Source organism: Phacochoerus africanus, chromosome 9 (genome assembly GCF_016906955.1).
Source record: "Phacochoerus africanus isolate WHEZ1 chromosome 9, ROS_Pafr_v1, whole genome shotgun sequence".
NCBI lineage: Eukaryota > Metazoa > Chordata > Mammalia > Artiodactyla > Suidae > Phacochoerus > Phacochoerus africanus.
The window spans coordinates 32,321,700-32,441,208 of record NC_062552.1 but is presented as its reverse complement, the minus strand read 5'-3'; the positions used below and the strand labels follow the sequence as shown (position 1 = coordinate 32,441,208).

Sequence of the window (119,509 nt, the reverse complement as noted above, 5' to 3'; positions counted from 1 at the left end):
GTCATATGATGCACTGCAAAGTTTATTTTTATTTGTTTGTTTTTTGTTTTTTAGGGCCACACCTGCGGCATATGGAAGTTCTTAGGTGAGGGGTCAAATCAGAGCTACAGCTGCCGGCCTGTGCCACAGCAATGCCAGATCCTTAACCCACTGAACGAGGCCAGGGATTGAACCTGCATCCTCATGGATCCTAGTCGGGCTTGTTAACCGCTGAGCCATGAAGGGAACTCCTGCAAACAGTTTAAACTCACACTCCTGACATTCTTTTAAAGTTCTTTCTGCACCCTCCTTTGAGGTTTTATGACTGGCTCTTTACCCCTTAGGGCCTGGCCTTTTCCCAAATTATTACCTCTTCTCCCTGCCCCATCCTTCTCTCCTCTATCCCATCCTCTCTGGAGAAAAAAAACCCAAATTCTTCCAGCTTCCCATGCAGGAAGAGGCATTCTAACCATTTATCTTTTTTTTTTTTTTTTTTCCTCTTTGGCTGCCCTGAGGCATATGGAGTTCCCAGGTCAGGGATTAGATCCAAGCCACAGCTGCAACCTACATGCAGCTATGACAACACTGGATTTTTTTTTTTTTTTTTTTGCTTTTTAGGGCTGTACCCATGGCTTATGGAAATTCCCAGGCAAGGAGTCGAATCGGAGCTGGCAACACCAGATCCTTAACCCACTGAGCAAGGCCAGGGATCAAACCTGTGTCCTTGTGGATAGTAGTCAGGTTACTGCTGAGCCATGATGGGAACTCCAACACTGGATCCTTTTAACCCACTGTGCTGGGCTGGATATTGAACCTGCATCCTGGCACTGCAGAGATGCCACCAATCCTGTTGTACCACAGAGAGAACTCCCTAACCATATATGTTCATCTATCTTCATCGCTAGGGTTCCTGTCAACACTCATGCCCTGAAGATCTCACTTTCTTCCTCTAAAGTCTTATTTCCCCTAATAAAGACAGTTACTTCCCTTCAAGAAATTCTAGGAGCACCATTAAAATATTGCATTTTTTAACCTCATTTCATTTTCATGTTAAAAAGAGCTATCTATCTGGAGTTCCCGTCGTGATGCAGTGGTTAATGAATCCGACTAGGAACCATGAGGTTGCAAGTTCGATCCCTGGCCTTGCTCAGTGGGTTAAAGATCCGGCATTGCCGTGAGCTGTGGTGTAGGTCGAAGACATGGCTCGGATCCTGCATTGCTGTGTCTCTGGCGTAGGCCGGTGGCTACAGCTCTGATTAGACCCCTAGCTTGGGAACCTCCACATGCCGCAGGAGCGGCCCTCAAAAGACCAAAAAAAAAAAAAAAAAGAGCTAGCTATCTATCCTTCTTTTTTACTTAAATCGGTTTAGTATTTGAGTCAAAAACAGGCTACTACAGCTTTCCCAAAACTTCATTTTGACTAGCTTTGCCCACAGGCACAGCTCATATTGGCAAAATTTTGTCCCTGCCAAGCCCCTGCACCCCTTCCAGACCAGCCAGAGAACTCAGCTTCCAAAACCTGCTCAATGCCCAATTACAATGTAACTGAAAGATAACTTACAGCATGGAACAGATCTGCTCTGCATTAAGTTCCATCTCATCCACAGCCATTGCGAGAGACAGCCAGCAGGTGGAGGCCTCTGTAACCTCTTGAAATTGGCTTCCGACTTCCCTTCCTCCCTCATCTCACCCATGGCAAAGGCCAGAGAGGCAAATTTCAGCTGGCACCTCTTTGGCCTTGGCAGGCATTGGGCTTTAGGAAGAGGCGCCTGGTATATCCTGGCAACTGTTTGCAACAGGCCTCTTACATTCTGGCCAGTTGCCCCACCTCCCAAACCCATAGGGGGGTCACCTGGGGCCTGTGGCTGCACTTTCTGCTGGCCCCCAGAGTTTTTGGGTGTCTCTGAGGGCAGGAGAGATTGGCCATCCTTTCCTTAGTCCAGGATGCTGGTAAGGACAAAGGAGTCCTTTTCTAACCCTGGATTTAAATGACTACAAAATATCTTCTCCTGCCCTCTATTAATGTCCCTTAGGACTGATAGCTTCTCATGCCAGTCCCAATGTGGGTTTGGATTCACTATCTATCTCACACCTCCTGTGTCCCACTGTAGACTGTTCAAAATCCTGGGATGGACCCCATTTACAGATGGGGAAACTGAGGCTTAGGGATTGGCCTAAACACCACCTGCCTTCTAACAATGTCTCTAATCAGGCTTCATTCTGCCTTTCTAGCCAGGGGTCCTTCACAGTTAGTACAATCTTCAAAAATTTTGTCCCTCTAGCCCTAAAAGAATATGTACATTTTTAAGGTGATATCTAATATTCCTCTTCATTAGTTTAAAACGTAATAGTTGAAGAGGATGGATATAATTTCTATTTTATAAACATTTACATCTTAATATTAAACTACTATATTACCCTTTTAAATATATTGAATAAGACTCATATCCCATAGTGATTTGATGCTTACCATCAGCCGTCTTAAAAAATACATAAACAGGAGTTCCCGTCGTGATGCAGTGGTTAAAGAATCCGACTAGGAACCATGAGGTCGTGGGTTCAGTTCCTGGCCTCGCTCAGTGGGTTAAGGATCTGGCGTTGCCGTGAGCTGTGGTGTAGGTCACAGATGTGGCTCGGATCCCGCGTTGCTGTGGCTCTGGTGTAGGCCGGTGGTTACAGCTCTGATTAGACCCCTAGCCTGGGAACCTCCATATGCTGCGGAAGCAGCCCTAGAAAAGGCAAAAAGTCAAAAATAAATAAATAAATAAACAAATAGATAAACAGAAAGACCTGCTGTGTAGCACAGGAAACTATATTTAATATGTTGTAATAACCTATAGTGGAAAAGAATCTGGAAAGGGGTATATATATATAACTAAATCACTTTGCTGATTTAGTTAGTACACCTGAAACTAACACAACATTGTATATTAACTATTAACTATTCTTCAATTTAAAAAATGATGTTTGGGAGTTCCCACTGTGGTGCAGAGGAAATGAATCCGACTAGGAACCATGAGGTTGTAGGTTCGAACCCTGGCCTCGCTCAGTGGGTTAAGGATCCGGCATTGCCATGAGCTGTGGTATAGGTCGCAGACGTGGCTCCAATTAGACCCCTAGCCTGGGAACGTCTATATGTTTCAGGCGTGGCCCTAAAAAGGAAAAAAAAAAATGTTAATCTCATCTAAGAACACCCTACAACAAAAGCCAGAAAATACGTGAGAAAAAAAGATTTAAAAAATTTTTTTTTCTTTCGGTTTTTTGTCTTTTGTTTTTTAGGGCTGCACCTGTGGCATATGGAGGTTTCCAGGCTAGGGGTCTAATTGGAGCTGTTGCTGCCAGCCTACACCAGAACCACAGCAACGCCAGATCCAAGCCACGTTTGCAACCTACACCATTGCCATGGCGAAGGCCTTTGTATCCTCCACCTGTATGCTCACTTTTGACTCCTTTTCTATCTTGCCCCACATCTAATCAATCTCCACATTGGATTTCCTTGATCACTCTCAAATCCACCCCTTGGGGCCTTATCACATGAGCACTGCCTTACGCTGGCTCTAGTCATCTCCTAGCTGGACTAGAGAAGTAACCATGTCTCTTTGGTGAGTGTACTTTCCTAGCCACTGCTTTACACCTTATTCTCTCTGGGACCTACAACTGGACTTGAGGGAGGAAGAGAGAAAAAGGTAGGAGAGACGGAGAGTAGACCTGATCCATCATTTATTCCAAGACTAATTTTTATTTGGAAATGCGCCTCCACAACTTGGTGGCAGTATGGGGACAGATGGCCCCTGGCTTGCTTGTTTACTCTCTTTCCCAGCCCAGGGTATAGAATCCTTGGGGTTAAGGCACAGGTTCAAGTTCTTGAGGATCAACACCTCCGACAGACTCAGTGGTCTGGGGCCTGGGGCTGGTGCAAAAAAATGAACCAAGTTCTACTCTGGACTGTTTCTCGGTCAGAGGCCCTGGGCCCTTGGTACCAGGACTGCGGCTCCTTCTGCAGCAGCTGGTATCACCCACAGGCCAGCTGTGGCCAGGTCCTGGCAGGCACAAAGATGGGGGCCAAAGAGGCTAGCAGAGGTTAGTTTTCTGGTGCTGGGTCCCGTTTATCTTCCTGAGGGGTGGAAGCTGCGATGGGAGCCTCTTCTCCGCCATTGAGGGACTTCTGCTGCTCACTGCTGCTGGGTGAGGGGGTCCTGTTGTCACGGGACCCCCAGCGAGTCAGGCGCTTTAGGGAGGAGTCGCGGCGGCCAAGTAGAGGGGGCTGGAAGCCTGTGAAGGAGCTGCTGGTGGTGGGACGCTTGTCTGGCAGAGAAAAGGCAGGTCTCAGTAAGGAGCAAGGTGCATGCAAAGGGGAGAAGTTGAGGGACCCTGCCTCAGCCATTGTAGGGGAGGAGAACCCCCTGGCTTCGGTCTGTGCTGACTCTGTGGGCCTGGAGTATTCCTTCCTCCCTCCCCTCCCCCTCCCTGCTCCAAGGAAACTGCCGGGGCCTAACCCTTCTCACCTCCAGGTTCAATTGGATGCATGAGCCGATTCATCTGGACATTCCAGTGTTTCACATTGGTACTGGCCTGGCGCAACTTGCGCTGGGCAGCCTATGAGGGCAGAACCAGTGGGGAGTGGGTCAGAGCCACTATCCAAGACAAGGCATCTTAACCTTCTCAGGTTCACTAGTCCCTTAGAGTCTGACAAAGACTATTGATCATTTCCCCAGAAAAACTCATGTATGTTCATAAAGAGTTATGTATATGAACAGAGTTGGTATCCAATTTCAGGGGACTAGGGGTTCCCGTCGTGGCTCAGTGGTTAATGAACCCGACTAGTATCTATGAGGATGAGGGTTCGATCCCTGGACCCAATCAGTGGGTTAAGAATCTGGCGTTGCCATGAGCTGTGGTGTAGGTCACAGACATGGCTCAGATCTGGCATTGCTGTGGCAGTGGTATAGGCCAGGAGCCTCAGTTCCGATTCAACCCCTAGCCTGGGATCCTACATATGCCATGGGTGCGGCCCTAAAAAGACAGAAATGACAAAAAAAAATTTCAGGGGACTCATAGACCTTCAAAGGGTCAAAAATAATCATAATTTCCACTTACGTTTTTCTTTCTTCCTTTTTTTTGGCTGTGACTGCAACATGCAGAAGCTCCCCAGCCAGGAATCAAGCCCGGGCCACTGCAGCAACCTGAGCCATAGCAGTGACAATGCCAGGTCCTTAACCCACTGCACCACCAGGGAACTCCATAGTTTCCACTTATTAAGCAGCTAGGATGTGCTAATATCTATTTACCTATTTATTTATTTTTGCTTTTTAGGGCTGCTTCTGCAGCATGTGGAAGTTCCCAGGCTAAGGGTCCAATCAGAGCTGCAGCTGCTGGCCACAGCCACAGCCATAGCCATATCTGAGTCAAGTCTAACAGACAGATTCAAAAGAAGTTAAGTGACTTGCTCAGGGACACACATGGAGCTCTAAAACACTGCATCACACCACCTCTCCAGGACCTAATGCAAAAACCTCTGCTCCGGTGTTCAGCCATTAGGTCGGGGGTTGGGGGGAGTCACAGAGGAACTTTCCCTTTTATGATACTTATTTCTGTGTTTGAATTTTCTACAATGACCATGTATGCCAACGAAGCAAAATAAAATAATCAATATTAGTAAAAACACAACATGAAAAGTTAAAAAAAAGTCTGCTATGGAGATATGAACTCCGAAGAGTAGAGCCAAAGTACAGGGATAGTAAAGCAGGGGCTGGGAGAGCAGGAGATTTTGCCCAGATTAAGAACAATGATTAAAAATAGCAGCTAATGTTTCTTCAGTGCTTACTACCTACAAATACCACATCTTGTCTCATTTATTCTTCATAATAAGGCTATTACCAACCCCCTTTCCTGGATGATGGCCTTGGAACTAGAGAGGTTAGGTAATTTGTCAGAGGTCACACAGCCAGGCAATGACAGAGCCGTGGTTTGAGGGAAGGTTCCAGAGCCTGTGTGCTAAGGTGCTCACCTGTGTCCCTGCCTCTCACTCCACCCCGGGGCCTCACCTCCACGTCCTCGTCGGCCCTCTGCCGGTTCTGCCGCACCTCCTCCAGCTGTTGCTGCGCCTGCTGCAGGGAGCGGCTCTGCAGCTCCATCTCCTGCTGCAGCTCCTGCTTCTCCTGCTGCGCCTGCTCGATGTAGCGCTCCTGTTCCTCCTTCAGCTGCAGCAGCTGCTTCAGCTTCTCTTCCTCCTCCTCCAGCAGTCTGCCGGGCATGCACTGCGTCACCTCCACAGCCAAGGCGCCTCTCAGGTGCTCAGCAGGAGGGTGGGTGAGGGAGTCGGGAGGGGAGCCAGAAGGGGTCCCTCAGGCCTACCTGGTCTGGGCTAGGCGCACGGCCTCCTCGTCCCGCCGGGCCTTCACCTCCAGGTGCAGGGCCTCCTGCAGCCTCTGCTGCATCTCCTCCAGCTCCTGGATGCGCTGCTGCTGCCGGGCAGCCTCCTCCTTCTTCAGCTCCATCTCAGCCTGCATGGAGGCCCGGGCCTGTTGGAGGATGTGGAGCCAGGTCAATGGGGGTGTTGGGGAGGAAGGTGGCAGGTATGCTGCCCTTTCCCCAGGGCTTTGCTGGGCCAGCCCAACTAGATATCTCCGGGTGAGGCCCGGGGTTGTGTGGGGGGGGGGGGGGTTCCTTCACATCAGGGTTTCCTGATCTGATCCCCTTCAGCAAGCCTGACTAGGTCAGATAATGATCAGTGAACAGATGGAACAGATGCTACATGGGGGAAAGGGGCTCTAGTCATCTCCTTTTAGCGCCAGCGTGAATAGTTATTATCATACATTACAATATGTTTTATAATTATAATTAGGCTAGTGCTAGGAAGGAAGTAACTGTAATTATAATTGTTATGACAATTATAACTCATAGTGTTTCCTTAGTTGATCCTCCCCATACCTCTGTAAGCCAGGTTCTATTGTCATCCACACGTCCCAGGTAACTGAAGCACAGAAACGCTAACTTGCCTGAGATCACAGGGTTCCTAAGAGGCAGGGCTCGACTGAATGCGTGTCTCTGACTCCAGATTTAGATCTCTTAAATCCTAAATCTGCCTCTATACTCCTGGTTCGTCTTGGCATTCATCACCCCTTCCTCTCATCCTGCGTTCCCCAAACTGGTTTCATTAAAAACTCAGATCAGGAGTTCCCATTGAGGCTCAGTGGTTAACGAATCAGACTAAGAACCATGAGGTTGCTGGTTTGATCCTTGCTCAGTGGGTTAAGGCTCCGGCGTTGCCCTGAGCTGTGATGTAGATCGCAGATGCGGCTCGGATCCCGCGTTGCTGTGGCTCTGGTGAAGGCCGGCAGCCACAACTCTGATTAGACCCCTAACCTGAGAATCTCCATATGCCGCGGGTGCAGCCCTAAAAAGAAAAAAAAGAAAGCAAAGAGAGAGGAAAAAAAAGTTCAAATCAAGTCTAGTCCAGTTTAGGTCCAAACTCATACCCAGTCTCCTGATCCTGTCCAGGCAGCGCCTCTGTTGATGCCCCGCCCCCAGCCACGATCTTCGAACCCCGCCCGGCTCTGCACCCAGCACTCACCTCCAGCCCTCGGGAGTCATAGGCCCCAGCCCCGCCCCAAACCATCTCTCCTCGCAAGCCCTCCCTCGGCTAGGTTCCTTATCCTGTCCCACCCCTGGCACAGTCCCTGTCCCATACCCATCTTTCAAGCCCACTGACTCTGTCCCCCATCTTTCAATCCCCGCTGATTCTGTCCCTCATTCTACATCCTGCCTCCACAAGCATCCCTCGTCGTGGCTCCGCCCCCAGGCGGGGTCTCACCAAGTCCATCAGCCCACCGCCTCCGCCCCGGGTGCGGCCCCACCTGCTCCGCCTCGCGCAATTGGCCCTCGAGCGCCTGCTGCAGCTCGCGGTGCTGGCTGCGGCGCCGCTCCTCCTCCTCCTGCAGCAGGCGCTCCGCCTGCCGCTGCGCCTCCTGCAGCAGCTCCAGCTCCTGCAGCTTCCGCTCCTTCTCCTCCTGTAGCTGCTGCAGCCGCAGCATCTCCTCCTCCTTGGCTGCCCGGCGCCGCTCCCGCTGCTCCCGCTGCTCGCGCCGCTTCTGCTTCAGGTCCTTGTGCAGCGACGTCTTCCCCTCTGCCTGCAGCCGGATCGCCATCTGGATGGCTGCAGAGGAAGCGGGAGGGGACTAGCTAGGGGCAGAGAGGCCTCGAGGTGGCCCCCTGCCAGGAGAGGGCTTTGGAGTCCCGCCTCGCGCTGGGCAAAGTGCTATCATCCCCCCACACCCCTTTTCACAGATGAGACGACCGAGGCCCGGTCAGATCCAGGCCAAACGGCGAGCACCCACCAGCCGTCCACTCCTGGCGTTGGCGAGTGTCTGAGGCACTCATCTCGTACGTGCGGGAGGCCGTCTTCACGCAGAACATGCAGCGCTTCCCCTCTCGGTCGGGCAGCACCTGGGAGAGGGCAGGAGGCTCCAGACAGGCTGGCGTCACTGGGTTCAGGCCACAGCCGCCCCAGGGGGGCTCCAGCTCCAGCCCCTGCCCCTCCTGGCTGAGCCCCAGGGGAACCCCTCCCCCTCCGCCAGGAGCCTGCGTGGCCTGGTTGGGAGGTCGGTTATAGGGATGCTTGTGTCCCCACAACTTGGCTCTTTGAAGGTAGGACCGGTTTCCTCCTGCATGGAGCCTAGCACCTAGTGGCCGCCCAGTGTTCATGCAGATCACTGTCAAACATCTCCAGTGACAGTCACTACTGAGACCATCCATTTTCGCATGGCCCTGCCTGGCAAGAAAGTTCTCCATTCATTCATTCCACAGATAATTTTATCAAATCTCCTGAATGCCACTCATTGCTCTGGGCATTTGGGATACTGAGATGTGCCCAACAAACCAAATCCCTGCCTTCCCTAAGCTCACATTCTAGTGGAAAACAACAGCTACCCCATATTGAGCTTCATGGGTTCTAGAGTCTGTACCAGGCAGTTTATGAAAGTGCCAATTTCTCACCAACACTTATTATTTTACATTTAAAACATTTGTTAGGTCCACTTTACAGAGAAAGAAACTGAGGCTCTAAGAGTCCAAGAACTTGCCCAATGCACACCGCCTGTTAGAAGTGGAACTGGATTTCTGCCTAAATCTGAGCTCTTTCCACAGTGACAGCTGTTTCCTTATGTGATAAAAATGGACAGGGCCTAGAAAGGCTATAATAATGTTTCAAATGTAAAATAATAAGTGTTGGTGAGAAATTGGAACTTTCATACACTGTTGGTGAGAATGTAAGATGGTACAGGCACTATGGAAAACTGTTTGGCTGTTCCTCCAAAAGGTAAACACAGAATTACCATGTGAGAGAGTTCCCCTTGTGGCTCAGTGGGTTATGAACCCAACTAGTATCCATGAGGATGCGGGTTTAATCCCCAGCCTCGATCAGTGGGTTAAGGATCTGGTATTGCTGTGGCGTAGGCCAGCAGCTGCAGCTCCTGTTCAACCCTTAGCCTGGGAACTTCCATATAACACAGGTGTGGCCCTAAAAGAAAAAGAAAAGAAAAAAAAATTACTATGTGATCCAGCAAGTCTACCCCTAGGTATGTACCTAGAGAAAAGAAAATACATATCCACCCAGAAACTCACACCTGGATGTCCATAATGGCATTATTCGCAATAGCAAAAAGATCGAAACTACCAAATATCCATCAATGGATGAGTAGAAAAACAAGATGTAGTATATCCTTACAGTGGAATATTATTCAGCCATAAAAAGGAATGAAGTTCTGGAGTTCCTGTTGTGGCACAGCAGAAATGAATATGAGTGGTAACCATGAGGTTGCAAGTTCAAACCCCGACCTTGCTCAGTGGGTTAAGGATCTGGCATTGCCATGAGCTGTGGTGTAGGGCTCAGATCCCATGTTGCTGTGGCTGTGGCCGTGGCTGTGGCCAGCAGCTGTGGTTCCGATTCGACCCCTAGCCTGGAAACTTCCATATGCCACAGGTGTGGCTCTAAAAAACAACAACAACAACAAAAAGGAATGAAGTCCTGATTCATGCCACAACATGCTTGAAAATGTTATGCCAAGTCAAAGAAGCCAGGCACAAAAGGACAAATATTATATTATTCCACTTATATGAGGCACCTGGAATAGGCAAGTTCATGGAGGCAGACAAGCAGAATAGAGGTTATAGAGGCGCTGAAAGGGAGGAAGGATGAGTTATCACTTAATAGGTGCAGAGTTTCTGTTTGACATGATAAAAAAAAAAAAGCTTTGGAAATAGATAACTGTGATGGTTACATGTGAATGTACTTAATGCTACTGAATTGTAAAATGGTTAAAAAGGCAAATTACATTGTGAAGCATATGTTTATGTATTTTACTACTTTTTTTTTTTTTTTTGCTTTTTAGGCTGCACCTGCGGCATATGGGGGTTCCCAGGCTAGGGGGCGAATAGGAACTATAGCCGCCAGCCTATGCCACAGCCATGGCAAGGCAGGATCTGAGCTGCGTCTTCCACCTACACCACAGCTGACAGCAACGCCAGATCCTTAACTCACTGAGCGAGGCCAGGAATTGAACCTGCATCCTCATGGATGCTAGTCAGATTTGTTAACTGCTGAGCCACGACGGGAACTCCTAATTGTTGTTTCACACCTCTAAGATAATGGGCAGGGCCCAGGGAGGAAAAGATGTGGGAAGGAAGGAAGAATAGGGAGGTATAGAGTTGCCAAAGGGAATGGAATTTGGGTGAAGGAGAAAGACGTTTCGAGAGGATTTTTAGAAAGTTTTGCTGGGTAATATGAGCCCTAAGCCATCTATCTCCTCTGAAATCTGGAGCAAAATCCACATTATTCACCTATGATTTTAGTATTTGATTTGTAGTTTTGGGTTTTTTTTTTTAAGTACTGACATATGGAATCTAAAAACGAAAAACAAAACAAATGAACAGGAGTTCCTGTTGTGGCTCAGCGGTAAGGAACCCGATTAGTATCCATGAGGATGTGGGTTGATCCCTGGTCTTGCTCAGTGGGTTAAGGATCCAGCATTGCCGTGAGCTGTGGTGTAGGTTGCAGATGTGGCTCGGATCTGGTGTTCCTGTGGCTGTGGTGTAGGCCAGCAGCTGTAGATCTGATTTGACCCCTAGCCTGGGAAACTCCATATGCCGTGGGTGTAAGCCCTAAACAGAAAAATAAATAAATAAAATTTTTAAAAATGAACAAAGCTAACAAAACATAAACAGAATTATAGATTCAGAGAATAAATAGGTGTTTGCCAGAGAGTAGGGTGGCAGGAGAGGAAAGGAAAATTGAAAGAGATTCAGAGGTATGAACTTTCAGTTGCAAAAGGAGTGAGTCATGGGTATAAAATGTATAGTGTGAGGAATATAGTTAGTAATTATGATGAGACAGTTATCTTTGCATGGTGACATCTCATAACTAGACCTATCATGGTGATCAGGTTGAAATATATAGAAGTATTGAATCTCTATGTTGTGTAACAGGAACTAATGTAGTTATAGGTCAATTATACTTCAAAAACAAAACAAATCCGTAGACAAACAGATCAGATTTGCGGTTGCCAAGGTGAGGGGGTGGGAGAAGGGGAACTGGATGAAGGCAGTCAAAAGGCACAGGCTTCCAGACATAAGCTAAGCAGGTACTAGGGTGCGATGTACATGATAAACATAGCACTGCTCTATGTTATATGAGAAAGTTCCTGAGAGAGTAAATCTTAAGATTACTCATCACAGGGAAAAAAATGTTCTATTTAATTTTGTACCTATATGAGAAAATGGATGTTCACTAAACTTGTGCTAATCACTTTATGATGTAAGTCAAATCACTGTGCTGTACACCTTCAGCTTATAAGGGCTCTATATCAACTATATCTCAATAACACTGGAGGAAAAAAAATAAAGTGTGTTACTTTTCCAAAAGAAAAAAAAAAAAGAGAGTGCTGACATGGCTAAGAATGGCTCTGAGGACTCAGATAGGCAATTGACCTTTGAACAATGCAGGGGCTAGGGGTGCCTCTGGCCAGGCAAAAATCCACATATCACTTTTGTTTTTTTTGCTTTTTAGGGCAGCAGCCGGGGCATATGGAAGTTCCCAGGCTAGGGGTCTAATCAAAGCCACAGCAACTCGGGATCCGAGCCTCATCTGTGACTTACACCACAGCTCATGACAATGCTGGATCCCTGACCCACTGAGAGAGGCCAGGGATCCAACCCACGTCCTCGTGGATGCTAGCCGAATTCGTTTCCACTGCACCACAACGGGAACGCCCATGTATCACTTTAGCTAGCCCTCAATATCCCAGTTCTAGATGCAGATTCAACCAACTGCACATGGTGCAGTGCTCTTGTATGTGTTTATTGCAAAAAAATCCATGTGTAAGTGGACTCATGAAGTTCCAGCCCCTGTTGTTTAAGGGTCAACTGGATTGAAGTTATACTCATCTAAGCAGAAATTTGTCACTGTGGGAATTTCCGTTGTAGCTCAGTGGAAACAAATCTGACTAGTATCCATGAGGACGCAGGTTTGATCCCTGGCCTCACTCAATGGGTTAAGGATCTGGCGTTGCTGTGGCTGTGGCTGTAGCCAGCAGCTGTAGCTCCAATTCAACTCCTATCCCGGGAAACTCCATATGCCACAGGCACTGCCCTAAAAGACAAAAAAAAAAAAAAAAAAAAAAAGGAAAGAAAAGAAAAGAAATTTGTCACTGTGGCTCCTCCCACCCGCCCTCCCCCTCACCCCCGTGCCTTCACACTACACAGGAAACCCTCTGGGCCTTGAGATGTGCTCCACCAGTTCACCTGTCCCCCTCACCTCCACGCAGCATTGCGCATCCAATGGGATGGTACCCCTTTTCTCCTTGCAATCTTCACTCCCAAAATAGCAAAGGCAGCTGGGCTGCAGCTGGAACCAGCGTTCTGCCCAGTTCCTCCGCAGGTGTCCTCGCTTCCACAGGTAGCCCTGCCAGCCAGAGCAAAGTCAGAAGCATGCCTGGCCCCCCTTTGCCCTTCCCTGGGGTCCTCCCCTTGTTCCCAGCTTGGCCTGACCTGCTTCAGGATGTCTTGGATGAGCTCCTGGTAGACCTCGTGGATGGCCATGCTGAGGGTGTCCCGCCCCACGCCTCGCAGACAGCGGCCCGAGTTGAAAAGCTCCAGGAACTGCCAGACGCTGAGCCCGCCGGAGCTCTGGGCTGCCTGGGCCTCCTGGGCCAGCAGCTCCTCCAGCTCCCCCAAGCCCACCTCCAAGCTCATGCTGCTGAGCACCTTCTTCAGTAGGTATTCCACCTGGAGGGTGAGGGAAGGCCTGGTGGCTGCCGCAGGCAGTGTTGCCGGTGCCAACACCAGGGGGCGCTCCGACACCAACATCAGGCTCCCAGGGCCTGGGCAGAGGTGACCAGGGACCGGGTTGAGGGAGGGGGTCAGAGGACAAAACACTGGTGAACACCTGGGTAGAGATTTGGGAGGGGGTCCTGGAACCCCACATTCAATTCAGGCATCCCCTCTCCTCCCTCAGCCCCACTCCTTCCTGCCTTGAATGAAGGGCAGGGTGAGGTGGGAGCTGAGGGCTGGGGGGCCAGGCAGAGGCAGCAAAGCATAGAAAATGTCACAGGGGTTACAAGGGCCCCCTCATCCAACACCCTCACTTTGCAGATGACAAAACTGAGGCTCAAAGGAGGAAGTGACTCGTTCTGAATCACACAGCAAGTTGGTAGCAGCCAGAACTCAATTCAGATCCGCATCCCATTTGAGTCCTGATTCCAAGTCCCAAGCCCCAACCCTGGGGATCCTTTCCCTCCAGGAGGGCAAGGGGATTGGGGCTGGGAGTAAGCAGGGCAGGGACAGGAAACCTGTTACAGAGGAACAGGAAGTGGTGGTTGGGGTACATCCTGCTGCAGTATGTTCACACTGCATGTTGATCACAGCAGCAAGCAGCTCTCCGGCCTCCGAGAGGCCACCTCACCCTGCCTGCCGTGGGTCTGACAAAGGTGTCCACCAGGTGTCTCAACAGATAGATACATGTCCCTCTACTGCCCCAGCAGCTTCAGGGAAACTCTCTCCAGGACTTTCATTCTAGGGGCTGCCACGTCTTGGCTGGGAGTGGGGGGGGGGGCACCCTTTGTTCTTCCCACAGACAGAAGCGAGGACATGAATCTGAGTGCAGTTAGGCCAGGACTTCGTGTGAACACAGCAGCCCCCTGGCCAGTGTACCCTGCTCTAAAGACCTAAATTTGCCCTGGTATCTTCACAGCTCCCAAGAGGGCTTAAGGGTCAGGAGAAGGCTTTTCAGGATGGGGGCAGGGGGGCTGGGGGTGAACAGAGGGAGGATGCAGGTCGACTGGAAAAGCAGCACCTGCCCTGGCTTCACCCATGAGGTGAGGAGGTAGAGGCTGGATTTGAGGCCTCTACTCCCAGGGTGCCCTCTCTGGGGCCCTGCGGCAAGTCTGTTGCCCGCCCCCCCCCCCCAGATTGGGGAAGATAGGAAGAGACGAGCTGAACCAGGGCCAGACCTGGTTGCTCCCTTGGAAAAACTGGAGCGATGTCCCCGGAAGGTCTCCATTCCCCTAACAGAGCGCCCTCTCAGGCTGCCACAGTGCCTGAGGTCCTAAGTGTTTTCGTTTTGAAACGGCCAGTAATGCAGCAGGCACTGACACCTCGGTGTAGGCAGAATTTGCAGCCCGCTTTCCTACTGTGAGGGAAGCTGGTTTCGGACCTCCTGGGAGAAGGCGGAATTGCTCGGCTGTGGGGCAGTGCTGAGCGTCTGGGGACAGCTGGGTGTGGACAGGTGCGGGCGCGGGGAAATGACAAAGAAAGGGGATGTGGGAAAGTGCCGAGGCAATTTGGCCTCCTTCATGGTTTTGCTGAGGCCTGGCCCCCAGTGATAAAGTGCCTGAGGTTGCCATCGCCCTCACCTCATCAGGAACCATGATCAGAGGGTACTTGTCCTCAGACAGGAAGTTGAAGAGACACCAGAGGCGGAAGGCATCCTGGTTGGAGAGCATGCTGTTCCCGTTGCTGTCCACCTGGTAGTTCTTCTTGGCCGTCAGGGTCCAGCACAGCTCATCAAAGTGCTCCTTAACGAAAGCCCCCTCCTCCACCTGCCCCCAGACCCACATGTCAGCTGAGAAGGCTGCCCGGTCCCTGCTCTGCCACTAACCTGGCTCCAGCTGGCTTCTTAGGGTCGTCTAATTCCTGCTCCCAACCCTGCCGAGTCGGGGCTCGAAATTGAGGAATCCCTGAGCTGATTATCAGGTAACTAGCCGGTTCCAATCACGCTACTGCCTCCCCCCATCCACATCCATCCAAGTCCCCGGCCAACAGAGAAACTGGCCCCTCAGCCCAGGGGAGAGAGAAGAGGAAGCCCAGAGGGGGGTGAATAGTCAAGAAGAGCCTGAGATGACAGTGACAGCTGAGAGGAGTCGAGGGATGGACAGCTGGGAGAACTGTGTCAGGTACAGGCAGAAGCTCAGCAGGGAGGGGGTGAAGGTCATGGGAAACGTGGCGGCTAAGACAGAGATGAGATTGAGAGCCAGTTAGGAGGGGCAAGTGGCGGGCACGTGAAGGAAGGAGGTGGGACCGCAGGGATGGGCAGAGGGGACAAAAATGGGGGTTTGCAGGGGGAGGAGTTGGGGTGGTGGTGTATTGGTGTGCTGGCCAGGTTGGGAAGCAGGGAGAGCAGAGAGCTTCGAGGGCCCCACCTTGTCCAGGATGTACTTGTTGAGGTAGGGCATGTATCCTTGGCTGGACACAGGGCCATCGTCATCATCTCGGAAGTGCTCCTCCAGGGCCACGGGGTCGTGAGGGATGTGCAGGACCGTGTACAGGTTGTGGGACAGCACCTGAGACAGAGTGGCAGTTTGTCTTCCTGGACCCCAACCAAAACTGGGCCCAAGGGTTGTTCCCACCTTCCCGCTTGTCCCCTTCCATCCTGGCTAAGGCTTCTGCACATGGTATTCAGTTCAATCATAACTAAAATTCATCTGTAAAAATTATATGTGTGTGTTTATATACACCCAGGAGAATGTTATTCAGCCATAAAAAAAAATGAATGAAATCTTGTCATTTGCAACAACATGGGCATACCTTGAGGGCGTTACGCTAAGTGAAGTAAGTCCAACAGAGAAAGAAATACTGTACAATCTTGCTTATATGTGGATTTTTTTTTTCCTGCTTTTTTAGGGCTGCACCTGAGGCATATAGAGGTTCCCAGACTAGGGGTTGAATTGGAGCTCTAGCCACCAGCCTAAGCCACAGCCACAGCAATGTGGGATCTGAGCTGCGTCTGTGGCCTATACCACAGCTTATGGCAACGCTGGATCCTTAACCACTGACCAAGGCCAGGGATTGAACCCGCATTCTCACAGATACTAATTAGATTCTTAACCAGCTGAGCCACAACTGGAACTCCTACGTGGATTTTTTAAAAAAGGGGGGAAAAGAGGAGTTCACAGATACAGAGAACAGATGAGTGGCTTGAGGTGTATGGGGTGGGGAGTGAACGGGTGAAGGTGGTCAAAAAGCACAAACTCTGGGAGTTCTCTGATGGCCTAGTGGGTTGAGGCTCCTGCGTTCTCACCGCTGTGGCTCTGGTTGCTGCTATGCGGCGTAGGTTCAATCCCTGGCCCCGGAATTCCCACATAGTGCCTGTGTGGCTAAAAAAGAAAACAAACAAACAAACAAACAAACAAAAAACAACAACAGAAAAAAAAACCCCAAAAAACAAGAGAGAACCTGAAATAAATAAGTCATGGGGGAGTTCTTGTGTGGTGCAGTGGGTTAAGGATCCAGCATTGTCACCGGAGCAGCTCAGGTCACTGCTGTGGCTCGGGTTCAATCCCTGGCCCGGAAACTTCTGCATGTTGTGGGTGAGCCCCCCCCCCCCCCCACCAAAAAAAAAGAAGAAGAAAAATTAAGAAAAGGAATTATGGTCCCGTCTGCTCTGCCCACAATTCCCACGGGCAGCCAGGAGCCCAAAGGCACATTTGTTCCAGCACAGCCTCCCATTTGCTCCCGCAGTGTGGGGACCCCAGGCATCCACATGCGCCCTCACGGACATCACTTCCAATCTTTGCAGGGACAAGGTGAAGGCCAGTGAAACGGGACAATATCTGCCCTGCAGAGGGGCTGCGAGAGAAGGGTGAGATGTGTGCCAGAGTTAGGTCTGCACAGAGCAAATGTAAATTCTCTTCTTGTGTACAAAGTGCAATGTTTACCCAATAAACAAGATGCAAAAAACGGACACTACCAAGGACTGAGGAGGCTGTGGAGAAACGGAGGCTCAACATGCTACTGCTGAAGTGTGAAATGGGTCTTTCTGGAGGGCAAATCTCTATCAAACATAAAATTGAGTTTGACTCCCACATTTTTTTTGTTTGTTTGTTTATTTCTTTTTAGGGCTGCACCCTCGGCATATGGAGATTCCCAGGCTAGGGGTCTAATTGGAGCTGCAGCTGCCGGCCTACACCACAGCCACAGCAACTCCAGATCCCTAACCCACTGAGCAAGGCCAGGGATCGAACCTGCACCCTCAAGGTTCCTAGTCGGGTTCACTAACCACTGAGCCACAAAGGGAACTCTCAACTCCACCATTTTTAATCATTCAACCTGCAGTCACTCAAGGAAACAGGATTACCTGGACAAGAAAGCTCACTGAGACGTTGTTTAGAACAAAAGGAGCTGGATGGAGGTAGCCTGAGGCTCCTTCAACTGGGGACAGGTACACTGTGTCATCGACCTGTGGGTGGTTGAAAAATTTTACTTCTGCCTCATGTGTGCTCATGGGTAAGTGGTTTAACTTTCCTGAGACCTTAGTCTCCTCCTCTGTGAGGAAAATAAGGGGCCTGCTCCACAGGGAGTTGTGGAATGAAGAGCTTACGCACGTGGCCCATAGTGCAATCATATAAACTGCTTAATAACACTTGTAAGCTATTTATTTTTTTTTGGCCACACCTGTGGCATGAGGAAGTTCCTGGGCCAGGGATGGAACCTGCACCATAGCAGTGATCTGAGCCACAGCAGTGACAACACTGGGTCCTTAACTGCTAGGCCACCAGGGAACTCCAGTTGTGAGCTATTTTTATTACTATATTTGTATGAACAGACATGGAAAGATATACATACTATACTGGCAGATTTTAAAAAAGCATGCTGTAGAATGAAATATTTGTAAGATATTATGTGTGCAGAGATTAGATTGAACAGTATTAAACTGCTATTTTAGTAGGTCAAAACAATCAAATGTCAGCAATTTCATATAGTTCAAGCTAATATGCTTATTTGTACATAGACAAAATCTAGAAGACTCAGCAAACTGTTAAGCTATTATCCTACCACCCACCCACCCCTGGGGGGGGGGGGAGGAACTTTCACCTTTTTTTTTTTTTGCCTTTTTAGGGCTATACCCGCATATGGAAGTTCACATGCTAGGGGTCAAATTGGAGCAGTAGCTGCGGCAAAGTGGGATCCGAGCTGTGTCTGTGACCTACACCAAAGCCACTACACCACAGCCACAGCAACACAGGATCCTTAACCCACTGAGCTAGACCAGGGATCAGACCCACATCCTCATGGATACTAGTTCCACAGCAGGAACTCGAACTTTCACCTTCTTTAACACTATTTTTGTCTTTGAACTTTTTATATCAGTGAAACATGTTTTATAATAAATTTCAACTTCTTTAAAATTATATTCTTCTGCACCAGAAGCATACAATATTTTTATGGCAAGAATTTTCAACTACAGAGATGAAAAACAAAGGGTGCCATTAAGCACTGTTATTAGTGTACCATGCTATTACGCTGTTCTGTAATAACATTCTTTTGCTGTTCCCTGTTTGTGTGAGCATTTCTGGGTGTTCCCTAATCCTTGAGGGCAACGAGGACTCTAACCTCCACCCTACCCACAGAGCTGGGTCCAATGTGCCCCACATGCTAAGCGTTTTTGACTAACTCAAGTCTAACTTAAATGCTTCCAGGGTTTCCCGACATTCTCAGTGTAAAATCTTAAGTCCTTCCAGAGACTTTGCTCGGCACCTTCTCGACCTCATCCCTCTTGCTCACTTCTCTCCAGCCACTCTGGCCCCCTTCACATTCCTCAAAAGGGCAGGGCACACTTGCTAAGGCCTCAGGGCCTTTGCATTTGCTATTTGCTATTCCTTCAGTCTCCTCTTTATTTAGGTGTTAGATGTCACCTTCTCAGGAAGGGCTTCTCTGACGACCTTATTTAAATCTTTAAATCCCATCCCCTCTACCCTCCCCACTCTCTACCCTCACTTCTGCTTTATTTTCCTCCCTGTCCTGTATCTTCTTCCATCACATCATGCATGTTTACTTTTTTTTCCTGCTTTTTAGGGCTGCACCCACGGCATATGGAGGTTCCCATGCTAGAGCTCCAATTGGAGCTGTATCTGCTGGCCTACACCTCAGCCACAGCAAAGATCAGAGCCGAGTCTGCAACCTACACCACAGCTTATAGCAACGCTGGATCCTTAACCCACTGATCGAGGCCAGGGGTCGAACCTGCAGCCTCATGGTTCCTAGTCGGATTCGTTTCTGCTGCGCCATGATGGTAACTCCTATTTTGCTTATTATCACCTGTGTTCCCTGACTAGAATGTCAGCATCATAAAGGTGAGGATTTTTATGCTTTATTTACTGCTGTATCACTGTGTCGGGCATTTAATGGATACTCAATAAATATCTGTAGAATGAACTTAACTCTTCAAGTGAGAAGTAGGAGAAAATACAAAAGTCAGAAGGACATGGGCTGAACTTTTTTGAGCACATTAAGCTCATTGGGCCCCAGTTTTCATCTCTCTAAAAATGGAGTTCGAGGACCAAATGTACAAGTCCCCTCCGGCCCAGCAGCACCAGTTACTCGAACCGTTCCTCTCCGGGGTTTGTTGGCCATGCTCTCTTTGAAGACCTTCCTCACCTGTGCCTTTTGTCTGTGGAACCTGAGGAGCCCAGGGCAGAGGCTCTGACCCCTGTGGGCCATTGGGCGGCAGGACAAAGGGGAATTAAAGGCGCCGGACACTTGGGGCGTAGAACCTCTCGAGAGCTCGGCCGACCTGACTGCCGGGCTTCCTGTGCCCCGGGGGGCGAGGGCGTGGCCAGAGGAGGGTCTGCGGGGGTGGAGGCCAGCCTGCGCAGGAGCTCACCTGCTGATTTCTATCAACCCTTAGCCCTGGAGGCCGGGACTCTCATCACCATCCTTTTACAGATGAGGAAACCAAGGCTCGGAGAGGGCAGGGGTCTCCTTCCTTATGGTCTGCCTCCACCACCTGCTCCAGAAGCTGTGCTGCGCTGGCTCAGGTTAAGCATCAGAATCACCTGGGAAGCGGGTTGAAACTGAAATGTGCTGAGGCCCACCCAGAACTACTGACTCAGAGTTTCCAGGGGTGGGGCCCAGGTGTCTGCGTTTTCACAAGCTTCCACTGGGTTCCCCCAGAGAGGACTCTCAGTCTCCCCCACCCACCCAGGCAGCCTCTGACCTCTGGCTGGGCAGCCACTGAGAGGCTTCATTTGTTCACCCTTTTCTCTGGAGGCAGGTGGTAAGGTGGTTCTCCTTGGGGGCTTGGGAGTTCCCTAAAAACTCAGTAGTGGAGACAGGTGCCTGTGATAGGGACGGAGCAGGAGAGCTACACAGGTAGTTGTAGAAGTCCCAGTAGGGGACCACAGACAGAGGGGGAAACATAGGGAACTTTGGGAGCCCATTGTAAGTTAATCCTCACCCAGGAAAGCCATCAGAACATTAGGGAATTGAGCAGGCTTGTTTAACTATAAAACCATAAATAAAAGCATGAAATAGGCCTCAGGGCATTAAGTGAAAGATAAAATGAGGCCTGCATTCAAGTTCAGCAAGATAATGATCCTTGAGGCCAAGGATAAGAATTTAAGGGAAAAATAACATTACAAAGTAGGAGACCCTCATTATTTGGAAACCTGAGACGTATTTTAGCAGATGGTACCACCCTTCTTGCTAATTTGAATAAGCGCCATGACAGTCCTAGTTTGACCTCATGGGGTCAAATACTCTCTTACTCAATACAAAGGAGGAGCTAGTGATAGAAGCCTGACTGAAGAACAAGGATGAAGGCAGTTTCCCCCCCTCCCCACCTTCCTTGGATGATAAAACTGTAGCCCACCTAATCCTCGGGGCAGAGCCTCCTTGCCTGCCCGCTTGCATCTCTCACAAGCATCCTATCTTAATAAATCTACTTCTTACGCATCACTTTGTCTTTCGCTGAATTCCTTCTGGGCTGAGACACAAAGAACCTGAGCCTCAGTGAGTTCAGACACTAGGTGAGTGATTCCAATTAAAACAATGTGGGTTCAAGTCCTAATCTGGGTTTTGGCTGGGTTCGAGTGCCAGCACGTGGGTTCAACTTCCAATCTGGACTCTGGCTGGGTTCTAGTCAGAGGTGTTTTTGGTTTCACCAGGACCGTGGTTCTGCAGTTCTCAGACTTCAGGAGTAGATGCAGATACAGAGTTTGGGAATCCATAAAAGTGGGAAGCACTGGCTGCAGAGAGGGTGGCTAAGCTCTCCCTCCTAGATGGCCCGGCATCTCTAAATGCAGCTAGGTGCTAAGTGACTCTTTTATTTTTATTATTATTATTATTGTCTTTTTTGTCTTTTTAGGGCCGCACCTGTGGCATATGGAGGTTCCCAGGCTAGGGGTCGAATCGGAGCTGTAGCCACCAGCCTACACCTCAGCCACAGCAACGACAGATCTGAGCTGTGTCTGCGACCTACACCACAGCTCATGGCAATGCTGGATCCTTAACCCACTGAGCAAAGTCAGGGATTGAACCTGCAACCTCATGGTTCCTAGTCGGATTCATTTCCACTGCGCCATGACGGGAACTCCTTTTTTTTTTTTTTTTTTTTAAGTGACGACTCTTTTAAATTATATAGATCCTTTTTAAGAGTCACTGAGTGTATCTTCCTCAACCAGTCGGTGTCAAAGCAAAATGACTATCGCCAGGAATTTTAAAAGGTGGGAATCTTTGGATTGGCTGTGTGCCTGCTGAGAGCATGAAGGTGCTGGGGGGGTTGGGTGTCAGCATCAAAGGAAAGAGAGACACTCAGAAAAGGGAGAGGAGAAGATGTACCAAGGATCAATTTCACCTCTGATGTACTTTGATAAAACTTATTTTCATAGGCTAACTGGATAGCTTGGTAATCCCCAGTTCAGCCCTCGGGCTTTACAGATGAGAAACCAGAGGTTCAGAGTTGGGCAGTGACTTGCATAAGGTCACCCTGTGGAGAAGAAACAGTGGTCTAAGCCTATCCAGCTCTGAGTCAAATGCTCTGCACAGCACTGGATCATCCTTCTCCACATTCTACTTTTTGTTTGTTGTTTTTTCGGCCGTACCCTTAGCATGTGAAAATTTCTAGGCCAGGGACTAAAGTGAACCACAGCAGTGACAATGCCAGGTCTCTAAGCTGCCAAGCCACCAGGGAACTCCATCCTCAACATTCGAGACTAAGGAGGCCAGCAGTAGGTAGGAGTCAGAGTAAAGCTGAGGAGCCCAGTTATCAGAGTCCTGGGCTGGAGCTGCTATTAACCTCTCCTCCACCAAGGAAAAGGTTGCTGTTCTTCTCTAGAAGGGGCAGTGCCCAAAGCTCAGAGACCCTCAGTGGGTGGGCAAGAGAAACTGGGAGCCCCAGTTAGAGGTTTGGGAACTTGGGAGACCTTACAGGCCAGGAGGGAAGGCCCGGGTTGCTCTCTCTGCCTTCTTGGTTCCCGCCAGTCAGGGGCAATGTAGGCCTCCTAAGGCCCTCATTAATACATGCAGCTCCAACCACATGCCCAGTCTCAGCCCCCCAGGCCTGGTGGTCGGGGAGTGAGGAAGCCCCGCTCTCAGCTGATCACCCAGGAGGCCTAAAACCAAAGCTGCTCCCAGAGGGAAAAAGGTGTGGCCCTTAGGAAACCCATCATCCCCCAGGCTCCCCTCCTGGCAGCCCTCTGTGGGGATAGGTATGTACTCCTAGAGGCAGTTCTAGGGACCCTGCAAAAATGCACAGTCCTGGAGATCCCCTGTGGTGCAGTGGGTTAAGGACCTGACGTTGTCACTGCAGTGGCTCTGGTTTGATTCCCTGGCCAGGAAATCCTGGGAAGATGTTCTGCTGGAGATGTGGCCAAAAGACAACAAGAAAACCAACTCACAGTCCTCGACTTCTGAGAAATTCTGTGTTCAACCTACACCCATTGTGGGCAGAAGCGCCATCCTCCACTCCTACTCATCTACTTGTGTTTTTCTCAACCCACCTGGACAAAGGCTAGTGGACTTTCTACAAGAATTCAGAGGAGTTCCCGTTGCGGCTCAGTGGTTAATGAACCCGACTAGCAACCATGAGGTTGCGGGTTTGATCCCCGGCCTCACTCAGTGGGTTAAGGATCCTGCCGTGAGCTGTAGTGTAGGTCGCAGACTTGGCTCAGATCCCGCATTGCTGTGGCTCTGGCGTAGGTCAGCGGCAACAGCTCTGATTAGATCCCTAGCCTGGGAACCTCCATGTTCCATGGGAGCGGCCCAAGAAATGGCAAAAAGACGGAAAAAAAAAAAAAAAGGATTCAGAGAAGAAAAACTCATCTGATCTCTCCCCCAAGCCTTCTCTTGTTCAGAGAAAACAATCCTGACCCCTTGGGTGCTTCTCAGAGGACTTGCTGTTCTTCCTCCTCCTCCAGCCTCATTACATTACAGTTCTGCCAGGACAGCAGCCCTTCTACCAGCCCCACAGGGGAGAAGAGGGACCAGCTTGCACTACGCTGGTGCAGGTCTCCTGTCTCTTCCCAGCTGAGGATGCCGCGGCCAGGGACAGTTTTAGTGAGGACAGGCTGGCCCCTACCCCCAAGATCTTCTCCCTTTCCACCAAGTCTTTTAGGGGAGGGAGGGTGCTGCTGGCTCTCATCTGCTTCTCCCTCTGCCTTCTGACCACTTCTCTATTGCTCTTGCTTTTCCGGCAACCCCACCCCCAACACTATCACTACTTCCTCCCATTCCAGTCTCTACCACTAGAGGTTTGAGGGAAAATTGCCTTCCTTATTCTTCTCTCCTATGACATGGGCCCTGCCATTTCTGCCCCCGCCTCGTCCAAGACTCCCACTGCTACTCAGATTCCCAGAACAAACAAGTATTCTGATGAGTGGGTTGAAATCTACACTGATCCTGTGTGACCACAGAGCCTACTGGCAGTGGGCTCAGTTTGAGCTGTGATGTGGTACAAAGACAGCGGATGGTTCAAGTGTGCAAGCTTCTCGTGTAACCGTCCTTGCAAATACTCAACCTGTGGGGGTGGGGAACAGGCATCTGCCCAGTTAGAGGCCAAGACAGGCACTCAAACTAGGAAGACTTTCTGCCTGATGGGACCAGGAAAGGGGAACCACCTGAGTGCTGTATGTTCCGTATATGAGGGGCCGCAGGTAAAGGAGCTGCGGAAAATGAACCTTGGAGGCAACAATCCGTGGAGGTTGGGATTGTTCCTAAAGGATATTCAAGGGGCAGAGTGGAAGGTGGATGTAGGGCATGGCGTTTCTGCAAGGATGGATTTAGGATGATCTGTTTTTCTTCCATTTGTACTGAAGACCTCACTAGATTACATCTCCTGCAATAAAAGGATTTAAGTAGAATGTAGGGAAGAACCTGCTTGTTGGGAGATCCTCCTAGACGATCTAAGATGGTAGTGGACTCTCCCACTTGGGGGAGCCAAGGTCATTTATTGGATGCTCACACGTCTGGCTAAGGGGACTGTGGGATAGGATCAGTCCGGGACAGCCAAGTTCATCATGTCTGAGTTCCGAAAAGCAGGGGGTTGGAATGGGGCTGGGGCACAACATCTGTCCTGTTCCATTCATCTCTCAGGTTTCCAGGGGCCTCCCAGTGGTGAGTTAGAATGGAGGTTTCCTTGAAACTGCACTCCTCCTGGGGGAGGGGGGAGGGTGGTACAGGGAAGACACCAGGCATCTGTGGCCCAGCCACACTCAATAAATACTTGTAGTGAATGAATGAACCCCTGAGGCAGGTCCCAGAGAGCTGAGGCCTGCCCTGCTTCTGTCTCCACGTCCTGGGCTCCCAGGGCCGAGGACCTTGTTTCTTCCCCACTAACTAGGGTGAAGATAGAACTAACCCAGGACTGGAGCAAGGATGGAGAGAAACTTTTCAGCCTCCCAGGAATTATCTAAGACCAGGTAATGAACTTCAAGGGCAACCATGGATGAGGTTCTTCCTGGGCTCAAAGTGTACCCCTTCCTTCCCTACGTGAGGTCTCAAGGCCTAAGGGAAGAGGGTGTGCGGGGGTGAGGGTGATGGGGAGCTGAGCGGCAGTACCACGGATCTTCAGTCCTGTCCCTGCCCAGCGCTGTCCCGCCTGGGAGGCAGGGTCCAGAGGAGCTGCTCTCCAGCCATGGGTGGTGAGACTCAACCTTCTCTCTCAGCTGGAGAGGAAGTGACTGACAAGTACTAGCTACTGTCTCTCTTCAATGCCAGGAGGAAGAAGCAGGAAGGAGCAGGGTGCGTGCCTGAGCTTGACTCTGGGGAGACGTGTGCTCATCACACGGAGTCTGGGATGCAGTTTGGCCTGTGGCCCTCAGGATCCCATGATGCCACCTCTACACCCCCGCTCCCGACAGCTGGGGGCCAGGGCCCTGGGTGATGGCTCTGCACACACCTCTCTGGGGCCTCAGGACGGTGGGCAGCAGCACCCACTAGGTCATGAGGCCCCACTTACCCAGTTCGGGCCGCCACCCCTCCTGGGCCTCTGGGTAGCTGGGCACCCCTGGGAGGAGCTGAGGCCACGCCTAGCCCCCCGGCGGCGGCGGGGGCTGGGATGAGACCATCTGCCCGCCTCCCCTGCGCCCCGCACTCCCCTCACCTTGAGCTGAGACTTGGAGACCTTGCCGCTCTTCTCCACGTCCAGCGCGGTGAAAGCGTACCAGATGGACTTGAGCAGCTCCTTGCGCAGGGCCATGGCTGAGGCGCCTGCCCGGCCCAGGGGCGGCTCTGACACTGAGATCCGGTTTCAGGAAATGCAAACGGCTGCAAAGACCGCAGAAGGGCCGAGGCGCAGAGCGAGAGCTCCACCTGCCTGCTCCTTCGGGCTCCCCACGCTGGCGGGACTGGCCTGTTGCTCTGGCGGCTCAAAGCAGCCCCACTCCGGAATCCGGAACCGGGGAAAGCCCTGGAGAGCTAGAGGCCCGGTTCTGCCCAGCCTGGTGCCCTGGGTGAGGCCCTTTAGGAGTCTCTCAGCCCCAGAGCCTTCTGCATCCTGCTGGGCTCCCAGAGGCAGCTTGCGGAGGGAAAAGTGGGCCTATTGTGGCTATGGGGCCAAACATCCTGCAGCACGTCCACGCTCACAGGTGGGACACTTTGGATAAGTACCTCCACCTCCCTGAGCAGTTTCTCTGGCAAAGCAGGAGAAGTGCTCACCTGGGAGAGCTGTAAAGAGGTGCGGAGCGGATGTAAAGCAGAGAAGGCGCTGGAGACAGCACTTCTTTTAGGGGCACTAACGTTACTGTGGTGCTGGAGCCTCTCGGGTGGCATCAAACAGGCAACAACACAAACCTGAGGCGGGAACCAGGCTGGGGCACCTCCAGGTCAGGACATGGCCTGGATTCACCACCTCCCCACCCTCTGGGCTTTGGTGCTAATTGGCACCAGAGCAATGTCCACGCTGGGCCCCCTGGCCCAGATCTGGAGATTCTGAACTCACAGGGGTGAGCCCAGCCTCAGGAGGGCTGGGAGTCAGAGTGCTCCACACCGGGGCTCCCATTTCCTGAGGTCCAGCACCTGGAAGGGCTGGGGCGTCCTCCTGCCCGGATGCTGAGGGAACCTGCTCAGGCACCTGGGATACCACTCCCTGGGGACACAGCTCAGGCCCTCTGCTCCCAAGAAGCTGGTGGCAAAAGTAAAAGGGAGATTGCTGGGCACCCTAGGAGAGGAAGCCTGCACTGGGGGAGGGGGCCGATCTCCTGGGTGGCAGTAGGAATACGGGCACATCCTCCCCAGGGAAGGGAGGAGATGAGGCATCTCCAACTCCTGCAGTGTTCTCTGGCAGGAGGGGGTCCAGCTGTCAGGTACCGTTCCCTGCCTCCTCTCCTTCCCACCAGGGGCCACTCTGGTCCTACCACATACTCTTCAGGGCATTCTGACCGTGGCTTGGGAATTCCATAGCATGGCCCCAGACACCTTGGTGCCTGGGCACCCCAGACCTGGGTACCAAAGCCAGGACTTCAGCACCAGGGCAGCAGAGGCCTCAGAGACCCTGGGTACTGTGGCACAGGTATCCCCACCCCGACCTTGTGGAGCTGCTTTGCCTGGAGCAGTGGCTTGTGTGCTGCATATGGAGGGGTGGCTGGGTCTGGAGGGGCTCTGACAATGTAACACAAGCTAAGGAGGAAAAGAGAGTTCCTCCAGGCCAAACATCCTGAGGCCTAAGATGCAACCAGGATGCAGAAGCAGTGTCACACTGGTCCTGTTTGGCCCTCTGAAGCCCACTTGCTCAGCTGGAGGCAGGAAACCTCTGGCAGCAACTCAGGGCTTAGGTTACAGCAGGGCTTCCTGCCCCCAGTGCTCCTGGTGGGAGAATCCCACTGTCTGGCACTGAGACTGAGTGAGGTCTGTGCCTGGGATACAGGGCCAAGAGCCTGATTTGACCAGCCCTCCAAAAGAGCCCAAAGCTAAAAGGAGGGAGGAGGGAGGGACCCAGATGGAAACTTGGAACTTTTATTAAATACTCATTCACCCATTTGCCACCACCATCCAGAGCAGGAAAAAAAAAAATTATCAAAATGGAATAAAAAAAAATAAAACAAATCATACCCAATCCCCAGTATGTACAAGGTCACTCCCTGCCTCTCTCACAGAGGTTGGCGAGTAGCTGGGGGTAGGGGGCTGGGCACCTTTTTTCCAGCCACAGGCCCCTGAGCATTTCTGACTGCAGTGGCAGGAAGTCCCTGCTGCCAAGTGGCCAGGCTCTTGGCTGGCCTCCAGAGAGGTGGTTATTGCTGGGAGAGGCAGGGCTGGGCCTGCTCTGCCCCTACTGGGCTGAAGAGCTGTTGTACCCTCTCCCCTGGTGGCCAGTGACCAGTCAGAGTGGAGGACTAGTCCCAAGAGCAGCCCCAATCGCCACCTGAGAAGGAGTGGACTGAAGGCAGGAAGTGTGTTTTCTAGAGAGAGGAGAGGGTGCCCAGCTGATTTGGGGGGGCACCCAGTGCAGCCTGGTGATCAAGCTTGTCCTCCTTACTCCTGAGGATGACGTATGCCCCCGATTCCAGCTGCCTGGCCCTCCTCTTGGGCAGGGCGCCTGTACCCTTCAGGCTGTTTTCCTGCTGCCTTCTTGCCCTAGAGACCGACGTGGCACCTTCCACGCATCAGCCACAGCCTGGGCCTTGGAGGCAAGGATGCCTGTGTGGCACGGTACCACTAGCATGGTGTGGGACGCAGCCTTCTCGGGCTCAGCAGCCGCTCTCTGACTCTGTGGGCTCCAGGGTCACAGCCCCCTGCTGCATGGCAGCGGTGGCCACGCTGATGGCCTCCTCTAAGGTCTGCTGCTCCTCCAGCTGTGGAAAAGAGGGTGGAGAAAGAGGCAAGAGTGAGACCCTCCCCCTAGACTCCAGTGGTAGGAGATGTGGCTACTTTTCGAATCTCCTCCACCCACCCTGTGCCACCCACCTGAGTCCTGAGTAGAGTCCAAGGCACAGGGGCTCCCTGATGGAACCCTGTTAGGCTAGGTGTGGCGAGGGGGGGCCGCGCAAGAGTCCCAGGTCAGAAAGGGCAGCTTGCTCACTGAAGGGGAAGGACTAGATGGAAAGGACCTTAGTAATCACCTACTTCAGCCTTTTTATTTTCCAGATGAAGAAACAGGGACATGAAGAAATTAAGAGCTTAGACCACCAGGTACTCGATCATCTGAGTTATCCTGAAGGTTGGAAGGGGCTTCATCTCCCTGCCCTAGTCAAGAAAGGGCCCGAGACAGGCGCGTGGATGTAGGCAGAAAGGGATTTGTCATCTGAAATTGGCTCTTATTGGGCCAAATGCTGTCCTCTTCAAGAGCTCCACCTAGTTCCCCTTTCCTTCTTGTTCCTCTCTCTCTCTCTTTTTTTTTTTTTGCTTTTTAGGGCCACAGCCACGGCACATGGAAGTTCCCAGGCTAGGGGTCAAATTGGAGCTACAGCTGCTGGCCTGTGCCTCAGCCACAGCGACGCAGGACCTGAACTGCATCTGTGACCTACACCACAACTCACAGCAAAGCCAGATCCTTAACACATTCAGCAAGGTCAGGGATCGAACCGTGTCCTCATGGATACTAGTCGGGTTCCTTACAGCTGAGCCACATTGGGAACTCCTCTTGTTCCTTTCTCTGGCCACAGTGTCCTACCTGCACTGCAATGTGAGTTCCGTTGGCTGTGGCCAACAGCGCCACCTGTTGATGATGAAGAGATGCTACACTTGAGTCCTCAGCAACCACAGTCCCAGAGGTAATGATTGTGACCTGAAATAAAGAATGAGGTTGTCCAACCCACCTACATTACTCTCCCAAACCTGGAACCCCTCCAAGAACGGTGGCTAGGAGAAACCCAGAAGGAAATGGATAAAACCATTATGGCTCAGATTAATTAGCTCGGGGCTCAGAGCTAAATGGGGTTGTATTTTTCTTTAACTTACAGCCAACTTACTTTAGGAACTTCAAACCAAAGGACAGAGCTGCAAAAGACCCCAGAGATAATTTAATCCCCTCGTTTGAAAATGGACTAAAGTCTGTGAAAAAGTAACTTGCCTGTGGCAGCAAAGCAAATAAGGGGTAGATCGAGATTTAGAAACTGTCTCTTGATTCCCAGTGCAACGCTTTCAGCAGGAGAGCTGCTGATGACCCAAAGGAGCTGTAGGAAGACCCTTTATGTGTGGAGATCTTGGTCCTCATAAGCAGCCTGGCCTAATTTAGCCTGCACCTTAAGGCCCGTCCCACAGAAAGGAAGGACAAGAGAACAAGAAACCCAAGCAAACCGCCTGGTCATACGGGCTGCGTCTGGGTGCCATCGGCGCTGACCATGGTGACTGTATGTGTGCCAGATGTGGTGAGGTCATCATCATGACTGGGGATGGTGAGGGTGGTGCTGCCGTGCTGGGTCACCATACTGATGGCACTCCCCAGGGCCTGCAGGTCTTCTGGGGACAGGCTGACCTGCCAACAGGAAGGAAGAAGATGAGCGGGTTGTCTGAAAGCCCCTAGGCAGGTGTCTCTGCTCTCCCAGACCAGGCTGGCTAGTTGGTAAGCTAGAAGATTAGCTTCCTGTCACAGGGTGAAGAGGGTCAGGACAAGCAAGACAGGCCCTGGGTGGCAACGAGAGGCACCCTGGAAGAGTTCTGCTGACCACTTCCATTCACCGCCACTTTGCCTTGGGGCTCTGTTTCATGCAATTCAGGGTCTCCACTTAATTTCACCCTTGTTTCACCCTGGACAGTGAGGGTGCTGACAAGGGTCGGGTTATACTGCTGGCTGGAAACCCCAGGCTTCCGGACCCCACACCATGTTCTGGCCCCTATGCCATCGTGTCTCTTTTGAGGACATCCAAGTGTCTCAATCAGATGAACAAGGCCTGTCGGCCTTCAGTTCAAGAGAGAAATGCCTAACTGTGCTCCAGAAGTCCCAGAGACTGAGTTGGAAGCAGGAGGAGGAAGAGGGGCTGTGGAAGATTTGGTACCCTGGGCCTCAGCTCTCTGAGATCCATGAGAAACTGGGTGGAGGTAGGGCTGCCCAGAGAGGATGGAGAGGATACCAGCCACAGTGGCCTGCCTGCCCCATCCCAGGGCCTGTACCTGCTGGGCGCCATCCTGAGTGATCAGAGCCACGCGGGGGGCCCCGTCCTCCTCAGTCACCATAGCCACTTGGGCTGGGGTGTCATCGTCCTCTTCTTTCACCTCTGACAGGTAAGCAATGCAGGGTCGCTTGGGTGGCGGGCTCTCCTCGGCTACAGAGGCGGCTGGCAGAAGAGAGCCCAGGCTGCCACCTGCCACCTGGTGGTCTTGGGGAGGCCCGGCTCACCCCCATCTCACCTCCTGCCCATGCCCCTCACCCTCGAGCTGCTGTTGCTCATAAAGGGCCTGCTCGCTCTCCTCCGTGGCCTCCAGCTCGCCATGGGCGCTGCGCTTGTGCATGGCCAGGGTGGAGGTCTGCCTGTAGGTCTTGCCACAGGTGCTGCAGGTGTAGGGCTTGCAGTGTGTGTGCACCACGTGGTGCTTATACAGGCTTGAGTACTCGGTGAAGCGCTTTCCGCAGCCTGGCACCGTGCAAACGTATGGCTTCTCCCCTGGGGACACTGGGCTGTGAGGGGGGTAGGAACTGGGGCTGGCAAGGGGGAAACTAAGGGGACAGGAGTGGGGGCAGGGTTGGTGAAGGGAGATCCGGGACGCTGAATGGACAGAGTAGGGGAAGGTGGTTGGTAGAAGACAGGGGATGTGAGTGTGGAACCACTGGGCCCAGAGACAAGGTGGAGAGAAAAGGGGCGATGGGGCAAGGCTGAGGCTAGTGCAGGGGCTGTGGGGGGGGCGGGGAGGGCTTGTAAGGTTGAGGGTTGTGAACAGAAGAGGTGGGAGATAGAGAGGGATGACTGATGTATCAGGTACATGGAGAGTGAGGGGACACAGGCATTTGAGGGATGACAAAGAAGGCTGGGCAGGGACGTGACACTGGGGAGGGTGAGGGTACACAGGAATCACATAGACAGTGGACGAGGTGAGGAGCTGAAGATGACATTTCACTCTGCCTTGTTCCCCTCGTGTCTGACCCTGGCCTCTTTCCAGGAGCTCAGCTGCGGAGGCAGAACTTAGATCGGGGTAGAGAGGTGGCAGGGAGCTGAGGGCTGGCAATGCCTGTCAGACTGCACCTAACTGGAACCCGAGGAGCCACTCACTGCAAGTGGAAGGACGGTTCTGGGAATGTGGCCGGAACCGCAGAGCCCTGTGCCCCGCCCGCAGACCAGCCTGAGGGACCAGGAGAGAAGGGCTCTGGGCTGGGCGTCCTGAACACGTCTCGGGTCAGAAGCCTGTGGGAGAGGGAGCTGGGGCCTCAGAGGGGGCGGTCCTCGCATGCCAGCTGGCCCACCTGTATGGATGCGCACGTGATTCTTGTAGTTGGTGGCACTGGTGAAGCCTCGGCCGCAGTGGGGCTCGGGGCAGGTGTAGGGCCGCTCGCCTGTGTGGGTGCGCACATGTACCTTGCGGATGTTAGACGTGGTGAAGGAGCGGCCACAGCCCTCGAAGGGGCACCGGAACGGGCGTTCGCCTACGGAGACGGCCGGAGTGAGGGCAGCTCAGGGAGGGGGCCTGCCGGGGTGCGGCGGGGCGGGGAGGCCTGGCCTACCGGTGTGGGTCCGGACATGCTTCTGCAGGTCCCCTGAGGTCTTGAAGGCCTTGCTGCACAGCTCCTCCGGGCACTTGTATGGCTTCTCACCAGTGTGGGTGCGAACGTGGCTCTTCAGCCCGTACCCTGTCCGAGTGGGGGGAAGGGTGAGAAGAGCACTGCAGGGCCTTATCTACCACCACCTCATTTTCCTAATTCAGGGGCTCTCCATCAACCTCCCCCCACCCCCACCCCCCGCATGTGCAAGTTCCTGGGCCAGGGATCAAATTTGCGCCCCAGCAGTAACGACGCCAGATCCCTCACCTGCTGAGCCCCACAGGAACTCCAGAGGCTCTCCAGGTGGGCTCTGCGAGGCTCTGGACCTCCTCTAGCACAAGAAGACTGTGTCCGCCCCTCCCCTTCCCATCCCTGGGCAGCTAAGAGGGGCTGGAGAGGCCCACTCTGTTCTTTCCTCGCCAGGGGCAGCTGCTGCTATTCCAGAACCAGTGTAAGAGGGAACCTATGGCTAAAGGTCCTTGATTCAGAGGGGAAAATGAAGCCCAGAGAGAGACAAAGGCCCACCCAGCACCCCCAGCTGGTCTCTGCCATCCCCCAGGCTCCGGCGCCTCCTACTTTCCCGGCAGGGAATGTGCCTGCAGTCAGAGCGCTGGGACAGCAGTTCCTCTGGGAAGGTAGCCTGAGGCTCTGTTCCCTGGAGGGAGAAAAGCTAATCTAGACCCCTCTGCCCTCAACTGGAAGCAGTCCACTCTGGTCTCCATCCAGGTAGGTTACCTGTGGCAAAGGCCTTTCCGCAGCTGGGGAAATCACACCTGTACGGACGGTCCCCCGTATGTGCTCTCTCATGCACCTGTGCGCACAAGCAAGCACGTAACTGAGAGGCACAAGGGTATGAATGGGCCCAGGGTGTCAGCATGGGCCCCCTCCTTTATTTTGCTTCCTCTTCAGCTGAGGTGCCACCTCCAGAGAGCCTTCCCTGATTCTCCTCCCTCCTGCACTCTCCAGGTGAGTCCTAGCCCCCTGCACAGACATTTCTCCTTTCTTGCAGGAGGCAGTGAGCACCATGAGGTCAGGGACCAGTTCCAGTCAAAGCAGGAAGGCAGCTCTGCAGGCTGCTGGGGAAGCTGGCAATCTGAAAGCTCTCTGTGGCAACCTTACCTTTAAGTGATGAGCGGTGGTATAGAGACGACCACAGCCCTTGTAGCCACAGCGGAATGCTCTGTCCCCGACTTGCTGTCCTTTGCCGTTATGGGGAGCCTGGCTGTCATGCAGAACCTGAGGAAAGAAACCTTGGGGTCCCTATATATATTCTTAATGAAGGAAGGGAAGAGGTGGGGCACAGGGCCCAGATGGCAGCATAAGACCCAGTAAACAGGGTTAAACCTACCAGGGGAGAAGTGCACCCTGGGTGACAGATTCAGGGTGACAGGAACAGACACTGGGGCATACTGCAGAAGAAACGGGGCTGGTGTGTGGAGTTACCACCCATCTCTAGTAGAAGGAGAGATGACTGACTAAATGCCACAGGGCCCATGACAGCGCTGGGACAAAGGGTATCTCCTACATGGTGAGGTGAGGGGGCCACATTCACGCTGGGCTGAAAGCAGCAACCCCCAGCCGAAGAGGCTGCAACTCTGGACATATTCCCCCTCTGATGGGAGGAGACCTGTTCTTCCCTGCAGGGAAACCTGTGTTTGGAAGGTGCGGGGACAAGGGGCTTGCTGTGGGGATGAGCTCACCTGGCTTCACCAGAAGGTGGGTGACCACAACCAACAAACTGTAGACGTACCCATGGCAGGGGCCCAGAAGTCCCACCCAAAGCCTCAGCTCTAAGCACGGCACTGAGATGACAAGACAAGTCCTTCCTGCCCACCTTTCCTGGGCACACTGCTGGGACCACCCATTTCACACCAGCTCCTGGCCGCATGGCACCCTTACTGTCCTTACGCTTTTCTGGGCACAGTCCTGCTGGGACGGTCCCTTAGTCTTTGTTTCCGGGACTTTGTGGCCTTCCCAGGAGCTCCTGAAACAGAACTCTGGAAGTTGTTGTGAGTAGGAGACAAAGAAGGGAGGCCAAACCCATGGCAATGTCTGTCCAGTCAGCTCCAGGTCAAGGGTCAAGCAGCTGACAAAGTTTCATGGCCACTTAAGCAGCTGGTGGATGGCAGGAGAGGTCACAAGTGGCCACGTCTGCTCGGGCTAACCCACTCAGGTGTTCAGACTTCACCCCCATGTCTCACTGGCTCTTGAAGTAACCAAGGGAAATCAAGGAACAGCAGGGCTGGAAGCAACCTCCGAGCTCATCTGGTCCCAACTCATCTCTCATCTCATTGTATGAGACAGGAACCAGCTGAGGCCCAGGTGGGAGTGACTAACCTGAGTTCTGACTAAGAAGAGGAAGAGCCAGCACAGATCTCGGGGCTCATGATTTAAGCTCAGCTGTCTTTCCAGCAGCAGAAAGCCTCAAATTAGGCTTCTAAAATACGCCTGAGGAAAATGGGGGTGGGGGTGGGGGAGATACGGGCATAACCCAGAGCGGCCGACTACAAAGTTTTGTGCTTCAATTTGCAAAGACACGAGGATTTCCTCTTCTCCTCTCTGATACAGACCCAGCAGTTTTATTAGAAAGGCAACTCCCCCCAACCTCTGGATAAAGCGAGAGCTCCAGGAAGCCCCGCCACATCCACCAAAGCTCTGCGGTTCACTCTGGGGAGGGAGCTCACAGACCTCTGCCCCGGTTCCCCCACGGGCAGGAGCACAGCTCCAGCAGAGCACGCTGACTGCCTGATGTGTGGAAAGCCAAGATCCTTTTCCTTTGCAGCTGAGCTACTGTGCAGGCCTTGTGTTCCAAGAATCCCAGCTGCTCTATTACATCTGCTCTTGTCACTGCCCACTGAGGTTATTTTCCCAAATGGCTTAATGAGTTGTAGAGAAGAAATAAATACAAGATCATCTGACCTCAGCGGACTGGAAAACTAATAAAAGTCACTGGCAAGGGCCTTCTCAGACAGCACAGCCAAAGTGAAGCTGGGTCTAAATTCCCACCGTATGGCCATCACTGTTTCTCACAGCTGCCTTCCCTCTGCAGCAACGGCATTAACAAGGGTGAGTGCAGACAGCTGTCAGCGGCCCTGCCAGGCTGCGATGCTTCCCCTACACAGTGACGTGTAAGAGGAGTCGGGGGAGCCAGGGAGGGGCAAAGGGAGCAGCCCAGGCCAGGTCCAAGCACAGCCCAGGCCTGTCCTCTAGAGAGGTGGCAGGTCCGGCAGGGCCAACAGAACTGACAGGCAGCATGAGGCTCTGCGGCTCACCTTGCTGGCATACTGCTCCAGGGCCACCACTGTGTCCGCACTGAAGCCCTCGTCATCCTCTGCGGCCAGGTCCTCTAAGCCCACCTCTGTCTGCACGGCTAGGATGGTGCTGTCTGTCGGCATAGCCACGGGGTGGTGGATGTAGGCAGTGGAGCCATCTTCCAGCTGGACAGCCTCCAGGGCACTTGGGTCACAGCCCTCTGCAGGGAACACGCAGTCAGTCCAGGCGCTGTGCAAGGGCAAGAGACGCGGCTGGGACCTGGGCTTTACGCTAAGGAGAGGCACGTCTACCAGGGAGGGTTTCAGCATCGGGTTCCTTCTGGTCCCTCACCTTGGTGGATCACTCTGGCTGGCCCTCTTGCTGGGGCTGCCTTTCCTAAGGATGAGGTCTCTACGGAGTTCTGACTGCGAACTCACAAGCTCCTCGTGGGGACCATCTTCATCATCTTGGCCTAGGTGACCACAACAACCTCCTAACTGGTGGCCCCTCATGCCTCTAGCTCCCTCCAGGCAGCAGGGCAGCCAAAGGGATCTTTGCAGGATGTAAATGTGATCATGTGACCTGATGCCCTCAACAGCTCAACCACGTCCCATTGGTCTCAGGATAAATCCAAAACCCCTACCCTGAAGCCCCAGTGACCTGGCCCCCCCCCCCTCTATTTGGCTTCATCTCACCCACGGTGCCCACAAGCCATCCTCAAGCTCCATTCTCTCTCCTCGCCACGTCCACTCATCTCTGGGCCATGCTTACTGTTCCTTCTGATGGAGTACTGAACCCTCCCTGCCATCCTCTTCCCTGAGCTAAGCCCACTCCACCCTTCAGCTCAGCTCAAGCGTCATTTCCTCGGAGAAGCCCTCCTTGAGCCTGAGCCCACCTTCCAGGATCAGTTCATCATGACGATTCACTCCCAGCCTATTCCCCCACGCGCTCTGAGAGCACGGCGGGGGCAGGGGCAGAGGTCTGTCCTCTCTGCTCTCACTCTGCTCCACACCTAGTCTGATGCCTGGCTCTCAGTGACGGCTCAAGAAAATACTTGGAGAAGGAATAAATCTTCCATTATTCTTCAGTACCTTAAAAGCCTCACTCTTAAAAAAAGTTCAATTTTTAGTCCTGATCTTGATGTCATCAGGTCCTATTTAAAGCCCTAGGACTCTGTGGCTGTGCCAGAGCCAAAGCTGCCTTCAAGGCCCACATGACTACCCCAAGGCCCCACCTCCTGTGGTTCACACCAGGGAAGGCAGACGAGACGGTGGATCTGGGTGGGCGTGGGGACCAGAGCTCCCATGCTCTGCCCCAACCCTCAGGTGCACACACGACTCCAAGCCCAGCCTCTGCCAGCTCTGCCTCCCTTCCTCCCCACCCGTGATCATCACTGGGACCCCACCTCTGGGTGTGCGGTGTATGTAGGCCATGCTACCATCTTCCAGCTGCACGGCTTGTCCATCCTCGAATGAAAGAGGTTCTGTAATGAGAACAAGGCCTGCCTTTCTCTGGAGCTCGGTGTCAGGCAGGGGTCCTTCCGTGGGGACTGCTGGCCTCCCTCCTGAGGCAGGTGTGTCCTGAGAGGCCCTCACCTTTCTGCACTGTCACTTGGTGAATGTATGCGGTGGTCCCATCCTCGAGCTGGATCACTTGCCCTTCGAGAAGCTTCTCTCCTGTGGAGGTAGAAATGGAGAAGCAGGCCAAGCCCAGAAGACAGACACCTGCCCGTCTTAGCAGAGGCCTGTCTGAGGCACAGTCTGCATGGCTAAGCACAGGGGACACTCTTCACATTCCCTTGTCCCCTGCCTCCCAGGCTTGGGTCTCAGAGAGGCTGGGAGTAGAGACAGCCTGCTGTGATGGGGGGAGGGGGACTGTGACTGCCAGCTCCAGCAGACCCCCTTCCTGTCACTTACAGGAGGAGCAACTTCATCTATGCTTCTACCCAGGCATGGCTAAGCAGGGACTTCGAAACCAGCACTAAGTTGCTGAGACTGAGCTAAATGGGGAACAAAGGATGGCCAGGAGTCTGGAAAGGCTCCAATGGATCAAAATTCAGATATGACTCAAACGAATTAAATCAAAATACATTCCCTTGCCTCCCTCTGTGGCACTATGCCAAGACCCAGACCCTCTGACAAGATGGTATGTCTTAGAGATTAAAAGCAATTGGCTCTGGGAGTTCCCTGGTGACTCAGCTGGTTAAGGAGCCTGGATTGCCACTGCTGTGGCTCTAGTTACTGTTGTGGCGTGGATTTCAACCTAGAATTTCCTCCAAGAAGCAGACAACAATGGGGAGAGGCAGGTGAGGAGAATGGCTGACTGACAGGGCCCTCGCGCCCTGCTACAGAGGTGACCGTATATTCTGGTCTGCCTGGAACAGTCCCAGGGCCTTTACACAGAGCACGCTCTTCCACTCTCAAAAGTGTCAGCTTTGAACAACACATTTTATGCTCACCCTAATTACAGATAAGCCTCATAAAATTTTAGGGCTTCCAGCTGGCTAAGCTGGGCCCATCAGAGCTGCCTGCTGACAAAGATGAAAGTGCCCTGATCAAGAGCTTTGGAGAAGCTCACCGGCAAGTGAGCTGCCTTTCAGCACAACGCTTGTCTGGTTCCTGAAGGCCAGCTCTACTCTCAGAAGTGTGAAGTCTGTTGTGTGTAAGCACACACTACAGCACCATGGAGGAGACAGAGAAGAGAGGCAAGAAGAATGACAAGAGGAGATATAATCAGGGAGAAGGGGGGAGGCAGAGATACAGACATAAGAAGGAAAGATGTAAGAAAGCATGTGGCCTTCTCAAGCCAAGTGTGGACACTTTTTTTTTTGGGGGGGGTCTTTTTAGGGCTGCACCCATGGCATATGGAGGTTCCCAGGTTAGGGGTCAAACTGGAGTTGCAGCTGCCAGCCTATGCCACAGCCACAGCCATGTGGGATCCAAACTGTACCGGTGACCTACACCACAGCTCATGGCAATGCCAGATCCTTAACCCACTGAGCAAGGCCAGGGATTGAACCTACGTCCTCATGGATGCTAGTTGGGTTCATTAACCACTGAGCCACTATGGGACTCCAGGACACATTTTTTTGACCATGGCTGCAGCATACAGAAGTTCCCAGGCCAGGGACTGAACCTGCACCATAGCTGCCACTAGAGCCACAGCAGTGACAATGTTGGATCTTTAGGCCGCTGAGCCACCCAGGGAACTTCACCACTTGTTTTTTATTCATTCATTCATTCATTCAACCATTAATTCATAACATGGGAAATAATTGGGTTCCCAGAGTAAGCACAGCCTTATCTATTTCTTACGTTCTTCCATCCCACTGAGATGCAACAAAGTGGCAAGAACTATGATGGGAAGTCTGCAAACAGAGGGCTTCAGGCTTCAAAAGTGTTCTAGAGAAGCTCCATTCTCAAGAAAATAAAGCCAGCCAGACCCACACATCATTATATGGAAAGAGCTTATTGATGCGATGATGGGGTCTCTTTGTCGTCATCAGGAAGCAGACAATTAAAATGATATCAACAAACAATTTATCTGTAAGTGTGGGACCTGAAAAATATTTTGACACTGTGTTGAAATGAAGGAGGGTAATGTTGCAATGACAGTGCTGTCATATGGAGGCGGTGCTCACAGAGTCCAGAAAGGCAAAATAAGGAGTAGGAATGAGGCAGTGTTTGGCCGGTGCTGTCCAAGAAAGATGCACATGCCATCTGGCATGGCTGGGAGCGCTGGTGATAAAGGAGGAGCTGCGTCCTGGCCAGAAGCTTCAATAAGCTCTGTGCTCACTCCATGCCCTCCTTGACTTTAAGCTCCTTGAGAAGCTGAATTTCATGGAATCTGAATTTCAGATAAACAATGAATTTTTTTCTTTGTACTTTTTTTTTTTTTTACTGTTTTTAATATTTAATCCCACGTTTATACATGTCTTTTTCATGCAGTATTAGGGAAATATTATACTACAAAATTATTTGTTGCTTACCAGTACTTAAAATTTAACTGTGTGCCCTAAATTTTTACTTTTGGTAACCCCAGCGGGGCCTAAGGCATGAGATCTATGCTTGGGTGCCCCCTCTGAACCTTGAAGAGAGTGGTAGGAGCTCAGAAGGTAGTCTGGATGCTTAAACTTGCTTGAGTTAAAGCGAACTGCTTCTAGAAAGCACTGAGGAGCCGGATAGGGAGCATGTGAAAAGCAGGAAGTCACAACCAGCACCATGTACATCCATTCCAGAAATGTTCATGAACTACTCGCCACATGCAGGAAATCGGCCTTTCAGAGGTTTTGGCCCCCAGGGCCAGGCGAATCTGATTGTCTAGCTTGCCTAAGTGGCACTTTAAAGAGTTCCCTTTTCATCAATCACCTCGAGAGATGCTCATGCAGAGCAAATTGTGGCAGGAGGGCAGGGTGGTGGTGAGACCTTTGGAAGGGGACAGGGTGGGGTGCTGAGGTCCTGAGCAATACCTTTGACAGCTTGCTGGACATAGGCCATCGTCCCGTCACTGAGGGTCACCGTCTGCAGCCCCAAGCTCTCCATGGCGAACGCGCCTACTCGTGCGCTGAGACATGAAGCTGGCTTCCTCCCAGCACCAAGAGCCGCAGCTGAGGTCAGAGTCCCTTTTGCGTCACAAACCTGAGAAAATGAACGGTGTCATATTACGAGCTGCACAGCTTCCTCCTGTCAAAAGGACACACAGGGAAAGAGTGAAGGAGGCCAGCCAAGAAGAAAAAGAGGTGAGTTCTGCAAAGCAGAGAGTTCAAAATATACACACTTAAGAATTCTAAAGGTTAGTGTACAAGCATGCCAGCCAAACTGGTTGCAAAGTAAGATTTTATTAATCAAAATCCACTTTTAAATTCACTTCCCTTAGAAGGGAGCCCTGTTGGAGGCAGGGGCCCCAGTGAACCCTACTGTGGCTGGCTCTCCGTGACCACGCTGACATCTCTCCTGCGCTCAGAACCATCCATTCACCAGCCTTGTAACCACCTCACAGGCATCACAAATAGAACAAGTCCCTGACGGAACTCACAATGTTCCCTCCCCAAGAACTATCCCACTCCCAGCATCTCCACGCCGGGGGTGGCATCTTCAGCCACCCAGAATCAGTGGGTCATCCTTGCTGCTTCTTTTTCCATCACAAGTCTAGGTACACCCCCATCTTACACCATGCACAAAAATCACCTCAAAATGGATTAAAGACCTGAATGTAAGACCTGAAACCATAAAACTCCTAGAAGAAAACATAGGAGGTAGCTCTCTGACATCAGTCCTGGTGATGATTTTTTGGATTTGCCACTAAAAACAAAGGAAACAAAAGCAAAATTAAATAAGCAGGACTACATCAAGCTAAAAAGCTTCTGTGTAGCAAAAAAAACCATTGACAAATGAAAAGCAACCTACTAAATGGGAGAAAATATTTGCAAATTATATGACTTTGAGGGGCTAATTTCCAAAATATACAAAGACCTCACAGGATTCAACAGCAAAAAGTCAAATAATCCAATTAAAAGATGGGCATAAGATCTGAACAGACATTTTTCCAAAGAAGAGATACAGATGGCCAAGAGGTATATGAAAAGGTGCTCAACATCCCTAATCACCAGCAAAATGTATATCAAAATCACAATGAGGTATCACCTCACACCTGTCAGAATGGCTATTACCAAAAAGACAAGAAAAACAAAGTGACAGCAAGGATGTGGAAAAAAGGGAACCTCTGCGTGCTATTGGGAGGAGTGTGAAGTGATGTAGTCACTATGGAAAATAGCATGAGGTTCTTCAAAAAATTAACAACAGAACTACCATATCATCCAGCAATTCCACTACTGGGTATTTATCCAAAGAAAACAAAAACATTAACTTGAAAAGATATATGCACCTCCATGTTCACTGCAGCATTATTTACAAAACCCAGGACATGGAAGCAATCTAAGTGTCCACTGATAGGTGAGTGGATAAAGAAGTTCTGAGACAGAAAGACAGACACACACACATACACACGACTCGTATTCAGCCATAAAAAAAGAATGAAATCTTGCCATTTCGACACCATGGATGTGCCTTGAGGACATTATGCCAAGTGAAAAATCAAGAAAAAACAAATACACATGATCTCACTTATATGTGGAATCTAAGGAAAAAAAACTCATAGATTTATAGATACAAAGAACAGACTGGTGATTGCCAGAGACAGGGGTTGTGGGTAGGTGAGATGAGTAAAGGGAGTGAAAAGGTATGAACTCCCAGTTATAAACAAAGTCCTGGGGATGTAACATACAGCATGGCAGCTGCAGTTAATAACACTGTACAGCACATTTGAAAGTTGCTAAAAGTGTAAGTGTTAAAAGCTTTTATCACAAGAAAAAAAATTGCAACTGCTTAAGGGGCTAGATGTTAACTAGACTTACCGTGAAGATCACTTTATAATATATACAAATATTGAATCATTATGTTATACACCTGAAACGAGTATAATGTTGGACGTCACTTATACCTCAATTTAAAAAATTAAAGGAGTTCTGGAGTTCCTGCTGTGGCATAGTGGGTTAAGAACCCAACTGCAGGAGTTCCCATTGTGGCTCAGCAGGTTAAGAATTCTACTGCAGTGGCTTGGGCCACTGCAGAGGCTCGGGTTTGATCCCTGGTCCTGGAACTTCTGCATGCCATGGACAAAAAAAATTAAAAAATAAAAAAAAGTCTAGGTACCTGATTTCACGTGAGTACCACCTTTCACCTCGAGTACTCTAAGTATCTCCTAACATATGTCTTCAAATAAGTTTCTGCCCGTTTCCTATTCATTTTGCAATGTTGTGTCGGAGTGTCTTAAAAAAAAATGTACATACCTAAATCTACCACTTCCTTGATCGAAACACTTCAGTGGCTTCCTATCATCCTAATGCAAGGCTGGGCCCCTTCTAAATCCCTGCAGCTCTGTACTACCTCTTCCCGACACTCATGATCCTAGAGTCACCTACTTCAGTACTTGCCACTACCTCTGTTACACGCTGCCTACACAAGACTCGGGGCTCCAGCCTGGTTTCTGCCTCATAGTGGTTCTCTCTACCACCCCTTGGGCAGTGACATACCACGTCCTGGTGCAGGAGGGTGGCACTTGCTCTGCACCTGCCAGGGGAGGGGGCAGACTGGATCTTGAGAGCCGCCCTTGTGAAGCCTCTGCTCAAGCTTCAGAGGTTAAGATTCCCTTTGCCACCTATCCTTGGAGGCTCCTGGACTTGGAGTCTGGACTGCCTACCTGATTCTCTCCACCTGCCAGCTGCTCTTCTCAATCAGCAGTGCCCAAACGGTTTTCACATTAGGGAGCCCAGAGAGAAGAATATTTGTATGGCACACTTTTTTAGCTGTGCCTGTGGCATGCGGAGGTTCCCAGGCCAGGGATCAAACCAGCACCACAGCAGTGACCTGAGCTCCATAGTGACAACTCCAGATCCTTAACCCACTGAACCACCAGGGAACTCCCATATGTCACACTTTGGAAGCTGCTGCTTGAAGCCAAGAGCAACCAGCTGGGGTTTTGGCAGCAGGAAGGGCTGAGTGGATCAGTACCTTGATGTAACTACAGCCCATCTGTGACAGGCTGGTTGGGATGCTCTAGCCCAGACTTGGCATCGCCACTAGAATTCTTCATTCATTCTATCCATAAACATTTACTGAATGGGCTAAGCTCTGGGGAATGCTAGTACTACTTCCAGTAACAGTGAACACTGCTGGGGAGATAACCAGATACTAAGTCTTTACATATGGTAACTGGTTTAATCCTCACAACAGTCCTATAATGAAATACTATTGTTGTCCTCATTTTACAGCTGAGGGCACTGAAGTCTGAGACATTAATTTGCTCAAGACCATACGCTGAGTGGGAGAAGAGGATGTGATTCGAGGCCACCTGGCTCCTGAGTGTGCTCTTAAGAAGTCTACTCTGCTGCCTAAGGCATAGGTTTTGTGGTTTGTTTGTTTGTTTGTTTGTTTTTTAAAGGCAGAGGATTTTAGTTGGCAGTTTATGAACCCGGAAGCCACCCGATAATGCTTTTCTGGTGTGTAAGCTTGTATATTTCTGAAGAGGGGAGAGTTCATGATGTCAGCTGCGCCTCACAGGGATTAGAGGAGGTAAAGAACCACTGGTCTAGGCGGCAATTCCAACATCTGACTCACTTCCCAGGTCTACTAGGATCCTGGCGGTGACCCCACTGCTGCCCAGAGTCCTGATAACCCCCACGTGGTCCTTGTCTCAAGAAGGCTTCAGTCCTGACCTCTCCTGGTCTGCTCCAGGATCTTGGACTTTCATTCTCATCATCAGGGAGAGAAGTTCTTTTTGTAACCGGTTTTCATATTAGCAGTGTTGTGTCAGAAATAAGAATGTGCCTGAGAGACCTAGGTCTGAAAACAAAGCAGACTGTAGGCTGAAAAGGGATTACAAAATGGCCTCAGATCTTGACAGCTGGGCCCTGTGGCTGATGAAGCAATGGCTGGTTTAATTTAGCGCATCTGTTATTCTAGTGATTTTCTGAGGAAAATCCTGTCATGGTTAAGGACATGGGCTCTTGTGTTGACAGCCTGGGTTCTAATCCAAACTTTACCTCTTTGGACAAGCAACTGAACCTCTCTGAACCTAAAAAAAAAAAAAAAAAAAAAAGAAGAAGAAGATAATAGCATTCTTCTTAACAGGTTGCTTTAGGATTAAATGAGGTCACATACGTAAGCATTCAGCACAGTGATGGCACATACAAAGTACTCTAGAAATACTGGCGCTAAGAAGGGGATGGAAGAGGAACCTAAAGATACGCTGTGGAAGCAATGCATATTTCTAAAACATAGCCAAGAGTACTGGCAACAGCCCGGGACCAGAAGTCTGCAGAAAAGCTTTGAACCCTGATTCCTTTTTTTTCCCTCCTTTTTACGGCCACACCTGTTGCATCATGGGTCTAATTGGAACTGCAGATGCCGGCCTACACCACAGCCACAGCAATGCCAGATCCGAGCTGCACCTGCAACCTACATTGCAGCTTGTGGCAATGTCGGATCCTTAACCCACTGAGTGAGGCCAGGGATCAAACCCAAATCCTCATGGATACTATGTCGGTTTCTTAACCCGCTGAGCCACAACAGGAACTCCTAACCCTGACTCTACCTCCTGTGACTGCCACTTAATCTGCAAAATAAAATCTTGGCCCAAATAACCCTAAAGCCCTTTCCATTGCTCATGCTAACTACATTTATCAAATATATAGCCCTTAATATGTTCCAGCTGCTGTTCAAAGCACTTTACGTATATCAACTTTTGATCTTAAAAGTAACCCCATGAGAAGTAGGTACACTAGCCCCATTTTACAGATGAGGTGACTGAGGCTTAGAGGGGCCATAACCTGCTAGAGTTCCCACAGTGTGTTAGTGCTGAGGTCAGGGTCAAATCCAGGCTGGCTGGCCAAGTCCACACCTCTCAATGTCTGGTGCATTTCTTCCTTTTGCTAATCCACCGTGACACAACCTTAGCTGTCAAAACAGCTGGTTGTTTAACTTTCATCTTACCCACTGTAACTTAAACCCTGTTCTTCGTGACCTGACCACATGGAAATAGGGAATAGCTGGTAGCCACATTTCCCAAAATAACGCCTTTTAGACTCAAAGAAAACAAATCTCCACTCTTTTACATGCTCTCATGTCCAGGCTAAATATCCAGTTTTCCTCCTTAAGCCTCATAATATAAACCTTAAAAACAGTCTCTTCTCGCTCTCTAACCTTTTCTGATCTCTGAAGCCGCCTTCCAGCAGAGCCCGGTACCAGGCACATATAAGTGTCTGATTGCCATTTTTCTCCCTTTCTTTTGTTAAATGATGGTTACTCTGAATCCTCCTGTGCCAGTACTAAACTAACAACAGTGACACTGGCAGAGCCAAAGAGAGGCCTGTCACTGTCAGGATGGCTGGGTCTGAGCAGATCCCACCTGTACTTGACAGTTCAGATTCCTAACTCCTGGGGCCGTCTGACGAAGGGCAAGGGGGAGCAGGGGCATAAGGTTTAAAGCCCCCTAAGGGCCTGAGCTGGGTATACAGGAGACACAGTATGGGGGAAAGGGTGGGGGAACAAGAGCCACAACAAGGGGCAGGGGTGAAAAGGGAGCACTCCTGGCACTCCTGGAATTAGCCCTGAGCCCACTTCCTGTCTGCAGCATTTTAAAATGAACTTTGGAGTTCCCATCATGGCTCAGCGGTAACAAACCCAACTAGTATCCACGAAGACCCAGGTTCAATCCCTGGTCTCAGTGGGTTAATGGATCCGGCGTTGCCATAGCTACAGTGTAGGTCGCAGATGCAGCTTGGATCCCGGGTGGCTGTGGTTGTGGCCGGCAGCTGTAGCTCTGATTGGACCCCTAGCCTGGGAACTTCCATATGCTGTGGGTGTGGTCCTAAAAAAAGAAAAGAAAAGAAAAGAAAAACAAATAAAATAAATGAACTTCATCTACTGTTGGCTCTGATGCTGGAAATACTCTATGGCTTCATAATATAAAACCATGTTTCCTACTGTAAACATAAATTATAACTATCAGCGAGATACTACCTAGAAAAACTGTTTAGATACATCAGATCTTTAGGTCTCTCTATGAAATAAGATGTGCTCAAACTGCCCCCGAAGGCTGAAAAATAAGACATGTGACAGGGGAAACTAAAGAGTAGCCATGTATTTGCGTTTTTCCACTTTGCCACAGTTCAGCTGATCTACAACCAAGCTAGGCTTTGCTTTGACTACAGGCACCTGTTTGCTATTCTATCATTTCTGCTAACCTGAAACCAACTCCCTGGACATTTGGAACAAGGCTTTCTGTACAGTACCTCAGCCAGTTCAGAGGGCAACTGTATTGAGAAGCCAACAACAACAAAAAAAGAAAAAACAAAACAGAAGAATGTTCAATTTTGGGGAAAAAAACTGACTTAACTTTCAATTATTTCCTCATTTGGAAATATTAAAAAACTTCTCAGAGAGGACAAAGCTACATTAAGTTGGGAAGGATGAAGGCTGAGGGAGTCAAGTGGCAAACAAATTAGAACCAGGTTTAGAAAAGCTGTAGTAAAATATTCACTATTTGTTATTATAGAAAAAGACCTCAATGCATACAAAAACCCCTGGTGAAAGTGGCTTGGTTCTGTGGGTTTCCAAACACTAAAGAGAAAACAGGAAATTAGTAACAGAAACACATTTAAAACATCAGCTAAACATCTCTTTCCAAAAGGCACACTGATGTTAAAAGCCCAAAGTACTTTTTAGTATCGTTCTTATTTGGCTACTACAATTTTACAAGTTTGAATTAGTCACAGAAAAGGGAGTAATTAGGCAAAGTGGATTATTTTTGCTTCCAAAACGGCAGTGAAAATGTAGACTCCTTTATACAAAACAGCATTCATTTAAACTAAAACAGATAACTTAAAAAACTAATTTTCAGCCAAATGTTTAAGTGAATTTTAACACCTTAGTTTATAAGCACCCAACATAGCAATCCATGGATGGATTTCAAACCCACCTTTGGTCCATGGAAAGAAAAGTCCAGAATAAAGGTAATTTGGAAGGGTTACCCTAAGGATATCACTTTATGTCAATAAGCAAATTAATACAGAAATGATGGGATTACCTCTCAATTGTTTCTGGAATTCAGCTGGGGTCAATGCTGGGCTAAAGAAGGACTATTTGAAAAAGAAACATTCCACCAGCATCAGGAGAAACTGGATCATCAGTTATTTAGAAACACATTATTTAAAACAATGCCCTGAGTCAAAAAGGTCAAATTTATATTAGCAGTTTAGCAAAATGGAATGATATCCAGATCTCAACCAGAAAGAGAAGGTAGTTTTGGACTTTTGAAACATCAAGTCAAAAGAAAAGTTGCCTTAAAAAAAAACTCTCAACATTAGGGAAAAATATTAAAGAAATAAAACCTAAGACATAATATTAAAAACACATGTAACTCAACCATACCCTTAAAAATGGTTAGGATGGTAAATTTTATGATCTGTGTATTTCACCACAATAAAAAAAACTGGGTGGCAAAAAAAACACCCCCAAACCAAAAAAACACATGCAGACACTTACAAACCTCTGTGAACAATATCAAATTCCCACTGGACAAATAAGGGTATAATATGAGTTCACATAAGCAAAAACCACTAATATTAAATGAACAACACACAAAAAGTTCACTCTTATTAGTAATTAGGAACAAGAAAGAATCATGGTGATATTATACTTAGAGAATTAACAAAAATCAAAACAAAAGTATTTATATCCAGCAGACAATGAGATATCACTACACTCTAATTACAACAGCCAAAATCCAAAACAGTGGCAACAAAATGCTGGTGGGAAGGTAAAATGGCATAGCAAAGTGGCACTCTGGAAGACAGCTTCATAGTTTCTTACCACAAGATCCAGCAACCACACCCCCAGGTATTCACCCAAATGGGCTGAAAGCTTGTGTCCACAGAAAAACCTGCACGTGGATGTTTACAGCAGCTTAATTCATAACTGCCCCAGACTGGAAGCAACCAAGAGGTCTTTCAATAAACAAACTGTGGTACATTCATACTATGAAATATTATTCAATGATAAGAACTATTAAGTCACAGAAAGACATGGAGGAACTTTGAATGTATCTTGCTAAGTGAAAGAAGCCAACTTGAAAAGGCTAAATACAGTATGGTTCCAACAATATAACATTCTGAAAAAAGGTAAAACAATAAGAGACTGGAAAGATCAGTGGTTGCCAAGGGTGCAGGGAAGGGAGGAGGGGTGAACAGGTGGAGCACAGGCCATTAAAAAAATATTTTTTTTGGCTGCACTTGCAGCACGCGGAGTTCCTGGGCCAGGAACTGAAGCCCCACCACAGCAGTGACAGCACAGGATCCTTGACCTGCTGAGCCACCAGGGAATTCCCATATGGCATTTTTCGGGCAGTGAAACTATTCTGCATAAGTCTATAATGATGGATACCTGACATTATACATTTGTCAAAACCCATAGAATGTACAACACAAAGAGTGAACCGGAATGTAAACTACAGACTTTAGTTAACGATAACGCCTCAACATTGGTTCCTCAATCGTAGTAAATACACCACACCAATGTAAGATGTTAACAGGGGAAACTGGGAACTAGGGGGTGGTGGGTGGAGAAGAAGGGAGTATATGGGAACTCTCTGTAATTTCTGTTCAGTTTTTCTGTAAACCTCAAACTGCTCTAAGAAATAAAGTCTATTATATTAAAAAAAAAATCCAACCATTCATGTTGGCAAGGCCAGGAAAGGCATGCATTGCTGATGGCAGGATGGGGGGCCCTCAGCTTCTCCAGAGAACAATCCATCACCGCTTAAACCCACCAGGTTAACCTTTCCACCAGCAAAGGTTCAGGATCTGAGATCTAGTAATCCCACCTTCATAATTCATCCTGTGAAAAGAATGGACAGAAAACAAGAGCTTCTTGCACAGGATGCTTATTTAAATGTTTTAGACAAGAACCATAAGACCCCCTGGATTAGCAGAGGAGGTTTGACAAATCAACACTAAGTGAAAAAAACTCATCCAGTTCCAACTCCTAAGCACCAAAGGAGAAGAGGGCAGAAGAGGCCCAAACGAAATAGTTGTGCTAAAAGTAGGGGGTATAACCTTAAAAAACTAGAGTCACTGAAATGAAAAGATAGCAGCACTAATCTGAGAGGTAGTTCTACTGTGACCACTAAACCATCTGCTTGGGTGCCAGCTCCCTGCTTTGGGGGGTTTTCCTTTACTTCCCCCACAGCTTCCCTATAACTTGCTCCTCACCCCTGGGTCCTCCAAGGCAGATATCTATTCTTCCTCTAATTCATGCCAGTCTAAGTATTGAGGTAGGCAGCTTCTTTCTCTAGGATTTTTCTTCCCCTCTTTTCCTATAATCCCCCATAACTACCAGTGGTCTAGTTACCTCTTTTTCAGGTGTGTGTGTGTATTTTTCTTTTTAGGGCCACACCTGCAGCATATGGAAGTTCCCAGGCTAGGGGCTGAATCAGAGTTGCAGCTGCTGGCCTACACCACAATCACAGCAACACAGGGATCAGAGCCGCGTCTGCGACCTACACCACAGCTCAGGGCAAAACCAGATCCCCTACCCACTGAGCCAGGCTCGGGGTAGAATCTGCATCCTCATGAATACTAGTCAGATTCATTGCTGCTGCAGCACTTCAGGAACTCCAGGCACATATTTATTTTTAATTGTGGTATTCTTCAAACTGAGCTATGTTGTGCTTTGTGTGTCTTGTGGAATAGTGTGTCATGGTGGGGCCCCGGATTCATGATCCTATGCTGAACTTAGGTGGTCTGTATATTCTTAACTCAAAGAATGCCCATGAGGCTGTTGAGAAACAGGCACAGTCTTGTATCATTGGTGGGAGTATACACTGGTATAAGCTCTATGTAGGGCAACTTGGCAGTTATCAATCAAAATTACAAATGTACATACCATCTGACCCAGCAACCTCAAGTCTAGTCTACAGGTACATGTGAGAAAAGTGGCACATGCTCAAGGTTATTTATTCTTGGCATCTCTACATGTAGTGATAGCAAAAAATTCTAAACAGCATAAATGTCTATCCATATAGAACTTTTGTACTATGCAGATATAAATAAATGAGAATGTCCCTTATATACTGACATGAAAAGATCTCCAAAATATATTGAATTCAAATTTTGAGGTATAAAACAGTGCCTTTTATATGCTGCCACTGTCATAAAAAAATCTGTGGGCAGAGAGTGAAGGCTGCCTGCGGAAGGATCATGGAGTGACTGGGCACAGTGACGGAAGGGTGACTTCTCACTGTATATCTTTTACACTTACAAAAAAAATTTAAGCCTTATCAATGTGTACCTATGTAAAATAAATAAAAATACATGAATAAAAGAAGTCTTTTTTTTTTTTTTTGGCTTTTTAGGGCCGCATCCAAGGCATATGAAAATTCCCAGCCCAGGGGTAGAATCAGAACTGTAGCCGCCGGCCTACACCACAGCTACAGCCACGCTAGATCTGAGCCGCATCTGCGACCTACACCACTGCTCATGACAACACTGGATCCCCGACCCACTGAGTGAGGCCAGGGATTCAACACTTCTCCTCAAGGATACTAGTCAGATTCGTTTCCGATGCACCACAACAGGAACTCCAGAAGAAAGTCTAAAAGCAAGCTTTGTACTCCTTTTGTTGGCTGGAGGGATATCTACGATTCTCCACCAAAAGGGTATTGCTAGTCCAGGGCTGACAGAATAGATTCCCTATTATGAGTCTGCACTAACATAACATCTAAAAACTTAGCTTTCCATGGAGTTCTTGCGTGGCTCAACGGGTTAAGGATCTGGCTTTGCCACTGCTAATCCCTAGTCCAAAAACTTCTGCATGCCATGGGCAAGGCTAAACCCCCTTCAAAACAAAACCCGCCACAAAACAGCTTTTTTCCAATTCCTGGATGCCCTTCAGATGGAAAGCTGATCAGGGTGAGCACAAAGCAACAGAAATCTAAACAAGACTTGAGGACACACTGGCTCCAACATGTGTGTCCCCAGTCTGGTCAAAAGGGTGGGCCTGGCTGAAGTGGCAGCTAAGCAGGGGCTGCTTTTCTCCCTCACTGTTTCTGTGGCCTTGAGACAGCACCTCCTACGTTGAGAGGAGGACCTTTTCAGACAGAAGAACTCTGGTCTCAGGTACCCCTGCCACACCCACTACAGCTAAGCCTCAATCTCAAGGAGCTCCCCATTCCTTGACCTTGTCTTAAATGCATGGGTCTTGTGCTTTATCATCTACCCCAAAACAGCAGGGACTTCAAACAAAGGAAAGTTACATGGTGAGAAACTACACCAGGCTAACAAATTACACCTGGGCTTCTGAGATGACTGAAGGTGAGCTCAAGGGAACTGTTGACCCGGAGGCACCACAAGTGCTCTGATTCCACCTGGTGAGTCTCACACTTTGTGAAGATTTGAAACATCACAGAACTTTCTGAACTGTGAGGCGCCCAGGAAGGCCCTGAACGTCTGCCAGCAAACAGACCTAGGATTTGTGAGACCTGCACATGGATGCTCCCATTTCCATACCTTGATTGACAGCTGCCACAGCAAGAGGCACCTGAGGTCTGTTAAAGTTAATGGATTCAGCTGCACTTGGATTTGTATCTCTTTTCTCAGTTTGTTTTCCAGAACAAAATTTCCCCATTCTGTTAAGTGAAAGATGCTGATGATATATCTACTCTATAAATTAATTTTGTGAGTGAACTGTTCACTGAGATGGGCTATTGCTTAGCTGGTCAGAGTCTCTTTACAATACAAACATCAACATCTACATGACACAAGGATGAGATGGCTGTGCTTCAGATGCAGTGAAGGGATTACTCTGCCAGGTGTTTTGGTCCGACTCTTTGGGGTGAAAATAACAAACTCCTACTTTCTCTTAAACTGCTTATAGTTTAAGCTCCTGGAGAGCATGCATTTCATCTTAATTAGCACTTCACAAAAAATGTGCCCACAGATACTAAATGAATAATCCTGCTAGGTCACATAGCTGACTGAGCTCTTTAGCTCAAACGTGAATCCTAAATCAGCTCCACTTATTGTGAATTAGATCTAATCGAAACTGCTGAGGCCAGACTGGAAACCCTTCATCTGCTACACAAGCATAAGCTTCCTAAGAGGCATTCCCAGCTGCAGAGTAAATGCTGAAAGAGAGAACGCAGGAGGAAGGAACCGAGTCCACCACCCCAACCCTTCCACCAGCCCAGCAAGGATGACCGCTTTCCTCACCTGGGTTACCATCTAGCCTCATTTCTGACATCCACATGCACTTTCCTCCCCGGCCAACACCACAGACTGGCAGACTCCAGCCCACTCCCCGTGCTCTGGGCAGTGAAGCCACAGCAGGCAGCTGGCTGCTGGTGTTCTGTGAAGGCACAGATGTGTCTCTCCATACACGGCAGGCACCCATGGCTTCAGCAAAGGAAGGAAGGACTTACCACCAACAGCATTGTGCTGTGAGGCACAGCCATCTCCCACATACGCAACAGGTACAGATATGTTATCTCACTTGCTCTAAGCACCACTTTCCTCACTCTCACAATGGGAGGGGCTGAGAAGACTGCTCCTTTCTGGTCTAAAGCAGTCATTCTGCAGATAAAGATACAGAGGCCACAGCTACCAGAGGAGTCCCCAAGGGTCACATGGCTACCTGGTGGCAGAGGTGGGTGTCACAGCTGAGCTGCCAGTGTCCCTCCCACCCTACTCCTTGTCTCTTGCCCAATAACAGTGCTCTCTCAGTTCCCAGGAAAGCAGACATTTACTAATAAGTCTAACAGACTTGTACACCCAACCACTAACTCAACATCAAAAGTGAATTCCTGATCTCCCCTTCTTACAACCTGTCCTTCTTCCAGGCTCCCCCATTTCAGTAAATGGGAACTCCACCCTTTAACTTCTCAGGCCAAAAATGGGGGAGCCATCCTCACCTTCTTTCATGTGCCACACCCAATCCACCAGCAAATCCTGTTGGCTCATCTTTCAAAACATATCCAGAAATCAAACACTTCAAGCTCACTGCTTTACTTTGGTTGGGTCCAAGCCATCAATTTCTCTTGCTTCGACTATTGCAGTAGTTTCCTAATCAGTTTCCTTCCACTCTTGGCCCCTACAACTTACTCTCAACACAGCAGTCAGAATAATCCTTCATGTCAGTTATGTGCCTAGAACCCTCCAATGGCTCCCATTTCATCACAGTTCATAGAAAATCCAGGGGCCTGAAAGTCAGCCTAATACTATCTATCACCAATCCACTGCCACCCCCACATCTCTTGCTACGTTTCCCCCTCAGGCTGCTTCTGCCACGCCGGCTGGTGTCCTCATGTTTGCTGAATATATGAGGCATACTCCTGCCTCAGGCCCTTTGCACTTGCTGCTCCCTCTGACTGGAATACACTTCCCTCAGATAAATCCTTGGCTCACCCCTTAACTTCCTTCAGGTCTTTACTCAAATGTCTTTTCGGTGAGAACTTCCTTCACCACTCTACTTAAAATTTAATACCCTGATTCCTGGTACTCTTTTTTTTTCTTTTCTTTTTTCTTTTTTTTTAGGGCTGAACCTGAGGCATATGGAAGTTCCCAGGCTTGGGGTCGAATTGGAACTACAGCTGCTGGCCTACACCACAGCTATAGCAATGCTGGACCCACTGGAGCAAGGCCAGGGATGGAACCTGCATCCTCATGGATACTAGTTGGGTTGGTAATCTGCTGAGCTACAACAGGAACTCCTTCCAGGCACTCTTTATCTTGTCTGCTTAATTTTCTCAATATATATTTTACCTATTTCTACCTTAGCCACTCCCCAACAGGTGAGCTCCTTAAGAACTGGAACTTTATTTACTACTCTATCCTCAGGTACTAAAAAAGCACCCGGCCTTTAGCATATATTCACCAAACATTTGTGGAATGCATGAATGAACATCCATACCTTTAGACTCCCAGTACCCTGAAGGGTTTATTTAGGCCAGAAGGAGAAGACTCTAGTTGGAACTCTAATCTCTCCCTTATTCCCTCACTGCCTCTCCTTTTTCTCAGGCCCAGTTCAGCCCTTTACCACAAGAAACCACACATGGGCTGGGAAGCAGGGCAGGCCCAGGGCAACAGGTGCTTGTTTCCAGGATGGTACAATTCTGCAGGGTATTAATTTTTGTATTTAGTATCCTGATATTTCACAAACAGAAGAGGTCAAAAATAGGTTAGGACTAAACATACTACTTAACCTAGATAACAGTACTCAGTACCAGCAGCTCATTTGCTTTGAGATGTTTTCCAAGAACAGTGCTTAATTCGTAATTGTTCACCTAGCTGTCTTTTTTTTTTTGGCTGCACCTGTGGCATGTGGAAGTTCCCAGGCCAAGGGTCGAATGTGCACCACAGCAGTGACAACACTGGATCCTTAACCCACTGAGCCACCAGGGAAGTCCCACTCCTCAAATGTTTTATTATGGATTTCAAACATACACAAAAGTAGAAAGACTAGTATGATGAACTCCACAAACTCATTAGCCAACTTCAACAATTACCAATATTTTGCCAATTTGGTTTCTTCTATTTTTTTGTCTCTGCAACCCCTACTAAGTATTTCATTTAGCTCTTTTCTTGAGAACTGGGCTACGTGGCAGGTTCTGGCCTTGTAATCACTGTATTCCAGTAACTATGTCAACTAATCTCTCTAGTCTTACCAGAAATACAGTAAAAAGCAGCACTCACACCCATTCCCCCACCCGGGAAATTGACTAAAAAAGGAAGTGTTCAAATTCCAGACTGTTTAAATCAAGGGACTTGCCCACTGTCATATCTGGAGGGATCTGGGGAGAAGAGTTGTGGCTACAAAAGAGACACAGACACAAGCGGTTTTTCCTTGTTAACTCATGCAGAATTTCTTTTTTTTTTTTTAGGGCCACACCTGTGGCATATGGAAGTTCCTAGGCTACAGGTCCAATTGGAGCTGCAGCTGCCGGCCTACACCACAGCTCATCACAACAATGGATCCCTGACTCACTGAGTGAGGCCAGGGATTGAACCTGCATCCTCATGGATACTAGTCAGGTTCATTTCCGCTGCACCACAATGGGAACTCCTGATGCACAATTTCTGAATGAGTTCATTCAATCCAGTATTTATTGACTACCTGCTAAAGGTCTAAGATGACAGAAGAAAATCCAGCCTCTGTTCTTAAGGAAATCACAGTGGGGGTGGAGGGTGGCTGCTGGATGAGAGAGTATACAAATAACGAAGATCCAAGGCAGAGTACGTTCTGCAGAGTAAGAAAGATTAAAAAAACCTAAGGCAAAAAGCTCCTTTAAAAAAATCAACCCACGCAAAAAGACCAAAAAAAAAAAAAAAAAAAAGGAGTGCCCGTTGTGGCTCAGTGGTTAACAAATCCAACTAGGAACCATGAGGTTGCAGGTTTGATCCCTGGCCTTGCTCAGTGGGTTAAGGATTCAGCGTTGCCGTGAGCTGTGGTGTAGGTCAGTGGCTGCAGCTCCAACTGGACCCCTAGCCTGGGAACCTCCGCATGCTTCGGGAGTGGCCCTAGAAAAGGCAAAAAGACCAAAAAAAAAAAAAAATCAACCCACGGAGTTCCCGTCATAGCTCAGTGGTTAACGAATCCAACTAGAAACCATGAGGATGAGGGTTCGATCCCTGGCCTCGCTCAGTGGGTTAAGGATCTGGCATTGCTGTGAGCTGTGGTGTAGGTCACAGATGTGGCTCGGATCTGGCGTTGCTGTGGCTCTGGCATAGGCCAGCAGCTATAGTTCTGATTAGATCCCTAGCCCGGGAAGCTCCACATGCTGCGGGTGTGGCCCTAGAAAATGGAGAAAGACCAAAAAAAAAAAAAAAAACCCACCAAATTAAAAATAAATAAATCAACCCACAGAATTTGCAGACCCCAAGATTTATCCCTTTAATTTTGCTCTCTGCTGAATTTATTGCTATACAGCCAAGAAGCATATTACAGGAGACGTGACTATTTGGTGACCCACAGAATAACTTTTGGAAGAGGATTTTTAATGTCACATTTTGCTACTCACCATCCAGTCTTCTGGTGGGAGAGGACTGGAAAGTCCTCCCAGGGCTTGGAAAACAAGGAGACTAGTTCCATCTGACACTCAAAGCATTCTACCCTGATAGCATATGCAGCAAGCAGCTTCATAAACAGGACAGAATAGTGGAGTGTGTCAGGGAGACAGGGTTAGAATGATGCAGAATGACTTCCAAGGTCTCTCTTTACTCCTTAAAGGACTGTGATCTTGGTGATCTATTATCAGAGGTTCCCAGAGAAGGCTGTAGTTCTGTAGACACATCAATGAAGTTTGGTTGGCCACTACTGAATGTGAAGGAAGGAGACCTAAGAGTGTCAGAGTCAGACGCACAGCAGAGTGGACAAAGGGGTAGAGTTGGGATGAGAGTAAGGTTTATGTCATAATTGATGTTACCAAGATTGGTGAGGTGAGGATGCATGGGAGAAAAATAAGAGTAAGGCAGGAAATAGGCACTGTGAGGAGGGACCCTTAGGGACACAGGAAGAAGGATAAGGTGAAAGATGATTCTGGTTTGAAAAGAAGATCACAGATGAAAATGAGAAAGATGCCATCAGATTCAGGAATCTGAAAGGCAGGATCTCACAAGACTTTTTTTTTTTTTTTTTTTGCTTTTTAGGGCCACACCCACAGCATATGGAAGTTTCCAGGCTAGAGGTCAAATCAGAGGCGCAGCTGCCAACCTACACCACAACTCAGGACAACACCAGATCCTTAACCCACTGAGTGGAGGCCAGGGATTTAATCCACATCCTCATGGATACTAGTCAGGTTGGTATTCTGCTAAGCTAAAACGGGAAATCCCAGGATCTCACAAGATACTGAACATAGTGTGAAGAGGAGGGATCTCAGAATGGGAGGGTGCAAAGGTTATGAAAGATGGGCCCATGTCGGGATGGAAGGGATTATTTCACTGAAGCTGGGTGAAGAGGTCACTAGGTGAAGGGCTTAGATGAAGGTTTTGGGTAACAGGATGAGGCAGAGGATGGTGGAGGGAAGGCAGCTGGAACACTAAGAGGTTGAAAAGAGAAAGAGATCATCTACTGGAGAGAGGATTTTTGAATATATGAGTTCCTGGAGGTAAGGAATGAGATTTGGGATAGAGTGCTAGTGAGGTAGGAGACACCTTAGGGTCAGTGAGAGTTCTGAGGACTCATAGGGCGAGAGGATGTTTGGACAAACCATAAAGAGAGGTATTAGGTTGTAGGGGGTCTCAGAGCACAAGGGCTCAAAAGCCATGAACAGTGGGTTGAGGAAGTCACCAAGCCATAGGACAAAGGTTAACAGAAACGTTGGAGGTCATGGAATGTGTTGATGTTGGGCTTAGGAATTATCAGAAAATAAGGAACAAGGGGCTGAGGGTGGCCTGGAAAACTAAGCAGGTTTAGGGGCAAGATAAGCAATAGATTAAATAGGTTTTGAAAACTGTAGGTTCCAAGCCCAGCTCTGCTACTCATCTGTGTGAGTTTTAGGTTCTTCAACTGTTTAAAACCAAACCAAAACATACAAAGAATGGGAAATGGTGGCAGATCTAATAAGAATCACCTCTTGGGGTGGTTGAAGGGGAAACTTAATTTACACATACAAAGCCTGGCACACAGTAGGTGCTCACCAATAAGTGCCAATCATTTTTAAGGCGATGTTGGGGTAAAGAACCACAGAAGTGAGGAGTCCACAGCACAGATAAGAGGGTGGGGATTCCAAGAGCTCAGGGGAATACAGATAATGCAAGGTGTGGCCCTTCGCTTATTATCTGTTGATAGCACCCAGGACAGAGTAAGACCAATAGGAGCTTCTCAGCTTCCAACAAAGGGCTCTGGTGGGCTAGGCATGGTGCCAAGTGCTTTGAATGCATTGCCTCAGGCACTAGTATCCTCCACTAATAAAGGTGAAGACTGAGGCTAAATGGTGTGCCTAAGGTGCCACAGCTGAAGGGCCAGAGTCACACCAGAACCCAGGTCTCTTATCACATCATTGTCCCAAGCTGAAGCACTCTTAATGCAGCTTTGCAAACACATTAACTGATGAGGCCCAAACAAGGGAAACAGGTATGGACTCTTAAGGGGGTCATGAGAGTGAAGGAAAAAGGTTTAAGAAACAAGTGGACCATGGGGTGAGGTCCGAACAGCAAACTTCTAGGGAGGAGTACAAAAATGATTGCAAACAAGTATTATCTTGACTGAGAATTCCAGAATTCCACAGCTGGAAGCAAACTGAGATCATTTAACCCAAACTTATAATACAGATGAGAAACTGAGGTCCGGACCAAGGAAAGGATTCTCCCAGCTTCCCAAAGCAAAATTGTGGCTGAACTAGGACTTGAATTTGGAACCACACCCTCAATACAGATTCTCTGATGCCTCCAACTATGTCTACTTCATATTCATCGTGTCTTCCTGGGCACCGGTGGGTGCCAGGGCACTTGTAAGTCATGTACTGATTGACATCGGGGGGCTGGAGGTGCAGAGAGGGATGTGAGCGGAGGTGATTTGAGGATGAAGGGGGAACATGGAATGAGGATCACGAGTTAATAGGAAAAGAAAAGAAGGGATTATCAGATATCGAGGGTTATGTGGAAGTGACTGGGTGGGAAACTATTTTAGTAAGTAGGGCTTAAGAGCTACCAGGAAAGGTTTGAGGGGAGTCACCAAGTTTGTGAGGGAACACAGGGTAGACTGGAGGGATTGCCATACCAGTGAGGGCACTGAGAAGGTTTGGGAGTCACCACGGAGGGATGTGGGGATCTCGTGAGTCACTGGGTTGGGTCCCCGGGCAGTACTGGGGAAATTCCGGGGTTGGAAGTGAAGACTACCTGGTGAGGTCTTAGGGTCAGTGGGTGGGGTGTGCGGTCACAGAGGTGGAGGCGGGAGCTGCCGCGGGGTGGGCTTGGGGGTCAAGGGGGAGGAGTCGCAGGGCGGACGGAATAGAGGGGCACGGAGGGGGGCCGGGGGCCGGGACCCGGGGTGGGGGAGGGGTCAGGCCGCCATCCAGCCGCCGGGCCACGGGCCAGGGCCGGAGGAGGGTGGGCACGGCGGGCTCGGGACATTCCCGGGGCCCTGCGCCCGCCCGGCCTCCCACCTGGGCACAGTGGACCCACTCTTCCCGCAGCCACCAACCTGACAGCCCCCGAGGGTGACTCCGCCGACAGACCGCCATGCACCGGGCCCCGCCACCAGCGCCGGCCCCGCAACCCGCCTGCGCCATAGCCCGCCCGCCCGCGCGCAGCTTGCCTCCTGCGATATCCAGGTTCCAGGGCCGCCGCACTTTCCTCTCCTCTCGGCGCGCCTCTACTGGGCCCCGGAACCCGTATAGAAAATACAGGGCACGCTCCACCCCCGAACCCCCAGTCGCCGCGGCCGCTGTCCTACTTATCCCGGTGCCCGGGCCGCGGGTGCCCGGGCGGCTGGGCTCTGAACGGTGCCCCTCAGAGCCCCGCCCCGCCCCCCAGCCGGGGTGACGCACCGCCCGCGAGGCCGAGCGCCCGGGGAGGGCGTGATGACGTCACGACGCCCCGGTCAGGGCCTGGGCGCGGCTCGCGAGCCGGGTCGTCTCTATAGTGATGAGGAGCTGCCACCTGTCCTGCGGAGGCACTCGGTCCACCTGAAGCCTGAGACGGGAGCGGGGAGGAGCCCGAGGCCGCGGTGCCAGAAGGTGCGCTTCTGGAGCCAGGGAGGGCCGGAGGGGCAGATGGTGAGGGAAGCCGTTCCCGCGGGTCCCGCTGCCGGTCCCGGGGCTCCGAGCCCCCCGGCTTCCTCCTGCGCCTTAGGGTCCTGGCGCTTTGCTGCGCGCCCTCCGCAGGCACAGCCTACGACCTTCGAGCCACCCCCCGAAGAAAGCCACCGCAGGTGTTACTAGCTCCTGGTTGAAAAGGACGACGTCGAGGAGCCGTCAGGTACTGGCCTTTTAAGGGAGGGCGCCCTGACGGTCCTCTTTGGTTCTCTCACCCTCATTCCCCGTCAGCCCCACCCCCAGCCTCAAAACCTGCTACTCCCCCTTGTCGGCTCGTCTCGGGGTGAACCGGACCAACCCCTTTGTGATGGGGGAATTTTCAGACACCCAAGGGAAAAGTGAAAAGGAGTAATTAAAATGTTGGTTAAAAATTAGAAGTAAATAAAAAGCGGAGCTAGATGAGGAACTGGTAGTTTGCTTCTTAGGAGAGGAACTGGGTGCCTGGAGGAATGAGGTGAGAAACCTTCCTTTTAGACTTGACGTCCTTTCTTTTGTCGCTGCTCTCCCCCCCGCCAATTTTTTTTAACTTAAAAAAATTTTTTAGGAGTTCCCGTCGTGGCGCAGCGGAAACAAATCCGACTAGGAACCATGAGGTTGCAGGTTCGATCCCTGGCCTTGCTCAGTGGGTTAAGGATCTGGCGTTGTCATGAGCGGTGGTGTAGGTCGCGGACGCGGCTGGGGTCTGGTGTTGCTGTGGTGTTGGCCGGCAGCTGTAGCTCTGATTTGATCCCTAGCCTGGGAGCCTCCATATGCTGCGGGTGCGGCCCTCAAAAGAAAAAAGAAAAGAAAAGAAAAAAAAATTTTTTTAAAGCATTCCGATGTTACTTACTGTGCAGCACAGGGAACTGTGTACAGTCTCTTGGGTTAGAACCTGATGGAAGATAGTATGAAAAAATGTGTGTGTATATATGTATGACTGGGTCGTTTAGGTGTACAGTGGAAATTGAAGGAACATAGTAAATCAACTATGCTTTAATAAAAAAATTTAAAAAAGGAAATGTGGGATTTAAACCCAGATCTATGAGAATAATAATAATAATAAAAAAAGACAGTAGTTTGATAAACTAGAAACATTTACAAAGCAGTGTGTTTGGCATCTGTGGTAGCTAAAGATGCCATTGGAGGCATTGGGGGTTCGTCTTTTCCCCCATCTTACCTTAGCTACAAGAGCCTTCCCATCTTATTTGTCTTGGCACAACAATTCCAGAGGTGGGCCTGGAGCTACAGTGCTTATCAGGTTCTCAGTTTAGAGGGGCAGTGAGTGACAATTGATGGCCACTTCTTATGGTTAATAAATAATCCTTTCTGTACCTTTTGGTATAGAAATAACATGATCTTTAAGGTGTCTTCTTTCTGTTCTTTTTTGGTGGAAATTTGACAAGTTATTTTACGTAGTTAAGAGAGAGAAAACCTAGTAGCTTGTCGTGCAACATAAACTTCTGGTTAGATAACAAGCAGGGAATAGAACTCAGGTTGTCCTAGGTAGTCCCCCCACTCCCATCTTTTTCCATAATTAAAAAAAATGCCTCTTTCCTTTCTCACATTCCTTGCAGTTCCTAATCTGACTGGCTAATCACCTCTCCCACTGCACATCAAAAACTCTGGAAAGGGAGTTCCTGCTTTGGCACAGCAGCTTAAGGATCCAGCGTTGCCTCTGCAGGGGCTCAGGTCGCTGCTGAGGCACTGTTGGATCCCCCGCCCTGCCCCGTGCAGTGGGTTAAGGATCTGGCATTGCTGCAGCTGTGGTGTCGGTCTCAGCTGCAGCTTGGATTTGATTCCTGGCTGGGGAACAAAACAAGAACAAAACCAAAACAAAACTCTGGGAAACCAGTGTCTGAGTTTGAAGTATTAAGATTCCGATGGTGGGTAATTTCAGGTGCTCAGGAGAACTGGGGAGGAAGACATTTTGGAGTGGAGGATTGAAGATCATTTCTAGCTGATTCTGTTCTGCCTTTGAGCCCCATCCCGACAATATACCATATAGGCTAGTGGCCTTTAGACATTTTAAAAAATTGACTCCATAAAAGAATTTTAAAGTATGTATCTATCTCCTTGTTCATTTCTAAGTTGATATCTAAATTTTCCATCATAAATTTAAATACTTGTAGAGGATATAATTTCTGACTTACTGTAAATTATGACATTTAAACTAAAACCATTATATTGTTCTTAAATGTATCTAATAGACTCCAAATACCCTAAATATTTGATATCTACCAACATCCATTTAAAAATATATAAACCAGGGGGAGTTCCTGTCGTGGCGCAGTGGTTAACGAATCCGACTAGGAACCATGAGGTTGCGGGTTCGGTCCCTGCCCTTGCTCAGTGGGTTAATGATCCGGCGTTGCCGTGAGCTGTGGTGTAGGTTGCAGATGCGGCTTGGATCCCGCGTTGCTGTGGCTCTGGCGTAGGCCTGTGGCTGCAGCTCCGATTCAACGCCTAGCCTGGGAACCTCCATATGCCGCGGGAGCGGCCCAAGAAATAGCAACAACAACAAAAAAGACAAAAGACAAAAAAAAATAAATAAATAAAAAAATAAAAATATATAAACCAGCTCTTTTTTTTTTTTGTCAGTGGCATGCAGTGGCTTGATGTGGGATCTCAGTTCCCAGACTAGGATTGAACCCAGGCCACAGAAGTGAAAGTGCCAAGTTCTAATCACTAGACTTCCAAGAACTCCCCCAACTCTTCTTTAACAGAAATCTTATGTGGTTCCCTTTGTTCCTTTTTTGTTTTTTCTAGGGCCACACTTGCGGCATATGGAGGTTCCCAGGCTAGGGGTTCATTTGGAGCTGTAGCCACCCGCCTATGCCAGAGCCACAGTAACCCTCAGGATCTGAGCCGCGTCTGTGACCTACAGCACAGCGCATGGCAGGATCCTTAATCCACAGGGATCGAACCCGAAACCTCATGGTTCCTAGTCAGATTCGTTAACCACTGAGCCATGACGGGAACTCCCATGTTCTTAAAGTCCTCATTCCGTTCACTTCCCCTTGAGAACTTTGTCCTAACTAGTATATTTATATGCTTTGAAGTCTTTTATTGATTATGATCACCTTCTTTGCAACAAAATCGAGTATTTAAATTTATTGCTTGTGACCATAGTCTTTGTTAAAAAGTTTTTTCTGGATCAGATTGTCATTGCAGTTATTACTAATAACAATTTATTAAGCAATTTAAATATATTACACTTTTTTTTTTTTTTTGCTATTTCTTGGGCCGCTCCCGCAGCATATGGAGGTTCCCAGGCTAGGGGTCAAATCGGAGCTGCAGCCACCGGCCTACGCCAGAGCCAAAGCAACATGGTATCCGAGCCGCATCTGCAACCTACACCACAGATCACTGCAACGCCGGATCGTTAACCCACTGAGCAAGGGCAGGGACGAACCCACAACCTCATGGTTCCTAGTCGGATTCGTTAACCACTGCGCCACGACGGGAACTCCTATATTACACATTTTTATAACTTGTGAAACCTAAAAAGTACAATTGAAGATGCATCTCTTAATGAGAAACATGGTTTCTCCTCAATTAGTTTAGGTATTTGTGGACTAATGCTAAGTGGTAGAAGGAGATAAGGTGCAACATCAATTCTCTGCCTGTTTTTTATTTTTATAGATATGAGTGTTGAGAAACCTTGCATTGGGAAAGGAAGAAATTTGTTGAAATGATATCTCTCAAATCTTTGAACTACTTCTAAATTATATGCCAACAATCAGAAAGTGTCCTATCACCAAATACTGTTAGCAAGTACTAGCAAATACAGTCCTCCATTAATTTTGTTAAATGCAAAGAATCGGAAATCACTGATCTTGCAAAGGGATTTGTTAGTCACTTGAGTATCAGTTTCAGTCTTATAAAAATAATTATTATATGTTGCCTTTTCATTCAGAGGCATCTAGTTAAGCACATACTAATTTTCACACTCCTTTGCCAGCACATTTTTTTGGATAAAATTTTTCTGTCATTACAAGTTTTCAGTATCTTTTTTGTTAAAATATTGAAGTGTAGGAGTTCCCGTTGTGGCGCAGTAGTTAACGAATCCGACTAGGAACCATGAGCTTGCGGGTTCGGTCCCTGCCCTTGCTCAGTGGGTTAACGATCCAGCGTTGCCGTGATCTGTGGTATAGGTTGCAGACGCGGCTCGGATCCCGTGTTGCTGTGGCTCTGGCGTAGGCCGGTGGCTGCAGCTCCGATTCGACCCCTAGCCTGGGAACCTCCATATGCCGAGGGAGCGGCCCAAGAAATGGCAAAAAGACAAAAAATATATATATATATATTGAAGTGTAGATTCACTTTCTTATGGAAAACACTTGTCATTTGTGGAATTAGCAAAGCCAGTCTTCATTTCAAATCAGACTTACTTTCTGTCAGGCAAAGTCTGACTTTATTCTTCAATTCAAATAAATATGTTAATATTCATTTTAAAGAGTATTATAAAAATCACTGGGAAATAAATTACTGTGGCTTATTAAATAGATTATTAAAAATCTGTCATGATTAAAATTATGTAGATCTAATATTAATATTATAAAAATTGTAAGAATAAGATGGGACCATTTCTCATTGTATGATCTGGAATAATGCCATGTAATGTATAGCTAAATTCATTAGTTAATTTATTAAGTGAAAAGTAGGATAGAAGGTATGTTATTCCCTAGGCAAGTACAGGTATTTGTATTGAACTTTCCTTTTGGCCTTTAGGAACAATTAAATAAGAATTGTTCAGGAGCTCCTTTGTGGTGCAGGTTAAGGATCTGGCATTGTCATTGTAGCAGGTTGGGTTGCTGCTGTGGCACAGGTTCAACCCCTGGCCCAGGAATTTCCACATGCCACGGTGTGGTCCAAAAAAAACAGAAAAATGGTTTGAGCAGTGAATAATTTCATTTTTTGCTAGCAGGAGGTAGAAAATAGGAAACATAAGCTGAAATAAGAGGACTGATTATAGTGGGAATATTTTGTCATGAAGGGAAAAAACAACCCCTTTCTCCTACTCCCCAGATTTTTACACTCTGGGCCATGCATCAAAATTCAGTGTAGGTGAGCGATCTGGTTTTTTTTCCTCTTTTGACTGCCCCACTTCATATGGCGTTTCTGGGCCAAGGATCAGCTCCACCATATGTGTGGAAACACTTGATCCTTTTTCCCTCCTTGCCAGCCTGGGGATTGAGCCTATGTCCTGGTGTTAGAAATCCTTTTGTGCCACAGCAGGAGCTCCTGCTTTTCTTTTGTAAAGTAGGAAAAGGACTATGGTGAAAGAGGAGTGGAATGGAGAGGACATGAATATCCTGGCTGGCTCGCAAACAGATTAGTTTTAGGGAAGATTTCTTATGGAAGTTGAGGATCTGGAAATTTAGTCCCTTAAAACTCTCCTCAGATTGATCTCATTGCCCAGGTACCACTTGGAAAGTCTCCACATACCTTTGGGAAGAATTCCTTGGAAAAAATCCCTCACATAACCCAATTTAAAGACTGCTTGATGTAGACAGATCCATAATCCACTGGCCCTGACTATATGTTATTCTGGGACATAATTGCAAGTGTCCTAGAAAGGAGGAGGAAGAATTGGTGTTTTTGGAATAGAAAAGGGTTAAGCAAGAAGTCAGAAGATGGCCCCAAGTTGGTATATGGTTCTCAGCTTTGCAGTTTTAGAAATAATGATTCTTGTCAGTCCACACGAAGGGATTCATGTTTTGTCCCACTGAGTCAAACTCACAGGAAATTAATGTATGAAACAGAGTGCCAGTGAATTAATTTATACTCATGATCACCAAGTAGACAAGGTTGTCTCTCTTGCTGGAAAATCTGTGTGGAAAGGTCAGTTGTAATCAGTCTTTTTTTGTTTTTGTTTTTGCTGAACACGTAGCATATGGAAGTTCTCAAGCTAGGAATCAAATTGGAGCTACAGCTGCTAGCCTACACTACAGCTCACAGCAGCGCTGGATCCTTAACCCACTGATTGAGGCCAGGGATTGAACCCACATTCTCATGGATACTAGTTGGGTTTAGTACCACTGAGCCACAACGGGAACTCCCTGCAATCAGTCTTAAAGGAGGAGTGTGGTTCTTGTGCATGGTTGTCATCAAGCTATGATAGCCTGATGCATGTTGTCTGGCACAAAACAGGAGCTCGGCAATTGTGGAATAGAATGCACTCATCTTCTTTAAAGATACCAAAGGGTAAGTTCAGGATTCTGACAGGCCGACCCAAAATGTTTTTTGATCAGGTAGATTTTTCCTTGTTCCTCTTAAATGGCTATATGATGTAGCTATTAAATCTAATACATTTTCGGAGTTCCTGTCGTGGCTCAGTGGTTAACGAATCAGATTAGGAACCATGAGGTTGTGGGTTCGGTCCCTGCCCTTGCTCAGTGGGTTAAGGATCCGGCGTTGCTGTGAGCTGTGGTGTAGGTTGCAGACACGGCTCGGATCTGGTGTTGCTGTGGCTGTGGTGTAGGCTGGTGGCTACAGCTCTGATTAGACCCCTAGCCTGGGAACCTCCATATGCCACAGGAGCAGCCCTAGAAATGGCAAAAAAAAAAAAAAAAAAATCTAATACATTTTCATGTCAGGGAAGTATATAATTGCAACAATTTTTATCCTGAGTCTAGAAAGTGGGATTGTTCCTCTATGAGAGACTAGAGATTGCTTTCCTGAAACCTGTATAGTATGGTAGCAGTGGCTGAATTATCTGTATTTCAGAATTGTCTTTGGTGGCCAGGCATATACTGCATAAAAAGAACAACTGTGGTGACTCTCAGTGCTGGTACTTTGCTAGAGATGGGACATCTTAGCTAGGGAGGTATCTGAACCATCTGTGGCCTGGCTAAGTTTTGGGGATTGTACTTTGATGAGGAACAGTATCCCTAATTTCCTCCACTCCCTAGATCCCCTTTAGGGGATAATTCTTGATACTGCTTTAAAAAATAGACAAGACTTTTCAAATTCTAAAGTCATTATGAAGCCAGAAAACTAAATACAGATATGATCCAGCAAGCTTAGTTTCGGGCATATATTCCAACAAAACTTTCATTCAAAAAGATACATGCACCCCTATGTTCATAGCAGCACTATTCCCAATAGCCAAGCCATGGAAACAACCTAGATGTCCATCAACAGATGAATGGATTAAGATGTGGTACATATACACAATGGAATACTACTCAGCCATAAAAAGAAAAGAATAATGCCATTTGTAGTAACGTGGATGGAACTAAAGATTCTCATACTAAGTGAAGTTAAAAGAGAAAGACAAATACCATATGATATCACTTATATGTGGAATCCAAAATATGGCACAAATGAACCTATCTACAGAACAGAAATAAACTCATGGATATGGAGAGCAAACTTGTGGTTGCCAAGGAGGAGGGGGAGGGAGTGGGATGGACTGGGAGTTTGGGGTTAGTTGATGCAAACTAATACGTTTAGAATGGATAAGCAATGAGGTCCTGCTGTATAGCACAGGGAACTATATTCAATCACTTGTGATAGAACACGATGGAAGATAATATGAGAAAAAGAATGTATACATATGTGTGACTGGGTCACTTTGCTGTATAGCAGAAATTGACAACATTGTAAAGCAACTATAATAAAAAATTTAAAAAAGTAGACAAGCCTTTTCAAATTCTAGTCATTAGGAAGCCAGAAGACACTGTTTCCTCAAAGCTTTTTTCCAGCTCTAGGATAAGCTATTGAGACAGAAGGAAAGATGCCAGGCTGAGGAATTTGATTTAGTATTTTAATAATAATAATAAAAAAAGACAATACAAAATCCAAACATTTCTTTTTACAAGCTCAGATACATCTTTTTCCCCCAAGTGCAAAATACTCTATGAACTGCATCATTTACTGTTTATTGTCATGTAGGAGATGCTTACTATATCAGCATCAGTGGAAGGTAGGTATAAATACAATATTTTGAGATTTCTTCTGCATTAAAAAAAAAAGCCTCCCACATGGTAATGATTATTCTCTGAAACTTAAATTCAACTCTCACAGAAGAATTTTCAGTTTATCCAAACTCTTACAATCTGTGTTGTCTAGATAAGCTGATGATAGAACTGGGGGTTCTAATCCTTCTAATCATATAGTTTTGTAAAGGGCTCCTAGTCCAAATAATGGCCCAAGGACAGGTGTGCTGCCTTTGAGACAAGTCAAATTTAAAGATATCTTTGTGTTATTTGCTTTCACTTTACAGTGCTTAAGAAAGAAGCCAAGCAGGTTAGCATTATTTTCTGCTTATGATGGTCAGTTTTACTTTGTTTCCCTTCCCCTAGTTTGAGCCTGTTATATTGAGGTTAAGCAGCAAGTACAGAAGTTCTGTAACGTCTTTTGACATTGTGAGATATGGCTTCCTAATCTACTCCAGAGTCACCTCAAACATGCATATGGAGAATACTTCTTGGGTATGAAAACTTTCATTAGGGCTAAAGACCAGCATTGTTACTGAACTTTCAGCAATCAATCTGAACTCCCACCACCTCAAACTAATACAGTCCTGGGGAGGTCAGGGCAGCCATAGCTCAATGTCAGCCTCTGGGAATTTGTAGGTCTAGAGCAGGGCAGTTCAAATCTAGGCTCTGGTCAGTTTTCTCCTGACTCTGTTCCCTAAGGTTTAGGGAACAGGCCGGGTATAGTAATGCAGAAAGACGGAAGCAGAGCCGTGAGAAGAGATTGCCGTGTTGCTGAAGATATAAGTGCCTCTCTGATACGCATCACTTGGTGCTTGGAGCCCTTTCCGAGACTCAGATGAGGGTAGTTTTTGTACTAAGATGAATGAGGCCTCACAGTACAGTGATCCTATAAATACCTGATCCTGCAGAGAGGCCTTGGATAGTCATGAAGGATTCTCATTTACACCATCTCTCCACTTCCCTACACTAGTAAAAACCTCTTTTTTGGTCTGACCTGTTAAGGCCTAGAGAGCCCCTGCATGTCCACTAACACCTGATTTGATGCCCCAGGACTGGCTTCCTCTGAAGGTTCGGGAACAACTTCGACTTAGTTCTTAACTCCCAACTTGGTCATTAGGGTGTCTTCACCTGCTCTCCAAAGATCTGTCTTGACATTAGTTAAGAAGCTTGGTGGTCTGAACTTTCCATTCTGTGGAAATCATTTGCAAGTCCCAGGAACCATGGAATAAATGATTAGAGAAAGTGTTTATGTGTATGTATAGGGTGACAGGAAAGGAAGAGAGCAGGAAGCCAGGCACGAATTGGGAAGCACTCTGACTGGCTTTCCAAGAGAGATGCAAAATAGTAGGAGAGAGGAATCAGAAAGTTATTGTACCTTCTGGTGGAGAATGAGGATGGTCGGAGTTGATTAAGGCAGTTTTCATGGCTTTTCCTGGGAGGTGTAGATATTTTTGTTAAATGACCATTTCCCTGCTTGGAAGCAGCCTTCTTGGATCTCTACAGCAGAGCCATCCTTGACCCAGAGAGACAAAGGCAGCCAGACACTCTACCCTCAAGGGCCGTGGTGTTGCCTGACAGATATCAGGGGGTCTAGCTGTGTAGTTGGTTACCTACTGCCTAAGGCTGTTTTGGTTGATAAATGCTACTAATTGGGGGGTGTCAGGCTCCTTTATTTAGTGCTGAGCCTCCTTGGGGAGCAATAGCCTGAGACAGTCATTAGAATTGAGCCCTAGGAGTCAACTGTTAGCGTTTGATTGAAAAAGACTACAGGTTTAGGGGAACTAGAAGGAGCAAATGGGAAATAGTTTTATAGGCAGCAGTGGATTGAAGGTGGAATATGTGCAGGATCTGGACTTGGGCATGGACTTGGTTCCTCTTCCTTTGGAAAAGAAGTAGTTGAGGAAGCTAGGCTTGAAGTCAGCTCCGAGAGGAAATGGCAAACAGTAGGGGTAGGCAGAGTGGCCAAGTTCAGGCAGACAGCTTCATGCCTGGGTAACTGTCCTATTCTTGGCTCCCAAAGCCTTGTCTCTGGCCGCAGGGCCCTGAGTCAGCCTATCCCCCAGGGGTTTGTCCTGGTCCTCTTCCATGTGCACATCAGGGGAAAACAGGATGAAAGCAGGGAAAAGATGGAGGTTTTTCCTACTTGGGGTGGAGAATCACTAACCAATTTCATTGGCCTCTACAGTCTTGAGGTCCGTGCCGAATCCATAGAGGCATAGGGATGGTGGGATTGGTTTAACAAACACAAGTCCTCCCCTTCCTGCTCCATCATGTCCCCAGAATTACTGTCCTACACATCAGGTGCCTCTGGTAGGGGAGTAGAGACAGATCAGATGCTCCAGCACTTAAGGCTCATGAGATTCAAAACCTTTTTTCTTCCACTCCAAACATACAGTCTTCTCTCTTGGGCAGCTATAAATAGGGTTGTTCTAATAGAGGAAAAAGAAACAAAAACAAAAAACAAAACCAGAAAACAAAAACCCCTCCCTCTAGTCAACATAGAAAGACTCAAAATGATTGCACTTATAGATGTGGACAGGGTGGGCAGAAGGCTTGCCAAGTGCACACACTCCTCTTGCTGCCCACGGCCTGGGGCCAGAGGTAGGTGGCTCTAGGCTGGCTACAGGGTGGGGTCCTCTTTGGTGGAGCCCACAAGCCATCTGGGCTACAAGGGAAGGACAGGTCTGGTGGCAAGGCCCAGGCTGGCTTTTGGTCAGCAGCCATGTTTCCTTAAGGACAAAACTTAGCTTGGGGAGTAGGCTCCCCAGGGAAGCACTCCGGAGGGAGTGAGGGAACGGCTGGGCCAGGGAAGACAAGTAAGAAAAAGGATTAGTGTCTGAGGGTGGCTTCCAATTGTTGTGTAGTCTAGTCCTTTAGAGGACACATTTTCCTTTTTTTTGGCGATGCTTTGAAACCTGGTTTCTGTCCTGCAGAGATAAAGTCTCTTGGGGAGCAACAGTAGCATATTCAACATGGTAATTCCTGATGCTCTTCTTCATTCAGCCAGTGTCCGCTAGCCCAGTGGTATGGGCCTTTTGTAATCCCTCATGAATTGGACCCCAGGAAGACATAGGTGAAGAAGGAGAGGAGCTGTATAGATAGGACGGCTGGCTGTGTGGGCAGTCCAGGACTCAACCCATGTGCCCCAGAGGACCAGTGCTGGCATTAAGCCTGTAAGTCAAAGGCTTCTTTGGCAGAACCCTGGGCTGTTAGATTATCCCTGGGAGGCACAGCCAGGGGACATTTTGGCTCCTGACTCGCAAGGCACAACCCTGTAACAGCAGAAGCCCCTCCGCGCCCTCCCCATTCCCCACTAGACCCACTTTCTTTATGGGCCTTTAGCACCCTTCCAAGCTGATAAGGCCAGGGATGTGAGCTGGTACAATGGACAGTGTGGCTGGAGAGGGGAGCGGATACTGTTCCTTCACCCCTTGGGGGAAGAGAGCCAGCACTGAATGGCTTTTCCAGGGAGCATATAGGAAAAGGGAAAGTAAAGAGAGAGAAAGAGCAAGGCAGAAAAAGAAAGGCAGGGAAGCTAGAGGAACAGAAAGGGAGAGTGCCTTGTCTATATAGTGATTTTTTTTTTCTCCAAAAAGAGATCGGAGAGAGTCCCTCCTCTGAGGGGCTGCTGGCTCTGGGCTAAAGAGTTGGGGAGCTTCAAAACCTGGGTCTTGGGCCTACGGGCACTATTTGTAGGGCCTCAGGAAGCTGGAAACTTTGGAGCGGAGCAGCTTAATGAAGGATTTTGGCAGCATCTCCTTGTGCTTCTCTGTGTACTTGAAGTAGTTCTGGGGGTGGGCCAGCACCTCGAAGAAGGCCTTAATGAGCTTCTTGTCCTGCAGAGGATGGCAGGGGGGAGGGGCAGGGTCAGCGTTGGTGGTGGGAAAGAGGACCGCCAGCCTCCACTCAGCAGCATCCCCTCTTGATGTCTAAGAGGCATACCCAGCAGTGAACTCTGGATCTCCATCCCACCACCTGTTGCTCCTTTAGAATTCTGCAGCTCAGTGGCAGTTCCATCTTTCCACTGCTCGGTCCCAGACCCTGGAGGCATCCTTGACTCCTCTCTCTTGCTCACAAACACAGCAAATCCTAGTGATTCTACCTTTCAAATAAATCCAAGGTCCTACCACTTCTCACCATCTCCACAGCTACCACCCTGTCCAAGCCACCAGCATCTCTCACTTGATGGCCTCCTAATGGTCTCCGTGCTTCTCCCTACCTTCATCCTTCTACAGACTGTTCTCCCTCACAGCAGCCAGAATGACTTTTTTGGTTTTTAATTAAATCATGTCCTTTTTGTATTCAAAATACTTCTCTTTTTTTTTTTTTCCTCTTGTTTCTTTTATGCCTCAGGAAAGCTGAATCCCTTGCAGGGCCCATAGGCTAAATGTGCCCTCTCTCCTCTATGCCCTCTTGACTTTTCCTTACTCTGCTGAGCCACACTGGCCTAGAGGGTCTTGAACATGCTGCACTGCTCCCATGCTCCTAAGCTTGGAGTGCTCCTCTCCTGTTCATCCAAGGAGTGGCCCTTTACCTCATTCAGGTCCCTTCTCCTCAGAGGCCTTTCCTGATCACCCTGTCTGAAACAGCAACATGATGTGTAGAGAGCCTACTGGGCACCAAGCACTGTGCATTAGGACTCAGATCTTCTGGCTTCTAGGCTAGTGTTCTTTCCATTGCAGCAGCGGATGTTTAAAACAAGAGGTGGAGTTTCCAGCCTCTCATCCCCACTTTAATCAAAATAGTGCCTCTACTTTATATACTGGAGTTGCACAGCACACTTGAAATAAGGATTCAGATGCTCTGAAAATATCTGAAAAGCATTGATGAAATTACACTTTTTGTAGTCTGCAAGTTCGAGGAGATTTTTGTCATTGTGTCTCATGTTGATAAAATTATTTTATCATAAAGATTACTTTTTTCTTTTGCATTGATAATTCATGAGGAATACCACTGTGACTAGGACTATAGTTTCTTCAGTAAGATTTTCTCAAACTGGGATCCACAGACCTGGATATCTAGACCATTCTTCAATGTTGGAAACATTTCTTTTCCTTTATTTTTTACTTATTTATTTTTTTTGGCCACATCTGCGATATATGGAAGTTCCTGGGCCAGGAATGGAATCTGAGCCACAACTGCAACCTACACCACAGCTGCAGCAATGGTGAATCCTTGCTGCACCACAGTTGGAACTCCATCTTTTCCTTTAAAAGAGGTCTATACTGAATTAACTCTAGCTCTGCTTGATCTGCTGTTTTTCTGTGGGAATGGGAAAGGGAGTAAGGGAAGGCAGCCACTTATGCAGAAGCATCTTTCTAAACCTCATTTTCCGTATATTTCTTGGTGGAAGAGGTAGAGGACATTTTCTCTCTTCATCTTCTCTGAGGGTGTAACATAGTCTAGTTATACCACAGTCAGATGGGCTTGGGCTCAGATCCCAGCTTTACCACTGGGCAAACTCTCTAATTCTTTGCGCCTCAAGTTTTCCCACCCATAAAGTGGGAATGATGAAAATACCTACTTCGTAGAGCCATTGGGTTCATCAGATACGAGTATTCACTTAAGTATATTATTGCCTGCACATTGTTACATGCTCATTAAATGTTGGCTATCATGGGAGTTCCTGCTGTGGCTCGGTGGTAATGAACCCAACTAGTATCCATGAGGTTGCAGGTTCGATCCCTGGCCTCACTCAGTGGGTTAAGGATCTGGTGTTTCTGTGAACTGTGATATAGGTCACAGACATGGCTCTGATCTGGCTTTGCTGTAGCTGTGGTGTAGGCTGGTGGCTACAGCTCCAATTTGACCCCTAGCCTAGGAACTTCCATATGCCGCGGGTGTGGCCCTAAAAAGACCAGAAAAAAAAAAAAATCATTGTTGTTAAGTGTTCACTCGCCTTTAAAATCTCCTGGTGGTTTTCAGATGCATAGAGCCGGCCGTCTCGTACAATGTCTTCTACCAGCTGCTCATAGTCCTCTGCAGAGTCAACCAAGGGGAGGGGTTTAGGGGTGGAAACTTCCTGTTCCCTCCCAAGATCCATGGCCCTCTCCTTTCTCACCCACCTCCCTGGTTCTCCTGCCCTTGCTCACCATCATAGGTAACATAGGGGATCTGGAAGCCACGGGCACTGTTGGCCTCACTTGTCTTGAAGTTGATCCAGAGCTTCCTTGAGCGTGCTGTGAAGGCAATGGGGCGCTCGTAGGTCTGGCAGGTTTCATAGGTGGTGATGGAGGATGGGGAGGCTGGGAAGGCAAGCAGCAGGTCAGGAGGGGAGCAGGGCAAGCTTCCCAAGTCCTCCTAGAGTGAGGAATCGGGCTGACAGAGGCCCTACCTCATGTTTGAGGCCCCTCTAAGCTCCCACTGCCCCCAACACACAAATATTCTCGCTCACTGCCCTGGGCTTGTTCTGCAATTCCTCGTTGACATCCAGGCACTCACACAGTGTAAGAAATTTTAAATTTAAATGAATGGAACAGTACGAATACTAGAATAGGAAATTGACACATGTACCACGACTGGAATTCTACTCCCAGTGCTGGCTTTCTTAACTGCTTTCCATGGAAGACAGAGCAGTCATTGCTGTTTTCCTTTGCTAGTTTTTGTCCTCTCAAGGCCCCCCTCATCAATGCCCTAATTGCAGTTTTCTCTCCCTCTCTCCCAACCAGATTTGGACTGCCCTTCCCTGGCCCAGCTCTGCAGCTACCCACAGTTCTTTCTCATGACGAGGACATCCCCACACTCGTCCTCAGACGGCAGGAAGATCTCGGGTACCACGATAAGAATCTTGCGCTTGGGTGGGGGGTTGATGTTCCAGACACATTCCACGCCGGCTGGGTAGTTGCCTGGGTAGTTTGGGGACTCGATATAGCCAGTGAACTCACCCAGCTCCCCACCACACTGGCGATCTGTAGCCAAGTCCCAGTGGACAGAGCAAAAAAGAGAAGAGAAGTCAGTGGGGAAACAGGCTGGGGAATTGAAGAGCTCTGAAGTGGAAATCAGACACATGTAGGCAGCCTCCTTCCTAGTGCATCACCTGTTCTCCAAGTTCTGGGTCTACCTTCCTTCCTGCCCACTAGGCACCTTCTTATCTCACTTCACTTGTCTCTACCTCCCCATAACCTGTCTTCAAGGAGAGGCCCAGCCCCGCAACTGGTCTTGAGATCAAGTGGGCTGGGGAGAGATGAAGGGGGAACTGTGCTGCCCATCCACTCCCCAGCCCCACCCCCTGTTGGTTTACTACCCTACCCATGCCCAGGCCCCAGGTCTCTCTGCCCCTTGCCCACAGCTTGGCCTGCCACCTACTCTTGCACTGGGCTACACTGGTGGAGCCATCAAAGTCAGTGCTTGTGTTTCCTGGACAGCGGGTGCAGAAGTTCTGACGGAAGTCAGGCTGATAGGAGCCCACAGCACAGCGGATACAGCGGTGGATGCTGGTGTTGTAGTAGTGCCCAGGCGAGCACTGGACTGCAGGTAGGGGGAAAGGTCGGAGTTAAGATGGCAGGCGCCTGGGAGTTGTGGGGCAGGACCCATTCATCAGGGAGAAAGAGCGTGGAAGATACCAAAGTTCCTTCCAGAGTCCCAGTCCTCCCTAGTCATGCCAGCATTTAAGCCCAGGGGAAAATGGACTTGACAGAGTGGTTGGCTACAGTGCCAAGCCTTTTCTTTCAGGCACTGAGCAAAGTCCCAAACCTGTACAGACACTCATTTACAAATGAGTATTGAGGGGAATGTGACACCAGTCCCTCAGAGCAGAGGGCTAAGTGGAACTGTTACTTATTCCCTAGTTCCCAGGCTTGGGACTGGTGGAGGGTCAGGACGGGTCCTGTGAGCAGGGTAGTGTGCTTGGTCATGCAGCTGGGCCTTTACACTTGGGGGAAGAATGTGGGACAAGGTCCTTGGTCTACTCTGCAGATTTGAGAGGTTTTTTTGGAAGTAGTTGGGGTTAAGGGTTAAAAGCTCACTCACCTTTGGTGTCACAGTCTTGGAAGGAGACGGCCCCCTCATGCTTGGTGGTGAGGCCCCCGCCACATGGGAAGCACAGGGTCCGTCCTGCTTCAGATTGGTAGGTGCCACGTGGGCATGGCTGGCAGGGCTTGAACCCATCTACAGAGTGTTGGCCAGGTGAGCACTGACCTGCAATGAACCAAGGGCCCAACTCTGATGGGGATGGTCCTGGTCATCCCCTTGGGGTCACCCAGTCTCAGGGGACAGAAGGACACACAAATAAGATGTTGACTAGGAGACTGGCCTGGAGCCTGGGCCTGCCCTTGGGAAATCCCATGCCCATGGGCGTCCCAGTGCCCACCCTACCCCACTCTGTGTTGTTTGTTCCCCTGGCACCTGCACACGTGGTGATGTTGGTGGCTCCAAGAGGCCCGTGGGCATCACTCCCAGGGCAAAGGTCGCAGGAGAGCTGCCCTTCTCTCTCCTGGAAGGTGCCCGCTGGGCATGGCACACACTGCTCCGTCTGGCCGTGGTAATACGTTCCCTGCGGGCAGCTGACTGAGGGAGAGTCGGCCGCGCTAGCCACCCACCCCCGACCTGTTTCCCACCACCCAGGTCTGGGATTTCCCTTCCCTCTCCCCCAGGTTCAAGGAATAGACAGAATCCTGCTTGGGAGGATCAGGGCCAAAGCCATGTTCAGGAAGGCTGATAGACCCACATGATGTCCCTCCAGATTTCAGCCTAGGACAAGGGAGGGGGGAGTGGATGATGGGCAGGAGGGTCTTGGCTGCCTCACAATTTGAGAGATGCAACTGAGGCATCAAATGGGCCAAACCCAAGCTGGGCCTTCCCTCCTCCCCCGCTCCCCCTTTCCCAGCAAGCTCCCTTACCACACTTGGCCCCAGAGCGGTGCTGCCCGGGCCTGCAGGCCTCCACTGGTTCGGCTCGTTCCCCAGCTACTGGGCCTGGCTTGTGGGCCAGCTCATAATCAAGGCCAGCTAGGCGCAGTAGGAAGCGGTCCTGGTTAATCGATTTCCTGAGCATCTTCAGGGACCCTTTCAGCCGCCGTTCCATCCGCTGTCGGAGGCAGGGCAGCCCACAGCCAGCTGGTATGAGTCAGAGAAGGAAGAGAAAGAAAGTGTGGCTGTGAGCGGAGGGCAAGGGAGCAAAGCTAGGAGCTAGGAGGGGTGTGGCAAGAGGGACCGGCTCCTGGACTTGGCATCAGGGTCTGCCCCTTCCCTCCCTTTGCTTGCTGAGACCTGCTATTTCCCCATCTCTGCCCACCCCTCTCCACCCTCTTCCCAATAGGAAGCCCAGTCCCACCTGTGCTCTCTTCAGCTCTGACTTCTGCCTCCAGTTCCAGGGTGAGCCGAGTGACTTCCTTGCCTGGAGGGGTCCGGGCCCGCCGGCCCTTGCCCTTCCGAGAGGAGTCACACTTGAGGTGGATGAAGGTGACCTGGCAGTCAGAGCAGGGGGCACCACCTGGGGGAGAGGCCTTGTCAACCTCAGGCGGCCCCTGGAGACAGGGATTGTTCTCACTCCCCACTTGCACTCTCCTACCTCAGCTCAGATGGATCTCACCAGATCCCTGACTATAACCATCTCAGTCCTCTTCTAGTCTAGGATACAAATTAGTTGTTAGGGGCACATCCTAGAACTTCCTTGGACCCTGCACCTATAACTGCTTCTTCCCCTGCTCTGTCCAGAATTCAGGATGCCAGTGGGTTTTTGGAGCTCTTACTAAGCAGAGGAGCTAAGGGGTGGGAAGGGTTTGGTGGCCAGATAGCCCATTGCAGTGGGGTCCCCAGTCCAGACCTGGCACCAGGATCCTGCTGGCCTCCTCCGTTTTGCCCTTGTTTCGCAGGTGCAAACGGCACTTGGCGTCTTTGATCTTGAAGGAAGCCCGCTGTTTAACTGTCAGCACTGCAGCCTCTAGAGGGATGGTAGGAGCTCAGCACAGCCGGGGGGCCTTTGGGGGTGGGAGCTGCTATAGAGGATGCTGGAAGGCTGGGTAGTAAGCCAGGGGCTTGGCTGGAGGAGGGGGATTACAAAAGCCAAGGGCATGAGCTGTTAAAGGCAGAGGGAGCAAGGCTGCAGGGCTAGAGAATTACAGAGCACAGAAGGGGATCCAGGAAAAAGTATGGCCAGGAGGATTAATAAAGAGGAGAAATAGGGGTTAATAAGCAAGAGAGTAGCATGGAACAAGGCCTCTGGGCCGGTGCTCACCAAGGCAGTGGTTGGAGTTTGTGCTGTTCCCGGTGTGGCCAGCTCGGGCTGGAGCAGCCCTGGGGCTGGGGATGCCACAGCTCACGGTGAAGCCATTCTCAGACTCTGAGAGAACGGGGCTGTCACAGCTCTGACCTGCCCCCTGCCCCCCACTGGTCGGAGGAATCCAAGGGGAGTAGAGGAGCTGCCTAAACAGCCAGACTTCCTCCCTGCCAGCCCTCCAGCAACCTCCTCTATGTACCTGGCAAAAACCGGGCCCGGGAAGGGCAGGTCAGGGCACAGGTGTCCTTCTTCCCAGACCGGTTGCAGCTGAGCGTGGCTTTGGAGGCAGCAGGACTACTCTGACATTTCACTGGCTCTAGGAAGGGGAGAGAAGCCTGAGAAGGAGAGGGTCTTCCTCTCCCACCCTCTCCATCAGCTGAGTAGTTCGGAGGAAGAGAATTAGCTACATGTAGAACTGTAGTTGTAAACAGAGACTGGGGAAGGAATTATTTACCAGGAATTTCATGTCTCAGATGGCTACTTTCTCCATCCCCTACTGCCTCACACTTTCCTCAGCCAGAACTCCACGCTTTCCAGGACCCCAATTACCCTCCTACCCTGAAACTGCAGATCCAGCTTCAGCCAGCAGAGGGTGCTGCCCACCTGCGCAATCCTTCCCATTCCAGTGCAGCCGGCCCTGGCCTGGGCAGGTACACTGGTAGCTGCCAGGAGTGTTGATGCAGCCAAAGCGGCAGCCTCCCCGGTTGATGCTGCACTCATCCACATCTGGGGGAAGGAGCGGGGAGACACAGACAGACAGTGGTGGGGGAGGAGTAGGAGCCAGGGAGTGGGCAGTGAGTGAGGATTTTGGGTTAGAGTTCCAGGCACCCTAAGATAATCCCTGGCCTGAGAAGAGATCAAACCTAAGACTTCCTTCTCTCATCTGTGTACCCAGTAAAAAGAACGACTGAGAACAAACTGACAAGTTTTTAAAAGCCTTCCACTCCTACCTACCAGTGGGGCTGTAATTTGGGAGCTCAGGATGGGAGTCAAGGGGCAGTGACGGGGACAGGAGGTAGAAATTTTGGAAACAGGATGCTATTCCCTGATACCCAGTCCCTTAGTTGTCTTAATTTCTTCAGTTTCATCATGCTGGATGTAGACATGGCCCTTGCACCTGGGGACTGCCTACAGCCACGAGCCAACTCAGGGATTGTTCAGTTGAAGGGTGAGGCGGTGAGAGGGGCTGGGTGGCAAGGATCCAAATGTGCTGGCTTACCTCCACAGTGGGTGACACCATAGAGTAGGTAGCCATGATGGCAGAGGCACTGGAAGCTTCCCGGCGTGTTGACACATATGTGGTCACAGGTTCGATCAAACGAACACTCGTCTATATCTGGAAGAGCAAGGTTTTGAGCCACTGAATCTGACTTGGGGCACTTGATCCTCTGACTCCTTGCTCAGGTGAAGGGCCCAAATGAGGGACTTTGGTGCTATCCCTTAAATTGAAAGAGTTCCTACCTCTGGCCCAGCCCGAAAATCAGCAATTCAGTAGTGCCTTCCCACCCCCTAACCCCCCCTCCCCTTGGAGTCTTTGGAGTCAGATCTGGTGCCTATGGATCAAGGCCACCTATGTGCTTAGGCTGCTCAGATCCTGCCAAGGATATGAACTGGGGTAAAGTCCACCCCACATTCCTTGTCAGGCCATGTGCCCCAGGGCAGAGCTGGTTCACCAGGAGGAAGGAGCACATTGGCTAATTCACTACACAACACTGCCTATGGAGACTCTCCACAGTGTCTCTTGAGTTTCTCAGATCCTGGCCCTCTGGCCTCCTTGAAGCTCTCCTACCTCAAGAAACTCTCCAAAGGCCTTGCCCTTGGCCCAAGTCTGCTCACCCTGGCAGTTCCTCTCATTGATGAGAAGCTTATAGCCCTTCTTGCAGCTGCATTCAAAGCTGCCCACCGTGTTGCGGCAAATGTGGTCACAGCCGCCGTTGTTCAGGCGGCACTCGTCTATGTCTGGGGACACAGGACAAAGGGGAGAGAATCAAAGGTCATGTTGGAGGCTGGGGACGATAAGGAGACAAGATCCCTCCCCTCCTGCCAGAGACAGGGAAGATCAAGGACAGCCCTGGGCCTGCCTCTTCCAACTCCTTCTCTCTCCCAGCTCTCTTTTCTCCTTTGCTCATGTTATCTGTGCCCATTAGTGACACCTCTCCCAGGACTGACTCCTCTTGGAAGGGGAAAGATGGGAACCAGTGTCAGGCTCTTGGGGAATTGCTGAGAAGTCAGTGGGCATTTGACCTGCAGGACTAGTCTATGGCCCTCACTCTGCCATTGATGGCCCTTCGCAGAAAGGCTGGTGGTCAGGATCTATCCTTTTACTGTCCCCTACCCCTGCCTGCCAAAATAGCCCTGGGGGTGGGGAGTGGCCAAGGTGGAGATTCAGAGGGGCAGCAGGGCTTCGGGCTTCTGAGAGGAGGGGCTGGAAGAGAGGCCAGGCAGGGAGGACCTTCAGGAGAGCCAGTGAGGCTGGGCAGCCAATGGGGGAGGGGTGGGGCCAGGCAGGGGGCTGGACCGGGAGAGGTCTGGAGAGTCTCAGGCCTGAGGCAGCTTTCAGCACTAGGAAGGGAAGAGGGGGGTGGGTGAGCAGCTTCCTTCCCGAGGTCAAGTTCCCCAAGCTGGTGGCAGACAGGACCCAGGCTACTCACCCCTACTTGGGGGAGGGGGCAGGGAGGGCAGCCTTTCACTTCACTCTTAGCAGACCTGTCAGCAGTCCTTCCTAGGAGCAAACCTCTCAACTCTGGCTGTCTGACCTGCTGCCCCCAAACCCATCCCCAGCTTCTCTGCCAGCTATTGGGCCAGAAGTCACAAAGAGCAAGCCCAGGCCTTCCTACAGTCCCCATTCCTCGTTACCAGGGGACACAGACCTGATGAATTGTTATTTTCTGTATGGCTACTCTTCCTTTTTCCTCTCTCTGATCCACCTTTCCCCTAGATCTGGCTAATTAAAAGGAGGGGAAAACAGAATGGACAGTGTGGAAAAGTATACTATAAAAAAAGCTGAGACAAAGTGTTTACCATTTGCCAGGCACTGTTCTAAGTACTTTACATATGGTTTATATATAACTCATTTAATCCTTACAACACTCCTATGAGGCAAGCACCTCTACTATGGTGAAACTGAGGCACAGAGACACTAAGTAACTAGCCAGGATCACAGAGCTAGTAAGAGGCAGAGCTGGAATCTGAACCTAGGGAGCCGGGCTCCAGCATCAGTGTTCCCAACTGCTACCCTATTCTCCCATTGACCAGGACAGCTTTTCCACTGGGGAGGTCTGGGGAGTGTGGGGAAAGAAGGTTGTGGAGCACACCTGTGACCTTGTGCATCCAGAGGGCTCAAATATCCTTTAGATGCAGGGACAAATGTGAATGGCATGGTCATTAACCAAGAGGGTTAGGGACCCATAGGGGGATAGGAATGAGAGTAAGGAAAACAAAGTGGGCTAAGGGCACGGGCACTAAGGAACTGGCTGGACTTTTGTGCCCTTTGAACTGAGATGGGAAAAGTGGGCAGGAGACAAGCCTTAGTCACAGCCTTAGTTCTTCATAATCATGACAGCTTCAGGGTGAGGAGGTCCCATAATAGATACTCTATCTTAGGTCCCAATCTCAGCCCCTTACCTTTAGCTCCTGTTCTCTGAAAACGCTTACCTTTGCAGGTTTTCCTGTCTGGCTGCAGCATGAAGCCCACGGGGCAGCTGCAGTGGACACCCGTCGCTGCATCGTGGCACTTACTGTCACAGCCCCCATTGTTGACAGCGCAGGTCTCTGTTTAGGAGGGAGGTGGGGGATAGTAACCTGGTTATGGGCCTGGAGGAGTCCTAAACTTGAGGGTGGAGGAGAGTACAGAGGCCCAAGGGGAGGCCTCAGCTGCCTCCCTGTTCTTTAGAAGGAGCGTTAAGCGGAGGCTCCCAGCCCCCTCCTCCCATCACTCCCAGCCCCCATCCCCTCACAAGTGCAGCCAAGCAGTCCACTTCCCTGCCCCCTACTTGATTGAAACAAGGTGGACAGCAGTGAGGCAGGTACAAGCCAGAGCTGTCAGGCAGGAATGTGCTGAGGGGTGGAGGAGGTGGAGAGGGGAGGGCCCAGGGAGGGATGGAAGCTAAGTAAGGGTGGTTCTCGCCAGCAGGGAACAAGAGGGACAACAGAGTGTCCTCCTCTTCCCAGCGACTATCTCTTTGGGGGATGGGGGCTCATGGTGGGAAAATCTTAGGAAGAGTAAGCCTGGCGATTCCTAAGAAAGCTGAGAGATGGCCATCAATTCATCTCCCCTTCCTTGCTGCTCAGCTGTCTTAAGAAAGATCCCAGTTCCAGGACTGACTGCTCATCCTCAGAGGAGCGGCTTATACTCCTCTGTCACTTCCCAGCCCCTTCCCTGCTACCTCCAGCTCCTCCAGAGCCCTTCTAGATCGGAGGGAGATAAGCTGGCTGTTCTGCTGTTTTCGTCTCCTAGTGGGGAGATGCTGTCTAGGGGAGGGGAGGGGGCAAAGGGAGAAGAATCCTGAGGGGCAGGAAGAGCATAAAAAGGAAGGTCAGAGAGTTAGAGAACCTCGGAGCTGAGTCTCTTCTATTGCCCCCTCTTGACTGGTAAGTTTTCCCTTTGCTGGAGGTCAGAGTTGGGGGAGTATGGATGGTCACCCTGTTTTCTGAACTCAGAGTGGGAGAAACAGAGGTTTAAATGCAGGTCAGGAGAGTCAGATGAGCCCAGGGAAAAAACTGGAACAGTGCTGGGCCCTGACACGGGGACTGTGAGGGGGCCTGGAACTCTCCCACTAGAGACAAAATCCTGAGGCCTCTGCTAGGGAAGAGACGAGAGTGGTTGTCAGAATTGGGGGAACTTGGTGAGAGAGGCACTGGGAAGAGAGTGCTACCGTCTTCTTGAGTCTCTGACTCCTAACACTCAGACCCAACCCTGGTCACCGAGGAGACAGCAAAGCAAAGGCTCCAGAAGAAGCCCATCTTTGCCTTAGGGTCCCTGCTCATGCCCTGGCCGCTCAAATGCCAAGGTCCTGGAGCAGCCACAGGAGCATTTCCTATGAGCCACTCCCACCTTAGTCTCTCCTGAGGTTCCTGAGGCCAGGTGATGAAGCTTCAGGTTCCAGGCCCCACCATCCCCTCAAGAGTGCCCTTAGCATAAGAAGAGGTCCCCTAAGCCCTGGGGTGAGGGGAGGGGAAAGGAGATCCTGCACCAAGTCTAGTCAACTTGTAGGGATCCAGGACGGGGAGCAGTGGAGCTGGCACGGTGACCATGCCAGCTTGGATCAGAAAGCCGAGCATGGCTGCCTGCCCCTTCAGGGCAGTGCTCTCCAGTGTGGCCTCTCTGGCTGCCTTTGCTCTCCAGGTCGTACATTAAAATCACAGTTTAATCTGTGCTTATTCTGTGTCAGGCACTTAGTAGGTGCTCTACTGTACTTTCTCCATCACTGGAGCAATACTAAGGGAAGGCTCTTGTTCTCCCTATTTTACGGAAGAGTAAACTGAGGATCAGAGAGGAAAGTAGACTGCTTAAAGTGCCACAGTTAGTGGGTGGCAGAGCCAGGATTCAAACTCAGGTCTGTCTGAACTCAAAGTCACCTTCTTAACTGTTACAGTGGGATAGAATGGTAAGTGATGCTGAGACTGAAGAACCCAAGAAAGATACCCCAAGGAGGGGATGGCATCCAACCCTACCCCACCCCGTCTCAGGTGGCACAGTGGGCACAGAGGGTAGATGGAGCTGGCCGGGTCTTTAGCTGTGCAGAAGGCAGAGAAAGGGAGGGGGCAGATGGTTGGAAAGGGGTGAGGTGTTAGAAGGTGGGTGAGGAAGAAGGTGGTACGAAGGAGCAGGAAAAGGAAGAGAGAAGGAGAGTGACAGGGTCAGAGAAAGAGAAAATCAACATGAAGGCTCCTGGGCCAGTTCATGGGGACTCAGGCTTCCTGTCACTCAGTGGGCCCAGCCAGCACCCAGGCTGCCAGGGGAGCCCCATTAGGCTGGGCCCAATGGGCATGCAGTTAGTGGAGCCCCAGCAGGTTAGCCCTTCCCCTAGCAAGCCAGTGAGAGCGAGCGGAGGGAGCAGATATATTTACCATTAGAAACGGCCTGAGGGGGGATGTGCTGCTCTAGCCGCCTTTCCCCTGTTTGACATTGTAAAAAAGCTGTTTAGATGCTAGACAGGAGCTACTGTGGCCCTCAGTGCCCCAGACCCCTCCCACCCTCCTCCACCCTCCAGGCCCAAACCTTGGCCCCAAATGATGAGCCCGGAGACTCCTACGCTTCATTCCCCAGCCTTGTCCTGCCCGGGACCCTCAAGCCAGGCTCCCACCAATTGACTGAAGGGAAACTGCATCTCAGAGAGGGGCAGTCATGGGCCCAGGACTACACAGCATGCCCACGGCAGAGCTGGGATCCAAGCACAAGTCTTACGAGCTGCCAAATCCCAAGTCCCTTTGTGCTAACTGTACTGCCCTCTCAGTCTCCCCACTAGATGGAAATGTCCTGATGGCCCAAACAATGATGTTTCCTCCTACCAGGGCTGGGGAGAAAAATGAGATACAGGTCAAGGTAAAATAAGTTCTCTTGGAGAAGAGGGAGAGGAACTTGGAAAGAACATAGCTGTGCACCTTAGAACAGCTTCATTTGCTCTCCTCTGCCTCACTTGGCCGTGGCCCAGAAGGTGGAATGGGTCTTGCATTAGAGAAGAGCTCAAGCTTAATAGGAATATTTTCAAAAGCAGCCGTGTCCGGGACTATCTAAACAGAAGGACACTTGAGAGGGACCCAGCCTCACATCCTTGGGCTCCAGCTCTGTCCTGATACATGCAGCTTTTTGCTGGGGACAGCATGCAGGTTCTTCCAGGAGTCTCTAAGGATGTGTGAGTATTACAGGGGATGGTGGGAGTTTTGGAAAGCAGAAGAATTAGATTTATGAGGAAAAAAATGAACTGGAACAAACCAGCCTGGAGAAGGCAATACGAAGACCTGAAAATGGTCCAAGGTTATGGAGAGTTAGTTCAGAGGGAAACACGTAGCAGGAGAGATTTTAATTAAGGAACTTTAGAACTGTGTGTACAAGTCTCTGGAGCAGGCACTGAGAGAGACTTCTAAGAACATCATCTGCTCCCCAGTTCTTGCGTCTGGGGGAGGGGCAGTGCTCTCGACAGAGACGGGGTGGGATTCTGGAGTGAGATGGGAGAGGGCCTGGTTCTTAAGCTGAATGTCTTGTCTCTGATAAACACACAATGTGACTGTGTTCACACCTTCCCATCCCCAGCATGCTGCAGCCCATGAGATGAAGGGCCATTCATAAATACCCGTGCCCACGGGACAAGCTTGCCCCTGCTGGCTTGGGACACAGCTCTTCCCCTGCCCAAACTCCACCCTTTCATTTCCCACGTTCCCCAGGGGACACTCTCCCCATCATCTTTCTCAGCACTCCGAGCACATGGTAATTGGCCTTCACCAACCAAACCTAAAGACAGAGAGTTGGGAATTAAGGAGTTGAACTCCTCTACGGTACCTGAAGAGAGGTGAGGTAAGGTGTAGGAATTCAGGCAAAGGGGGCCAGATGTTAGGAAGGCCCCAGACCAGGGTGAGAGGGATGGGGGGGTGGAGTGGGGAGGAAGTGAGAGGGCTCCAATGGAATGTTGAGGAAAGCGAAGGAAGTGGGGGGCTCGGGTCAGAGGGCTGGAAAGGGGATCTACAGGAGGAGAGTAAGGAGAGAGAGAAGGACACCTGCAGTCAGGAAACCCCACTTGTCAGTGCAAGGCTGGTTGTGGCAGGAACGAGCACCCTGTCCCACCCTCGGTTCCACAGTGGGGATAGTGGGCAGTGACAGCTCCCATCGTACCACACCCGACACCCAGGGCCTCTGGTCAGGATTAATCCGCAGCATTGCCCCAGCCTTCTCCCCCTCCTCAGCTACACTCTGCTAATTATTCCCAATTAGCACCTTTATCCTGGATAAAGAGGATGGTGAGGCTCCCAGGGGTGGGGCAGTGGAACCATCAGGGAGGGGAGGGCAGGGAAGGAGGAAGGTCAGGTGAGCCCTTTGGTCCCTCAGAGTTGTCCCTTACTAGACCTGGCTTTGTCTGGAACTTCACCTCACCGTCACTCCGCGCTTAGCACGTGGGCCCCACGTGTCCCCACCTCCCCTGGGTCCCAAGGGCCCCACTCCCACTCCCACCCCCATCACAGGTGGACTGAGTTCTCCACTGGCCTCACCCACCGATGCACGTCTTCCCGTCGGTATGGAGCACAAACTTGACATGGCAGCCGCACCGGGGACCCTGCTCTGTGTCATCGCATGTGTGCTGGCAGCCACCATTACCATAGTTGCACGTCACTGTGCAGAGAGGGCAGGAGGCTGTCAGCTGACTTCTCCCTGGGTACCACTGTTCTCCGTAAAGCGGAAATGTCCTCTAACCTGGCTGCCTCTCCCGTGTCCCTCTCTTCCCACCTTTTGCTGCTGAGGCCCCTCCCCCTCCCCTCTGCCTCCCCTCCTCTCCTGCTGCCAACCCCAATCCACTCACATTTACAGTCCCGCTGGTTCTTGGTGAGCTCGAAGCCGGGGCGGCATTCACAGGCAATACCCCCTTTGGGTGTCTCCCGGCAGATGTGAGCACAGCCATGGTTCTTGTTCATGCAGTTCATTCCTTCTAAAAGGGAAGAGGTGGAGGGGCGCATGAATGTCTTGTGCTCCTGGACGCGTAGATGAAGAGAAACTAGAGATAGTTGAGGCCTAGGAACTGGGAGAAGTTCCCTGAGGTTACAACATGGAGGAGGCTGACTCCCCCTCACAGGCCCCCTGTCCTGTGCACACTGCTCGGTGCTAGTGAGCAGGGGTCAGCACTAGTCTGAATGATGGATAGGTGTTGCTACCCAGCCCCCCAAACCCTGTGCAATTACCCTCTCCTTCAGCCAACAAATAGTGTCATATAGTTACCCAGCACTGTGCTGACACTGGGTGGATTTAGGAAAGATCCAGAAAAATAAGACATGATCTCTTTCCTCAAAGAGCTGATAGTCAAACTGGGAAGAAGACAAATAACATTAATAATGTGAGTGAGGAGTAATTGGTAAAGATAATTACTACATGATTTATTCATAAATATTTACTAAGCTCCTATTACAAGCAGAGCAGTATATGAGTTTCTGGGGATACAAACTTGAATCAGACGTAATCCTTGCCCTCAGGGATGTCACAGTCGGTGGAGGTGGGAGGGTGACAGTGGAGTCACAGACAGACAACACATACCGCACTATTCCTGCCTGATCCTCCCAACCCAGTTCAAGGAATAAGGCACATCAGGCCCTCAGATGGTGGCAGCTTAGAGCTCGTCCCTCTGGGTCTGGACCCAGAGGATGTCCCCATGGTAGCCTCCCCACTGACCCCCAACCCCAAATGAATTCTCTGCCATAGAGGATTTGTCAGTGGAACCCTTCAGATGTGAATGGGTTGAGGGACAAGAGAAGGGAGAGCTAGCAGAGGGTGAGACCTGGGGTACTGAGGGAAAGCTGAGGAGATGGATGGAGGAGCTGGGAGTGCAGGTCTGGGCCCTCCCTGGTCATAGGCTGACCTTCCGGCCGCTGGATACAGGTGTGCTGGTTGTCGCTGAGAAAGAAGCCTTCCCGGCAGTGGCACTCATAGCTGCCCATCATGTTGACACAGCTCTGCTGACAGCCGCCGTTGCCCTCAGCACACTCGTCCACATCTGTGCAGGATAGGTGGTTGGCGAGCCAGGGGCGCAGGCCAGGGTCCGAGTATGCCCTTGAACTTCTGCACCAAGGGCTGAAAGCAGTGCACACACACATACCCGTCCCTCCCACCCCCGAATCCAATACCCAGCCATAAGCCAGGCAGTTCTCACCCATTCATCAGCTAATATTCCACTGATGGCAAAGAGGCCCCCCTCAGAGGGCAGAGGTGGTGAGCTATGCAGGTGGGGAGGGGACATTTGGACATGGCTCACTTAGGTGGAGACATGGCTCCCTTTCCTGCACCTGTTGAAACTGGGTCTGAAGGTAGAGGAGATCAGGAAAGGAGTCGGACCAAGAGGAACAGAGGTGAAGACAAGGATGGGGATTGGCAGGGAGAGGACTGTGGGCAGCTGGTTGTGACAAGCAGCCAGGGAGTCAGGGGTCTGTGCAGGGAAAGCTTTGGCCACGGTGCTGAGGTTGGAGGGGCAGGGTGGGGAAAAGTGGTGAAACTCAGCTCACTGCAGGGCAGGGACCATGTCTGTGGACAGGCCATGGCCCCATTCTTCCTCCCCTCCCCTCCCCCTGTGCCTGGGCTCGCTGCCATATTCCATAGACTTTCTCCTATTTTGGCTTAACAAAACAAAGTCTAGAAGCTTGGCAGGGAGGGATGGGGTGAGAGCTGCCAGGCTACACCCTAATTACCACCCCAAATCACCACCCCCCCCCGGGTCCCAGAGCCAAGCTCATCTGGGGCTCCCACTTTGAAGCCTTGACTCTGACACCATCGGAGACCATCTTTGTGCTACCCTCTCAAGAAAGGCATCAGGGAGATTGGTCCCCAAGTGGACCAGTCTGGCTCGAAAGGAACCTGACTCCTAATGGCCCCATCTGTCTTCTGCCCCTCCTGTCTGCTAAGCCCTGAAACCACCCTGACCCTTCTGGTCCAGACCTAGCAGGCTCCTGCTGGAGAGGCATCTACTGGAAAAGCCAAGGAGGTATACTTACCTTTGCCTTGTTCTGTCCCACCTACACCTGACTTCTTGTCCCTGGCTTCCTGCTCTTACCCCACCCTACATCCCACCTTCTATTTGTTCCCTTCTGTTTCAACCTTGAGATTTTGCTACTGTAGCCAAATTCTTTCTTCCAATTCTCAATGGGGAAACTGAGGCCTAGGGCATGGATGACTCACTCAGAGTTTCCCTAAAAGCCAAGGGTTAAGACTTTGAATTCTGACCCTAGGGTTAGGGTTAAGTTTAGACAGATCTTTGCTCTCCCAACCCCTTCCATACCTACTCATTCTCTTATCCCTTGGTTGGTTCTTTCCAAAATTACTTACGGAGACACTAGACTTAGTGAGAAATGGGGGCCTGGAAAGTTCAAAGGCAACCACAGAACTTAGGAGCTGATGTATGTAGTCCCTTAAGGCAACCCACTGTCCTGGTCCAAGTGTCACAGCTTTTCTTTCCAAAGGAGTTCCCAAAGAGGGCTTTGCAGATGACTGGGCAGGCAAAAAGTGAGTTTTTTTCCCCCTGATAGCTCCAGTAGTAGGAAGGTGGCCAGGGCCGGGGGAAGGGCCCAGCAGGGATCAGGGTTTGGAGGCCTGAGCTGGGAGCAGAAACCTATGAGCCTGGTCCAGGGATGGAATGTGACTGGGTTCAGAGGCAGCGTTAGAGTAAGAAGGTGCTCCTACCTGGAGGTCCTAGGCCAGTGGGACCTCCAATAATTCATCTGTCTGGTCAGGTGCGGGGTGGGGGAGCAGCCTAGCTCGCTTTTCTGGGCATCCTCTTTCTGCCCTTCCTTTCCTGGTATTTTGTCTTTCCAGTCTCCTATTTCTGTTTTGGCATCAAAGAGAAAGAATTTGGGGTTCTTTCCCCGGGTTCCCATCTCAAATCCTTCTCTGCTGTGGGCTTCAATTTTTCCACTTGGGGAAGAATCTGACATGGTCCTGGTAATGTTCCAAAAGGACAGAGACCACAGCTGAGGTTAGTTCCCCAGAGAGTCTCCTATCTCTGGTACAGCTCCTGGGACAAAGATCAGGTCAGATGAGGCCTCCGAAGTGAGGAGAGGGTGAGCCTGGAAGACTGCGGGAAAAGCTGGGAAAAAGCCGCCTTTCAGGGCCAGAGGCTTCTCTGCATCATCACCATCACTATCAACGACATTTCTCCCGTTCGATGAGCACTTTCTATGAACTAAGGATGGTACAGGGCTCTTTATACATGTTCTCGCATGACAGGTCTCACATTAGAGGATCCAGCAGCCCTCTAATGGGATACTGCCATCCCACTAGCTAGTACGCAGCAGAGCCGGGGTCTGTCTGGAGTCCAATCACCTTTCCACCACGCTCCCCACCCCCATGACTAAGCCCACTATTGTCATCTCCTGGCCCTGTCCTGAGAACACTTTCTAATGGCATCTCCTCAATGTTTTTCATCTGGCAGAAGGATTACTTCATTCTCAGCATCTAGTCTCAAACAGGAGGCTGACTTTGTGTTCTGTTTTGTGGGAATCAGCTCTTCTATTTTTTTGTCTTTTGTCCTTTTATGGCCACACCTGCAGCATGTGGAGGTTCCCAGGCTAGGGATCTAATTGGAGCTACAGCTGTCTGCCTACACCACAGCCACAGCAATGCCAGATCCGAGCTACGTCTGTGACCTACACCACAGCTCACAGCAACGCTGGGTCCTTAACCCACTGACGGAGGCCAGGGATCAAACCTAGTCAGACGTGTTTCTGCTGTGCCACGGTGGGAACTCTGGAATCAGCTTTTTGATCACTTTCTACTCCTTGCCTGGGAATGGAAAATGCTGAAAACACCACCTTCCCCACAAGCCACGCCCAGCCCACATCCCTTCACCCTGCTCACCCAGACAGTTGTGGCCGTCATGCGCCAGGTGGAATCCATCATAGCAGGTGCATCGGTAATTGCCAGGGATGTTGACACAGTCATGCACACAGCCTGCATTATCCTCCCGTTCACACTCATCCACATCTGTGGGCAAACAGGAGTGAGGCAGCTGGACCCACCTGTATGCCTTCCACTGTCCACCCCGGGCTCAGGTTATGGTGTTTTTTTAAAAAAATACATAACCTCTGTGTGTGTGTCTGTTTTCATAGTTACTTTCATAACCTACAAACTATTTTGCATTTTGCTATTTTCATCTAAACTTAAGCATAAAAGTTTTTCCATGTTCCCATCCAGTCTTTCCAGTGATCATGTACATGGTTGCCGAATATTCCATTATGTTGTATATCATAACTTATTAATCCCTTTTATCTCTTGTTAGAGTCCTTCCATTTATTCTTCTATCATAAGTGATTCATCAAAGAACGTCTTTTCCTGTATATTGTTTCTTTGAATTTCCTTTGAACAAGTCCCTAAACATAAAATTCCTAGGTTAAAGGGTATAAGTAACTTCAAGATTCTTGCTAGGTATGATAAAAATCACTGAAAAAAAAATCACTTCAGTTTCTAATGCCACTAGGAATGACTGTACCTTGTCCATTGAAGTCTTCACCAACACCGAAGCTCATAAATTTAAAATAATGTCTCAAGACTAATTTGCATTACTTTAATTATGAGGAGATATGTTGTTTACAGTATGAATTCCCCCTAGGGTAAACGGTCTGGTCTCATTCTTTTGGGGCATGGTGTAAGGGGTCTAAAGACCCTTTCAGTATCACAGAACCTCAGGTCTTAGTCCCGTGATTCTGATCCCCTGGCCAATCAGGCTGTATGGCTGTGAGCTCTTCCTACCAGGGCCGTAGTGGCATATATGGTGTCTCTGTGCACATGAGAAAAGGGCACTCTCTCTGGGAAGAAACAGCTTTGCCCCAGCCCCCTCCCCATGCCAGCAGCGAGTTCAAGCCTTAGTGTGACGCTCAGTGTGAGGTAAGAGCAGCGGTGCTGGTTTCCTCTCTCTGGCAGGTCCCTCTTTGGCACCGGCCCTCCCAGCCTCACCTTTGCAGTGTTTACCATCCCCTGTGTAGCCAGACTTGCAGATGCACTTGTATGACCGTGGGGTGTTTTGACAGATGGCGTCGATGTGGCAGTTGTCAGTCCCCTCCACACACTCGTCCACATCTGGCAGGGGCAGAAGGGGCACATGAGACCCTGTCTTGGTACCTCCCAAGGGGGTGTCTTGAAGGTGGTTCCCCGGGGCAAAACCCCCTCTCCTCTAAAACAGACAGTGACCCCTCCAAGCAGGTGCCCTCCCACACCCCTCTGATTTTAGAGTGGGCTGACCCTGTAATTTTAGGAATTCAGAAAGAAGCCCCCCCGACTCCCCTCAAAAATACTTAATCCACAGTGACAGCTAAAATTCCATCATTTGAAACATTCCTCTTTGATTTAAAAACAAACAAAAACCCCTTAGACTGGGTAGCACACTTAACTTGATTAGAAACATTCAACCTGGGGTGAGTTAGTTTACCTTTCTAAGGAGCAGGCTTAGAGGGAAGGGGAAGAGAAAGGCATGGGGACAGTGGCCTCTGGGAAAGTGGCAGCATCCAGCAAGTATTGGTAATTAAAGGAGGAAGAAAGGGAGACGGGGCTTCTGAGGAATCTTCACCTGCCTCATGACTCTGCTTGAGACCAGGCCTGCTCCCACTTGCCCACCATGGCGCCAAGAATCTTGAAAGGAAAGAAGTTCCATCCTGGAAGATCTGCCCAGGCTACTGTGCTGTCAACAACCGAGGGACTAGGAGCCGGCAGGGGCTAGCACCAGCAGCCTGGAGCCTGATGAGCTCTGCCCTTCCAGCTCTCCAGCTGGCTGGCCCAGGCCATCCATCTTGCCACCCTACGTGCCTTCATCCAACCCCGGCTGCTCTACTCTCTCTTGGGCCAGGTTCTGACATGAGATGCTACTCACAGAGCCATGCTGAAGAAGAGGCCACCCAAGATCTAGCAGAAAGGAGAATGTTCAGGAAGGACATAGTTAAGAGAATCGCTTATTGTCTTGGGCAAAAGACTCCAGCTTTGAGGGCAATGCTGTGGTGCCCATAAAGCTGAACTGAAACAGGTAAATGTTTCAGTCGAAAATGCTTTAGAAGGTATTATTTGTGAAAGGTACTATACTGAGGGCTGCAGAGGCTCAGAGGTGACTCAGCCAAAAGGAGAGAAAAAAGTAACATGAAGCAAGATGTGTCTGAGGGCCACAATGACATTAGAGACAAGGAAAGGGGGTCCTCGACTCCAGCTGCGCATCAGTCAACTCCCCTAGGAGATGCCCAAGCACCACTCGCAGAAATTCTGGTCAACTGGTTGCGGCTGAAGCCTGATCATCGGTATTTTGTTAAAGCTACCCCGGTGAGTCTAATATGCAGCCAGGCTTGAGAATCTCCATCAAAGGGAGGATCAGAGGAGGAAGAGACTACTTCTGGCCATGAACTGGGAAACCCAGAATAATATAGCAAACTGCAAGGAAAAGGAATGAGATTTGAAATCAAGATTGTAACTTCCAAGTGTGACCAGTGGACTGCAGAAGTGCTTGGCTTTTGTTAAAATGCAGATTCTCAGGCCTAATTGCCAACCCATTGAATCCAAATCCTTCAGGTGCTTGATACATTTTTTTAATGAATGAATAAATATACCTGTAATTGCTCCAGTTTACAGCTTATGAGTTCTAGCTTGAAAAAGTTATCTGTTTTCTTTTTCAAGTACTTTGGGGGCAGGATTGAGGCCTCCAGGGGCTGAGAACCGAAATTTGCAAGCATGCCTCCAAACACCTACCTCAAATCTTCTGGCACCCTACCCTCCTACTCTCTTTGACCCCTCTGCAGTAGTCCACCATGCCATCTAACTGCTGTCTCCAGTGCTACAGTTAACTACGTCTAACTGCTGTAATGCACACTGACTCCCCACCTTGCTCAGGCCCTGCAGTCACGGGGTCTGCCTGCTGGCCCACCCTGGGAAGTCACCCAAGTGAATGGACGAAGAAGAGGGGAAACAGAAAACCAATTCATGAGAGGGAGCAAGAGGGACGTCTGTAGATAGTAAGAGGCTGCATGGAGACCCAGTTTTTCTAAATGTTGAAGAGAAAGCAGTACTAAGAAACGTTCTATCATAGAAAGAGCCTGAGCTCTGGAATCAGTCAGTCCCAGATTCAAATCCAGTCCCACTGTTCTCTAGGGAGGCTTTTCTGACTCTCATTTCTTCATCTTTAAAATTGTGCTATACTGCTGTATAGCACAGGGAACTGTATCTAGTCACCTGTGATGGAACATGATGGAGAATATTGTGAGAAAAAGAGTGTATATATATGTATGATTGGATCACTTTGCTGTACAGTAGAAAATTGACAGAACACTGTAAACCAACTATAATGGAAAAAGTAAAAATTATTAAAAAATAAATAAGATGTGGATGATAAAACTTTCTCATGAAAGTCTGTGAACAGTTAAGTTGTATAAAGTACCTCATAAAGTATCTAGCAAATAGGAGGTTCCTAATGTATGGAAAGTTGAGATAGTAAGGATTCAATCACTGGGGTCAGACAACAGATGTTCTAAGACTGTGCTGTTTCTGTAGCCAAGGAGTTCCCTTGTGGCACGGCAGGTTAGGGATCTGGCATTGTCACTGCAATGGCTCTGGCTACTGCTGTGGTTCAGGTTCAGTCGCTGGCCTGGGAACTTCCACATGCCATTGGCACAGCCAAAAAGAAAAAGAAAAAAGAAAACACCAAATATGGTAGCCATTAGGTTCTGTGGCTATTTAAATTTAAGATTATTTTAGGAGTTCCTGTGGTGGCTCAGTGGTTAACGAGTCCGACTGGGAACCATGAGGTTGCAGGTTTGATCCCTGGCCTTGCTCAGCGGGTTAAGGATCTGGCATTGCCGTGAGCTGTGGAGTAGGTTGCAGACATGGCTCGGATCCCGCGTTGCTGTGGCTGTGGTATAGGCTGGCGGCTACAGCTCCGATTAGACCCCTAGCCTAGGAACCTCCATATGCCGTGGGTACAGCCCTAGAAAAGGCAAAAAGGCATAAATAAATAAATAAATTAATTAATTAAATAAAATTATTTTAAAATGCAGTTCCTCAGTAGCCATATGTGGCTAATGGCTACCCTAGTGGGCAGCACAGATATGGAACATTTCCAACATCACAGGAAGTTCTGTTAGACAGCTCTGCTCTACGATTTCTGAATAAGGGGTGCTCTGGGCCTGGGTGGACCCCAAAAAATGCCTGGGTGGGATTCATGTTTGAGTTTTGGAGGCTGGATATGTGTTAAGACCATTAGCAGGGGAAAGAGGAAATTTCACATGTGTTTAAACGCGTGAAGAGAGACACAGCACTCCAAGGTCCAAGTGCTTATTCTCTGTACCCATGTTACACATGCCCCCCCACCCCATGAGAGAAATATCTTTTTTTTTTTTTTGTCTTTTTGCCATTTCTTGGGCCGCTCCCGTGGCATATGGAGGTTTCCAGGCTAGGGGTCCAATCGGAGCTGTAGCTGCAAGCCTACGCCAGAGCCACAGCAACATGGGATCCGAGCCATGTCTGCAACCTACACCATAGCTCACGGCAATGCCAGATTGTTAACCCACTGAGCAAGGCCAGGGATCGAACCCACAACCTCCTGGTTCCTAGTCAGATTCATTAACCACTGTGCCACGACGGGAACTCCCAAGAAATATCTTTTAACAATGAATTCCAATCATTGAATGGAACCCAAAGTTTTACATGTTCTTGTTTTATACGCTTTTGTTGGGTTCTCTGGAGGAGCAGGGACTGGACGATCACCCCCTTCCCTGTGGTGACCCTTGTGAGTCTCAGCAGCAGGGACAGAGCACCAGGCAATCCCAGTGACAAGTCATCATCCTGTTGCTCCTGCTCTGGGCCCTCTCCCCTCCTGTCTCTCCACCCTTCCCCAGCCCCAGCAGGGCAGTTGGAAGCTCGTTGGGAAGCTCCTTCTCTAGGGCCATCACAGAGGTTCTTGCCTGTCTCTGCATCAGCTACCTGAGCTCCCAGTCTTCCCTGTGCCTCCAGTTCAGTGCTCACCAGTACTGGAGTGGATCCTGCCACCGACTGCAGCAAACCCAGGCTTCCCAGCAGTGCCCTCACACTTCAGGCAGTTGGGCTCCTCCAGCCCTCCTACCCCCTCCCTACCCCCCTGCACACAGTGTGTATTTCTTTCCAACACCCAACCATTCCACCCCTCTCCACGCAACCACATCTCATTCTGCACATTCGAGACGAGGTCTTTTCTTTTTTCTTGTAGCTACACTGTTCCTGGCTTCTCAAATCTGGCTCAAAAGTTGTCCTCCTGAAAGCTCCTCCTGGCAGCCCTATTCCTGGTGAGTCCGGGATCCCAGGGGACTCAGATTGCCTTAGCTCACTTGCAACCATGGCTGAGTTGCTCTGCCGATGCTTTAAGCCATTTTGGGTGGCATGTTCTGCTTTCCTCACTTGGCTGGTCACTCACTGAGCAAGGGACCCTTCAGCTATTTGGATGGAATCTTTTGAAGCAGAACAAGCCTAAAACAGAGCTCTGAAATTGGACCCCAAACTATATCCAGTGTCTCCTCTTACTAGTTTGTTCTCTCAGAGCTCCCTCCCACCACACTTGCCCACCCACAATTTGTCCAAGCAGGATTCCCTTCAACACCCAAGGGCACAGTCTCATCTTATTTTGTTCTCTAAGGGTGCAGGTGTTTACTAGCTGGCTGGCAAAACAGTGGATGCTGCTGGGCATATGCATTGGTTTAGACCAGTGGCTGCACACGGATTCCTCAGGGACTTTTTTTTCTTTCTTTTTTTTTTTTTGTCTTTTTGCCTTTTCTAGGGCCGCTTCCCATGGCATATGGAGGTTCCCAGGCTAGGGGTCTAATTGGAGCTGTAGACGCTGGCTTATGCCAGAGCCACAGCAACGCAGGATCTGAGCTGCGTCTGCAGCCTACACCACAGCTCACTGCAACGCCGAATCCCTAACCCACTGAGCAAGGCCAGGGATCAAACCCACAACCTCATGGTTCCCAGTCAGATTCATTAACCACTGTGCCATGACGGGAACTTCTCCTCAGGGACCTTTTAAAAAATGTGAATGTCAAGAGTTCTCTTGTGGTTCTTCAGGTTAAGGATCTGGCATTGTCACTGCAGCAGCTCAGGTCGCTGCTGTGGTGCAGGTTCGCTTCCTGACCTGGGAAAATAGGCACGGCCAAAAAAAGTGAATGTCTAGGCTCTCTCTCAGACCAGCTGCATGCGGATCTTCAGGTCTGTCTGCCTTTCCCAACTCAGATAACATGCTAGACCATCTGCTGAATCAGGGAAGAGACCAAGGGCAACAGCATGACAGAGTGTTTGAGAAAGGGGCTCTGGAGTGATACCAGCTAAGTTCAGATGCCAGCTGCACGCATGTCTATGTGGTCCTGGGCAGCCTCTGAGCTTACAGCTCCTTCCTCTGTCCGTGGGGCAATGATAACTGCACCTCCTCGTGGGGCTGCCACGAGCATCACTTATCAAATACTGAGCACTGCAGTGCAGGCATAGAGTTAAGGGCTCATTAAAGGTTCACCACTTTATTCCTCCTTTCTAGCTTTCTCCCCAGGATCCTTTCTGAACCCCTCTCCCCTTCCCTCTTCTTCTCAAAGCCTGGTGTGGGGAAGTGCTGCGCCAGGGGAGCAGGTAATGACAGTACAGGGAATTTGGGGGAGCCATATCCTCACAGGTGCCTGTGCCACTGCCCGCTCTGCCCATGCTGGGAACAGCCCTAGGAGGAGGGTGAAGTGGATCAGGGGCCATTGGGAAAGCTGCACTGCCCTCCACGATCCTTTGTGAGGGCTGTCCTCTTGTGCCCTTACCCCTACCCCAGGCACTGGGCGGAATCAAAAGCTGAATTCGGGGAGAGTGGTGGCAGCAGAGATACCACTGATGAGCCAAGACCTCCCTGCCTCTCTCTCCTGGCATGAATGCACAAGTCTGTAACGGCAGCAGCTTTTCCCAGCACCATCTGACATTTCTTCTGGATTTGCTTCAGCTCCTAGCCGAGCACTCCATAAATTCTGCTAAGGGTGGGGAAGGGGAGGGAGGGATGGGGCAGGGGATAGGAGGGTTAGAGTACAGACTAGAAAAGGTGGATTATTACAACACAGACAGTCCTAAGATTCCCTCCTGAGGAGGGGAAAGTAAGTACACCCCAAAAGGGAAGCTGGGGGACTCCCAAGGAAACACTTCATATACTTCAGCATCTCACACGTGGAATAGCACGTGGAAATGAGCAAGAACGCAGGCTGCAGATAAGCAAACGCCCATAGGTCAAGTCTACCCCACCTTTATATGAACATGGTAGTTACCTTTCTCCTCAGAGAGGGTGGGTGTAGGTGTGGGCAGATCTGCTGGGCCCAGTGAGAAGGCTGAAAGGAGCTTGCCTGGTGTCCTAGTGCAGCCACATGGTTTGGCATCTTCTTGTCCTATTGCAGTTAGCACAGGATGTTTGCTGTGTCTACCTCATTCCTCTATTTTCCACCCCTGAAATGCCTTCAAACCTCACCCATCACTGGGGACCCAGGTGAGGTGCCATTGCTGGGAAGCTCCCTTTGCTGCACCTTCTCTTTCTCTTAACTCCGAAGGCTTTTACTGTCAGGCCCTCACATCCCCTGACCAACCACTATCTTGTGATGCCTCATGTGCTACCTCATACCATTATTTAACTTTTGGTTTCTGTGTACTATATTCCTTACTGAAGCTGGGAGCTCCCTGAGATCATGGCTTCTGAATCTATGAAGCAAGTACAGGAGCTAGAATAGAGTTGAGCATATTCATACAACCATTCAGCAAACCGTTATTGAGCATTTGCAACAGGCAAAGCACTGTGCTAGGTGCTGGGCTTTCAACACTGAACAAGATAGACTAATACACTGCAGGCATTTAGTGAATGTTTGCTAAACAGGTGTGTGGCTGGCTAGATGGATGGGTTGGTGGATGAGTGGATGAGGTCCCTATTGTGTCACTTCTCTGTTCTGTTACTGCAGAGAAAAAGTGTTGTTGTTTTTTTTTTTCTTTTTTTTTGGCCACGCTATGTAGTGGCTTGATGTGGGATCTCAGTTTCTAGACCAGGGATTGAACCCGAGCTGCTCCAGTAAAAGTGCCAAGTACTAACCACTAGACCACCAGGGACCTCCAAAAAGCTTACTTCTTTACTCTCCTGTAATGCCACAACTGATCTGGAGGGAAGGCAGTCCCAAGAAATTTAGTCTTTTGGGTTTTTTTTTCCCCTGGCCCTGCCCACAGCACTGGGAGTTCCTGGGCCAGGAATTGAACGCACACAACAGCAATGACAATGCTGAATCCTTAACCCGCTGAGCCACCTGGGAACTCCAAAATATTTAGTCTTTTTTTTTTTTTTTTTTTTTAGGGCCACACCTGCAGCCTATGGAAGTTCCCAGGGTAGGGGTTTAATTGGAGCTGTAGCTGCCGGCCTACACCATAGCCACAGCAATGCCAGATCTGAGCCTCATCTGTGACCTCCACCACAGCTCACAGCTCAAGAGAAGGAAAGATACTCACTGAAGGCATCTACTTGGTCATGCTGGGGCCAGAAGAGACTGGGGCCAACAAATCTAGGACTGGATTCCCAGGGAATCTTATGGAATCCACAGGGTCCCAGGGTTTCCAGGTGTTCTCTGGGACTGCTCGGGCATCTCTTCAGAGCATCCCCATCAGACACATGTCCCCAGCCTCAGTGCTAACTAACACCTGATGACAGGGTGCCAGGGGCCACCTGAGACCAGCATTCTATGGCTGCTCCTGGTTGGTTCCTTTACCCCTTCCTCCTCATTGCCTCCCACATCCAGGTAACCTCCAGAGAAGAACCCGCCCAGGTTTTGGCCATGACACCCCAACCTGCAGCACGTGCCCCTGCATGTACCTGCACATCTGCTCTACCTCTAGATCAACTAGGGAAACTGGTGGAGCCTGGCATCCCAGCTCCGGCTTCTCAGGCTGACTTCCCAGTTTGGAACTGGGCTTTGACCTCAGCTGGAGCCTGGGCCCATCCTCACCCTGGACAAAGCCTAGGTAGGGGTGAGGAGGCCTGTAGAGAGTCCAGGAAACCACACAGATGACCCTAAGGAGAAGAGACAGAGCACTTTCTTGTTAAAAAAGTATGCTTCCCTCTTATGCCAGCTTAGCCTGCTCAACAGAAGAGCCAGGACGAGCAGCTGGTGCTTAGTGGCTGCAGAGATGCAGGGTTGAACCTGACAGCCTCCTTATTTATCCCCTAATCCAGCTTCTTGCTCATTTGAATGTACCCCTAAATGGACAAGGATTTTGTCCTTTTCAGTGTGGACTAACCCAACAACCCTGAGTCAGAGGTCTCTGGAGAACAGGCAGGGCGGAGGATGGTGGGAGTGGGGGGGAAAGAACAGAACACTGTAGAGGGAGAGGCAGCAGTGGGCAGGGGCACAGGTCTGATTATAGTCTTATCTCTCCACACTGATGGAAAAATAACAAGATAAACAGTGATGATGTCAGATGACAGATAATTCCACTAAGTATGCACAGTTCTTTCACGTAGGTCATTTCATGTGGTCCTCGAACTGGAGAGGTGAGGAGCAAGCCCAGAGCCTGTATCTGGGAAAAGAAAATGGCTAGTGCGGAGCCTGGACCGAGGTTTTCTGCCTCAAGGTCTGGTGAGCTCTCACCATACACTGTCCCTCTAACCTGTGAGGGAGGAATCTGTGCCTTAGCTGTCACTGTGCCTCCCCCACCCCCACTCAGCACCTAGCCCAGCATGAAGCAAACATCTAACACATAACCATGGAATGGCCTAGAACTGACATTCGGATGTTCCTGGTAGCGGGTCAGCAGTAGGCACACGGATGCTCTGAGGCCTTGGGCAGGGGCCCTGCAGTGGCCAGGAGGGCAGGGCTGCGCATGGGCCGGGAGGAGGGCGGCTGTACTGTGCTGGGAGCAGACAGAGCAGCAGTGAGGAAGGGGCGGGAGTGAGCAGTGGGCAGGTGTCTCCTGCCCTTGGATTCACTACGCTGGGCCAAGCAGCTGGTTAGAAACAAAAACAAACACCAGGGATACAGGTTCCTGCTGTTAACAGCTTCAAACCGCCAGAGGAAAACTCCAAATAAATATAATTAGAAACTTGTAAAAACGTCCTCTCTGTAAACCTGCTCCCCAGGGTCTACCCTTTAAGCGCCCCCCCCTTCTCCTGCTTTCCCCCCCCCCCATGCTCGCATATCCTGACACTCCACCCTCACCCAGGATTCCTCACTCTGGGTCTTCTCTCCAGCCCAGCAGCTCCCACCCAGCTCTGTCTTCAGCTTGTTACCATCAGGGACCTGATGCAGACAGGCCCTGGCCTGGGGCTCTGAAATGCAAACCCAGCGGCTCTCTGGGGCTGTGGTTACAGCCACAGGGGCACCGTGGGGCACAGCACCCTACTTAAGAGTCATCATTCCACCTGAAGGGCCAAATTGCAAAGTCCAATGGCAGCTGTGGAACAGTGCTTTGCTCTGACAAGGGGAGCTGTCTAGGTTGGAGCAGAATAGAGAGAGCTAGACTTGGAAGTGAGAATATATGGTGTGGGACCTGAACTGGGGCCCTGGGGCCTTGCCCAGAACCCAAACATTTCAGCTCTTCTTCCTAGTGTTGTTGGATACATACACATTCACACACTTGTTCGGCAGGGGCTGTTTCCAGGGGGAGCGCCCCCACTTAAGGACACAGTAAGAACTACAGATATGTGCCCACATCACTGGGTGGGGAAAGGAAGAGTAGCCACATGATGTAGCCCTGGGCAGGGGACAGTGAAGCAGACCCAGGGAGGAAAGGGCCTAAGATTCCGGCCAGAAGCTTGGGGAGGAGTGGGGCTTGCTATTCCACCTTCAGCAGGAAGGATTTCTAGGAGATGCTTAATCTCAGAGCTGAAAGGGACCCTATGGATATGTGTCCATTTTATGAGTGAGGAAGAGAATTTCACTTATTTCCTCGGAGGCCCCAATCCTCAGGCTCTGCATTTGCCTAAACCCACTGGTACCTGTCACACTCCCCACCCCAAGCCATCTGGGGCTGGCAGTTTGTAGCATGTAAAGAACACAGGGGCCAGTCTGGCAACAGAGGGGCCAAAAGGGGCAAGAGGAGGGTCTGTGTTCCCCATCAGGCCAGGCGACTACCTCTTCTACCGCTCGAACATCCCTGGGTGGGCAGCGGTGTCGCTTTCCCTGCAAGGACCAGCAGCCCCTCTGTTTCCATACTCCTGTCTAACAGCTGAGCCTGAAGAAGCTGTCCCCAGGTCTGGGCCTCTTGCGGGCACTGCCAGCCTCAGAGTAGCTCCGCAGTTTCCAGCCCTGACAGGGACTCTTTCTTGTTGGCGGTCATGTGCTAAGGGTACAGGACGTCAAAAGAGGCCCATACCCTGACACACGGGGACCAGAGCTGGGGGCAGGGACTGGGTTAATTCAGGCAGCAAGCTCCTTTACTTCCACCTCCTCAAGAGGGTCTGAAGCCATCCACCCCCTCCCCTCGCACTCAGCTGACTTCTTTACTTCTCCAATGAAAACAAAATGCACATGGCCGGCTTCCTTCTTCCTCTCACCGGAGCACTGCATGCACGCGTGCGTGCGTGCGCGCGCACACACACACACACACACACACACACCCTGAGTCATGCACATGCACGCTCACACGCCCCAGTGAGTGCACACCACGCATTCCCAGACTCACACCCAGGGCCAGCTCCTTTTACAACAGGTCCCAGTCACTCACATCTCAAACCGGTTCTCAAGTTCTCAGATTCCTCAAGGTTTCAGGAAACAATCTCATTTCGGGGTTGCTGAAACCCTTTTTTTCTCTCTGCCTGCAGTTATTCTGGCCTCAGTGTCTTCTCATCTCCTCTCTCTCGCTCCAGCCTGCAGAGACTCAGGAGATGAGGGGGAAGAAGAGGAGACCTCCCCTGGCCCAGGCTTTTCCCAGCCCCCCAGGGGACAGGTCACTGAGAGAAGAGAGGTCAAAGGGATTCCTGAGGAATTTCTAAGCTGTCCACCCCCCTTCTCCACCCTCTAGGAAAAATGAAGGGGGGGGGGGTCAGGCTTAAAGGGAACTGACTGAAGATCATGCTGGCAAGAATGGGGACTGGCCCTGCCCCTCTCTCCCCAGAGTGACCTGGATGCGGCACGGGCAGTAGCCGCCTGCCCACAGGGCCACCCTCACCCGCTGACTCGGTTATGGTTTTCATTTCATATTTTGGAGGGAGGGGCTAGGAGGAACAGTCCCCTCACTGTAAGGGCTGGCCACAGGAGCCCAGGGAAGCAGGGAGGAGAGGAAACAGCCACATTAAAGAGGAAGAGAGCGGTGGGGGGAGAAAGAGACACACATACACCCAGACAGAGACCCGGAGAGACGCACAGAGACAGAGAGACACTGTTTGCCACCAGATGAAGGCTCTCAGTCCCAGGGATGGTGTTACTAGGAAACTCTAAATACACGACTTTATCAAAATTCTGTCCCTAATGAGGAGAGAAAACAACCAGGTAAACTAAACGGCTAGGCTGGCTCTCCCTGCCCGCCCTGGGGACAAGTTTTCCCCAGGAGGCCAGGAGACCTTTTCATTCAGCTGTAACCTGAGCCCTATGCAAGGATTAGGTCTTTTTAACCACTGCTGCACACACACACCCCCAAAAAAGCAAAGCAAATTAATGCTTTTAAGTTAACAATTATCCTGGTTATCCAGTCTGTCTACTTTAAAATACACAGACAGGCACTTGAAAAACACTCAAAACCATGTACCCTATTCTCACTGTTTCCCAGGCACACAAGCTCACCCACCCACGCATCCACACACAGTTCTCAAAGACACCAAAACATCCCTATACATGCTTAACGACTCAGTCACAACAGACAGACATCCAGCTATGTCACCTGTGGGTGAGCGTGGTAAACCACACACATGCACGCACGCACACACACACACACACACACACACATATATTCACCTGCATACTCAGGGCTCCTCTCCTTGTCCCTGCCCTCTCCATTCCATACCACTTTGGTTTTCCCTGGTAAATCTCTGGGGAAAAGACACAGAGACACAGATATCCCCAGAGGTTCAGGAAATCTTGGCAACATACTTGCCAAGGGTATCTGTATGTTAAAGACCTGCTAGAGCGTCGTTTAAAAGCATGTGGCATTCAGAGCACACCTTCAGGCACTGGTGATAAGTTTGGGAGCAAGGGCCATCCACAGCACTGTCTATGGGTAAGGCTGCTCTGCCTGCTCAGAAGTTGTCCTTCCTGCAACATTGGCCTGTGGATTTGGGACCAGAGACATTCTTCTAACCCAGTAGGCTTATTGTTAGGCAATCTCTGGCAGACCAGGTTGATAAATTTCCCGGCTAGTAGGGTTAAAGGTAGCTGAAGTGACAGGCTTGGAATCTATGCACACCTAGACTCAGGGATCAAGAAGGAAGGAAGATGCAAAGCTAACTGCAGCCCAGTCAGAGCAAGTGTGGCTTCAATGTGAGATAAGCAGTGGGCAAAACTATAGCCTCTAAGTTCCCTGAGGGCAGGGCCTCCACTCTTGGCTGCATTTCTCACAGCGCCAGCAGGATAAAGTGAAAGAGGGAGCCTGAAGTACCTTGGAGAGATTCTGAGTCCTTCTGTCCCTGAAGGACAAGTTAATCTCTCAGGCTTGAAAGCCTGGGCTTGATAGCCTGGGCTTGATGGCACCTGTCCCTTCTAGAAGTCTCCATCTGCCCCACGACCCCCCCCAATACTGCTTGCTCCCCCTTTTGCCCCCAGTCTCACTAGGCCACTACAGACACTGGCTCCAACTTGAAAGAGGTCCTTATCTTGTCTCTAGATTACTGCATGAAATCTGTTCCTTCCTTCAGACTAAACTCCCTAGCTAATTCCATGTTATGAGTAAGTCAGCATGCACTACAAAAGCCAGCTTTGTTTATGAAAACACAAGCAAATCCAGCGGGGAGAGGGGCTGCTCACAGACTGGGGGTGGCAGTGGTAGTGGGCTGTCTGGAACCAAGACTAGAGAAGAGGTATTTTGGAGTTGGCAGGGGTGGGGGTGAGGTCCAGTATTTGACAGCCAAGGGTCTCTAGTGTTTGGGTCTGTTAAAGCACAGGCTGGAGGAGAAAGAGAGTAGTTGAAGAAGGAGTGCTGGGGGAGAAGAGGATGGCACTGATATGGCACCTTCCATCCAGGACACAGAGCAACTTAAGAGTCAAGTGCTCAGGCTCCAGGACACAGCGACCTGACTGCTAGAGACTCTGGCTTCCCCAACTCTCAAGTTCAACATTCCCTTCTGGCCCAGCCACCTCCACACCCCAACCTGGCTTCAAGGAGCCCCCACGACAATAGGCAGAATCATATTCTCCAGGGCAAAGCTTTACCAGGAGGAATTTTCTTTTTGTCCATATAAATCTCGTCCTGGGTGAGGACTCAATGCGGGAAGGGTGCAGCAGGAGGTCAAGGGGGAGGGGAGGCTGACCCCAGGAGAATTGTAGCCCACCAGCCTGGTGTCTGCCAGCACAGCCTTGGGACTGGCCAGGCAATGAGCCTGGGGTCAGGGAAGGGGGCGGGAGGGCCTCCCTGTCTCTCTCTAATTCCTGGAGGGATCTGTCAGGCTCCCCAGCCTGGAATTTTACTTTGTTATTTCAATGCAATTCTGACCTGGATTTAAATGGAATTGGAAACCAGAGGCCTTAATAAATAAATATTATGATAAGAAATGAAAGCCATGAAAGAGGAAAGAGACTTCCCCCCAAAGAGGCAGAAATGCGACATTCTTGCCCAGGGCCAGAGTCGCAGTTTTCTTCTCTCCTTCAGCCCCTACCATCCAGGGAGAGACAAGTTGGTTTTTTGGTTTTCCATAAAAGATCCTATTTTTCTTTAACATTTTTCTACCGATAAGACAACAACTTCGAAATTTCTGTCTGACTTTGAGGAGGACTGGGGACGAGGGGAAGAAATAATATGGCATGGCTGGAAAAGTTTTCATTCTTTCAGTCTCTCCAGGCCAGACCTGAAGTTTCTGGCAGTGTTTGAAAGCAGAGAAGATCCTACTTCTGGAGGACGAGAAGTCTTTCGAAGATGCTGCGGTGGCAGTGCAGTCGGGCAGAATTCTGAGGTGCGTGGTCACTTTTGACCCCCAACTTCTCACTCATCCGTGCCGCCCCGGCTCCTCCAGCCTTTCGCCTGGGGGCCCGGGGCGCAGCGCCCCGAAGTCAGGTCCCAGCCAAGGAGTGCGGGTGCCCGGTGCCCGGTCCTGACAGCCGCACGCTTCCCGGCACCTGCCCTGTCCCTCGGGAAAGGCGCCCCCGCCCTCGGGCCCCGCAGCCCCGGCAGCCCCGCGCCCGCGCGCCCCTCCTTCCTTACCTTGCACGGCTTTGCTGTGCTGGGCGGCGCGGGCGTGGACCAGCAGGACGAGCAGGCAGAGCCCGGGCACGCGCCCCGAGCCCATGGCTGGAGCTACGGGCGGCCGGGCGGCCGGGGCTGGTCTCGCAGCCCCGGGAGGGCGGAAGCGGGCCGGGCCCCCGCGCGCCGGAGGGGGGAGGGGTGGGGGCGCCCCGCCGGGGCCGGGACGGGGGCTGCGGGCGCTGGTCCCGGACCGCGGCACCCTCGGCGGGAGGCTCGCGATGCTGCCGGCTTCTCCCGGCCCGACGCCGGGGAGAGCGAGGCGGCGAGCGCGACGAGGCTGGGGACGCCCGGCGCCGCTGTCGGAGGGCGGCCCCCGCCCTCTCCAAGCCCGGCTCGGCAAGCGGCGGCGGCGGGGCTGCTCCGTACAATCCCCCCGAAGTCCCAGCTTCGCCGGGAGAGAGCTGCAGCTGGAGAGCGCGCCGAGCCCGAGCGAGAGACCTGAGAAAGGGGAGGGGAAACGCAGCGCCAGAAACACGCCCTTTCTGCTGCTCTTTCTTCCTCTCTCGCTCTTTCTCCGTCTCTCAGGCTCCGTCTCTTTTTCTTCGCCTTTCTCCTCCTCCTCCTCTTTCTCCTCCTCTCCTCGCTCCTTTTCGTTTTCTTCCTCCTCCCCCTCCTCCTGCTCCACCACCTCCTTTTTCGTGCCCTTTTTTCTTTCAAATGGGGCCTCGGCGCGGCGGCCGCTCCCCCTGCGCGCCCGGGCGCGGCAGCCCCCTCCCCAGGCTGCCGGGCCGCTGCCTGCAGGAATTTACAATCCGGCGCTGGGGGAGCGGGCCCGGTCTCCATGGAAACGGCTTCCCCGGGAGCAGGGAGGTCAGGCGCAGACCTCGCACAATCAATGGATCAATGCAAGCCCCGCTCCGCTCCAGACCAAACAGCACCGGGCTCTGGCTGGTCCGCTCTCCCAGCGTAGAGAGCGAGGAGCTTGGGTGCGCTCGCACGCGAGGAGAGCTGTGCGACGCAGGTTTGCACGCACACCTTCAAGAGAAGACAAAGAGCGTGAAGGGTGGGGGGGGGGGCGGTTAGGGCGGACCGGATTGCATGGGCACTCAGGCGTGCCCCCTGTCCCAGCCGGACACGCAGGACACCGCCAAACAGGACTTCGAAAAACAGAGCGGTGCCGACAGCGACAGCGGGTCGAGTCACGCCCCCCCAACTCTTCCCACACCCGCAAGACTCAATCCCCATCCTAGTGCTGAGTCCACTTTAATTGAGGACCAGGAAGAAAGTAGTCTTCCCCCAGCTGAAAGTGCCAGGTCCAGGGCAGACTCCTTTGCAGTTAAGGCCTCGGAGGTGGCGCCTCAGTATACCCTACCCCGTAGAGACCAGGGCTCCAGTGTAAAACACTCTCCTTTGCTGGGCACAGGGGCAAAAGCTAACCCGCAGAAATCTGTCTGTGTGTGTAGGTAAACACAAGGACTCAAAGACAGGCACGACATTCTCCTCCAAACCTGCCCTCCCACCTTCAAGATGTGGTCCCGACCAGAACATTCTTAAACTTTCATCCTTCCAACTCGCAGAAGCGGAAAAGGAAAGATAAACGGTATTTTTAAAAATAGGGGAAAGTGTGCCAGAGGAGCAGTGTCCCTGAACCATGCACAGCATGGCCGACACCTCCTGATGCTTTCACCAACTCTGCATCTTCTCTCCTTCCATTTGAGGGGAAAGAGGAAGGACCTCCTGAAAGGTGGTGAGAGCGATCTTGGAGTATGAGGCTTTGCTCAGACTCAGACTGTCCTGTCCCAGGCAGGTACTTACAATTCAGAGCTAGTTTTCTGTAGGGAGAAGAACTTTGGGGTCCAGACTAACCTCACAGAGCCCTCAGGGTACCCAGGAGGAAGGGACAATGACCAGCATCCCCCTGAAAATAACTCAGTTCTTAGGCCCTTGATGCTGGCAGCCCACATTAGCTGGGGTGACAGGTGGGCTTTGTCAGAGGCTTCCTTAACCCCCAGGAGAAACCCTGAGACTTTCCTTCCCTGGAGACTGACTGGAAAAGGAGGAGGCTGCAAACAGACTCAGGCATTTGAGGTGCTTGTCCTGCCTCTGTCCTGGGATGAAGATTACCTTTGGGCAAATCACAGCTCAGTGGGCCTCAGTGACCTCATCTAGAAAACAAGAGGGTGGATTAGCTCAGTGGTAGGAAGAAGACAGTGCCCTTGGGAAGGCTGGGGGAGGAGGCCTGGAGAACCCCTGCTTGGCATGAGAATTGATGGTTGTAATGGGAGCACATAGGTCCTGGGAATGGTGTGTAGGCCACAAAAGGTTGGATCTGATGATCTCTGAGGTCCCTTCCAGCCCTGTCACTCTAGGACTCCCTCCTTCCTTCATTCCATTGGCAAACCCCTCCCCTTGAAGCAGCTTTGCCTGCTGCCACCAATTACGTGTAGGGCTGGAGAACAAGTGCAACCTTGCCATCTTCTTTGCCCCAAACAGGAGTGTGGTTTAAAAAAAAAAAAGAAGAAGAAGAAGAAAGAAAAGGAATTGGAGGATGCCAGATGGTGCCTGATCTACATGGGGGCACAGAGAGCTGATTAGCCCCCCAAGGCAGGGAAGGACGATGGCATGGCGCCTTGCTCTGCCTCTGCCTTGCTTTGGACACTAGTGGGCGCTCCAGTGGGCCCCTAGGGAGGGGGGGCTCCAGCCTGCCTTTACACCACCGATGAGGTGGGCATAGAGGATTCTCTATGGCAGATTAGTAGGTCATCTCAGATCTCCTCTCCAGCTCAGCATGATTTCCTGGGCCTCAGAGTATGGATATTACTCTGGCCTGCGGGGAGGGAGAGGAGGTGGCCCCACTTTAGCCTCCATATCTCTTGCATCTTGGTGTCTTTTATTCAAGTTTCCTTCAGAGCAGAAACAGGTCTTATATCCGTAGGGTACTGTGAATTGGGGTGCTCTGCCCTGTCTACTTCTGCAGGGACTCACAACTGGATAGCTACTTAGGAAGATAACAAGGCAGGAATAGAGAGATGGCTTTTGCAAGTGCTACTACCAAAGCAGCAGTGCAGGCTGGACCCTCCCTGGCAGGGGCAGAATGTCCCCGGCTTCTCTGGGCCTCCCACACTCACTCTCAGGCTGCACTTTGCTTTGGGGCTTTACTTTTTTTTTCAGGAATACCTCTGTCATGCGTTTCACTCTAATTTCTCCTGCAAATGTCTAGGGAGAGGATGGGGCTGGCGGGCCCAGAGCCGATACCTCTCGATTCTGATCCTGCTTCCAAGGACACCTCTGCCAGGGCTCTGCCACATTCAGGGACTCCTCCTCCCCTGCCAAGTCTCCTCCCATGAGCCTTTGGTTTTCTTTCTGCCCCTCAGGTTCCCCATCTGTAAATGAGTCCAGGGCCTCTATCTTGACAGGCAACATAGTCTAACAGAGAACAAGTGCACATGGAAACTAGGCTACCCCAAGGTCAATGTCCGGCCAAATATCTATTTTGACTGAGTTATTTCATTTCTCTGAGCCTCAGCTTCCTCATCTAGAAAGTGGGTATGTCCACACAACCTCCCAAGTGAGGCATCATCTCTCTTTAACTACACTGGCTTTAGAGGAAATAAACCTGCAGTTCAGATCTCAGCTGTGACTCAGGTAGGTTACTCAATCTCAGTGAGCTTCAGTTTTTTCTTCTAACAAAAGGAGTAAAAATACCCATCTCATAGGGTTATGGTGTTAATTAAATGAGATCATGAATGGAAAACCCCTGGCACATAGGCGTTCCATAGGTGGTGGCTCTTTGTTGGTATTTCCACTACTTCTCAAAAGGAACAAAGGCCTCAAGTGTCTTTAGGAAAGGTGTCTTAGTGCCTGGGGACAACCAGTCTTGTCCCAGGCCAGACTTTGACACAGCGAAGTGTGATGCAGCCAGCTGGGGGCGAGCCTCACCACCCTCCCATAGGCTACTGTCTGTCACACTCCTGCTGAGGAAGTTCCCAAAATGCCAAGCATTCCAGCACACTGCCCTCATCAGCAGCACATTGGAATTGGAAAGTTGGAAGGACACTTACCTGCCAGGTAGAGTAGCTCCAGAATCCCCCTTTCCCTACCGCTTTGTACCTCTTTCCTGCCTCAAAAAGGCACAGACACTCTAGGGCACAAATCAGAGCTCACTGCTACCACTCACACAGTGCTTTTCTATGTGCCAGGTCTATCCGGCAAGAATTGTTATCTTCATTTTGTTGATGGAAAAGTGAGGCTAAAGTCACTTTTCCCAGATGACTGAATAAGAAGGGACAGAGTGGAGTTCCCCTTGTGGCTCAGCGGTAATGAGCCCGCCTAGTATCCACGAGGATGTGGATCCCTGGCCTTGCTCAGTGGATTGAGGATCTGACATTGCCATGAGCTGTGGTGTAGGTTGCAGATGAAGCTCGGATCTGGTGTTGCTGTGGCTATGGCGTAGGCCAGCAGCTGCAGCTATGTTTCAGTTCCATATGCTGCAGCTGAGGCCCAGAAAGAAGGAAAGAGAGAGAGAGGAAGAAAGGAAGGAAGGAAGGAGAAAGAAAAGCAGAAAGTAAAAAAAAGAAAGAAAAAAAAGAAGGAACAGAGCCAGGGCTTGGGGCCTAAGCTTAGCTCTGAAATACGTACCCCTCTCTGTTCTCTCTCCAGTCTCTGAAAACAGAGAGACCTAACACATTCTTGCTCCTGTGACAGTTTAATCACTTGGGGCAGACCAGGCCCAGTGGTGTGAGGGTCATAGACCAGCCCCTTCACATTCAAGACGTTGGAGGGCAGTGCGCTTGCTCTGGAGGGTCACAGAGGAGTAGAATTTCAGGGGACTTAACCATCACCTTTGTCTGATGACGAGAGGTCACAGGGCTGCCCTGAGTCACACATGGTATTTCAGAGGCAAAGCTAGAAGCAGAACTGGGGCTCCCCTGACTTCTGACTCCCAGATCAGTGCGCCCTGGCCTGTACCCTCTGAGCTGCCAGTCCCCCCACTTCCAGTTCTCGCTTTTCCTTTTCCTGATGATGTGATCCATCAAGGAATCCTGTCAAGTGGTGTATGGTACGTCTATCCTCCACTCAATGCCCGCGGTCCTCTGCCCTCTAGAGTGTGCAAAAGAAATAGAAAATGTGGTGCCTGATCAAAGATGTATTTCAGCACCAGGGCAGGATACAAGACCCCTTCGCATCACAAGGCCAATCCCCCTAAGGCCCTGGGTCTTACCAGGAAAGCAAGATTTGTATATGCAAAGTAATATCTGAATGCAATGTCAAGCAATCAGACAGAGCACCAGGGCAAGTCATAGGACACCAGAGTCAATCAGCCAGGGAGGCTGGAAGACATTAGGGGGAATTTGAGGAGACTCTTGGTGACGCTTAAACAGAAAGAGATGGATAAGATAGAAGGATAAACAAAAATCAGTACTTAGCAAATATATAGAGAAAAGGGAACAGTCACAACAACAACAATTTAAAAAAAATAGAAGAAGGGGGGGGTTGTATTAGGTCAGTGGACAGGTTGACCCTGGTCAATCCTTGTTTCCCACCTGCCCAGGATGGCAGGCGCCATTTGGCCATAGAAACAGAAGATTGGAAGAAACGTTCTCTCAAAGTCTGTTCCAGCCTTGGGATTCTAGGAGTAACTTGTTCCAAGGCATTTGGTCTTGTCTTTATGGTCCACTAGCAGGCCTGCCAGGACCTGGTGGGGGAGGGGGTGACCTGGTCCGAGCCGCCCTCCCCTGTTCCAGCCCTTCCACTTGCTCAGCCTCCTTGGCCCCTCATCCCAGTGTCCTCCAAGCCCTTCCTCCCTGCCCACCCCCACACCTGAGTCAATTTGCCACCTGCTTCCTCTCCACCTGCTCCCTGGCTGCTTCCATGAAGGAAACAACGATCTCCACCCTGCCAGTTGGCATCAACATTGATGTGTGGTTCCAGACTTCTCCACATCACACGGCCAGTCTCCAGACTTCCCTGAGCCTTTGTCCTGTCTCCTTTTGCACAGCTGCCTTTCCCAGCTCTGGATTCCCCTCTGCCATCCTCAGCCCCCTTGCTTCTCCATTCAGCTCTCGACTTCTGTTTCATTGAAAAGCCAACAGTGATCTGGCATGAACTTCCTGTCTCCTGCGCCCGCTCCCTCCACTCCTGGGAGAGGTCCCTCCTTTGGACCAAGGCCAATCCCACATCCATGTGCCCTACAGGGAACTGGTGCTGTCAGTTATCCTCTCCTTCTCCTCCTGTAGACACAGTAGAAGCCTCAGCATCCCACAGCAGTAGCAGACTCCCCTGGACCCTGCTGCCTCCTGTCCTTTCAGTCTCCTGGACTTCTCGGCGGATTATTTCCGCTCTCCGTCTCCACTGCTTCTGTCACCACTCACCCTTGTGCTGTCTGGCCCAGCCCCCTCTAACACCCCTCTTCCAGGTCTCTACTGACTTCCACATCTGGGGCTGCTGGCCAACCCTATCTGGCCTGACCTCTCTGCGTCATCAGAAGCTCTAAACGTTTTCCTTTCCCATCTTGGAGTCCTGCGTTTCCCCCAAAACCCTGCCAGCCACTCTCCCTTCCACTGGCCTCTTAAATGCTTAGAGCTTGGCTCTTTTCACTTTTCACATTATGTGGCCTCCCCTGGGACTCTAACCCAGGACAGCAAGGGTGGAGAAAAGAATATCGGCTCTGTGGTCACACAATTCTAACTTGAAACACCAGCTCCAACAATGGGTGAGTTTGAGCACATTTCTTCACCTCTCTGAGCTTCAACTTCCTCATCTAGGATAAAATTCTGACCTTGCAGGTTGTTGGAGAGCTACTGATAAGTCATGTGGAAGGTCCAGTACAAAGGAGAGGGCAGTTCATCCCACCTTGTGGGGCATTATGGCTCCAGCTGCCACCAGTGTGCCGATGACTCCCGAATCTCTCTTTCTAGCCCCATTTTCTTTTGAAGTCTAATTCTATGGGTCCGATTTTTCACATCTATGTCTCTGGCTCCCTCGTCTCTCTTCTAACTTGTCCTAAATTTTTACGTACTTGTAGATATTTCCACTGGTATTTTTCAAGATCTTAAGCTGAATCGAACCCCAGCTAAACTCACTGTTCCTCTCAACCCTCTCCCTTTTCCTGTCCTTCTGGTCTCTATCCTGGGGTTAACGGTCCCATAACCCACTCAGCAGCCCCAGCTGGTTGTCTCAGAGTCTGAAAAGACTCTCTCCTCCTCCGCCATCCATGTCACTAGATCCTGAGGGTGAAACTTGTGAAACCTCCCTCAGTTCCAAGCTTCCCCTTGACCCCCATTGCTGCGGCCTTGGTGCAGGCATTCAGTGTGTCTCCCATGGACAGAGTTAAGTTTCAACCCCTCCCATGACATATGTTGTCTTCTCTACCAGTCCCAAACCCTCCTCTCCAGTCACATTTCATATTTCTCTTCTGATCTCACCCAGGCCACCAGGCCTGGCACATGCCATGTTCCTGCCAGCTGGCAAGCCACTACCACCTTCAAGATCCAGCTTAAATGTACCTTGTCTATGAAGTCTTCCTACTGCACCAGCAGGCTTGCAGCTCAGTGGTCCTTGAAACCTACCCCTACGATGGCCTGGCCATCTGTACTGTATTGGTCTCTTTGGCTTGTCAGACATTTGAGGGTAAGACCCCAATTTGGTCACCACTGCATCCCCGGTCCCAAGCATATGCATGATGCATAATTGTGCTCAATCAGTGTTTGCTGAGTGAATGAAAGAGTGAAGGAATGGTGAGTTCATGGGAATCCAAAGGAGAGGCAGAGCATCCCTGACCTTCCTCCCTGCCTCCCATCAGCCTGAGAATGCTTGGGGTTGCCTGAAAGACTGGTGGAAGCAGAGGGGTTAGATGACTGGAGGGGCAATGTGGAAACCAGCGGCAGTGTGGAGATGCTAAGCTGAAGACAGACCCCATAGATGCAGGGGACCTAGGACAGGATTCTTTTGGCCAGGGACTCAGATTCTGGAAGACAAAGAATCAGAACTGGAACCTTCCAAGCCAGAGCCCAAGATCTCCCCCAGGGTTTGGAGAGTGGGATGATGGCAATCTGGATAAAGCAGCAGGAAGCAAGAGATGGGAGAGAAGCAGTCATCCGAGGCCTGGGACCAAGGTGGCTGGGGTGAGGTCCACAGGCAGGTTCCCCATCTGAACTTTGGGGAGGCAGAACCCTCATCATCACTACCCCTTCATCAGAGATCTTTCATACTGGTGCTTCCCATAATTAAAGGATAACTCCTTTGAGCTAAACTTGTGTTCCTTGGGTCCCAAATTCAAATATCTCTGTGAGAGAAGGTGGCAGGATTAATCCTTTGTCATTTAAAACTTTAGTTATGAGTTAGGACATTCCCTTCATGGCTCAGCAGTTAACAAACCCAACTAGGATCCATGAGGTTTCAGGTTCAATCCCTGGCCTTGCTCAGTGGGTTAAGGATCCAGCGTTGCCATGGGCTGTGGTGTAGGTCACAGACGTGGCTCGGATCCCGTGTTGCTGTGGCTGTGGCATAGGCCAGCAGCTACAGCTCCCATTCATCCCTTAGCCTGGGAACTTCCATGTGCTGCAGGTGCGGCCCTAAAAAGCAAAAAAAAAAAAAAAAAAAAAGAAAACCCAAAACTTTGGTTATTAGCTGAAGCCTTAACAACGATGTGGCAAAAGAGGGGCTCTAGGGACACTCAGTCAGCTTTCTAACTCTGCTGAGAGCTGGTTCAGCTTTGCTCCTTCTGTCCTGCTTCCTTATGGCTCTCCTTCCCCAGGTCCCCGTTGGGGTCCCTCCCCAGAAGAAAAGATGGAAAGATAGAAGACCTCTCCATCCCAAACTGTAATTCCTCTGGGCATCTGGGTTAAAGAAAGGATGGGTGAAGGTTTGGGGAGCAAGTTCAAGGTACTCATGAACCAATTCATAAAGTGAATTGCTGTAAAATAAAACTCAGTTCACTCCATAGCTTCTGTTATATTTTTCAAGAAGGGCCTGTATGGGATGGAGAATCCTTTTAGAAGAAGCTGAAAACCTGTAGCAAGGAAAAGGTAGGAAAGTTTGCCAGCTATGTGCTTAGGCTGAGTGTTGATACCCTTGCAAAAGCTGGCCTCTTTTATTTGGCTCTGCCTGCTTCCTTCCACCACTTCTCCGTCTTAGGTGGAGCGCTGTCTAGGCATCATGCTGAACCGACTTGGCGAAGCTATGGGGCATCACAGGCCTGCCTGGTGTCTCGTTCTGAAGGAGCTGCAGTGCACTGGAGGAGAACAAGCCCTGACCCCGACTCAGGCCTAAGGGACAGCCAGGAACTCAATCTGGTCCTCTCTTGCCCTCACTGGCCCCTCTACACCCCAGTCCAGTCCTGCTGGGATTGATTGAGGACTTAGGTTGCCCCTGCTTGGGGGACCCAAGCTGTAATGCTACCCTTCACCAGTAGGTGCCGCCATTTAACGTACCATTCTCCAGTCCCACAAGGAATCCAGTGCTTCAAGCAAATTTGCAAATGAAATTATTGTAAATGAGATATTCCTATGTCGATGAAATTAAAATGTGGAATTAATTGTATGTATGTTTCTGTATAACCATATATTCTATTTTTAATGAATTTGACATTCATCGTGCACTTACTACGTTCCAGGAACTTAAAGGGTATGGGAATTCAAAGATGCCAGGGTTTCTCTCTCTCTCTCTTTTTTTTTTGTCTTTTTGCCTTTTCTAGGGCCACTCACGTGGCATATGGAGGTTCCCAGGCTAGGGGTCTAATCGGAGCTGTAGCTGCCGGACTGCACCACAGCCACAGCAACACCAGATCCAAGCTGCATCTGTGACCTACACCACAGCTCAGGGCAACGCCAGATCCTTAACCCACTGAGCAAGGCTAGGGATCAAACCCGCAACCTCTTGGTTCCTAGTCGGATTCATTAACCACTGCGCCACGACGGGAACTCCGCCAGGGTTTCTCTTTTTAAGTTTATAATTAGGTAAGAGAAAAATTTGCATCTAAATAATTATAATATAAGTCAGAATATGGTAAATGCCAAAATTTAATGGGGGCACTGGAGTAAAATTCTAACAAAGGTGTAAAAAAGACATTAATTCCAGCTGGAAGCTTGGAGACTCAGAGGAGGAAAGGGTTTAAAGACGACCTCAAAGAATATATAGAATTCACAAACGTGGAGTTGGGTGAAGAGGGTGAGGGCTTTCCAGGCAGTGGAAATGAGGTGAGCAAGGGCTTGGAGCAGGGAGTGTCCACTGGGAGTTAATAATGTAGGTCCGCCAGAGACAAGGATTGAAGGGGGCGGGGAGGGAGATCTGGAAGGTGGGATGGGCCAGACGATGAAGAGCCTATTCCCACCTTATGCCAAGGGGTTGACCTTGTTGCAGAGGCACTGGGAACCTACAGGACTTTGAAGCAAGGCAGCGGCAAAGCTGGCTCATGTCATGAATTGGCTTTCCATATTCTGGACTTGATGGACTTTGCCAGATTTCTTCAATGTTTATCGAATTGATTTCGTTGTGGATGCAGGAAGAGAACCAAGAGATGAAAGGGAGAAGAGACATAAAAAGAAGTGAAAGGGAGGAAGTTCCCGTTGTGGCTCAGTGGTAACAAGGCCAACTAGTATCCATGAAGATGTGGGTTTGATCCCTGACCTCGCTCGGTGGGTTAAGGATCCGGCATTGCCATGAGCTGTGGCGTAGGTTGCAGACGAAGCTCAGATCATGCCTTGCTGTGGCTGTGGTGTAGACCAGCAGCTGTAGCTCTGATTTGATCCCTAGCTTGGGAACTTCCATATGCCGCACCTGTGGCCCTAAAAAAAAGAAAAAGAAAAAAAGGTGAAAGGGAGGGAAATAATGGACAGAAGGAAGAGAAAGATGGAGGAGAGGGAGCGAGAGGAGGCAGCAGAGGAGGAGGCAAGGCAGACCTGGTACTTGGGGGAGGCTCTGCTCTGAGGCTGCGCTCAGGGAGTTGTTGGGGCTTTTCTAGGCCAGTGGCCTCTGGCTCCAGGCCCTGGCCGACCACAGAGGACAATGTGAGGCAGGCTTGTTTGGTGATGTGTTTTCTGCTGGCCCTGTTTGTTTGTTTTCTGTTTTTCTGGCAGTGGACACGTCTGGGGTAGAGAAAAAGGAGGAGGTCAGGGGTGTGGCTGACATTGACAGTGGTCCCCAGGTCAGGGAGAGGCGGGTGGGATCCTTTAGTGGGGGCTTGTGGGCATTGGAGGTGGACTTTTGGTGTCCCTGCAAGGGGCCTCTAGGTGGGCGCCCAGAGCCAGGTGACCTGCTCAAGCCGAGATGGTTGGCCCCGAGCTCTTTGCCTGTCTTTCCCTGCCCCGATAGGACAGGAAAGAATTAGTCCTTGAGGCCTGGGCTCCTTGCCTGTGTAGCCAGGATGTCATGCTGGGCTGGGGAGCCTGTGTGGGTAGCAAGAACTTGGCACAGGGGTGGGGCCGAGATGGGGGGGGTCCACTTGAGCTAGCCTGCTCCCAAGCCCTGACGATGAGCCTGGCTTGCTCCCTCCTGTCCCACAGTGCTCGGAAGCCAACCTAATGAGCACTATTAAAGTTAATGAAACGCAGCGATTCCTCCCTTTGCTCAGTTACAACTCTTTATGAGATTGCTCCCTTTTGCGGAGGAGAGTCATTTGAGCTGCCAGGGCTTGGCCTTTGTCCCGCTAATTTTTATTGGCCCATTAACAGGATCAGAGGCCATGGGCTGACCAGGAATATCTGGTATGGGGTCCCAACAAGCCCCATTGGGTCCAGTCTCAGGTGGCCTTTTGATTCCAAATTAGCCTAAAAGCCCCTGTTTCCCTTCCACCGTCTGTTTCTTCCCCTACCTCCAAACCCAGTTTTCTCTGCAGGTACAGCCAGGAGATGGGACGATTTCAAAAGTTAGGAGATGCCTTTCCATCCCCCTTAGAGTGTGTCCAAACCCACTGACAGAGTAGTTCCCTTAGTAAGAACTCCATTTGGCTTAAGGGCTTTACTCCTCATTAAGATGGAAGCACACTGAACCTAGTTAGTCATCACATGTTGGTGTGAATTAGTCCATAGGGTCATGGACAGGCTTTGAGAGGATCTGGGAATCTCCTGTATGATACACAAGCCTTTATCCCCAGTGTTCATTTTTTTGGAGAGAGGTTTTCTATGGCTTTCTTCAAAGTTTTCATGACACTCTTGCCCCCCCTCACACAAGGTAAAAAAAAACCTCTGTAGAGATGGAAGGAGGATGGTTTGTAACCTGGGCACAGAAGACAAACTCTTCTACCCATACCATCCGCCTGGCCAGCCCCACTCCTGAGGACGAACTAGTCCCCTCCTCCTTTGGAGAGATTTTCACAGCCCACCCATTGTTACCAGGGCTCAAGTGTGCCTTTCCTAAATCTTAAACTAACCTCAAGTTGAGGGGTAGGGGCAAGAAGAGAGCCCTTTAACTCTGTGTTGGTTTACCTGGCAGGGCTGCAAATGATAGGTTCTCATGCTGCTGTAAATACTCATAAACTCACTGTAAGTGCTGGGCATCACATGACCCGGGTGCCCAGATCCTCTGCCGCCCCGTCCTAGCCTGGCACTCAGGAGGTCAGGGAGGAGGAGGATGCTGAGCTGGCAGCAGCTGTCATGACAAGGTCATAGCTATGGCTATGGGGGAAGAGGGCATGTTTGGAGCTGGTCTCTTTCATCCCTGTAGGTCTCAAGATGTGGCTCGGATCCCGTGTGGCTGTGGCTGTGGCGTAGGCCAGCAGCTGCATCTCTGATTCAACCCCTAGCCTGGAAACTTCCATATGCTGCAGATGCGGCCCTGAAAAAGCAAAAAAAAAAAAAAAAAGTATAAATCAAATCATGTCTCTCTCTGGTTAAAATCCTGCAATGCCTTCCCATTGCTCTGAGGATGCAATCCAGCTGCTTGGCATGGCCTTCAAGGCCCTGCATGGGCTGCCTTGCCTCCTGCTCCAGCCCATCCTGCTCTTTAGCCATGTAAAACATTATTTCATTTACTCAAGACTTTTTATTGGAGTTCCCTTGTGGCACAGCAGATTAAGGATCTGGCATTGTCACTGCTATAGCCAAGGTCACTGCTGTGGTGTGAGTTCAGTCCCTGGCCCAGGAACTTTTATGTGCCACAGGCACAGCCAAATAAAGAAACATATATAGGAGTTCCCGTCGTGGCGCAGTGGTTAACGAATCTGACTAGGAACCATGAGGTTTCGGTTCGGTCCCTGCCCTTGCTCAGTGGGTTAAGGATCCGGCGTTGCCGTGAGCTGTGGTGTAGGTTGCAGACGCGGCTTGGATCCCACATTGCTGTGGCTCTGGCGTAGGCCGGTGGCTACAGCTCCGATTCAACCCCTAGCCTGGGAACCTCCATATGCTGCAGGAGCGGCCCAAGAAATAGCAACAACAACAACAACAACAAAAAAGACAAAAGACAAAA

At 50.2% G+C, this 119,509-nt stretch overlaps 3 protein-coding genes and 1 long non-coding RNA gene across 31 annotated transcripts; 1 reads left to right on the top strand and 3 right to left on the bottom strand.

Moving 5' to 3' along the window:
* Window positions 1-3,698: 3,698 nt before the first annotated feature.
* Window positions 3,699-27,599, bottom strand: DEF6 (DEF6 guanine nucleotide exchange factor). 4 transcript variants are annotated; one of them, XM_047794396.1, is made up of 12 exons: window positions 25,844-27,599; window positions 17,603-17,704; window positions 15,669-15,809; window positions 14,883-15,068; window positions 13,021-13,257; window positions 12,788-12,934; window positions 8,316-8,424; window positions 7,836-8,134; window positions 6,334-6,500; window positions 6,024-6,222; window positions 4,485-4,575; window positions 3,699-4,284 (listed from the first exon to the last, which is right to left on the bottom strand). In XM_047794396.1, exons 1-12 carry the CDS (start codon window positions 25,937-25,939, stop codon window positions 4,061-4,063), a joined length of 1,998 nt encoding a protein of 665 aa, XP_047650352.1. In that variant the 5' UTR covers window positions 25,940-27,599; the 3' UTR covers window positions 3,699-4,060. The 4 variants fall into 4 exon arrangements, with proteins under 4 accessions (XP_047650352.1, XP_047650353.1, XP_047650354.1 ...); XM_047794397.1 differs by lacking the exon at window positions 17,603-17,704; XM_047794398.1 differs by lacking the exons at window positions 17,603-17,704; window positions 25,844-27,599 and adding an exon at window positions 20,129-20,297.
* Window positions 27,600-27,679: 80 nt separating this feature from the next.
* Window positions 27,680-59,705, bottom strand: ZNF76 (zinc finger protein 76). 14 transcript variants are annotated; one of them, XM_047794386.1, is made up of 15 exons: window positions 59,368-59,705; window positions 40,086-40,254; window positions 37,213-37,293; window positions 37,023-37,100; window positions 35,969-36,089; window positions 35,638-35,866; window positions 33,485-33,601; window positions 33,101-33,176; window positions 32,330-32,455; window positions 32,072-32,251; window positions 31,044-31,277; window positions 30,787-30,950; window positions 29,987-30,151; window positions 29,348-29,461; window positions 27,680-28,529 (listed from the first exon to the last, which is right to left on the bottom strand). In XM_047794386.1, the coding sequence occupies exons 2-15, from the start codon at window positions 40,156-40,158 to the stop codon at window positions 28,425-28,427; spliced, it is 1,863 nt and encodes a 620-aa protein (XP_047650342.1). In that variant the 5' UTR covers window positions 40,159-40,254; window positions 59,368-59,705; the 3' UTR covers window positions 27,680-28,424. The 14 variants fall into 14 exon arrangements, 13 of the variants coding, with proteins under 13 accessions (XP_047650342.1, XP_047650343.1, XP_047650338.1 ...); XM_047794387.1 differs by having other exon boundaries at window positions 59,482-59,705; XM_047794382.1 differs by lacking the exon at window positions 59,368-59,705 and adding an exon at window positions 56,243-56,265.
* On the top strand, window positions 59,697-115,648 carry LOC125134890 (uncharacterized). 10 transcript variants are annotated; one of them, XR_007136860.1, is made up of 7 exons: window positions 59,697-60,143; window positions 74,571-74,672; window positions 96,012-96,087; window positions 105,758-105,878; window positions 107,572-107,708; window positions 108,602-109,753; window positions 114,864-115,648. It is a non-coding gene; the product is annotated as an uncharacterized LOC125134890 (long non-coding RNA). The 10 variants fall into 10 exon arrangements; XR_007136859.1 differs by lacking the exon at window positions 108,602-109,753 and adding an exon at window positions 107,827-107,915 and having other exon boundaries at window positions 59,715-60,143; XR_007136864.1 differs by lacking the exon at window positions 108,602-109,753 and having other exon boundaries at window positions 59,718-59,902; window positions 60,050-60,143.
* On the bottom strand, window positions 70,606-106,295 carry SCUBE3 (signal peptide, CUB domain and EGF like domain containing 3). Of its 3 annotated transcripts, XM_047794379.1 has the most exons (23): window positions 106,127-106,295; window positions 91,754-91,876; window positions 90,659-90,784; window positions 87,675-87,809; window positions 86,628-86,753; window positions 86,324-86,440; window positions 84,187-84,234; window positions 81,772-81,888; window positions 79,954-80,076; window positions 79,337-79,453; window positions 78,721-78,843; window positions 78,317-78,433; window positions 78,076-78,180; window positions 77,665-77,781; window positions 77,173-77,331; window positions 76,740-76,955; window positions 76,246-76,407; window positions 75,871-76,038; window positions 75,208-75,369; window positions 74,613-74,810; window positions 73,995-74,147; window positions 73,802-73,881; window positions 70,606-71,738 (listed from the first exon to the last, which is right to left on the bottom strand). In XM_047794379.1, exons 1-23 carry the CDS (start codon window positions 106,209-106,211, stop codon window positions 71,589-71,591), a joined length of 3,027 nt encoding a protein of 1,008 aa, XP_047650335.1. In that variant the 5' UTR covers window positions 106,212-106,295; the 3' UTR covers window positions 70,606-71,588. The 3 variants fall into 3 exon arrangements, with proteins under 3 accessions (XP_047650335.1, XP_047650337.1, XP_047650336.1); XM_047794381.1 differs by lacking the exon at window positions 76,246-76,407; XM_047794380.1 differs by lacking the exon at window positions 84,187-84,234.
* Window positions 115,649-119,509: the final 3,861 nt, after the last annotated feature.

Bases quoted from the DNA above. Each gene is read 5' to 3' on its own strand.
- DEF6 (XM_047794396.1), bottom strand. From the start codon at position 25,939: ATGGCCCTGCGCAAGGAGCTGCTCAAGTCCATCTGGTACGCTTTCACC. The intron at 17,705-25,843 runs GTGAGGGGAGTG...AACCACCCACAG, and splicing joins TCTCCAAGTCTCAGCTCAAG to GTCGATGACACAGTGTACCT. The intron at 12,935-13,020 runs GTCAGGCCAAGC...TCTGGCTGGCAG, and splicing joins TCCAAGACATCCTGAAGCAG to GGCTACCTGTGGAAGCGAGG.
- ZNF76 (XM_047794382.1), bottom strand. The intron at 33,177-33,484 runs GTAAGGTTGCCA...TTGTGCGCACAG, and splicing joins CCACCGCTCATCACTTAAAG to GTGCATGAGAGAGCACATAC. The intron at 30,951-31,043 runs GTGAGGGGCATG...CTCTTCTGCCAG, and splicing joins TGAGCAACAGCAGCTCGAGG to CCGCCTCTGTAGCCGAGGAG.
- SCUBE3 (XM_047794379.1), bottom strand. From the start codon at position 106,211: ATGGGCTCGGGGCGCGTGCCCGGGCTCTGCCTGCTCGTCCTGCTGGTC. The intron at 91,877-106,126 runs GTAAGGAAGGAG...TGCCCCTGCCAG, and splicing joins GCACAGCAAAGCCGTGCAAG to ATGTGGACGAGTGTGTGGAG. The intron at 71,739-73,801 runs GCGAGTGAACAC...CATCCTCTGCAG, and splicing joins ACCACCAGGAGATTTTAAAG to GACAAGAAGCTCATTAAGGC.